This window comes from Bombus bifarius, unplaced genomic scaffold (genome assembly GCF_011952205.1).
Source record: "Bombus bifarius isolate JDL3187 unplaced genomic scaffold, Bbif_JDL3187 scf7180000008381, whole genome shotgun sequence".
NCBI lineage: Eukaryota > Metazoa > Arthropoda > Insecta > Hymenoptera > Apidae > Bombus > Bombus bifarius.
In genome coordinates, this window is record NW_022884630.1 from 125,402 (window position 1) to 269,580 (window position 144,179).

The 144,179-nt window shown below is 35.8% G+C and overlaps 4 protein-coding genes across 5 annotated transcripts; 1 reads left to right on the top strand and 3 right to left on the bottom strand.

The window, feature by feature from the left end:
• Positions 1-11,351: 11,351 nt before the first annotated feature.
• Positions 11,352-11,879, top strand: LOC117212828. Its single transcript, XM_033457887.1, has one exon. It carries the CDS (start codon positions 11,352-11,354, stop codon positions 11,877-11,879), a length of 528 nt encoding a protein of 175 aa, XP_033313778.1.
• Positions 11,880-26,178: 14,299 nt separating this feature from the next.
• LOC117212822 (putative aminopeptidase-2) lies at positions 26,179-101,167 on the bottom strand. Of its 2 annotated transcripts, none has more exons than XM_033457881.1 (32): positions 100,847-101,167; positions 97,285-97,403; positions 96,450-96,855; positions 96,017-96,172; positions 94,403-94,871; positions 91,814-92,049; positions 89,877-90,250; positions 86,600-86,880; positions 73,784-73,968; positions 72,964-73,131; positions 72,434-72,586; positions 71,078-71,701; positions 68,140-68,298; positions 65,785-66,259; positions 64,327-64,568; positions 63,420-63,772; positions 62,381-62,658; positions 57,195-57,388; positions 55,996-56,163; positions 53,850-53,993; positions 53,687-53,765; positions 49,337-49,866; positions 47,943-48,101; positions 46,284-46,577; positions 45,902-46,085; positions 44,958-45,114; positions 37,373-37,632; positions 31,959-32,602; positions 30,094-30,261; positions 28,432-28,584; positions 28,269-28,347; positions 26,179-26,471 (listed from the first exon to the last, which is right to left on the bottom strand). In XM_033457881.1, the coding sequence occupies exons 2-32, from the start codon at positions 97,367-97,369 to the stop codon at positions 26,226-26,228; spliced, it is 8,103 nt and encodes a 2,700-aa protein (XP_033313772.1). In that variant the 5' UTR covers positions 97,370-97,403; positions 100,847-101,167; the 3' UTR covers positions 26,179-26,225. The 2 variants fall into 2 exon arrangements, with proteins under 2 accessions (XP_033313772.1, XP_033313771.1); XM_033457880.1 differs by having other exon boundaries at positions 96,450-96,858.
• Positions 101,168-115,348: 14,181 nt separating this feature from the next.
• LOC117212823 (aminopeptidase N-like) lies at positions 115,349-134,638 on the bottom strand. The gene is made up of 11 exons (XM_033457882.1): positions 133,717-134,638; positions 132,863-133,309; positions 132,163-132,346; positions 131,733-131,892; positions 126,175-126,256; positions 120,843-121,192; positions 118,939-119,216; positions 118,065-118,258; positions 117,162-117,467; positions 116,984-117,062; positions 115,349-116,114 (listed from the first exon to the last, which is right to left on the bottom strand). Exons 1-11 carry the CDS (start codon positions 134,193-134,195, stop codon positions 115,902-115,904), a joined length of 2,772 nt encoding a protein of 923 aa, XP_033313773.1. The 5' UTR covers positions 134,196-134,638; the 3' UTR covers positions 115,349-115,901.
• Positions 134,639-136,284: 1,646 nt separating this feature from the next.
• On the bottom strand, positions 136,285-137,079 carry LOC117212830. The gene is made up of 2 exons (XM_033457888.1): positions 136,817-137,079; positions 136,285-136,615 (listed from the first exon to the last, which is right to left on the bottom strand). Exons 1-2 carry the CDS (start codon positions 136,906-136,908, stop codon positions 136,285-136,287), a joined length of 423 nt encoding a protein of 140 aa, XP_033313779.1. The 5' UTR covers positions 136,909-137,079.
• Between the last annotated feature and the right edge of the window lie 7,100 nt (positions 137,080-144,179).

Genomic DNA, 144,179 nt, shown 5'->3' on the forward strand with positions numbered 1-144,179 from the left:
ACTCTGTATCCTACTTCACTATATCCTAATAGAATTCCCATATCTGCCTTCTTGTCCCATTTGGAAACTCTTTTTTGTTCTGGCCTTCTTACAAAAACTTTACTACCATATAGATGTAGATTTTTAACATTTGGTTTTTTCCCGAAGAATATTTCAAAAGGTGTCTTTCTTTCTATAGTATTCGCTAATATTCGATTTTTCAAGTATGCCGCTGTACAAACTATTTCCGGCCAGTACCTTTTATGTACTTTCGCTTCCGCTAACAAGCAACGCGCCATGTCCATCACTGTTCTATTATACCTTTCCGCTGTCCCGTTTAATTCATGTACGTATGTTGGGCAATTATTTATTCTTATACCTTTATCCCTAGCAAATTTATAAATTCGATTATTTAAATATTCTTTACCATTATCGCATCTTAATATTTTTAACCTCTTGCCCGTTAAATTTTCGGCTTCATTTACGAACTGTACGAAAGAATCAAAGACCTCATCTTTTGATTTTATACAATAGATCCTAGCTGTTTTACTATAATCATCGATAAATGAAATGAAATATTTTTCTCCATTGAATCCGGTGGTCTTAAAGGGACCACATACGTCCGTATGAATAATTTCCATTATTTCCCTAGCCTTAGTTCGATTATTTTTGAAAGGTAAGTTATGCATTTTGCTTTCTATACACACCCTACATTTCAAAAGTTCCTTTTCAAATTCATTCGGTATGCCAGTCACTAGCTGCTCTTTACCCAAAATCTCTAAATATTTAAAATTTACGTGTCCTAGCATCCTATGCCATCTTTCCTTTTAACTCATACCACTACGTTCGGCGCTGTTTACTAAGTGCTTCTTCCCTTTCAATATACTTTTTATTCTATATGTCCCATTTTCTTTGAACGCTACAGCTGTAAGTTTATTATCCTCATCTATTATTTTCGCAATATTTCCTTTGGAAATAACCGTATTCTTATTGTCTGTTAGTTTACCTAAACTAATCAAATTTGCGGACATTTCTTTCGCGTAAAATACTTTCCTCATATTTATTTTATTTTGTTTTCCGAATGCTTCAAAATAACTTATAACATTCCCAACTTTTGTCGCTTTTATCGGTCTATTATCGCCTAAATATATATTTACCGGTTCTTTTAGGTCGATAGATTTATCGAAATAATTTATATCATTAATTATGTGATCAGTACAACCGCTATCTAATAGCCACACTATTTCGTTCTTACTTATCTCATTCGTCTCACTGCTGTTTGCTGCGTGCGCCGTTGCTATCCATATGCCTGCTCTTGAGTTTCCATGCTCGCCCGTGCCGGTTGTTGATTGACGATGAAAGTTTCCACGTCCTCTGCTCGTATTGCCTTTGTTCCCTCTTCCTCTGCTTCGACCACGTGTTGGCCCATGCCAATAGCCGTTACTGCTTCCCGCTTGGACGCCATTTTGACACTCTCTCGCAAAGTGTCCTAATCTTCCACATCTGAAGCATCCTTCCTTTTTTGCAGAAAAGGCGTTGGTTTGCCTTTCTCCTCGATTGGATTTATTTTTCTTCTCTGCTACCTCTATTTTATTTTTTACATACGCTACCGTTTGATCCTCTTCTTTCAATGCGTCTATTATGTCCGCTATGTAGCTGTATTCTTCGGGTAACGTATTCAGCACGTAATTCAGCTTTTCCCTCTCACTTACTTGTGCGCCCGCACTTTTTAATTCATTGATTAATTTTTCGAAATCGTTAAAGAATGATGCTGAATCACTGTAGTTCTCCAGTCTTATGTTTTCCAATCTCCTTCTGCATACGATCTGCAGTGCCGTCGACTCTTTCAAGTACATTTCATCGAACCTTTTTATTATATCATACGCCGTTTTTCCTTCCCTAACATACTCCAATTGTCTGTTCGATATTGCACTATAAATTATATTAATCGCCTTCAAATCCTTTTTGTCCCAGTCTTCATCGTCTCTTTCGTTCTTCACTCTAGTTGTAACAACCTCGCATTCCTTATATTTGAGAAACATCGTGATTCTTTGCTTCCACATTCCATAATCCTCACCATCGAATATAGGTACCATGATTTCCGATCTCTCCATTTTAATTGATTCCTTTTTTTTTCTTTTCTTACTCAAGCGTTCCTACGTGCTCGAAGTATATTTTTTTCTGAAAGTTTTTTTTCTTTACTGAAAACTCACTCGCAAGATCGTAACCACACACTAAGTATCTTGCAAAACTAGTAACCACGCTCTGCTACCATGTTAAGGAAATTCGAGGATTTGGAATACAAATTATTTGCTATATTTCCATATAATAGTTATACACCTATATTCCTCTCTAAGGACGTCTTGCACGCACGCTGGTTGCCAACCGACTAGCCTAGATTCTTCTAACATCTGGCAACAGTCTTTTGTCTCCACTGAGTCCTTGACGCCCTCTAACCCTTACACACACACTCTCATGTACAGTGTAAATGTATCACTTCCCTAACAATTATTTTGGTCTTGGAGGTAGTTTTTTTCGTCTAGGTATAGGAAAGCTTCTGGAGGGATGAAGCCTGTTGTCAGAGTGTTTTTGTAATATGCGTCATTTGGAAATAAGCAACTGAAAATTAAACTACTTTCTTTTATCTTTGCCGCGTGCGCAAAGTGGTTTCTTATTAGCTTTAGGATGTGACAGTCTATGCGGTGAATGTTGGCTAGGTCGTATATTATTTTGTTTTTTACATATTTTTTGAATCCGCTGTGTTCGGATCTTTAAGTACTCAAGCAAGCCCTGATGCATTTTCTTTGGAATATGCGAATTTTTTCCATTTGGGAGGCTGATATGTTGTACCAGATTGGGCAGCCGTAGGTTATGATCGGTCTGATTAGTGCTTGATGCCATAAAATTTTTACTTTGCTGTCGAGATGTTTGGAGTGGAATAGTTTTTTTATTTTCCAGAATGCTTTATTGGCCTTAGTAAGTTGAATTTCGGTGTGCTGCCTGTAGTTTAATTTATAGTCTATGTTTACTCCTAGGTATTTTACACAATTTTTGTTGTGGTATGAGAGCCCCTTTGTCTGTTTTTTCTCTTAGTTGAAATTTTTTGCAGTATTCTCTTTCTATTGGGCCGATTTCACTTGACTTGGGTCTAAACAGTATGGTTTCGCATTTGCTTATGTTGATTTTTAGTTTCCATGCGTGGTAATAGTCGTTTATTTTCTCAAAAAGTTCTTGGAGTTCCGTTTTTATTGTTTTGGTTTTGCGGCCTGTTACGTAGATGACTAGGTCATCTGCGAAGGCTATGGAGCGTTTATGGGCGGATGTATTGAGATTAAAGAGATTTAGTAAGTCACTATTGTAAATACTGAAAAGTAACGGGGAATTTACTGTACCTTGCTGCAGACCGTTTTTTTATGGAGAATTCTTTGCTTGATGTGTGTGAACCTTCGATCATTACGAATGTTCTGCTTGTGATCATGTCTCAGATTATATTAATTAGGTATTTAGGAAAGTTTTCCTTGATCAATTTGTATATAAGGCATGGGATCCAGACTGTGTCGAAAGCTTTTTCGAGGTCTATTAAGCAGGCGGTTACTCGTTGTTTTGCGTTTAGTGCCCAGCAGATGTCCGACGTCACTTTATTTATTGCGTGAATTGTAGAGTGTTTGTGCCGGAAGCCAAATTGATTTTCTGGGATTATGTCATTTTTTGTATAGAAGGATGTTAGGGGTTGTTTATGATTATTTCAAATACTTTGCTTATGTTGGGGAGGAGACTTTTAGGTCGTAGGTTTGCGGGTGATGAGCCGTCTTTATTTTTTTTGTAATAGCTGTCAATTTGGCTTTTTCCCATTTTCTGGGGAAATATAAGTTGTTTAGTGCATTGTTGAAGAGTTGTGTAGTACCATTTTATTTTGTTCGGTAGGCGCTTGAGTAAAATGTTTGGGATGCCGTCGAAGCCGGAGGATTTTTTGTTGTTTAGTTTGGAGAAGATTTTGTTTAGTTGATTGTAATTTGTGAAGTAGTTTATTTCTGGTTCTGGTTGTTTGGGGTTATCTGCGGTGTTTTCGTTTGAGAATATGCAGACTGTTTTGTTTAGTGTTATGTCTTGTTCCATTTTATTTTTGAGTTTGTTTGTTTCGGCGATGATAATTCTGTTTAGTTGTTCTCGGCCCATGTGTTCGTTTTGTGTGTGTGTTTTGGAAAATTGGGTGTCGATAATGTCTAGTTTTTCTGTTGTTTTAGTTATTATGAAGTAATCCTCGGTGTCTTTGTTGGTGTTGTGTATCGTTATACCTGCTTCTTGGATGAGGGAGGCTTTTTCTGGAGACAATTTGAGAGGTGGGATGGGGTTTTGCCCTTTTGGTCTGAAGATTTGATTTATTTGTGGGAACATGTTGGCTGACAGCTGGAAAGGCTGCGTAGTCAGAAAACAACTACAAAGCAAACTTTTCCCGCCGATTCGAAACAGGACACACAACAATTTCCACACGCAACAGCACAGCACAGAATCTGTGTCAACACCAAATACACAGCATGTCATTACATGCTCATTGTTCATTAACAATAACTACAGTAACACCAACACCGTTAGAAGCCGAAGCTACGCGCAAGTAGTCAACCGGTCGTCACCCTTAGACAATCAAGAACAGAACAACCACAGCAACGACACTACAGAAATCAAAGAATTAATAAAATATTCCATAAAAAGCACCGAAATACTTACAAAAATGATAAGCGAGCAAAACGAACTCCTCAGACAGAAAACACAACAAATAACAGTCATGCTACAATTACTTACTAACATGATGAGCAAAAAATAAAAATAGACACGCTTAAAATAGCAGCCTGGAACTCTAACGGCCTACAACAAAGGGCCCTAGAAACTAAAACATTCCTGTATAGCAATAACATCGATATACTACTCGTTTCAGAAACACACCTCACAATAAAAAGCTATATAAAAATACCGCACTACACCATATACGACATCAAGCATCCCTCAGGGAAAGCATACGGAGGGACGGCAGTAGTAATAAAAAACGACATTAAACATCACCTACACAGCCAGGTCAGTAAGGAACATATACAAGCAACCACCGTTACCGTACAGACTAACAGCACCACCTGCAGTTGTCAGCAGTATACGTACCGCCGCGACAAAAAATCACAACGCAAATGTGGGAAGACTACTTCCGACACTTAGGTGACAAGCATATTGCAGCGGGAGACTATAACTCAAAGCAGACACTATGGGGATCAAGAATCACCATACCTCGAGGCAGAAGCTTGGAAAAATACATCAGAAATTATAACCTCAATATATTATCCACAGGAAGACCGACATACTGGCCGACAGACCTGAGCAAAATACCTGACCTGCTAGACTTTGCAGTTACAAAGGGACTAAACGCAAATAAACTAAACATAGCACCCAGCCTCGAGCTTACCTCCGACCATACGCCCATAATAATTACATATAGAAACAAACCAATACTTTACAGCAGCACCGAGACGCTATGCAATAAAACCACCAAATGGCAAATATTCAAAGAAATAATAGAGAGCAAAATCAGCTGCAACATCCCACTGAAAACACCTGAACATCGATCAAGCAGTAACAACATTCACAGAAACTATCCAAGAAGCAGCAAGGGCAACCACTATACCTGAAACAACCAACAGACAAACAAAAACAGTTCCACTAGACATCCTGGAAAAAATTAGAGAAAAAGGAAAAGCGAAAGCAAAATGGCAAAAACACAGAACAAAAGAAAACAAAAAACACCTAAACAAATTCGCAAAAGAAATAAAAAACAAAATAAAAGAGCACAACAACAACGAATTCACAAAGTTCATCGAGGCATTATCTGCACACGAGAACTACAACTACTCCCTATGGAAAGCCACAAAAAAATAAAGAAGACAATAAGAATGGTACCAGCAATCATAAGAGCAGATAACACATGGGCAAGAAGCAACGAAGAGCAAGCTGAAGAATTTTCCAACCACCTATGGAACACATTTACCCCACATAACATCAACAACAGCAACCACAATAGTCATAAGGACGAGGATGCGCTAACCACTACACCAACTGACAATCACTACACCATACCCAAAGCAGCAGCACATGAAATCAGAAACATAATTGAGAAAACAAAAAATAATAAAGCACCAGGAATCGACCTAATTAACGGCAAAATCTTGAAAAACCCCCCGCCAAAAGCGATAAGACAAATCACAGTAATATTTAACGCAATACTAAGAATTCAATACTTTCCTAAACCTTGGAAACTGGCACAGATCATAATGATACCCAAACCAGGCAAGGACCCACACGAAACCAAATCCTACCGACCAATCTCATTACTTCCGGTGTTCTCTAAGATACTAGAGAAAGTAATTTACAGCCGAATAAAACCCATAATAGAGAAGAATCAACTAATACCGGATCACCAATTCAGATTCAGAAACAAACACTCCACAATAGAACAAACGCATAGACTCGTAAATGAAATCCTACAGGCGCTGGAAACAAAACAATACTGCACGGCACTCTTTATGGACATCGAAACAGCATTCGATAAAATAAACCACACTAGCCTACTTCAATCAATCAGGAAACAGTTCCCGAGGCAGATATACCAATTAATCAAATCATACCTAAGCAGCAGAAGCTTCATAGTAAAAATCAAAAACACACAATCGGAAGCTAAAGAAATCATGGCAGTAGTTCCGCAAGGAAGCGTCCTAGGATCAATTTTATACACATTATACACGGCCAACATACCAACAACTAACAATAGCAAAATACTGACAGTTACATTACTACAAGAACATATCGCAAAAATAGAAAAGTGGCTTCAAGCAAAACAAATTAAAGCAAACCTCGATAAATGCAAACACATTAGGTGCTTTCCTGCGCATTTGACACGCGCCGGGTTTCTGTTGCAGTAGTTTTTTGTGTGTTATTATTGTTGACACCGCATGCTTTGTGGTATGTCTTTTTTATGTCTGGGTGGCTCGACTGTGATTATTGTGTTTAAGATTTTTTTAATTTCAAATATTTCATTGTTGTTACTTTTAGGTTCAAGCTCTATTAAAAATAGCGGTAGTAGTTGTTTAGTATCAAATCTGGTTATATTGTTGATCGTTCTTACCTGGTGTCCGATCTTGACCAATTCCTCGCATATTTTGTTTGTATTTGTTTTAGGGTGTAGACCTCTGATTACTGCTTTGTAGTTTTTGTCGGATTTGTGTTGGTAAGTGTGATACCCAGCGTTTTTTCCCTTTAGCGCTTTTGTTACTTTCCTGTAGGTTTCTAGGGTATTAGTTTGTACTTTTACCTGATCCAGTTTGAGCTGTTTGATAGTGTAGTTTTCTTTTCCTGCCGTGCTGTTTAGCAGATCAATGAGGGGGTCTATTATTTTAGCGTCTATGTAGATTGGTGGAGGCTTGGGAGTGTGTGTTCTTGGTTTTTTTGTTGGGTCTGTGTCCATCTCTTCTGTCAGTGAGCTGAAGGAGTTTTGCGTAGGAATTTCTTGTAGCCATTGTTGTCTTTCTGTTTCTGTGGTCCTCCTATCATTTGTGTTTGTGTTTATTTTTCTTTTTTTGCTGGGTGTTGCAGTCTTCCAGCTTTCGTTATGTTGTGGTAGATCCTTGTTGGTATTGCTCTTTACGTCGTCTTTTGGTATTATTTCCATCTCTATTTCTTTTGTATTTGAGCAGTCCTGTACTTCACTTGTTGTTTTATTTGGGCTCTGTTGGTCTACTGCCCTGTTTATAGCGTATGTTTCTCCTTTGTTTAGTATTCTTATTGTTGGTATCTTTTGAGTGTTCCCCTTCCTCGATTGGTTCTGTTGCTCGTCCCTTCCTTCACTCTTGTCGCACTCGCGGAGGCACTAGTGTTTCACAGTGTAATTTAAGTATTGGAAATATATAATTTATAATTCTGTGAATCACAGTGTTATACTAACTGAATCACCCTTATTATCTTAACCGAAATCAGGGGATCGATCAATTCGTGGTGTCGATTGCTATAATCGTAACGGGAGTTTACGACTCTCGTTGACGTCTCTCCTCGCGATTGCGTCTCCCCGCGAGTGATCGGAAGTACATTAATAATGATTCTGTAGTATTGAGGAAGCGAATAGACAACCAACCAGATGTATTTAAAGGAGCGTAAACCTATTTTGTATAATCTTTAAATTCTCCATAACTAAAGATTTCTTCATATTTCATATTTATCAGATGGAAAAGTGGACTTTCTCTTTACCAAATGCGTTTCGGAAATATATCGTTTCTTCAAGCCTTAAATAATAATCAATAAAACAATAAAAATATTGGGTTATTGAGAAATTGTCTTCAGTTTTGATGATCGGACATAAGAACGTCAGACGCAACGCTTGAGACTGATTTGTCGGAAAATGGAATTATCGCTGTCCATGATATTGTCACGTAATTTTTAGGGTTGGTTGATGAAAATAAAAATAGCTGAGTCGTAACACAACTATTAACTTTATTTTCATTAAACTTTATTATGAATTCAGCAATCACAATGTAACACACACTAAATTAACATAAATCACAATTCATTCCAACCACGTTATGTAAGACTTAGTTACAACAATACGTTAAGTACGCGATTTATAAGGGTAGAGCCCGATACAGATATGTTGACTATTCTAAGGATGTAGAATAAGTGAAGTTTTACTGACGATACTGTGTCTGAGGAAAGCTAGGGATGGGTGTCTCTAAGGACACGGGACTATCGGATTTGTTGATGACAATTTTGGTTAAGGAAGTGAGGGCAGTAGACACCGTCTCCGATTGGATAATAAGACGGTTGGTGGACCAGGAAGGGTTTTAGCCGCCCTCGCGAGAAAGTTGCTAACGGAACATACCAGATGTGAAAAAAACCAACTTTCTAAGCTAACACGTGGTAGACAATAAACGTAAAGGGAAATCTAAGACAGGAAATACTCACTTGGTCCGAAGGACTTTAACTATGAAAATGCTAAGACCCCTGGTGGGTACTTAAGACTATTGAGGGTGCGCACCAAGGATATGCAGACATCTGGGTGCCATCCTGTCCGTGGTGTGTGGCCTGGTCTCTGATGTGAATTGGCGTTACAATATCAGCACAGTCGTTTATAGTATCGGTCATCAGCATAGATCGTCTTAATCATTAGTATCAGTAGTGTGATGTCGGCCTACTGGCATTTTGCTGTTTTACCGATATGATTATTAAAATCCATTGTATTTAGCGCTTCTTCGTATTTGACACCCCTGATCCGGATGCGAACGCAAGTGTAGAAGACACAAGAAATCACGAAATTGACAAATCACCGGTGATCTCTTCGCGTCGCAGTTTCACAAATAAGGTAAAGAAATGAACTTCAGATATAGTAGCAAAATTTATTGTAAGAATCCAACAGAGTGACGGTTCAGAGTGTTAGAACAGAGAATGTCGAGAGCTGATTTTAGGAAGTTTTATATACTATGGGTCGGCTCCTATGGAGGGGTCATCGCCGGGGGTGTCGTCGGGGCCCAGGTCACAGATGGCAATACTGTTACTGCTTTCTGACACTGGACACTCTCTACGTTGTTGATGGTTGTTTCGATGGTCTGCGGGATGTTCGCTAGACCCCCTTGGTTTTTCTATCGCTAATTTATATCAATAGCCATTATCATCAGCCAGTATCACCAGCTTTTATTCTTTCATTGTGCAACCTTTTGTGCGTTGCTATTTCCATTGCGTTGCCATTCTCGTAATATATAGGATTTGTAATAATCAATAGTCATATGAATCTTGGATTATTTATTATTGAATGCAAGGATTATAATATAAGTTCTTGTTAAGAGTTAAAGATTCTATGCAGTTCGTAACTCCATTTCCTTTTAGCGACGAGCAAGTAGAGACAAGTAGAAGTTATAGATTTAGTGTTCGCGAATTTGAGTTGCTGAGAGAACCACCACTCGCAATTTTTGGATAATATAACAGTGAGGACATCCGCACGCTATTAAAGACATTCGTTAAGTTAGTTTTAATTATGTTTAGTAACTCAATGTTGAAAATAAGTCGCGCCCGTCGAAATAATTACCCAGACGACTGTTGTATCAGAAATCTATGTGGTACCGTCTTCTGTCTCGTGAGAACTACAGCCCATCAACGTACGTTCCAATCTCCCCATCCTCAAGGATTTCTACATGGACGATACCGTATGCGATATACATTTTATCCGTAAGGAAGTCGCCGTGAGATAATTCTGTGCCAGTACGAACTCGAGGCGTGATAGTATCAGCACAAGTTGCACGTGCTGATTAGCACAAGTGTCGCTATGTGATTATCGCAGACGGGTGATCCATGTGGCTCATAAGAGTTGGATCGTAGTCCAGTCGATGCTAGCCGTCTTCGAGAGAAAGTAGCGGGAAGCATCGTACGTGAGAAAGATAGATTTCCCATATCTCTCCGTAATGGATGATAGGTTTAAGGACTGTTAAGACAAAGACTATTTGTTCGTTTGAAGGACCTTAGCTACAGAAATCCTAAGATTTATAGCGAGTCCTTAGGTTAGTTAAAAATATGCTATGCGGATGTTTTGACATATGGCGATCATTTTACCCGAAGGATAGGGTCTTTGTGTAGCACGCCACGGGGCAGAAACCGTTGGAAAGTTTGCTATCGAGTGCCGCTACATTAGTAAAAAGTGCGAAGTTCGTTTTCCTAAATCGTTTATATTTTTCAAATTAGTAATAAGTTAAAAATGTCGCAGGATATCAAGACTCTCCGGGCCCGGTTTGACCGTGGACGCAGTGAATCGCGTGAGGGCCATGGCTGGCCATTCTCGGACTGGTGTGGCGTTGGCTGTGTCCTTGGACATCACCAACGCGTTCAACGCCATACCATGGAAGGAGATAGTGGAGGCCCTAGAACACTTCAAAGTGCCTCCCTATCCTGTCTGGATTATCTGGGCCTATCTGAATGGCAGATGGGTCGAGTACACCGGCAGTTACGGCGAAGAGCGATGGTCCGTCGAGCAAGGTGTTCCACAGGATTCCGTTTTGGGCCCTATCCTTTGGATCATTTCTTATGACGCGGTCCTTCGCTGTCCCCTGCCCCCGGGCACAGGCATGGTGTGTTATGCTGACGACGCATTGGTCCTGGCTGGGGGGCGTTGGTGGTACGAGACGCTGCGCCTTGCCGAGGTCACCCTGGTGTGCGTCATTCAGTCTATTCGGAGGCTGGGCTTGAGCGTGTCCCCCGCCAAGTCTGAAGCCATTTAGTTTTATGACCCTCGGCGGAGAGGAGCGCCTCCGCCCGACCTTTGCATGGACATTGGCGGAGAAGATGTCCGGGTGGGGCTCCAAATGAGACATTTGGGCCCCACCATCGACAGTCTGTGGACGTTCCGGCCGCATTTCGAGCTCCTGGTCCCTAAAGTAACGGCTGCAGCCAACGCCTTATGCGGCCTACTGCCCAATATCGGCGGGGCCGGAGTCGAAGTTCATCGGCTGTACGAGGGGGTGGTTCGATCCCGTGTTCTTTACGGGGCCCCGGTGTGGGCGGAAGATCTGTTGGCGAACCGTCGCAGTCTACTCCTATTGAGGAGGCTGCACAGGACGACCGTCATCAGGATTGTTAGAGAATATCGAACTATGTCCTATGTGTCGGCATCTGTCCTGGCGGCTTCCCCTCCATTCGAGCTTCAGGCCTTGGCGCTCCAACACATAAAAGTCCTGGGCTCGAGTGGGCTTACTCCCCCTGTTGCCGGGCAGGTGGCCTCGGACGCTCGTGAAAAGGCGAGGATGGAGACCTGGGAGCGGTGGCGCTCCGATCTCCTCGCCGAGGATGCGGTGCGGGCTCACCGTGGTGTGAGAGCTTTTTTCCCTAATTGAGAGGCTTGGAGGGACCGTGGCAGGCTCCCGCTAACCTTCAGGATGACGCAGGTGCTCACCGGACATCTAGCGTTCGGGGATTACCTGCTAAGGATTCGGCGAGAGATGACTGACACTTGTCACCAGTGTCAGGAAGAGCAGGACACGGCGCAACAAACGTTGGAATTCTGTCCAGCATGGGCAGATCAGTGCCGTGTACTGCAGCTCGCCATGTGTGAGAGTTTGGCCCCCTCGGCGATCGTGCACGCTATACTGAGGGGGCAGCGGGAGTACCTCGCCTTCCGCTCCTTCTGCGAGCAAGTCATGCTTGCGACGGAGTTGGCGGAGAGAGTCAGGGTGCGACGGCGTCATCCGTCCAGAGTTCCGCACCGCGGGGCTTCGGTCGGTAGCCGCTGAAGAGCTGCGGCACCGCAGCCGCCCTAGGACACCATAGGGGTTGTCACGCCGAAGGAGTTTCTGGACCTCCTCGGATTTGCACGACGGCCCGTTGTCCGTGGCGTTAGGAAGCGTAGTCTCTCCTGGCGGCCAAATCGACAGGAAGGGCTCCCCAGGATATCCGGGGAGTAGACGAAGGGGTGCCCCGGGACACTCCTGCCAAACGTCAGGATAGCCACCGTGGGGTTTTAGTCGGTTTGAGTCCGACACTACACCGTTGCCTTCCAGAGGGCGGCAAGGTGTTCGAAAGAATTTTCCACGATAAAAAAAAAAGGAAAAAAGGATAGTCAAATCATCCTAATAATTTAGATTAACATAAAATTATTTTATTGATGTATAAAACAGTGAGAACATTTAAAACATGTAAATTTACACACCATGATTATTTATTTAGATACTTATCTATGTTGAGAATTGTGGATCTTTGAGGCCGAAATAATGTTATAGGAACACTAAATTTATACTGAGGATTAATATTAAAACAATGATATATTTATTTCATGGACGATTCCTTATATATTCATCGATACACACTTGCACGCGTCTCAGCACTTTCTTCTATACCCGACTGTAAACCGACTCCTTGACGACCCTTAACCGACCCTTCGACGGACCTTAACCGACTGAAACATTTACATTCATCTGTTTTCGAGACGCTTCGGACACACATATTTCCACACACTGATATTCACATACAAGTATCTCTACTACGCATTTAACCTAGTCCAGCACAGAAAATTATACATATCTCAACAATCTAACTGGATTGGCCCTTTCTTCTTTTGTACGTACATACATGGTACTGGTGACGCCAAGTACATATAAGTATATACAATTTGTAGCATCAAACAAGTATAAACATAAAAAGTGAGCTGCAGATTCTTTGGATAACTAATCGTCTCGAAAAACTTCAAGTAAGCCAGGTTTGAAAACTAATATAGGACCGTCAAAGAAATCAATTTTGTTGGCAAGGTGAGGCAATCTGAATGTTCAGACATCAGTGTGCCTACCTCAGTATACTCAGCTCACTGATAGAAGATGTAGCTACGGACTCAAAAGAAAACACCACAACTCATATCGTTAAAACCACCACCGATCTATATTGATGCCCAAATAATAGATCCCCTTACTGAGCTATTAAGGCTTATTGCCTTATTAAACAACATTGGCGGAAAAGAAAACCACGGTATAAGGGGGCATTCTAGTCTACAAAATTGAAAGAATCGAAAAAATTTTTTTCATATTTCCAAAGTTTAGACATTCAAGAATATGCCCTTAAAAGGTTTTTTCAAAATTTCAATTATTTTATGAGTTACAGTCATTTTTGTGACGCGGCATCTGCTCCGGTCCGACCTTGACAAATGAGCAATAGACGGTAGACGCTGCCCGAGTACCTACGTATGAAAACCCTCATAAAACCTTTACTGTATTTTATCCCTTTTTAATGTATTTTTAATTCAAGGCCATAGAAACGTATTTTGTCGGAATCTTTTTGTCTTAGTATTTATTTCAAGTTAGTTTTGAGCCAGCTTTCAAGCAACGTGTACGTACTAACTCTGACAAGGTTTTATAAATATTTAAAATAAAATTGTTTTATATATTGAGATTTTAAAGTAAAATGGATAAAAAACATTTTAAATTCAGCTATAAACGAGCATGCAGACCGAAGAAGACGGCACTATTGCCGTCCTCCTCTAAATGACGACGTTTTAAAAGTAATAAAACCAATTTATGAAAGCTAATTAAGTGATACTTTATTGCAACAATGATTGGGTTCTGAAACCCAAAATAATAATGAATCGTTAAATTCGTTAATATGGATTTTTGCTCCGAAGCATATCCATGCAGGAACGCAGACAATTCTAATTTCCACTTTCCTCGCAGTATGTATGTTTAATGAAGGTCCTATACCCATATTAAAAATCTTACGTGTCATGGGAATCATGATTGATCCAGAAGCTCATACGTTCGCAGTCAGGCGAGGCGAAATTCGCATCGAGCGCTCTGAACTCCGAGCTTCAGAGGCATCAAAGGAAGCCAGGACTGCTCGTCTCCATGAAAGAACTTCGGAGAATAAGCATTTTGAAGTAGAGGAAGGTTTCTTGTATGGACCAGGAATCTTCGATTAAAAATATGTGAGTATGATGAACCATTCTATGAGTAAAATTGCCGAAAACTTGTCTCAAAACTTTAAACGCTTTTTTCGCGAAACTACATTTTCGAGATGGCGTGCACGATATCTCACGTTCTAATGAACTGATTTATTTGAAATTTGGTACGAATATTCTTTATACATTCCTCTATCATCTCAACCACGCTCGGATCAAAATTTTTAATTTTCCTATTTTGTAAACATTCGGAATTGTTAAAAAAACATGCGAAACAAGAAACTTTCCTTCAAACGGCCGCCATTTTGTGAAAAAATGTTGTTTTGACTTTTCCAAAGTTCATGCTATAGCGGCATCTATGCTAATTAAGAATCTGTTCGGATTTTTTGTTTTAGATGACCAGAAGGTCATCATTGAAATCATGTACGCCAGGACACCATTTTCTTGGCATCACCCATTTTGCCAGCTTATAACTTTGTGAATTTTGAGTTTTTTCGGTGAATTTTTTACGTAATCTTAAAATATCAATAAACAAATGCTAAAAAAGGATAGCAAAATATTTTTTGTTTCGTTTCTACAGAGCTTCAAAAATCGCCCGAAATTCATGCCTCTAGACTAGAATACCCCCATAAAGCAATTAAAAGTGACACAAGCATTAAAGGAAAAGAAAACGCTGGGTATCATACATACAAGCTCAAAACAGAAAAGAGCTACAAAGTAGTAATTAGAGGACTACACCCAAGAACAAACACAAAAAATATATGTCGGAGATGAAAGGACATCGGAGCCTTCCTTTTGGAACTTCGGGAAAATCCCTTAACACCGTAATCTAGATTCTATCTCAGGCGTAATTAAACAATTGTCGTCCTTCGATCCGATTGTATTTGTTCGAGATTTGTGATAATGAGCTGGGCTCGAGGCGACAGCCAGTCGCCGAACGTAACCGCGGTCACGAGATGAGCGCTTTGTCTAACAAAGGCCTGGAGTAATTCTATAGCTCTCCTTAAAAAGTTGTAACACTCGACAGTAAACATTCCATCGGTCTCTGTTCCGTAGCTCGCCACACGCAGACTCTATTCTTCGAGTAAGATGATTGCCAGAGTTCGCTGTGGAGTGCCGAAGCGCGCAGACGTGTCTCTAGTGCACAGTGTAGTCCGAAAACAACACGTGTCGCCCAACCGTCGAAAGTGAACACAGCCAAGTGTTTCCTACCCTTTGGGGAGAAGAAAATTCCACGCACCTAACCCCAACCCGAATACTAGCCTCATAGCCTCACGACTAGTTATTCATTTCGAATTAACTAGTTCGATGATGGCCCAGCAATCGCGACCAGGCTCTCCGGAGCAGACTCGCAACTACCCCGCGCTACCTCCCCCGTGGCAGAAGTGTAGCAGAACTCTCCGCACCAACGACGCTAATATTACAAAGAAACGGAAAATAGAAACAGCAAAACCATACACAATCGACACCCGGAACGAACAATCAACGATACAAATAAACACCCACAACAGGTTCGCCGTACTGCAATCCACTAACGATGCCATGGAAATCGCAGACCCGCCGCCAAACCAACAATCACAGAGAATCCCCCCTCCCCCACCAATATTTGTGGACGACGTCATCGACATACAGACAATGATCAAGTCCTTAGAGAGAGATATCTCCAAGGAGGACTACAACCTAAAGATAAATAACAATAAAGTAAAAATACTGCCGAGGAACCCAGAAGCTTACAGAAAACTCACCAAGATACTTAGGACCCTGAACGCCAACTTCCACACATACCAACTCAAACAGGAAAGGCCTTTCCGGGTGGTCCTACGAAACATCCACCACTCAGCAGACATAGACGAACTCAAATACGAACTCTCAAAACTCGGCCACGAAGTCATCAACGTAAGTAATATAAGGCATAGAGTCTCGAAAGACCCGTTATCCTTATTTTTCATAGACATAAAACAAAAGCCGAACAATAAGGAAATCTACAATATCAGTCGCCTAATGAACGCGATAGTAAAATTCGAACCACCGTTTGTGAAAAAAGAAATAGTGCAATGCAAAAGGTGCCAAAGGTACGGTCATACGCAGAAATACCGTAACCATACTTTCAGCTGCGTTAAATGTGCAGGAACTCACTCCACTGACCAGTGCGCCAAATCACCGGAAACCCCAGCGAAATGCATCCACTGTCAAGGTAACCATCCTGCCAACTATAAAGGCTGCTCAGCCTATAAAACTCTATACACAAACAGGTACCCTAAACTCAGAGCAAAAGAGGTATCCAACCAAACAACGAGCCCGCCGAAATTCACGATTACCCCAATCCCCTCAACCAACCAAACACCCAGTCCTACTAAATTCACCACTACCTCAACCTCCTATGCCCAAGCAGTAAAAGGCATCCAAAATAACCTGAATAGCCAAAGGGATCTTTCTCAAAATAATGTCACCAATTCACCTAACACAGACAACCTCTCTAGGCTTGAAAAGCTAATAGAGAAACAATCAGAGCAATTAAATAATTTGCTATCGCTACTAACACTCATCATGGATAAATTAATACGCTCCGACGCAAAATAAAACCAAGGCGCATAGCTCTTTGGAACGCCAACGGTCTAGCGCAACACAAACTTAAACTAGAACTCTTCCTAAAACACCAGCCAATCGACATAATGCTCGTATCGGAAACCCACTTCACCGACAAAAACTACCTGAAAATAAATGGTTACAAATTCTACCACACCCAACACTCCAGCGGAAAGACCCACGGTGGCATCGGAATAATAATCAAAGCAAGTATTAAGCACTACGAACTTCCATCATTCCAGAAAGACTACCTCCAAGCAACAAACGTAGCAATAGAAGACTGTCATGGCACAATCACCACTTCAGCAGTATACTGCCCTCCCAGACACTCCATCGCCAAAGAAGACTTTGATAACTTCCTGGACATCCTGGGCAATAGATTCATAGCTGGAGGAGACTATAACGCCAAGCACTTCCAATGGGGCAGCAGACTGGTTACAGCAAGAGGCAAAAACCTCTTAAACAGCATAATAAACAACAACCTCAACTACCTCACCACATATGAACCCACATACTGGCCCACTGACACCAACAAAATATCCGACCTTCTCGACTTCTTCGTAACTAAAAATATCTCATCAAGACACGTCCAAATCAACTCCTCGGCTGATCTCTCTTCTGATCATTCCCCCGTAATAGCAACAGTCAGTTCAACAATCATCGAGAATACACCTAACGGCTGCATTCACAACCAACACACCAACTGGCAGCTCTTTAGAGAAGTCTTTACACACTCAACTTCAGCCTTAACTCCACTAAAAACTAAGCAAGAAATCGAAGCAGCCACGGAATACTTAAACACGAGCATAATAAACGCCATCCGCCTCTCCACACCGACAAAGACGTCTATCAGCAAACAAGAATATCCCCAATACATACTACAAAAAATAGCAGAAAAACGTAGACTAAGAAGAGTATGGCAGACCCATAGAACACCGGATGACAAACGCAAACTAAAACCATAAAAAATTATAAAAACGACTGTTTCTAAAAATACCTCGCCAGCTTATCCCCCACAGCCGACTCCAACTACTCACTATGAAAGGCCTCCAGGAAACTCACACGCCCCCCACAAATAATCCCACCTATCCGCCGTCCGCAAGGTGGATGGGCGCGAAGCCCTATAGAAAAAGCCGACCTGTTTGCTAAATACTTGTCTAAAGTATTCAAACCCCATTCCCCCAAAGCTGCCGCGGACGTTACTGAATACTTGCACACCTCCTTCCAAATGTTCCCTCCTATCGAACCCTTCACTTCTGCAGAGACTATAGAAACAATCAGTCGCCTAAACCCCAAGAAAGCAGCAGGGCACGACCTAATAGGCAATAAAGCAATGAAGGAACTTCCCATAAAAGGGATAGCACTCATCACATCGATTTTTAACGCTATCCTTCGCATTGAACACTATCCTAAGGCCTGGAAAATCTCATTGATTACCCTCATCCCTAAACCCGGTAAACCGATATACGAAACCTGCTCCTATCGCCCAATCAGTCTTTTACCTACCCTGTCCAAACTATTCGAGAAGATGCTCACGAACCGACTCCTTCCAATCCTAGAGAACTTGAAAACACTCCCAGATAACCAATTCGGCTTCCGAAAACATCATTCTACTGTAGAGCAAATCCACCGCTTAACTCATACGATCAGCCAAACACTCGAAAAGGAAAAATATTGCTCAGCGGTTTTCCTAGACATCCGACAGGCATTCGACAAAGTATGGCATGAAGGGCTACTATACAAGCTTAAAAAGATCCTACCTCGTCCCTACTACTCCATCCTAAAATCTTACCTAACCAATAGACAATTCATGGTTAAATGCCTAGACGCCACTTCTGCAACATTCCCAATAGAAGCCGGCATATCCCAAGGTAGTGTCCTCGGACCCCTACTGTACTCCATCTACACTGCCGACTTACCTATACCAAACGAGATAACAATAGCAACATTGGCTGACGACACAGCGCTATTAGCTACCCACGCAGACCCGGTAATTGCATTATCCATTCTCCAGCGATGTCTCGACTCCATGGAAAAGAGGTTTCATAAATGGGGCTTCAAAATTTGTTTTTTTTTTTAATTTACTAAATTACAATCAATTCTCGCGTTGAGAATTTTCAGTAATTCCAGCAGAGTCATTCCTGCTTAATGTTTTTGAAAAAAATACAGGTTTCCAAATTTTATTCCACAAATATGAGACATCTAAATTTCTTATATAGCTTATAGTATATAGCAGAGCAATAAATTCATCTACTTTTGTTGCAATTTTGTTGTTTTTTTTTTTGTACGTGGAGAAATCCTCATGGACACTCCGTCGTTCTAATAATCGCGTAACATCAGAGTAGTGTCGGACTCCTACCGACTAAAACTCCACGATGACCACCCTACGCGTATGACAGGAGTGCTCCAGGAACCTCTTATGAACTAACTTCAGAACTAACTTTCCTGCGAGAAGCCGAACGAGGTAAGTAAGTATTGTCAGTCTTTGGTTACGGGTGCTTTCCTCGGCGTCTATTTATTGCCACACAGTACCCCTAGGGCCATAGGGGTTGGGATTACGCCCAGCCATCGCGCAAGGCACCCAGTGCCTTGTTACCTCGATTAGCTAAGCCTGCAAGGGCTGTCGCTCGTCTCAGGTCGAACGGAGCACATTCTAAGCCCTTCCGTCTCTCCAGGGAGGTTCCGGAGCAGGTGGGACGCTGCTCACCCGCCGAAGGCCATTCGGCGCAAGCCATTATCCCTTAAATCGGCCCTCTTGCCGGCATCTTGGCCATCAATCACTATCACCACGAGTCCAAACCCATAATTGGCCGAGCAGAGGGGTCGCTATTCCCTCCGGGCTTACACTCGACCCCCGTGGTACCATCCTAAATCATTGGTGGGACTATTGTGTGGATGTACGGCCACGTCACTGCCGGCCGGCTACCTGCTAACCGTGCTCGTCAGTTCCAGATGGGACTCACGTAAGCGGGGTCCTCAAGGTACAATGTACCCGGGAACTTATCCCGACGGTCCCATCCTTGGCATCAGGATCGTGGGTGCGCTGCTACCCAAGGCCACATAGAGAGAGTGTAACCGTACTTAAACTCCTTACACTCCCGGCGACCTTCCCTGCGGTGTACATAGAGGATTCATGTAAGCGGGTCGCTTGTCCCGACGGTCCTCCCTGGCTGCGGGAACGTGGGTTTGCCAGCCCCCATAGATTTACATAAGCAAGTCTTCCGCGTGGGAAGCCGAACGAGATACTTGGTAACCTCGAAGTGCTCCAGGGCCGCCACTATCCTGTCCCATGGCATGAAATTGAACGCGTTGACGATGTCCAAAGAGACAGCCAGCGCCACGCCGTTGCGGGAAACCATGTCCTCTGAGAGTGCCCGCACGCGTCTGACCGCGTCAATCGTCGAGCGTTCCTTCTGGAAGCCGTACTGGCACCTGTCCCGCCATGTGTCGCATCAAGCGGGTGGCGACCACTCTCTCGAACAGTTTGCCGGCCTCGTCTAGCAGGCATATCGGCCAGCGAACGCCGACGGCGAAGTCGTCGGTCGGCCCTCTTTACGGAGCCAGACCAGCCTCGCCGTCCGCCATGCCCGGGGGTAAACTCCCTCTCTCAGGCATCTTGTGTAGACGTGCCGAAGTCTGGGGGCCATGACCCCCATCACTTCCCTCCAGATCCGGTCCGAGATTCCGTCCGGGCCTGGCGCCACATCGCGGGAGGTCATTCTTCTAGTCGCCTCCCACATCTCTTCCTCCGTGACTTCCCAGTCATCTCACCATTCTATCGGCCGTGCCGTTTCTCGCGACTGTTCTACCGCACTGCCTTCTTGCGGGCGGAAAAGCGTTCCGATGATCTGCAGCAGCAGCGCAAGTTCCATCTCCATCGTTGCCAGGGGGCCCTTCCCTCGAAGTTCTCGCGTCATCCTGTATGGCCTTCTCCATGGGTCAGACTCGACTGCTGCAACTAGTTCGGACCAGGCACGGTCCTTCGCGTTCTTCATCTCCTTTTGTAGCGAGCCCCGTAGCACGCGGTGCGCCCTGTAGCGCAAGGGGACTTCTTCCTCGTCGCGTCGTCGCCAGCGGCGGCCCCTTAGGTACCGTCTTCGGGCCCGGACGCATCTCGCCCTCAGCTCCGCAATGTCGGGATTCCACCAATAGACTGCTCTGCTTCGCAGCGTGCCCGGTGGGACTCGTGGCATGGATGCGTCGCAAATTGCTGTCATGGCTCGGCGAAGATACTCGATCAGTTTCGGTCGTCGTCGTCGAGGCCTCCCAGCTTCAAGCTGTTGCTATAGCGGCCGACCGGAGTAGATCTTCGTTCCTCTCCTTTACCTTCTATCTTGGCGGTGGGCGCGCACGTCCTCTTCTCGGCGGACCGCGACCATCGCCCGCAGTCGCCGTTCCAGGTCCAGATGTGTCCACCTCCATGAATATGTAGAGGTGGTCCGAAAGTGTCTCGACCCCCTCGGCCACTCTCCAGCCTGAAATCCGCCTGAATGCCATGTAATGTCGACTATGGAACTCCCTCTCCGCGCCACGCAGGTACTGGTCGAGTCTCTGTTGTCCTGGGGTTCCCCCATTACGTGGAATGCGCGTTGAAGTCTCCCAGGACGAGCACTTGCCGGGGAAGTCGTCGCCTAACGCAGTCGCCAACCCCGCCCAGGAACTCCTCGAACGCTGCTCATCCGCTGTTGGGTGACATGTACACACCCGTCACCACCATCCCTGCCCACTCGACCGCGACGTATCCGTTGCCGCGCTCCAGCAGGGCTTTGTGGGCGAACGCCCCCGGCGTTGATGTCCAGGTGACAGCAACCATTTCGTCCGTATCTCCGGCCCATACCGGAGCATCCAGAACTCTGTATGGTTCGGCCACCACCGGTAGGGCGACCGTGCTCTCCAGAATGATTTGGTAGAGCAGGTCTTGCGCTCGTCTTGACCTTCCGAGGTTAGTCTGTAGGATGTGCATTTTCAATCACCTAGTATCGTCACTTCCATGGCTTCCTCCGTGCCAGTTTCCTTGTTCACAGGCTTAGGGTTGCCTTGCTACGGCGAGCCTTTTTCGTTGCCACTTGTGGCTGTAGATCCGCGGGTGGTTCCTCTTGTTCCTTTCTTCGGGGGGGGGGGCAGGTCGGTTCCCCCATCCTGTGTACAGATGGTGCTCCGAGAGCCTCACAGAGCAGGCATTTCGGACTCGCGGCAGTGCATGCTTTCGCTTAGTGTCCTAGTTTGCCGCATCTATAGCAAAGGTGCCCCTTGTCCTCCTTGGAGGTGCAGGTTTTGCTTACGTGCCCAATCTCCAGGCACCTGTAACGCTGTAAAGGTCTTGGCTCGATGACTTCGACCTTCGCTGTCGATCAACCTATGGCGACCTTGCCTGCCTGGGCTAGTTTCCTCACTGCACCGGCCGGGCCTCGTATCCACACAGATCCAAGGCCGATCCAAGGACAAGGCGGATTTCTCCCAGTCGGACGTCCTCCGCCTTGCAACCGCCCCCCCTTCGCCAGGATGTTCTTGATTTCCTCCTTAGTAGCCGATATGTCTATCTTAGTCACCCTTGCTTCCGCAGCTCGGAAGGGTGTCGCCACGCGGATCTTGTTCGGATCCAAGACCCGGGTCAGCCGTGCTGCGAGCGCAGCGGCCTTCTCCCTCTTCTGGTCTTTGGGGACCTCCAGAACGTAATGGTTTTGCGCATCTTCACCGCGTTGATGCCGACCTCGTCCGTGGAGACGCTGTCACTGTCCGCGGCCAACACCTCCCCGTAGGATTGGCTCGATTTATCCCTCAGTGTGATCGTTACCGCCGATGTTCGTGGTGTATGTGGGGGGGGGGGCAGCTTGTCTCCCCATTTTCGCGCGTTCTCCGATCTTCCCTCTGGGGCTTTTCTCAGGATCTTCGCTCCTGTCCCGGGAGTTAGCTTCGCCGGTTGTTTCTTCTCTGCCTCCTTTTTCCTTCTATTTTTTCTTTCTACGGTCTGCCATTCCATGGCAGCCACTTGACCTCCCTTGATCGCTGGAGTGTTTGGAACTTCAGACTCTATCCTTCTCGTGTTCTCGTCGGGAACGACCTCCTTTTCTTTCCTTCTTTCTATGTCTTGAAGGCGTTCTTCCATCAACCGGAGTAGCGAAGGTCCTAGCTCCTTCATCTTGCGTTCGATTGCGGCAATCTCACCCTTTGTTGTCAACAATAATTTCTTTCCTTTTTGCCCTGGACTTATTTATAATATTCAATTCTGATTCGGCTGTAAATATCTTTTCATGTGTTTCCATGCCGTTTTCAGTTGCTGAAGTTTCCTCTTCATCGCATACCGAACAGTCTTCTTCCATGTCCGTAATTTTTTTTATAATTTTTTTTTAAAGTCTTGACATTTCTAGGGTAAATATTTATCATAGAATAATACCATGTACGGAATACAAAATTATTGTGCAATTTGATATGCTTTACGTAAAACGCTCTGCGATGCTTTCTGTCTGAGTTTTAGAGATAACAAGTTTAGATGTCGACTAATTGACTAACAAACTGAGATGTATTCTAGTCGAAAGAACAATAGCAAATAAGAATATGGCCTGTGACGGCGATATATATACAAAAATATTGGTGAGTATTGGCCGTTCTCCATTAACGGTTACTCCAGGAGAAAAAGCTTTTCCCGTATTTTATCGCAATGAGCAATAACCCTAAGAAACTCCTCGACTTTTAAAATGTTTGTTACAATAGACTGTAGAAAATGCTAAATTTTATAGCGGTTCCTTAGGATTATTATGGGCCTCAGTTGATATGTCTTGATGGCTATCTTGATCGAGGGATGGATCTTGTTTTATGACAAGATTACGGACGTAACAGCTGTTATTATTTGTTATTACTGATTTTGTTTGTCATTTGACCATGAGATGGCCTTTTCTTTGTACTGATTGTATTTATTTTAAGAATAACGAAAATATTTTGTCGGATGGTCAAAATGACCGCTCACGGTACGCAAGGCAGAGTACAAATTTTTCTCAGAAAATAAGAGAACAAACTAAAAGTAAACACCGAAAAATATATTGTATGTATGTTTTAGGAAAAGTCAGAAATTATGAAGCGATATGATAAAGTTTAAATATGATTAACTTTGTGTAGAAGTTCGAGAGCGGTCAATTTGACAACCGCTGGTAGGTTTAGCGTTAACGACGTATTTCCGTATTCTGGCGAACCAGTATTGTAAAGAATTGTCTTCTTTTTTTTAGTAGCCCTAAATTAAAACAAAATTATGTTTCTAGATACTATAGTTGTCGGGACAGCGTGTTTTTTTCCATCCTATCGCGTTGCGCTAGAGCCCTCTGATCGTCTATTGCAAAAATGGAACAACTTTGTATGTTTTCCAACTTTTATGGACATGAATATGAAACATCAATACAAAAAGAATCCGCGTATAATACAAGTAATAAACTGTAAAACGATGTCTGTTACATCTTTTAGCGTTTAATAGTTTGGCGTTGACGATTTTTAAAAGAAAACCTATCTTGGATACAATTGGTCCTAGAGAAACGTCTTTTTTTATTGAAACGTATTTCACTGTAGAAGGATGAAAAGTGCGAACGTTGTCGCATTTTACAGTGATGTAGAAATGATTATCGCTGTGGTTTAACTAAGCGATTTTTGGCCGTCGATGGCCCTGCCGTGTGAAAAGGGAATGGGCGTTTCGTCGCGGGACTATCGGTGGACTTGTCAGTAAGGCTATACCCGGTAGTCCCTGCCTTAGACGTAGAGGGAGTCTCGCTAGTTGCGACATTTGTATCATGCGCCCTCGACCGCTAGCGAGATAGACAGACTCGTTGTCGTCGTAGTGGCCCTCTGATGTTGGCGGTTGGTACCCGGATCGCCCGGGAGGTGTTACGACCGCGTTGATGCCTCGAACTGTCGGCGTCCTGTTGGTACCGATCCGCCACAGATTGAATGAAAAATTTTTGTTTCATTTGAATATCAAAATATAGGTCTTTCAGAAAGCGTAGGAAGGATAAACCGGGATCGTATATTTTCATTGCAAAGTAAAAATTTCCCGTTTCGTAAGTTGACAAGTCGATTGTTTTAAAACTAACAAACGGATCGATTCAAAATATGTTACACTATTTTGGTATGACTATTTATACAGGGTGGTTGGTAACTGGTGGTACAAGTGGAAAGGGGGTGATTCTACGCGAAAAAAGAAGTCGAAAATATAGAATAAAAATTTTTCGTTTGAGGCTTTGTTTTCGAGAAAATCGACTTTGAATTTTCGCTCGGTACGTGTGTACTTTATCACGTCTCGTTATAACGGATCTCACTGTAGATCGTTGTTTCGATGGAAAAATTAAAAAAAAAATTTAAAAAAAAATTTCTATTCTATATTTTTCGACTTCTTTTTTCGCGTAAAATCACCCCCTTTCCGCTTGTACCACCAGTTACCAACCACCCTGTATATCACAGAGTCTCGATATTCTACGACTATTTTAATTAAAGTTATAAGCGATTTAAGAAAACGATCTTCTTCGCACTTTTTATGAATTTGCGGCCTAAAAATAGGCTTATCGTAATATAATAGGACTTATTTTAAAGATAATTTTATTAGATACAACTGTCTCTGAAACTCTTTTATTCACGACAAACAATTTCTAACGTATACAGCGAAGTGCAAAAAAAGTCATGTTTTTTACGTTTAACCGATATTTGTTTAAGAAGTACCGGTGGAAAATTTTTCCAAAGTTGCTTATTTTGTTCTAAATATCGCTCGGAATCAGATTCTGCAAAAACATTTCTACTATCAATTTGTTCCTGAAAAAATGTTAATTCGATTCAACTATCGGTAATTAATGCTATCTAAGACGCAGCTACGTGCTACGTACGGTCGAGAAAATTTCACCACGTATTTGTTTAAAAGTTATATCTTATGTTCCTGTTCGAGTTATACGTTAATATAGTTCATAATCGTCTTTGTTTGTTTAAACTGTGGTTATTTACTTTATCCTGCGTTCTGCAATATGAAGAGTAAAAATTAGAATTCAGGTGAAAATAAAAAATCATTGTTATATTTATAAAATAATGTACATAACTTTATTTTAAAATAGTACCGTTAATACTAATTGTTTAAATTTCACAATATATTTAAAACATAGTTTACAAATTGTTTAATATACATATATATTAATGTGCATTCGAAGAACGTATGATATATACCTTTATTAATATACACGTATGTATGTAATATCTATTGACTCATTATGTAAGCGATTAACGAAAATACTGTCATAGAAATTATACTTAAGTTATTCGCAACAACTGTAGGAGCTGGATTTGCATCTCGCATAACAGGAATTATTTCGCTCAACCAATCATTAATCACACTGGAATGATTTCGATACCATTGTAGGTTGCTCGAAGCAGATGTATTCGCAGCTTTGATGCTTACTACTATGTTTGTGATGTTGCCCACTTTGATACTTAACTCGTTCAGCTGCAATATTTGTTAAAACAATAATTATATTCATATATTGTTGAAATTTTGTTAATAAATCAAATAAAAATGAATAAATAAAGACATTAATATATACTGTTTCTTCTTTGATCCAATTTTATTACTATGTCGTGAGTTGAAAATTATAATGTTGTAAGCCAAGATTTGGAAAATTTGCATTTAGTCGCGTATTTCAATCCTTACAAGCATTATTCCTTTAGTTTTATAGCTATATGTACAAATTTTGCATAAATATATGTCGGAGATGAAAGGACACCGGAGCCTTCCCTTTGGAACTTCAGGTAAATCCCTTAACAGCGTAATCTAGATTCTATCATAGGCGTAATTAAACAATTGTCGTCTTTTGATCCGATTGTATTTGTTCGAGATATGTGATAATGAGCTTGGGCTCGAGGCGACAGCCAGTTGCCGAACGTAGCCGCGGTCACGGGATGAACGCTTTGTCCAACAAAGGTATGGAGTAATTCTATAGCTCTCCTTAAAAGAAATATTTGTGGTGGCACGCGACAATAAACATTCCAACGGTTTCTGTCCCGTGGCTCGCCACACGCAGACCCTATTCTTCGAGTAAGATGATTGCCAGATGTCGATGCATCTCCGCCGTACATGTTCAGCTAGCCTGAGGGCCCGTTATAAATCTTAAGATTTAGCTAAGTCCTTCAAAAAACAGTCTTTGTCCCGACTACGAGAAGATAGAGGAGACCTATTTTTCAACGAACGACGTCTCCCACTAGCAACTTTCCCTCGAGGGCGGCTAGCATCTTTTTCTAACCACCGATATGGAGATTGACCAATTAGCAGCAACGCCAATTTCCCTTACTTTCTGAATGAAGGCTTTTGTCGACGAATCCGATGATCTCGTGTCCTTAGACACACTCCATTATAGTTTTCCTCTGTGGCATCATCTGGACGGGAAAGTCATTCTCTCTCGCGATCTCATCGAAGAAAGGAGTAACCCCTTACGACCAGTGGATATTACGCGTTCGACTTAGAGTTTGTGAGCACGTTCATCTATCATCCCGTCGACCGCGGATTCGTTATTGAAGCTAGGATCATTGTCATTAGTTTCTCGAGTATTTAATTACCACGGTTACTTGTCCGGTTCTATGATAATCGTATTTGCACTAGTCAGTGTCTTCTCTATTGCATAACGACAACGTGTAATCCCAACGAAGATTCGTTTCACGCCCCTAACCCTAATCATAATGTGAACCCGACATATATAGTATTTATGTATATTTTTCTGAAAGTATGTTTTATCTTCCTTATAATTTTTTAATTTCTGCTTTAAAAAGAAGTTAACATTTTCATGCTAAATATCAGTTATCACTTTAAGATTCGCTATTCTATAGCATCTTGTAGTGATCGAAATAAACGAAAATTTATCGGTACTACCAATAAATTAGAAGAATAGAGTGAATAACAATAATTTCCAATTATACTACATGTCTTACATTTTTATCTAATGTTTTCGATGTACACAATTCATTATGATAAATCAAGTCATGATAAAAAATTCTTTAGGATTCATTAATATTCATCATTTCAATGTTAATATTATTTGCAATCTTCCTAACTGTTAAAGTTTCAATAGTCACCATTGCAGTATATCGTAGAAATTCAAAGTGTAAAAATAAAAATGACATTATTTATGGAATCAAAGAATAGCTTCATGTGCATTCTAGGAATTTTTGCACTTTTACATGCATAAACGTCTGCTGTATGTTCATAATAATCAATATACCTGTTATGTTATATATATGTTAATCAATATACCTTTGTAATTTGATCTTTCACTGAAATATGAGATGCCAGTTTAGAAATTAATTCTTCTACACCATCCCAGTCCTCGTAACTGAAAATAAAACAAGTATATAATATTCTCTTTTTCTACATTAATTAAATGCGTATTGTTTCGTGTAATTATTTATCAACTTACAAATTATATATTTTTTCATAATTATTAACTAGGTAGTCTAACATCACATCCACTCCAAATTTTCCAGAATTGTAGACAGAAGCAAGTACGGTGCTAACATCTTGCTTTCGAATATTAGAGGTATAGTTATATGTCAATGCATGTTCAATATACCTGGAGCAAAATAAAAAGATTGTTAATTGTAATAAAAATTTCTAATGTTTTAAAAATTTTTACTTATTGATAGCCGATGTGAGTTCGAAACAGTTCGGAAGATTGCAGAACAATCTAAATATCATTATCATTAATAGGTATAATATTCTTAATGTTAAGATAATAATAAATTATTCTATATAATATATAATAATATAATGTTCTTAATGTCAACAGTGACTCATTAATTCGAACAATGAACAAATTATATTAACTTTAATTATTAATTTTGTAAAATATGTATATAACATGAATTTTTAATCACACAAAAGCGTTTATTAAATGATTTACTAAATAGCACAAATCTAGTTGTTTTACAATTCGTATATTCATAAATTATATACATATTTATATTTTGAGTACAAATTGTAAATCATAAATTATTTGATGAATAATAAAAATTAGATCAAGTACTTTGTTACTATACTACCAAAAATTATAAACCTTTTATACTCAAATCATATAATCGTATAATCATATACACTCAGATCATATACTGAAATCTGGCTTGTTGTACCAGTTCAGAATTGTGTCTAAACTTTTCATTTGAGCCCTGGTACAGCCTTGTGTTCGATGACGTAGATGAACAACCTTGACTTAATCATTTTATAAATACAGCATAAATAAAAAAAGCTAATAGTTCCTTACCTCATGTATCACTATTAACATTCACGTGTATGATGACGTAAAGAAATAGCCTCAAAACTCAACTGGAATTTAGCTATTTATTTCATATTTGTATGTTATATAAGACATTTTGAAATTGTATGTTATATCTAACATTTTACACCATCTTAACCCTTTGATAGTGTGATAAAGTGTGGAAATTTGAAAATGTGCGATTTAGAATATAATTTCGTTAAGATATCCTACAATTCTGGTGTCAGCTACAAAAAATACTTTCAGCTTTTTGTAGGTAATAAATATTAATAATCACGTTACATATAATGATATCTATCATAACAAATTTAACATATTATATACAATTGCAAATTCGTTCCAAATTCCATCAATACGATCATGACAGCAATCATGTTCACAGTAGTAATGAAATCTCAGAATGCTTCGAATAATATGGATAATATATTCATAAAAATTTTCCATAATATTTAAACTTTTATGAGTTGCTGTATGAGCAATATTTGTGCATACTAGTTGTTATATGTTTGTATACTGCCACTAACATAGACAATATGTTTACAATACTCTTCCAAATGCAAATAATATCGAAAGGCAAATAGACTTGTCACATTTTCTAATATATTCAGATAGCATAAGTTATATCATTCCTTTCGTTAACTTACGATTTGTTTAAGAATCGTCAGATAAATTATTTTATAATTTTGATATGAGAGGCTTGTAGCTACTCTCCTATTGAATTATATGTATATGTATTATGATCTTTGCTGAATTAAGCGTTATGTAGTTTTCTTGTGTAATAATTGTTTATATAATATTCTTTAAACTTACGAGTTCAATACTTCTTTGTCCATGGAGCAGCCTAGTGCCTCTAATATGACTTTCTTCTCCGAAGCAAAGTCTGTCTTCAAATATTGATCCCATAGGAATTCCCACTCTGCTAGAGATCCACTTCTTATGGCAGTACAATAAACAGCTGTCCTGGCATTTGGTGAAATTCTGAAAGTTATATCCCGAATGAAATAGGTTTCCCTATTTTTCTACCGATGTAATTAAATAGTTTCTATATATTAATTTATTTTATAATATATGCATATTATAATGTATACTTTATAATCTATAACCTAGCTTATTTCACAATCTAGATTTATCGTGATGATATTTTATATCATTTTAGCACGTCCAGAGGTTGATAAACGAATTTCATCAACACGAAGTATTGTATAATCGCATATATAAAACAATACTTATCAAACAATGTACTCTGTGAAATGTCTAGAAATTTTCTAGAAAGGGATTCAAATAAACATTAAAAAATAGCAGAAATAACTGCAGAATTTTACGACTTTTAAAATATTTCTTATAAAAGTAATAAATAATTGTAGAGTCTATATTTAATAAAGCTTCTCTTCAGTATTATACATTGTTAATACATTGCTTTAATTTCCTATAATATATATATATATATATATATATATATATATTTTTAATGTAATTTTATAATGTTATTGAAATATTAAAATCTATTTGTTGCAATTTTTTATCAAACTTTATTAAATCTATTAGAATGTCCAATTGAATTATTTATTCTAGAATTTAATTATTTGTATAAAAATTTAAAAGTAAATTGTCTTTTTAATTAGAAGTATAGGCTTTTGATTTGAACGCGTGTGATCAATACATGATCCTATTTTGCATTTCTATTATAATTTTCCAATAAAGCATTACATGGCCTACGCTTAGATAAATACTTTTATTTGATTATATTCATTTATACATGTACAAAGCTTGGCTGCTGAATCGTGGGACACAGTGTCTAATTATTTATCGACTAAGGCGGTCTTTAATATAATGATATCATTCAGATGTCATCATTCAGTCGTCATTCAGATATCGTATTAGCCTATTAATTGAATACATTGAAAGACAAAAACATTATTAATTCATATATTTAAGATGTAGAAATAAAAAGAACAAAATTTTGAAAACAGAATGAGAAAATATAAGATTTCGTTAAGAACTTGGTATTATCTATGTGTACTAGATTGCAGGTAGTTGTGTATTCGCCGAAAACAAGAAAAATAAAGGAGAGAAACAAAATAACTATAATGCAAACATTATGTTTTACAAATTAATAATTAGTTTCGTCGCATAATAATAAATATCATATATTATCCACATTGTTACTCTTAGCACTGAATACGTTTAACATTCCTACCTCTAACACTATTTCAAGCTACCATCTTTTCTTTCTGAACATGGCTTTTTTCCGGAAGCTTTAAACAGTGTTAGAGAAAGCAGTGTCAAATGTATCACTGCTAACTGTAATGGTATGAATAGTAACAATCCAAGCCGTGGAAACCTCAGGATTCTCAAACGTTAGATAATAGATAACTTTTTCATCTAATGATAAAAAAAGAATTTATCACCTCGCGATCAGATTTTTAAAAATATGAGCATAAATAAATAAATATATATATATTTATATAATGTTTGTATAATAAATATATATATATTTTTATTTATATTTATTACATTTATTATAAAAAATATACTTATTTATTTATTTATTTATTATATATATAGTAATAAAATAATATTTCTTCTTTTATTTCTACATTTCGGTTGTACGAATATTGTTGTCTCTCCCTATATGATAAAAATAAAAATAATCTGTCAATAAGAATAAATCTTACGTATATGTATCATTTCCGCGCCACTTGGCGAACAGGTGGATAGACTTATCCACACACTCTGTATGATTCAGTTTGCACATCCAGGATAGGATCAAATCTTTGTTCAATTGATCCATGCGGAATTCTTCTTCATTATTGTCTTCGAAGTCGAGCTTTTCAAATCTGTCAGCTGCCAATAGCCTAATGTACTCTTTCAGCATACTTTCTCCATGATTTCCTTGATATCGTTGCAGAAGGAAATTCATTCCACTGAAAAATGCCTTCCAAGGTATGTAATCTTGTTCTTTTAGCAGGTAGGTTGTCCCATTCAACGCGAGGCCATAGGTGATCCAATCAGCTCGTGCCAGATTCAAGAGATCATCGATAATTTGAGCTCGATTGGTCACATGTATCAGTGTATGATTAGCGCTCTTTAAGGCATTGATCAGACGATTCCATGATTTAGTATCATAATTCACTCGATAGTAACCACTCTGCTGAATATTCAAAATAAACCATTCTTCCTGAGAATTGTATGGAATGGTTATTGGAAATCCTTGTAACCAAATATCGGCCGTAGTAACCGAAAAATTCAGTTTAGAAGCGGTTGTCATCGTAATGGGTATCCAGAATTCCTCGAAAATTTCTGGCGTAAAGAAATTTTTCTGCAAAAATTATTTCCAAAAGGTGTTTGATCTTTGGTATCTACTAGTTACCCAGAATTCATATGTAGAATATGAAAAAGATCATAACAAAAACGACCTTTGTCCACGTTTGTCTTTCTCCAGGAAAGCAAATAAGATACTCCAGTGTCTTTTATTTTTGTGCGATGTACGCCAATTATTTTTAACAAAAAATATTTATCACATCGTGAATTACTATAAGTGGCATTATCGCTCAAAAGTATGCGAATATTTTCATAATTCTAACAGAATATAATTTAATTGGAATATCATAAGTATAATTATTTTATTGATTTCAAATAGCTAATAGGTATGGAATGAAATAATTTCACGTGCAAAAGTGAAGCAGATTATGGCATAATTTTTCAACAAAATCTGTAAGAAAATATTCCAGCGAAACTATTTAACCTCAAACTGTCTATATATCATATACTTTATGCTCAGCAAGAAAATATCAAAAATGAAAAAATGATTCAAATAACTTTATGATAGGATCATTTGAGTCAGCGAAGAGATATTAACAACAAAATAATTTCCAAAAATTAGGTAATTTTCACGTGTTACTGAATTATGTTAATTACAATTAAGAATATTAACAGTATTTGAACAAACTTCTTACTTTTTGATGAGTACCTAGAAGTTATAACCTCGTAGAAAACTTGGCTACTTATCACGGCCCTAATAATAATAATATGTATAACAATATACAATACAATACTATACTAATAACGATATGTAGTATCGTGGAAAGATTGTCTAAGAAATACCCGACAAAATATAAACAGTGTTGCGAGAAAGCGTAAGTGCCGACAGGCCGAAAGGGTCGGGAAACTTCAATATATTAAGCGGCCCATCAATATGTCCTCAGTCCTTCAGTCAAATAGTTACGCGGAAGAAGGCGTACGTGACCATGATCGCGGATGGTTATGGAATACGTACTTGGTGGGGATATGAGAAGACGGGGGGATGATAAAGGAATGCTTAAGAGAGAAAGACGATTAATCGTCAGTCGTTAATGGAGAGTCTAGTTGCGAGGAGTTAGTTTTGAGTCGAGAGAAAGGTATGAGTTGTGAATTATCAATTTAGATGTCTTGGTTATATCACATTACTGCATTAAGTTCGCGTCAAATAACCATTGTTGCCTGTTTAATCCACTGTAAATAAATCCATCTATTAATAAATTTATCATATAGAGTAGAAATCACTGGAAATTCTAATTTCTAATATTTCTGATAATGATCCTATAAATGTAGCAGTACTAATAATAATATATAGTTTGTTTTCAAATATAAATCGCTCAAAAATTATTCATGACTGAATTTGTTCAATTACAAGGCAAGTTACTTAGTGTTAGTATGTCTTAAATAACTTTACTTTATACTGATCGGAATGTGCGACAAACGTAGATAAGACAAGGATTAATTGTATTATACAAACAATTAATGAAATTATAGTGTTATATTCTATTATCACCTCAAAGTGGGAAGTGAGCGTCAATTCAAGTGCGAACATATGAAGTGTATTTAAGGTATTATTAAATAAATTAAAAGTAAAGGACGTGAAAGTGAGAATAGAGTTAAAGAGATAGAAATAAGAGATAGAAATGGCAGAAAAGGAAAAAGTTTAGGAGGAAGGTTAGGTGTGAAAAAAGGTGAAAATATAGAGAAATGGCAGGAAGACAAGGGACACAAGGTTGGTAAAAAGGGATCAGATGGCCGTAGGAAGAGAACAGGAGGTTGATAAGGAGGGAACGGTAAAGAGAAAAATCTGGTCAGAATAGAACAGAAAATAACGGTAGAAAAGAGGGGAATTGAGGAATATTTAACGAAGATAGACGGGGTGAAGGCAGAGAGGAAAGGATATATTAGGAGATCAAGGAGAAAAAAGTGTGGGAGCAAAAGGAAAGGAATGTGAGAGGGGTGAAGGAACAAAAGAAAAAGAGGTCACGTTAGTATTAGTGGAAATGAGAAAAGAGATGAGAAAGATGAGAGAAATGGAGAGAAAGTAGAGAGAGGAAATAGAAAGGTAACTGAAATAAAGAGAAGATACCTGGGAAAAGGACAATTACATGGAAGAATTGGTTCCTTGGAAAAGGCAGTAGAAATAATGCTAAGAATATTAGAAGAAGAAAAGGAAGATGTAGATTCTAAGATAATAAAAAATATAGGAAAAAGAATACAGGGAGAAGCAAGAAATAGAGCAGAATAAGTAAAAATAAAAGATATGGGGAGAGTGATAGAAATACAAAACAGTAGGGAAAGAGAGAGCAACATAATAAAAAAAATAAATATAGATGAAAGAGATAACAAAGAAATAAAAGAAGAAATAGGGAAATTTGTAGATAAGGATCTAAAGGTAGCTTGTAAATTAGAGCGGGCGAAAGCGATAGAAAAAGAGAAGGAGATGATAATTGCGAGAGTAGAAAAAGAAGAGGAGCAGAAAAAGATGTTAACGAATAAGAAGTACCAGTAGCGGAAATTTACTTAAGATTTGAAATGCCTTGATATTTATGAAAAGTTTTCTGATAAAGTACAACTCCGTTTGTATAACTTGCTGAGGGACAAATTGATTCATATAATCAGGTTGTTCATATAACAAAAGCCCGCCTATGTTTCTCTGCCATTATTAGAATAGGAGTTCATGTTTATATAAGAAGATTCCAAGAAACACTTACATAAATGTCTTAAATACATAATAATGTTGCAAACTTCAATAATTATTTACAGGTGAATACTCCCCGCCGATTTTGATGTCCTTGAGATACGGGGATAATTCTAAACAACTTTCCTTATAATATACAGGATGTTCGGCTACAGGTGTAAAAATTTTAAGGGCTGATTCTTGAAGCTAAAATAAAAATCAAGAATACAAAAATTGCGTATCCGGCTTTTAGTTACTGGCAATTAAAAATCAATCGAAATATCCCTGTGCGCTAGCAAATTTTCTTACGCGAATGAAAGTAGGTCAACCTGATCAATGGGGTGCGCAGATACCCTTAAATCGAACGATAAATGGGCAGTAGCATATCTCGTACAAATCGTAGGAAAGTAAATTGTTTTTGAATTCATACATCATCCGGTCCTCGAGTGTCATTGAAAAATGGCATTTAAGTGTCAGTTTAGAGTAGCATTTTAAGTGTCGAGACTGTTCACAGAAAAGTCGTAACGAAAATGGCATTCTAGGCATTTTATATTACAGTAAATGTTCAATGTAGTTAAAATCCGATGGACTGATGATGGAGATAAAGATGTGGCGGCACTCGGCGACAATGTATATCGCCGAAGTGCCTAATGAGCCATGGGTATTCCAACAGTCCTTCCGCCGAATGTTATAGAAGAAGGCATGCGTGGCAACGGTCGTAGACGCCTAACAAACGCGTGGATAGTGGGGATATTGAGGAGTGACAAAGAGAAAAGAAACAGATCCGATCGAAAGTCAAATTGTAAGAGCTTCAGTCTTGGAAAGTCACGGCTGGAGTTCAGAAGCAAATCGTAATTAGTATAAACCAAGTGTTCAAAAATAAATTCTCTTCTTATTTTTCTATATTTTATTTTTCTTTTCATCGGAGATTTCCTTTTTTTTATTTTACGTGACACACTACACGCTCAAATCACTTGCGTTGAAATTAAATAAAAAAGATTAAAACGATAATAAAGAATACAAAAATAAATGAAATAAAAGAGTTCAAGGACCTAAAAATGGAAAGGACTAAAAAAATGTACAGCAGAATAACTTAAACTTATACTAAATCTAGAATTAACTCTAACTTTATGTTTATACAATTGTCATAACGTTTCTCTTTGGCTCTCGGAAAGATTCTATCCTTCTACGACTATTTTACTCTCTTATCAAATTTCTAAAATCGCTAAAACATGTTACGTAACAAGGTAGTAGTGAAGAGTTCTTACAGAAAAAAAATTTACGATATTCTACGTTGATGTCACACGCTCAGGAACAGTAACAGGGTAGGCAAAACATCCTGCATGCCACAGCCATCGAAACAATAACCAGATAGTAACAGAATAGCCGCATCTGATAGACACCCGACGATAACCCCCCCCCCCCCCTAGAGAGACCAAACCTTAGTATAAGAACCTTCGCAAATCAGCACCCAACACCTTTTTGTTATAACACTCTGAATCGTTACTCTGTTGGATTCGTACAATAAAATTTTACTATCATATCTAAAGTCCAAATTTTTTACCTTACTTGTGAAACGTTCGAACTATAACGCAAGATCACCGGTGATATGTCAATTTCGTGATTTCTTGTGTCTCCTACGTGACTGATGCTGTCATTTCCTTGTATAATTTTTTTGATATTAGTTAGGGACAGCCACAATATCTGAAGTGTAACTTTTAAAAACATTATCAGTAACTAAAAAACAAAGCTAAAAGCACAATCTTTTTATTCTTGATTTTCGTCTTAATTCGGCTGCCTTAAATTTCCTCACCCTGTTTAGAATCATGTTCCTAACAACATATTTCAAGGTCATCGAAATCGGCAGGCAGTACTCTTCTGTAAATAATTACCCAACTTGTATCGACTGCGAAGTATAGAAGTGTGTAACATAATGCGTGCTCCTACCGTTTACATTTTCGTTCATAGAAGCGGATTGACGCTCAGCAATAGTTCAGATAGTATACTTATAGGAGCTTCACTAAAGTTCAGTTAATCAGGCATTACTAAAATTTCGTTATGCAAATGGAGTTTGTATTATGAAGTTCCATTGTACTGGACCTTAATGTATACCTGAGACAATATTATAGCATGTTCTTCTGACTTCGCAGAGACAACCGGATATCCTCTTGTATTAGTCCAACCAGACATGAAATTTGACATATTCAACCAGGGGTTTAAATCGTTTGTTTTCATCATCGCATCATCGAAAGCTTTCCAAAGATCGTTTGGAGTTGCAGTACGGTATTTATGTCGGTCCAAATACAGGTACATAGCTTCTTTGAAGGTTTCTGGTTTCAGTGACTTTTGTATCATTCGTATGACACTAGCCGCTATAAAAATATTTACTTTTAATAGTAAAATGTTAATTCTTAGGAACACGGTTGAAGTAAATATAATTGAATTTTATTGTAATAAAAGATAATTAGTAATGGTTGCAGATAATGTTCGGCAGATATTATATTAAGCAATGAATACATTTTTATTTACAGAAGGAGATTCAACGATAAAATATTTATTTTCAGGACAAAGCAAAATTAATGAATTGTTATCAATGTATCGTATTTGCTGTGCGCAAGGTGGATGGGCGCGTAGCCCTATACAAAAAGCCAACTTGTTTGCAAGTCACCTAACTAATGTCTTCAAACCGTTTTCCTCCACTACTACCGCCGAAATAATGGAATACTTGCACTCTCCCTACCAGATGTCTCCTCCTAATGAACCTTTCTCAACTCTGGAAGTTATAGAATTAATCCGTCATCTAAATCTCAGGAAAGCATCGGGACATGATGAGATAAGTAACGAAGCTATTAAGGAGCTTCCCATAAAAGGGATTGCTCTCATTACCTCCATTTTTAATGCAATTCTTCGCCTTGAATACTAAGTCTTGGAAAATATCATTAATTACTCTTATTCCTAAACCTGGGAAACCAATACACGAAACTAGCTCTTATCGTCCAATTAGTCTTCTATCCACTTTGTCGAAACTATTCGAGAAAATGCTAACGAAACGACTCCTTCCACTCTTAGAGGATTTGAAAACAATGCCAGATCATCAATTCGGTTTTCGGAAGCAATATTCGACGATTGAGCAAATTCATCGTCTAACTCATAAAATCAGCGAAGATTTAGAAAAGAAAAAATATAGCTCTTCAATCAAATATTGCTCTGAAGGACTCTTGTTCAAACTAAAGAAAATACTACCACACACCTACTACTCTATCTTAAAATCATATCTAACCAATAAGCTGTTCATGATTAAATACTTAGACGCTATAACCGCAACATCCCCAATAGAAGCTGGCATACCCCAAGCCAGTGTCCTCGGACCTTCGCTGTTCACCATCTACACTGCCGATTTACCAAAATTTAACAGAGATAACCACAGCGACATTTGTTGATGATACAGCTTTATTAGCATCCTACTCAGACCCGAAAGTTGCCTCCTCAACTCTCCAGCGAGGTTTTGACTCTATGGAAAAGTGGTCCCACAAATGGCGTTTCAAAATAAATGAAAATAAATCCAGTCATATAACTTTCATGCTGCGAAAACAATCCTGCCCACAGGTGACCATAAATAATATTCCACTTCCAAACAGTCCAGTTCCAGATACAGTCAGATATCTGGGCATGATTGTAGATAGAAGAATGACATGGAAACGGCACATCGTAGATAAATCTAAAGAACTGAACACAAAACTAAAAAAATTCTACTGGCTCATTGACAGACGCTCCAACTTAAACATGCAGAGTAAAATAATGCTATATAAAGCCATATTAAAACTTATTTGGACCTATGGGATCCAACTATGGGGAACAGCGAGTATTTTCAACATAGAAATTCTCCAACGATTCCAAACAAAAACTCTAAGATCCTTAATAGATGCACCTTGGTATGTTACCAAAGAAACAACACATCGCGACCTTAAGATGCTAACCGTGCTCGGCAGTTCCAGATGGGACTCACGTAAGCGGGGTCCTCAAGGTACAAAGTACCCGGAATCTTATCTCGACAGTATCGGGATCTTGACTGCGCTACTACTCAAGGCCACGTAGAGAGAGTGTAACCGTACTTAAACACCTTACATTCCGACGACCTTCCCTGTTGTGTACATAGAGGACTCACGTAAGCGGGACGCTTGTCCCGACGGTCCTCCCTGGTTGCGGGAACGTGGGTTTGCCAACCCCCGTTGACTTACATAAACAAGTCCTCCCTGCGGGGCCGGACCCAGGACATGTAGTCTGGTTCTTGGTGTCGGGTACTTTCCTGAGATTTAATATCATATACAGCACCCGGGCAACCCTAGAAGCCATCGGAGTTGGGATACGCCCAACCAGCGCACTCGGTACACAGTACCGGTTACCTCAAATAATCGCCCGCAGGAGGCTCTCTCGTCTCAGGTCGAACGGGGTCCTTTCCAAGCCCTTCCGTCTTCCGGGACGGTATCCGGAGCAGGTGGGACGCTGCTCACCCGCCGAAGGCCATTCGGAGGACTTTGTCCCCCTTAACTCGGTCCTCTTGCCAGCACTTGGCCACAACCACTGCCACCACGAGTCCATACCCATTATTGGTCGAGCCGAGGGTTCGCTACGCCCTCTGGGCTAACACTCGACCGCCCGTGGTACCGTTCATTGTCAACGGTGGGACCGCGCGTGTGGATGTACCGCCACGTCTCTGCTGCACGGTTTACCTGCACACCGTGCAGTCAGACCCAGATGAGACTCACGTAAGCGGGAGTTGAGGAAATGTACCTCGGCGGCTCTCCCGACGGTCTCACCCTTGGCTTCAGGATCGTGGGTGCGCTACTACCCAAGGCTCCGTGGGGAAGACTTAGTCTTACACCACAGCAACCTTCCTTGCGGTGTACATAGAGGACTCATGTAAGCGGGACGCTTGTCCCGATGGTCCTCCCTGGCTGCGGGACCGTGGGTTTGCCAGCCCCCATAGACTCGCAAAAGCGAATCCTCCCTGCGGAACCCGTATCGAGACAGTCGAAAACTCGGTAGGTCACCGAACGTTAGCAGCAACGTAAGAAAGCGACAATGAACTATGCCAAATCCTCAACTCCGACTCTCGCGCGCTGCGGCTTGAGAAAATTCGATTTTCCGACGTGGAAATATTTTACGACATTTCGATCGGAACCATGCGGCCGTTCGTACCGAGACCGTTACGACGCAACGTATTTCAGTCGTTATACGGACTTTTCCATCCGGGGATACGAGCCACGCAAAAACTGGTGACGACACGCTTTGTCTGGCCGTCTGTAAACAAAGATTGCCCCGTAAAAATAACAACCAACCAGGAACGCCGATTCGAATCTCGTCTGTTCAAAGAGTTATGCCGGTTGCTTGGCGTCACCCATCTACGCACGTCGGTCTATCATCCCGCGTCTAATGGGATGGTAGAGCGCTTACATAGACAGCTTAAAGCAGCAATCAAGTGCCACGACACGAGCAACTGGGTCGAAATTCTACCAATCGTACTATTAGGCATTAGAAGCGCGATAAAGGAGGCCCTAAACGCAACGGCAGCCGAAATGATCTACGGCACCGGCATACGATTGCCGGCGGAGTTCTTTTTACCAATCAATCAGCGGGCCAACTCTGAATTTGTGAACCTGCTAAAAGAACGGATGGAGAAAGTCAGGCCATAGCCTGTTACACGACACGGCGAAAAGAAAATATTCATTTTCCGCGAGTTGGAATCTTTGCCGTACGTATTCTTACGATATGGCGCGATTAGAGACCCTCTACAGCCGCCTTACGACGGGCCGTTTAAAGTAACGCGAAGAGGCGCAAAAACATATACAATTACAGTGAACAATCGCGGCGTAACGGTTTACGTAGACCGGTTAAGGGGGTATTCTAGTCTAGAAATTTGAAAAAATCGAAAAATTTTTTTTTCATATTTCTAAAGTTTAGACATTCAAGAATATGTCCTTAGAAGGATTTTTCAAAATTTCAATCATTTATGAGTTACAGCCATTTTTGTGACGCAGCATCTGCTCCGGTCCGACCAGAACAAATGAACAGTAGACGGTAGACGTTGTCCGAGTAAACTTGTCTCAAAACTTTAAACGCGTTTTTCTCGAAACTACTTTTTCGAGTTGGCGTGCACGATATCTTACGTTCTAATGAACTGATTTATTTGAAATTTGGTATGAATATTCTTTATACATTCCTCTATCGCCGGAACCACGCTCAAATCAAAATTTTTAATTTTGCTATTTTGTAAACATTCGGAATTGTTAAGAAAACATGCGAAACAAGAAACTTTCCTTCAAACGGCCGCCATTTTGTGAAAAAATATTGTTTTGACTTTTCTAAGATTCATGCTATAGCCGCATCTATACTAATTAAGAATCCGTTCGGCGTTATTGTTTCAGATGACCAAAAGGGTTGAAATTATACACGCCAGGATACCATTATTTTTTAGCACCACTTACTTTGCCAGCTTATAACTTTATGAATTTTGAGTTTTGAATTCTTTACGTAATCTTAAAATATCAATAAACAAATGCTAAAAAGAAGGATAGAAAAAATATTTTTTGTTTCGTTTGTACAGAGCTTCAAAAACCGCCCGAAATTCGTGCCTCTAAACTAGAATACCCCCTTAAAGCCAGCCTTTGTAGTACCAGAGGACCTCGAAGCGAAAACCGTCGAAACCCGTGACGTGCTTATTCCGGTAGAACAGACGAACGCCCGCAACGAAAGCGACACAATTATCAATAATCAAAACAATGAAGGAAACACCAGCAATAGGAACGTTACGCGGTCAGGGCGAAGAGTCCATTTTCCTGATTGGCTGCAGGCAGGCTTCGGTTAGGCATTGTAATTATCGGACACGGGATATATCATGAAAATTAAAAAAAAAAAAACAGCGACGCTCAAGTAAATATAATAAAAACGTTATCACTGGTAGAGGGGTAATGTAGCGGCACAGGAGTCAAAGGACGACGCGAGTCAAGAGCGACTCGTGTTGTTGTTTCGCCTCAGGACATTGACTTAGCCTTGACGCATGAAACATAACGACAAATAAACTCCGGGCAAAACAATGTCGCCGCTACATGCAACCGCCGAATGAAGACGAATTTAAATTTTCTGACTCTCCCCCGACCAGTATAAATAAATGGACACGATCGCGAGCAAGTACATATCGAGTATCTAACAGCGTCAAGAGTATCACTGAGTATCTTACGGGCGTCTATCAAGTTACGCGACGAGCATTTACGAGTATTTTTTCCGCGATTTTATTTTGCGATTTATACTTCGTACTCACGACGTACGTTTACGGCTGTATATTAATTTATTGTTATAAATATATTCGACGGTTACAAAAACGAGTAAACTCGTCATTAATCCTCACGTACCTATGTCCTCTTCACATAAACATCTACAAATACATCGAGACGTTAAGATACCCACAGTTAAAGAAGAAATATACAGGTTCAGAAACAGATATAATATAAGAGTTAACAACCACCAAAACCCATTAGTTACCCAACTACTTGATACGACGGATCAGATCCAGAGACTAAAAAGACAATACCCTCTAGATTGAAGCATTAGATTCAACTAGAATCAAACATACTATAAACTATTATAATCCAAGTTACAGTACCACGCCAAAAGAATTTACTTATAATGCTCAATGAGAATTGATTGCAAATAGTCTAGTCAAATAAAAAAAAAAAAGAAAAAAATGTAGTATCGTGGATGAAAGGCCTAAGAGATATCGGGTGAACTATAAACAATGTCGCGAGAAAGCCTAAGTGCCGGCAGGCCCATCAATGTATTGTCGGTCCTTCAATTGAATAGTTACGCGGAAAAAAGGCCTACGTGACTGTAACATCAACCAAATCTCAATCCACATCAGAGACCAGACCACACACCGAGGGGCAAGATAGCAGCCAGATGTCTACACATCCTTACTGGAGATCCTCAATAGTCTTAGGGACCCACCATAAATCTTGGCATTTTCATAGCTAAGGTCCTTTAGATCAAACAACCATCTTTTATTTCAAATGTCCTTTACATTTATTGTTTACCACGGGAGGATACGGGAAACATGGTTTTTCTCACGTTCGGTATCTTCCGTTAGCAACTTTCTCTCGAGGACGACCCTTCCTAGTCCACCAACCTTTTTATGATCCAATCGAAAGCAATGTCTATCGCCCTCACTTTCCTAGCCAAAATTGTTCTTAACGAATCAGCTCATCTCGTGTCTTTAAACACGCCCATAACTAACTTTCCTCCGGTACAACATCGTTACTAAACCTTACTTATTCTCTATCTCTAGAATAGTCAACATCTTTTACCGAGTTTTTACCCTTAGACCAGTCGCGTACTTAGTTTATACATACGCGTCAGTGTAACTAGATTCTATATAAAGTTGTTGGACTGTGCTTTATACATGTCATATATTCAATTGTGATTATTGAATTCATAATAAACATTGATAAAAAAGAAAGTTAATAGTTGTGTTACGGCTCAACCTTCTTGTTTTTATCAACTAAGCCTCAAGTTTACGTGACATGATCCTGGCCACGAACGGTTGCGGAATATGTGTGTGGTGGGATTATGAGAAAAGACAAAGGGATGCTAAAGGAGAAGGACAAATTAACAGTCAGTGCGAGTTGAGAAGTCGAAGAGTGTGAATTGCGCTGTCGAGAGAGTGTGGTCCGCGTGAGAGAGAGCGTTGGAACCACGGTGACGAGGATTGTAAATTAACTATTTAGTTGTCTTAATTATAGAGCACATTATTGTATTTAATTTACGTTAAATAACCATCATTTCTTGTTTAACCAACACCTGTTTAATCCATTTTAAATAAACTAATAAATAAAGATCCTACCTCAATAAATATTTAACAAATTATTTTTCATCCTAATGTACATAAATATAGAAACAATTATATTTTATTTTAGTATGAGAATTTTTATGTTGTATCTTTAGTTGATAATGTATTAATTATTTGCATATTTAATTATTAATTATTAGAAGTAATTAAATTCAATTTATATACGATGGTGGAGCTAACAGAAGTTAATATAATTGCAAGTATATAACAATGAAAAAAGTAAACAGTATAATTTGAAAGTATCAGTGACGACAATGAGTAATTAAATTTTAGGTGTTGCAATTTAGAATACTTTAATCCTACTGAGATAAAACTATTTTCACAGACATTTTACTATAATTAATATAACACGGATTTGGATTATTTGTTCAAATGTTTGAGATTTAAACAAGTGAACTGCAAAAATCTACTTAAAGAATCATAATTCATCTTTATATGTCCTTTCCTCACTCGCGTGCAAAAAAGCTAATGACATCGAATTGTGCTCTTTTCGGAGCTATTCAATTCTTCTTGTTTAAAAGCTTATTTTAAAAGTACAGTTTACATGACTTTTGCGTAGTACTGTTAGAGGGATCTATACAAAACTGCGTACCAAAGTAAAACTCTATGTCATGCTTATCTTCATTAGTAAGTAATTCAACTTACCTATTTTTATCATATTCAGGCGTTAGTTAATTAAAACAAAATAATAAAGACAGATGAGCTTGGTCAATATGTATCGATTAAGAATTCCTTGGGGTTATTTGAAAAATATCAATTCATCGTGTTCTAAACTATAAAAATCTCACAATTACTTACATTTTCCATAAGTAATGGCGTCAAAAATTTTTTCAATTTCGTCAGGTGTAGTAACTGCATTATTCATGGGATGCGTTGACAGCAAGGCATCTTCTTCCATCGCTGGCTGTAGTTCATCAACCACAAATAAGTCGTTGTAACCAAAGTCTGATTCGAACTGTAATGAATTTTGTAACTGTTATATTTTTTAGTAGAGCATGCCATATCTTTGGTTTACAAAATATATCTTAATTAAATTATTTATTTTATCTGCGGGTTTATTGTACCAAAAAAAATGTAGAACAGATCGCCTCCGAAATTAGTATAGAAATATTGGTTGCTTGTTCCATTATAAAGGCTATTGAAAAAAGAGTGCAATTAAATCGCTAATAGCAGCTAAAGTTATATTGTCGTTTGTTTCGATTTGATAATCTCAAACTGAGACATGAAGTGTGAGTGATGTAGAGACAAAGATTTCCAAAAACGCACAGATACTTTCGTGTACAATAAAATGAATAAAGAATATAATATAATAGTTAAAAAAAATAGTTGCTTCATATTATAAACTGAAAGACTACATTTTTAACAAAAAATTTTACCGTCGTGGTCCTACAGATGCAAGTATAACCTAAAACAAGACAGTTTAACACGTTGATATGTTGAATATTGGCATAACTATCAAAGAAAAATGGCAGTTTAGCTATATACAGGATGCGGTATAAATGTATGTCCCTACGTCAGGGAGTGAATTGTCATCTATAACTCGAAAACTACATATGTCGTTTTTTATTTATTTTAATGTATAGATTCATCCCCTGAAACATTTATAACTCACTTTGTATAAAAAAATAACACACCCCCAAACCACATAATATTCAACAGATCAGAAACATTCATAGCAACGTGTATGAATGTCCAATGTTTATTACCGTCAAAGGGATCTAACATGTTCAGTAAAGGCTTACCATTTCGGCAAGACGCCATTGCATATATTCGGCGAAACCCTCGTTCAACCATAAGTGTTCCCACCAATCGCAGGTGACCAGATTTCCATACATCATGTGCGCGATCTCGTGAGCAATTATAGTAATTATATAGACCCTCTGTTTAGCTGATGTTACTTTCTTGTCATAAAAGAGTCCGTACTCTCTGTGAAAGTAATTTACACATTTCTATAAATGTATCTAGTCTAATGATAATAAGATCAAGTTGATACCCACTAAACCAAAGAATTGAATGAATTCCTTTATATTCATTTATGAATCAGTTAGAAATTAAACAAAATGAACCCTTCATAAATGATTAATTTAGATATAGATTCTCTTAAAATAACTCAATACAATTTACCTGAACGTAGCAAGGCCCCAATTTTCCATAGCACCCATTGAGAAATCTGGAATTCCGACTAAATCCAATTTTGGCAATGTATATTCATGGTTTGTTTCCATCTGAAGGTAATCAAGGATTCTCCTTGCTGCGATTTGCGCTAAATAGTCTTTCTGAACAATATTGGGTCTACCCCATATGTTTACGCTTAAATATGCATTTACCATAGGATCAAAGTCGCTGACTACAAATGCCACCAGGTATGTTGACATACTGACTGTTTCTTTAAAAGTTTCTACAACACGATCTGATGTACTGAAAGTACAAGTTAGAATGTATATATTACATTTTCGTGAAATGTTCCTGTTATAACAAATATAAATCTATTAACCCATTAACCCAAAGACCAAATACAAGAATAATGTGTTGCTTAAACGAATATTATTTAGAAACGTGAAGTAATATACAGGTTGTTTCATCTAAATATAAAAAATGTATTGGAATAGCAGATACTTTACAGGAGCTAATTTACAAATCAGAGATATACAGTGGGTCACGCAAGTAAAGGACACGTGTAAACACCTTTTATGCATTTTATATGGGTCATTCTTATTAATATTGTGATGTAACCCGACTATCATAATTATATTGGGAAAGTTTAAAACGAATCTGTTATTATAAATTACAAAATATTTGGTATAAGTATATATGTATTTCGCAAAAACCACAAAAATATCTAAACTATCACTTATTCATTATTATAATACTTATCATATATTAAGGCTATTCATGATGGATTGTAATTTTTTATTAAATATATATTTACAGCAAATATCTCATAACGTCTATATACATTTTTAGATTGGTTTAAATTTCATCCATATATTTAGGATAGCCGTATAAATGCTAATAAAATTTTATGTACTTCTATGAGCTGTTGTATATAAACAACATTTGTATGACTTAGAAAAATCATAACGTGCAATTATAAATGCACCGATTTCTACAAAACTTCATATGATTGTAAGCGGTAAGTGAAAAAAGAAAACGATGAAAAAGATATGGAAAAATCCTTGGAACTCCTTGTTATAATTACATTGTTAAAGAAATACTCGGTAATGTAAATTGACTGAAAAAGATTGGAAATTAAATGTTGTGTTAAGACAACGTTAGTTTTTAATGTAGATCTTAATAATATTAACGTATAATGTTTAATCAAAACGTACAAAAGAGAACGTGATATTTTATTACATCATATCTCCTGTTATTTTACAGGAAAATAGCTTTAAGATTCACTACACTTTCATTCAATCTCACACTACCAAAACTGTTTTTATGTTAGTATTACAAAAAAAAACATAATGCGTATTAAGAGATTGCACTGTTTGGTGCTATGTAATTCATAGTTAGCGACGTAGCATATGCATATTTACATAAAAAATATAGGAGAGTATAGATTTACAGAAATGTACAACAATGTAGATGCATGAAAATGAAACTAATTTATAACTTTTCATTGTCGAAAATATTAGAATTTTATAACTTTTTGTATTAATAAATTATAATGGTATTATTCTATATAAATGACTTTGACTTAATATTTGCTTTTCTTAAAGTACATTATTGCTTCTATTTTTTTTTTAACAATCATGATGTTTATATTTTTCTGTGCATACTTACGTCAGTGGAATTAGCGAATTTCTAGGCATATTACTCAGCACCTTATAATCCTTAGGTCTTTCCATGTTTATTACAAACTTTGCTTTGAAAGCTGGTTCATCGAAGCAAGGGAAAGCCTGTCTCGCATAAGTTGCTTCAAACTGAGTCGCAGCCAACCAACTAAAATCAAGAAAGGATATTAGGAAACTAGAGAAATTAATTACAAGTAACAACTGATTCTTCATGAAAATATAAACAGAAGTAATTGAATAAATTCTTCATGTGCATTACATCGTTTCGATTTTAGGGAAAATAAATAAATATAATTCATTGGATATAAAATACGTAAATTATCAATTGTTAATCTTATTGAAATAATTGATCATTTTGTTTTTTTAAACAAATAATTACTAAAAATAAACGTTGCGTTGACTATAACGTTTTATTTCTTTTAGTAACTCCACAACAGTTTAAATTCCGTTATATGAGTTGTTTGTTTACACATCAGAATCTTTTAAATTAGAGATTAAAATAAAAATAGGAAACTACAATATAAAACCAAGAAGTAAATAATTATATGAAATAAATAAAAAGTTAATTTCATGTGTAAAGTGGCTATAAGATGTATTGGCACATACCCTTATTTTCCAGTGAAGTGTTTCTTTACATGACTCTACACATTTCATTTTTATAATAATATATAAAATTTTTGTGATTTTTGTAATCTGAAAGTACTACTAAATAATACATAATTTAATATACTTGGATTTAATTAATTAATATGTATATAAATATTTTAATATACAGGGTGGTTGGTAACTGGCGGTACAAGCGGAAAGGGGATGATTCTCGCGAAAAAAGAAGTCGAAAATATAGAATAGAAATTTTTCGTTTGAGGCTTTGTTTTCGAGAAAATCGACTTTGAATTTTCGCTCGATACGCGTGCACTTTATCGCGTCTCGTTATAACGGATCTCACTGTAGATCGTTGTCTCGATGGAAAAATTAAAAAAAAAATTAAAAAAAAATCTTTATTCTATATTTTCGACTTCTTTTTCGCGTAGAATCATCCCCTTTCCGCTTGTACCGCCAGTTACCAACCACCCTGTATATACATATATTATATTGTAATGGACTGTGGACTTATTTGTGAAACAGAAACTCTTATTCCATTTTTGTTCATTTTCTGACGTCTGAGTGACTAAAAAGAAATAATTTAACATGAAATAATTGAAGTATTGTTTACAGTATAAAATTATTGTATAAAATTTCAATAGTTACAAATATATCCAGCAGAGATAATATTAAAAATTATTCGATTTAGAATATTTAGATTTTATTTCTTTATTTGTATTTGTATAAATATCCAGAATCTAATTGTTTGTCTTAAAATCTTACTTTAAAGTCCTTACTCACCGAATGTTTCCTTCATCGGTGATATAGTAACTTCGATAAAATCCTTCCATATTATCGTTCAATTTACCAGTAAATGTGATATCAAGAACAAGTTCGTTAGGTTGAATGAATCTCTTCATGAATATTGTGAGCGTCTCAGTATCATAATTTTGTCGTAGACTGCATACGCTGTTTTCATTATTTGAAGTCGAGTTTTTCGGTTGCAATGAGAGCCCTGTGATTTCAAGTTTGCTGGAATGAAGGACTATATGGGATATATAATCTACGTTACGTTCCATTTCTATTTGTACTCTGCCAGTAAATATAAAATTGTTTTCGGCAAAATATGGAGACAATGTAATATTGTATCTTAATGGAGAAAATGATATTGGCAAACGATAATTCATCGATGGATATTGTTCCTCGATCCACTGGAATATCCCTGGGATATTTTCTTGGCCCCATTTTAATTCGTGTTTTGCGTAATCCGAGAAAGCCTTGAAGTTTTCCATTGGTTGTTTCTTGTCTAGGAAATTGAGTAACTCGACATACTACGAAAAGATTGATTAGTTAAAATTTAGGGACTTTCGGTTTGGTTCGGGGCGAGGGTAACACGCGAACGGAGAGCTCTGTGGAAAAAGTGAAGTGTGAAGGGAAAAAGGAGAAGGAAACACAAAGTAACACGAAGAAGGGAAAGTAAAGGATGAGCATAGGATGGGAAAGTAAAAGAGAAGCGAAAAAGAAGACAGGAACGAGAGAGAGAGAGAGAGAGAGAGAGAGAGAGAGAGAGATACAAATAAGAAAAACTAAAAAATAAGAAGTTAGAAAGCCAGAAGTGCGGCAAAAAAGTAAGGTAGGGAAACGACAGATGGCGACAAATAGAGGAAGACCAAGGAACACGAATAAAGCTGGAGATAAGACACATTTCAAAAATACACTGGATAAATACAGCTTGTCAAAAAAAGAGACGCCAACCAGGCAGAAAGGAATAGAGGTAATGATGGAAAAAAATGGAGAAAATGGAAAGAGGATACGAGGCAATAAAGGGTAAGGCAATAAAGGCAATAAGGAAATAAAAGGTATATTCGAAAAGCAAGTGGAGGAGATGAAGAGGGAAATGAAAGAGGAATAGGAAAGAAGGGAAAGAGAGAGAGCCAGAGAGAAAGAAGAATGGGAAAGGAAAAAGGGAATAGAAAAAGAACAGAGTCGAACCACATGCCGTTAGAAATAGAAATGGAGGGGCCGGAATTAGAAAAAATGAGGAAAAGAAAGAAGAGAAGGAAAAAAGGGAATGGATAAACGAAAGTGTGGAAAAATACTTGGAGGAATGTAAAGACTGGACCTGCAAGGGAAGAACAGTAGAGGAAATGTGGACAGAAATAAAAAAGAAGATAAACGAAGCAATGCCAAAGAAGAAAGTGAAGATAAGGAAATAGGGCATGGGAGAGAAAGCGTGTTACGACAAGGAGTAGAAAGAAAGAAAAAGAGAGATGAGAAGGAAGATGACAAAGTTTATGAAAGGAAAACGCAACAGGGAGGCACTCATAGAGGGAAAAAAGGCATTCAAACAGTGGTGCAAACAAAGAAAGGAAAGACACGAAGAAGAAGAAATGGATAAAATAAAGAAGACCAAAACAGAACAAGAAGCGTGGAAATACATAAATAAATACAGAAGAAGAAGAGAGGGCATAGATGAAGATATAAGCGAAGAAGAGTGGAAAAGTCACTTTATGGAAATTTTAGAAGGAACAGAACACAAAGAGGGCAGAAAAACGGAGGAGCATAGAGCGGAAGTGAAAATAATGGAGGAGAGAGAAGATAATATAAAGAAGGAAGAGGTAATCTACCAGCTAAGAAACTTGAAGGAAAAGGAAGCAATGGGGAAAGACGGGTTAGAAAATGAGGTATGGAAGTATGCACCGAAGGAAGTGGGGGAGGCGTTATGGGAGTTGTTAAGGAAAATATGGAATGGGGAGGGGATACTAGAAAATCGGAAGAAAGGTATATAAAGATATATGTCCGATATACAAGAAGGGGGACAAGAGAGTAGCGAAGAGTTACAAAGGAGTAACATTAATGGACACAGCATACAAGATCTATTGGGGGCTTCTGGACGAACGGCTGCAGGCAGAGATTGAAACCAAACTGGAAGAGAGCCAATTCGGATTTACAAAAAGGAAGAGGAGTGACCAACGCGGTATTTGTGATAAACCATATCATAGATAAACAGTTGAGTAGAGAAAAAGGGAAACTATATGCCTGCTTTGCGGACTTAAGAGCGGCGTTCGACAGACTAGACAGAAAGATTGGAGGAGAAAATGTGAAAAATGGGGATTAGCAAAAAACTAACCCGAAGGATTAAAGAGATATACACAGAAACAAAGAATGTGGTGAGAATCAAGAACCATAACATAAAAGAGTTTTGGACAGTGAATGAAATCAGACAAGGGTGCCCCTTGAGCCCGACGTTATTCAACATCTACGTGGCAGGACTGGAAGAAAAACTAAGGAAAGGACAAGCCGGGGGCATAGTGGTAGGAGAAAGAAAAGTATGGCCAGTGACATATGCAGACGATATTGTGCTGATGACGGATAGAGAAGAGGAGCTAAAGGAAATGCTAAAGAGATTCAAAAAATTTTTAAAGGAAGCCGAATTGGAACTGAGCACGGGAAAGACCAAGATAGTAGTTTTCAAAAAAAGAAGGAACAAAAGGAGGCAAAGAAAGTGGAAATGGAGAGAGCAAGAATTAGAAGAAGTGGACGAGATAAGATACCTAGGGCACATACTACAGAAAAACGGCAGTGATGAGAAACACATACAAGACAGGAAAAAGGGAGCAACAATAGCAATGAAGAAAACATGCAGCGTGGGAGAAAGAATATTCAAACAGGACTACAAGACGAGAGTGAAGATGTTTGGAGCACTGGTAGGGAGCGTGGCGCTGTTTGGGTCAGAGGTATGGGCCTGGAACATGGAAGAAAGACTGGATAGAATAGAAAGAAGATATGTGAAATGGATCTTAGGTTTAGATATGACAACACCAAATTATATATTGATAGAAGAATGCAAGCTAAAAGGAATCAAAGAAAAAGTATTAAAAAGAGCAGCAAGGTATGAAGGAAAGAGAGAGAAACAGGGGAAATGGCCAAGAAGGGAAAAGAGCAAGAAGGAGAAAGAAGGGACTAGAGGAGAAATGGAGGGATACAGATGGAAGCAAGAAAAGAGCAAAAAAGGACGACAGCAGACCAAATTGTAGAAGAAAGAAGAAAGAGAGAAGCAGAAGAGAGGGGGAAAAGGATAAGGGAATCCAAATATAACATACATTACAGAAAAATCGCCAAAGAAGAGTCACTAAAGCACTTAGAAGGGAGGATGAAGTGGAAGGACAGAAAAATATTAGATGTGGAAATGAGACCAAAACAAGGGAATAATGGAAAGAAGAGGGAGAAAAAGATGCAGACTATGTAAAAGGAAAGAAGAAGACCAGAGACATGTAATAGAAGAATGTGAAATAACGGGAGGACCAAAGGACATAGAAGAAACACTAAAGGAGACTGGAGAAGGACTAACAGAATTAAAAGCAATAATAGAGAAGAGAAGGACAATACAAGACGGGGAAGAACGACAAGAAGGAAGCACAACAAGGAGGCAAAAGCCCAAAGTTGTAATAGTTTTTTAGTCATTAGTTTATAGTTTTTTTAGTTTTTAGTTTTTTGAGATAGAATAATTAAGGGAGTGCAATATAATAGAGTGGATAAGAGGGGAGGTAGATATATAAGAAACGAAATAGGTATAAGAGATGTAAAACCGAAAGTTCATCCAAAGTCGAAAGGCACGGACTAAGTAATAATAAATAAAAATAGTTAAAATTTAATCGATAACATTCGGAGAATGTGAAATAATGATGTTAAATTTGTTGAGAAATTACAATATATATAGAATTAGGCATACTTATAGAAAGCGACATTAATCTCAGAAATAATTATAAAAAATTACTATCTGAGCATTCTTGCATAACCAATTTAACTAATTATTAATATTATGTAATTAATAATACGTAATTAATAATATTAATAAATTAACAAATTACAATTCTTGACAAGTTACAAATCTTTACAAGTTTATAATTTTTTCTTAGATAAAATAATCAGGTAATTTGTAATTTGTAGAATGGCACTAATAATATTACCTCAATTATGCAAGACAGCTCTAGTTTAAACTTTATGCTACAGATTGCAGAATCTTAAGATAAATAAAAGATTCGCATATCCAATATTATAATAAAAATCTTGTATTTATGTATAATAATCTTTTGAAAAGAATGCTTCGTTTGGAACGAATATAATGATTATACAAAAAGAATAAATTACCTTTGCATAAATTTTGTTCGTGAATACTCTTTTTCCAATCGCGTTTACGATACTGTTGACGCTGGAAATTTGCTGGAAGCTGCAGGGAAAATATTGCAAAATGATTTTAATTATTACTGCGAAAGCCCAATAATTTTTGTATAGTTTACAATACTTTACTTACTAGCTGATCATTTTTTCGTAATTTTTTACAATGAAATTTATTACGAATTCGACTCCCTTCGGGCCCGAATTGATAACGGAAGTGAAAACGCTCGAACTATCTTCAAATCGTACCTGCTTATCTGAGAGTACTGTGTGAAGTAACCTTAGAAAGAAAAAGATAAACAAGTAAACGTAATACACTCTACATATAAGCGTTAACAATGAGATATGTATATGGTGTTCAAAAATTATTTCACACTTGAAAAGAGTTACTACAAAATTGACCTGCTTCTTGAAGTGTAAGGACAAATCATTTTATTGCATTGAGTAGAAGTCGTTACGAGGAATAAAAGTCTGACAGCCATGGCAAATAATTTTTTAACATCCTGTACAAGCTTTTACAACAAAATATCTAAAATGTTATATGTACTACGTATTTATCTTCGATTGACTACGATCTATTTGTATTTTTAACTGAAATGTTTAGCATTTGCTCATTTTTTAAAATATATAGAAATATTGCCCCGTGGTTTTACATATCAAATATATTATACATGTTTTTACAAAATAATGACGTAAGTATTGCAAACTGAAAGAAGAAAAATGAAAAGAAAGAAGAAAAAAATTTTTTATTTCTAAAGAAATAAAAAATATCCAATGAACGTATCCTAAATTTCAATCCTTTCGGTGTTATACTAGAAAGAAGAAAACAGAAAGTGAAAGAAACATCGTTCAATGTATAATAAAATCGCGTAGGCACATTACTATGTATTGAAAATCAAATCATTTACAATACATTTTGTATTGTAAATGAAAATATACTACAAAACTCATTTCTTAAAAAATTCATATACTTAAACAATTATTGAAATACAAAAGATGTGAAATAAAGAACACAGCTTTATAATCATCTGATATAAATTTTTATCGAGGTTTCATTACTCTACTCGCATTCTCCGAAATTATGCATTTGCATGAATATTCATGGTTCAGCAACAGATAATAACTGTGAACATACGATAATGAAACAAAAAACATACTACTACAATATTCTCATATATGTCGTGTAATGTAAAACATGAAAAATATGTTTTCTTTTGAAAAAGTACATAGAGTAGAGTACAAATTTATAACACTGTTATATTGAAATGGGATTAAAATGGGATATTATATGTTGAGATATCGAGAATATCTTTTACAAACGTGAAAATAAATTTTTGTGTTTTTCATTGATTATAGAACTTACGAACTCATTATTGATTATAAGACTTACTAATAATGACTTCCGAAAATATTTGTATACGTATGAGAACTTTGTTTATTAGATGACATATTTGTGGTTCTCTAGATTTCGAACGTGTTTTTGATAGTATGCTGGCCTTTGTTCCGATGTTTCGTGAACATTGAAAATTCTTGAAACTTTTTTAGGAAATTCAGGTCTGGCCTGAAAAAGTGAACCGGAATCTTCTTGATATGTCGCGTTAGAACATAACGCAATGTACTATTGAAAATACACTCGAATGCCGAAGAACCACACGTATGTTAACTTATGGAAACTCTTCTTATACATATATTGTGTATTGTATAAAAGATTTTGTATAACATGGTACAATTATCGTGGTCACATTTGTATAGTTTGACACAAATCTGAAAATGTATGCAGGAGTTGCAAAATATTCATTGGAAACATACACTTCACAAAAATCACAAAATTATTTAAACAGCCAATTACCTATTACATTATTTAGTATTAATTATATCTTTAAACCAACTATTCGTATTATATATTAATTTTTTTATTGAGTCAAATGAGAATATGATCATAATGTCTTAAACGTTACTTCTTGTAATACTCTACATATTACATGAGGACAAAAATGAAACTGAGTAATTGATTGATTAAAATAAACGCGAGATCAAAATATTGAGTAATATTAAATTGAATGATTCCGTTATATTATCGTTATATTATTACTATTATTTAATATGCTTATTATTTAATATACTATTATTTGATTTGTGAAACATAAATTACTCCATTTTTGCATGATTAATATAGCTTAGTAAAGTCAATTGATACTATAAACTCAAATTCGAAAAAACTGGGCTCAATCCATATTTGTTCTCAATGCTTTATATATAGAAATTAATAAATAAAAACTTACTGGTCAAGAAATTCGTCTTTAGTAGCACAGGCTAAAGATTGGAGAATTATTAACTTTTGTGCAGAAAATGTCGTATCTGAATAAAGTGCCCACAAACGATTCCAGGATTCAGGATCGTTCTGTTCAGCAACCGTGCAATATGATACACTACGAATATTGGGTGGAAAGCTGAAAAATAATATCCATGAAACATCTATTTTAGCATAGTTTGTAAATACAGTAGTACCTCCCGCAAACCTCCTTATATGTATTTGTAAAAAAGAAACTTAATAAGATATGAGATAGGAAAATTTATTATAGTACTGTATTGATTTTATTATAGAACTATGTATTGTACTGTACCGAACACATCTAAGAAATTATATTTAGCTCTGCGATAAATTAACACTTTGCTTAATAGTAGTGAGAATGTTGCAGATATAACTTTTATACAAATTGAAATAATAAATGCAAATAATCAAAATGAGACTCCTTATGTCAAAGTATTTGAGATATTTGAAAAAGAGCTTCAATTGGTTAAGGCGTGAAACAATGTAACTCTGCATAGTTATTTATGATAAAAAAATTTATGTAATTCAGAAATCCAAAGAATATAACATCCTTAATACATATAACCTTGTTTATCAACGTTTCATAACTTCTAGATAATTTAATTTAAGATATATTTTATATATTTAAGATAATTTCATTATATTTTACAATTTTTGTGATACTGTCCACTCTATTCCTTTTTAATTATCAAATGATACATGTAACACAGAATTTTAATTGATTTAGTTTAAATCTCAAATAAAAATTATAGCTTTAATTTGCAAAATTCTAGAAAGCAATTGTGGCACATTTAGGTTGAATATTGAAATATTAATATTTTGTTAATCTATACTTAAGTAAGTGCCATAAAAAATCCTATTGTGCGAGCATTTTATGAAAACTATATACAATAAAATTGAACTATATAAAAATAAAAATAATCTTACATTAAATATATGATTCTATTAATGACTTATATGATATAAAACTTAACAAGTATAAAATAAAGTAAACTTTTATTCGTTAATGTAACATTTTCATTAATATATGGTAATATATAGTAATATATATTGTATAGATATGTAGGATTTCTAAATACTAAGGAATCCTATTGTAAACTTGAAAACTTTCTTCGAAAATTACGTTATTTAATTAGAAATAATATTGACCTTGCCATTGTTATTTCATTGTTGGTCCAAGAGTTAAAATAAGATAAAGCTCGAGATTTGCAGTTTGCTATGTTTACTTGGCATGCCCACTTGCGAATGTGTGATCTGAACAACAAGGTGATGTGGTCATCATTTTCCTTATCCTCAAATCCAAGTTTATTGTATACCGGTGTTAAGAGCGAGCTTAGATATCGCTGGAATGTAATAGCAATAAAAGTAATATATACAATATGATACTTATAATAATATATTAATTATAATTTATATACTTTGAACGTGGCATAACTTTATTTTATATAAATTTATATTAAATAAAGTATTTACATTTTTACATTTTTACTGATTTTAAGGTGTATAGAGTATTTTACAACTGATAGTTGAGATTACAGAAATGTCGAATCGTAAAGATTAATAAAGCATAAGTATTAGTATTCCATAAGAAACATTCTTATACGTAATGTTTATATACATATGTATGTAATTTCAAAATGAAAAAATTTTATCATATTTGTTCATATCTTTTGTATATATTATCTTTTTTTCCAGAACTATGTTGGTTAGTGTCAATGATTTTTGTATTGATGCTATGTGTAATACTCCTTTGGTATACTCATACGTAGATCTCGGCCATTTGATTTCAACTTATAAATTTAAAATAAAAAGTAAGAGACGATGTTACGCCGGGCGACTCTCTGCCTGGCCCAGGTCACACACCGCGGGCCAGACGGACACCAGATGTCCGCTCTTCCGTACGGCGTACCCTCAATAGCCTTAAGCACCCGTCATAAACCCGAGTAACTTGCCTGCTAAGATCCTTCAGACCCAACAAATGTCTTTTTCTAAATCAGTTTCTAAAGACTATTGTTCACTACGGCTTGACACGGGAAAGTTAGTTTTTCTCACGTACGATGCTTCCTACTAGCAACTTTCTATCGAGGGCGGTTAAGACCCTTCCTAGTCCACCAACCTTCGTTTGTCCAATCCGAGGCAATGTATACTGTCCTCACTTCCTGCCCTAATATGGCATGAACAAATCCGATGGTGCCGTGCGCTAGACACACCCTTCACTAGCTTTCCTCCAACACAGCATCGTCACTCAACTTCACTTCTTCTACATCGTTGGAAAAGTCAACTACTAAGTCTAATGCTAACGCCTATCGTGGCAGTCTAAGCATAACGCGAGAGTCGGTTCTCGGTATTGTCGCGCATACATCTCCTCTATTAAATATGTTATAGTGCTACGTCCACTAATACACTAAATCCAATTATAAGAGCCCTGCTCTAGAGTACATATCTATCTTATCTTCGTGCGATAAGTGATTATCTATTTATCTATACTCATCAGTGTAATCTAAGTGTTGGAAATATATAATTTATAATTCTGTGAATCACAGTGTTATACAAACTCAATCACCCCTATTATCTCAACGGAAATCAGGGGATCGATCAATTCGTGGTGTCGATTGTTATAATCGTAACGGGAATTTACGACTCCCGTTGACGTCTTTCCTCGCGATTACGTCTCCCCGCGATTGGTCGAAATAACAGACGATATATATTATTTATGGTATGATCTGATGTCTACATTAGATAACCGGATAAAGACAGAAAATATTCTCAATTTTCCTACTTGTACGTTAGAAAAACGATAAGGTCCATAATAAATAAGCAAAAAGAAGTCTCGAGGAGAGCGTGTTGAATCGAAATGTATTAACAAACCGTTCCGCGAGTTCTATACATTCAGTCAATTGTCGAAGTGATTTTATAATAATAGATGGTTCTTCAACTAAAATGTTAGTGATTAATGATCAGCGAATGGTTAAAAGTAATACACTGTACAAGATAAATTGCACCTCAGTATTGGAAAATTATGAAATGGTTTCTGACTACGGAAGTCATTTACCTATAGTCACTGTTCCCATTCAATGTCCAACAGTCAATTTCTCCAGTTGCAAAAGTCATGTTCTAAGTGACTGCTTTCCAAGAAAAGATCAAGCTATTGTTATCGAGGCCAAACATGGAATTCAAATCAAAGACTATGCATTTGTAATTGACAAAATTACAAATCCAAGAAATATACGTTTTATTTGAAGAATTTCTAGCGGTGGAATTTGCGTTTTTCTTGCTACTGAAGATCTAGCCAAATAAATTACCAACAACTACAATGCGATATAAATAAATGGTTCCAATCTTCAAGCTTGATTTCGGTACACAGATACAAGAGGATCATATTGTTCAATGTCTATTCAACGATTTCACATGCATTGCTAGAAAACATCAGTGACATTCTTAAGAGCAGGTGTGATTGAGGAAGATTTTCCACACATAAGCAGTAATTAGATTTTACATATAACTAGAAGTAATCAAAATAGCATACGAAAATATGACCTACTGGATTTATCCAATCTCCAAAGCACTTATATTTTTTATGCAAACAAATGTGGCATTTAGCCAAAGCCACAATCAAACCAAATTAAATTACCAATCAAACCAAAATACAGAAAACACAGTTAATGAAGTCCTCGAAACTGATATTAGTTGAAATAAATCAAAATCCATCAAACGAACAAAATTTGATAAGGCTGAAGGCTCCAATAGCTTCTCTGGCATCGACATCAACAGTACAAACATGAATCAGGATACATTGAGCAAATCAAAAACATAAAAACAATCAAACAAACTAAGAAGAAAGCAACTAGAAAAAATCCAGAAAGGAGTATGTTACTATAGTAAGTATTGTGTGCAGTGTAGCAGTACTATTCGTCGTTTATTATTTATAGCGCCATTTTTATTACAAAATGTCATACACATTTGGAAAACTTTTGGATATGCACTTTTGTTACGGTGCAGCAGACGGCAATAGTTCAAAAGCGCAACGGGGATTATACGGGGAAGATAGGACTATACCGTGTAAAGATATTTTGAAAAATAACCCAACGATTGCGGCATACAAGTACATTGAAACCTGCAAAATCTGGCGGTCGAATTCAACACGACGATCCGGATCTGGGAGATAGAATACTGCATCGTATTCAAGAAAATCTCAGGTTAAGTATAAGCAGTCAACGCCGTTAGCCGCGCTGGAAACACTCGTTCTCGGCCGATCACGAAAGTTAAGCAGCAGCGATCACGGAGCGGTCTAGAATGGGTGCCGCTCCGTGAGGCGTTGACGAAGAGGAGACGCGCCGAAGCCATTTTTCGCCCTTGGAGTTTTGGGCCCCTCTGGGGCGCTGGATGGTCGAAGCACACAAGGCAAGCCTCCGGTGAATATCAATAAGGAGAGACAGCGCTAGGGGTAATGCCCCCCCCCCTAACGCCAATTCAATAGTCAGGAAATATTAGGACTGGCTTAGAACAAGAGAACGCGCGTGAAGGGGGTGCAACTGAAGTTAATTCTCCACGTACAAAAAGAAAAAAAAAGGTTAAGTATAAGCATTAGTGCTGTTGAAGAAGATATCAGCAACAACACCGCATGGTCTGTATTGAAGGGGGAAAATCCACACCTGCATAGCTTTCAGAAAGTTCAGGAGTTAAAAATAGAAAATTTTCTTTGAAGAAAAGAATTTCGCAAATGAATGAGTCGGAAAATCCAACACAACTTCAATTTCTCCGCCAGGATATTATTTACCGATGTGGAAACATTTTATAAATATGGAATAACAAATATACGTAACGAACGTTTCTGGGAACGTGAAAATCCACACCCATTAAGAGATAATTCATGTAGAATGGTGCACCACCATATTTTACCAACGCAGTGCACGAGCACTTGACTAGCTGTTTTAGAAATAGATGGATCAGTCGAAGAGAAGCTCTATACTTTGGCCTGTTCGGTTCCCTGATTTAAATCCTCTTGACCTTTATTTCTGAAGATATGTGAAGAAAAACGATTTTTAGAGAAATGCATCTCCATTCAATACAGGTAGAAATATATTTGATAAAAGTCCAGCACTTTTTTTTTAGTAGGAAAACTTAAAATTGGATACACTAAACTAATACACTCTTATAACTAAAAATAAGCCAGATAAGTGCAAACACTGTAACTGTGTTCTGTACGTAGATCTTAATTATAATAACGTTTCCCAATACAAAATTAAATTAGCTCTTTCAAATGAGATTTAGACATATCTAAATCATAAAAAAACATTATGAAAATCTTCTTTATTTTCTCAAAGATATTAATTTATATCGTAAATTATAATATCGTAAGCTACAACTTAAGCCGCGTTCAGCTTAAAATTAAAATAATATAAATACATAATTATTTTTCTTGTAGATTTATCTTTGATACTCAATTAGAGTAATATATAGCAAAACTCCATTTATTTAAACCTTACTTATTGGAATGGAAATTTAGTTAGTGAACAATTTATTAAATGTTCAAGATTTCTTTGCATCGAATCTACTTTTCTTAACGTGAATTCATATTATATGAATTCCAGCTATAGAAACTATTTGTTCTTCCATGAATCCAAATAACTGGAACTTTAGCGTAAACTTTGATATAAACGATCCAATTTTAAATTCAATGGACCTTGTTTTCTCTACTACAAGACTAACGTTTACAAATTTGATTTTCTCAACGAAAACTAAAGATCATGCAAGACAGTGATAATTTTTTAGCTCTATTGCTAAATTTTTAACTTTCATTTCACAGATGGCGGATAAGAATTTAGATTATTACTTTTCAGAATTTCAGAATTTGCTTCGTTTTAATTTGTATTCTGTACTGTACGTGCAAAAATTACAGATGTTATTTATTACGTAAAACATAAAATCTACAAATTAAAATTAAACATCCTATAATTAAGTAATATGGCACAAATTTTATTTAAACTGTTACGATCTCCTATATATAGATGCCTGCATAAAATTGAAAAGTGAATAACCTTTTAAGCCTTGAAAAATCAAATTATAGATCTACAAAGTTTTGTAAAAAGAATCAAATGCATATTATGCAACATTATGTGCAATATTATAAGACTAGGATAAGTATATAAACATTTCATCATAAAATCATACAAAAGAACAATTTTAATAATATGCAATTAATTAATAGCGTATTAAATAGCACTCTACCATAAAAAAAAATGAATATGTGGCTTATCATGTTTATCTCTTGTACCTTCAATTATTTTATGACATCTCTTGCTTTTTTCCTTTACTTTTTACTTTGTAATACATACCACAAACGCTTTGTAACCTTCCTTTCCTTCAAATTGTTTATGCAAATAAGTCAAGCCGTTGAAAAATGCACGCCATGGAATGTAGTTGGTTTCCTTGCTTAAATATTGTGTTGCACTTAAAACAGTAGGGTAGTCAACATATCCTGCTCTGCCAAGATTTAACAAATCATCGATGAGAGCTGCACGATTAATTTCGTGTATTATATTAAATCGATCACTTTTCAAAAACTTAATTATGTCTTTCCAATTATCAGGTGCATAGTTTACCCGATAATACCCTGAAAACGATTTACTTTATATTTTTATTAAGTAAAAATGAAATATGTGTTAGTAGATAAGAAATACGTGTCTTTGTAAATAGATATAAATAAAGAAATTAAATTTAAAATGGGGATTTGTTTTATCTATTATAATATTTTTTAATATTTTTTATTTTATATTATAATATGTTGTATACTGAGTAACAAGTACCTTAGTCTACCTTAGATATTTTTTATATTTTTGCAATTCACATACATTCTAGCGATCTTTTTTTTATAAATGTATAAAGATCCACAATTCACAGTCTACATAATCTACATAGCGTAATAGTTAAGTAATGTATAACGGTGTACATAGTGGTAAAACTAAAATAGTATAATACTTATACTATTTTATTACAATATTATATTATATTAGGTTTTATAAGCAAGATAAGTATTCAATTTTATTACTTGTAATGGTGTAGATTTTTAGTATGATTTTCAGCATTTTTTACATTATTAAATTCTTTACACTCTAAGGTTTTAAACGAGATAATAATTATTTCACAATTCATTTTAATAATTGTCCAAAAATTTTTCAGAGTTGTTTTATTCTTCTGTAAGTGGTGTGATACTTATAACTGAAGATTCTGAGTCATACTTTATGAAATAAAACTTTTTCTATGTAACAGGGTTTTAAAATTGCTTATTATTAAGCATAAATTTTGTTCAGAGTAAGTTCCAAAACAATCCTTTAAAAATTGTTCTGAAAATAGGATATTTGTACAACTATTTACCTGATTGTTGAATGTTTAGCAAGTAGAAATCACTACTTGGTAATATAATGCTTTCTTGAACACTCTTGAACCAGTATTTTGGTTTTGTGTCTTGAAAGTCTGAATCGTTAAGATTCGTCCAACTGATAGGAATATACCAAATATGATCAGTTGACGATTCTTCTGGATTCAAGAAGAATCTCTGTTGTCTCAGCGTTAAACGATTATTATCTATGTTAGCATGAACTACAGGATAACCAGGCTGAGTAGTCCAGCTGTTTATAATGTCGGGAATTGAATCTTTTATTTTCTGATCTTTGACTTCTTCTCTGATTGCATCAATAAGGTCATCTGGCGTAGCTACATCATATTGTCTAAAAGAATAATTATATTATCAAAATTCTGCTTTATAGAAACTTTCGATAATGTTAATGTACTTGCTTATTTTTATTATATTATTTTAATTATATTTTCATTTAATTCATGATTAGCAATCGGCGAAGGTAGATTCCCAGCCCCAAAATTATGAAGCTTTGGCTATATGTATATATGTGATTGATTGTATTTATTGATATTCCTTTCTTGAGAACAATTATCAGTCCATTCATATATACATATGTAATTGAATTACGGGTAATTTAGGATTTAATTGAGGCACTTCGCGCCAAAGGAACGCAAGTGATATTTTCGACATATTTCAGCAAAGGGAAAAATTTATTAGCTCGATCATTAACAAGTATCGTTTAGTACAAATATTAGTGTTAAGGTTTCTTGCACCTCTGGTGTTAAATACAAAAAATCGATTTGCTCGAATCTCCCTCAAGCTAGACTAATAACGAGTTAAGAGATTCAGTTGTATGTGAGAAAGAAATGTCTTTGAAACTACTATATTACTTTATCTTTTATTTATTGTTAGTCCAAATCTTACCGTTTCTTTAAGTAATTCGCAAGAGCTGCGTAAAATGGACGACGACCCAATACTTTTTCTATCATTCTTATCACGCTAGCAGCTTTTGCGTAAGATATCGAATCGAATATTCCTCTAATTTGTGTTGGACTCCAGACATCATGGGTCATAGCATGAGTGGATATTGAACTATCTGTTTCAAAAGCTGAATGAAGCTGTTCCACGACAAACTGAGCCTCCAAAGACCATTTATTAAGTTTCACCTAATAAATTTTATTTTTAATCAATAATGTTGTATCACTTTTATGACTAAAATAAAAGTATGGAATGCAGTAATAAGTTAATCAGTTAGATAACAAAAAAGAATTTGTTAAAGAAACATTTATATGTTTAGCTTTTGGGAAATGTACAACATACACATATTGAAGACAGGATATTTGTGCAGTTTAAATATTGACAATTAAGAAAATACGATTAATGTTATCTAATAAAAGAGATATATTTTATATTTAATTCTGAATCATTCCTTTCATTGTGTGATTTGTCAAAAGTACCATTGTGGAAGTATCAAATTTGATAAATTAAGAAGAAGTTTTAAGAAATGTCAGAATTCGATTTTAAAAGCTTACTATTATGACGAATATTTTAAGAAAACTTTTTGATATTGTACGAATTCATAGAAGTACATTTGGAATTATAATTGGGACATTGCTATAATTAGTAATTATACCAATATACTGCAATTCATATTTTTAAAGCAATGAAGTAATGATCTTTTGAAACTTAAATTGCCTAACTAATTAAATTATACAAAAAGATAAAAAGAACTGAGTAGAGTTAAATATTAACATAATACTTTCAAAACATTGTTTAAAATATATGTGAAAAATTTAAGTATAATATCATATATAATTTAGAATAAATTTTTATCGAATTTCAAGACTTTTTCCTCAGGAGAATGTTACATACATATGTATATATGTAACGGAAAAACTTTCCTTATAACATGAAACACATTTACAATATTTAGAACAATTTTCAAATAATGACTAAAATTTGTTTCAATGTTTTATGAGATACTTTGTTTGTCAGACGTAGAAATAGAAAGAAACTTTAAATTTAAAAGAATTATAATAGATTTAACTGTCTGATATCTATCTATAAAATGAAGTCTGTCCAAGATATTACATGTATAAACATTTTTTTAAATATTAGATTGTTGTATAATAAATGTCGCTTCAAGATAAATAACAGCAAAAAATATAGTTTACTTTAATATGAAAATTTCTGATCTTAGATTATCTGAATCGATATATTTTATATTAATTAAAAAAGTTGAAACAAACAAATAGTTGACCTCGTCAAAAACAGTGCATCAACTTAGTATATGATACATATATTCCAAGAACTAAAAGTGTAGCATAAACATCAATATTGTCGAAAGTTTACAACATAATTCCTACATATAAGTATACTTACATGTTCAGTTCCAAAATATTGGAAATACCTTGCAAAGCCTTCATTCAACCATATATATTTCCACCATTTTGGACTGACAAGGTTTCCAAACCACTGATGAGCGATTTCGTGTGATATCACGTTTACTATACTCTGTTTTGACGCTGTGGTCGATAAATCATGGTCATATAATATGTTTCTTTCTTTATATGTCAATAGACCCCAATTTTCCATTGCACCTGACACAAAATCGGGTAACGCAACCATGTCGAGTTTAGGCAACTGGTATGAGATATTCACTGCTATCTCGTAAAAATTAACGAGAGGAGTCATAACAGATAGAGCATATTTTCCATCTTCGATTGCGTTTCGTCTTGCCCATACTCCATGAATTTCCCCGGCGTCTTTCACCGAAACAAAGTCGGAAATTATCAGAGCCACTAAGTACGTCGACATTTTGGGAGTTTCTTTAAAAATAATTGTCTTCGTTGTGTTCCTGCAAAAGTTTGATCAAGTGACTCGTTTTATCGTTGACGATTATGAACTAGTCAACTATTAACTGATTGGTTTTGCACTTTGAATGACGAGAACAATTTCTTTCATATAATACTTGACGATATTGGTTATATTAATATTTTTATGTACCTATTTGATTTCGTGAAATTAATAATATTCCATCAGGTGGTTCACAAATCGGTCACCATTATCTGAGTTACTTTTTATTGTTAGTTTAATAAATATATATTTGTCGAGCAAAAATCCATTAGTATCAATCGAAGGATTTGCTGATGTAAAAAGTAACTTTCAAAAGCATCATCTTTTCATAAAAAGATAAATGACATTTTATATCTTTCAAACAGCACCATGTGCCTTTCTTAACATATTTTTATGTAATTTATATGATATGTGATATGGTAAATATCATTTTAGTTATCTGATAGTCGTAGACGGTAATACAAAAACAAATTATAAATTATTATAGCATCAGACGATTGAAATAATATTCAGGCTGTCTCATTTGAAGCTTTTTTCGCAATTATTTCCCAAACTATAGCTCGTTTAAAAAGATGTTTCAAATGAAACTTACTCTGTTTCGAAAAGGTGGTCACAAATCTTCTCTAGGTGGACATGCTTCCGAGATTTCAAAGTGACGATTTTGGGTGAGCGCAAAGAATTTGGGAGAATTAGTTCTATCGCTTCTGAGAGGATAGATTTATCATTTAGGGGTAGAGTAAATAATTATATTAATGTCCAGGGTCATTCTTTTGAATACAGAAGATAAAAGACAATTTCCGGACATCCGACGAAGGTAGGCGTTAAACAACAATAAATGACTTTGTATGATCTTGGAACATAAACATATATTATAGGTCGATAAATTCCTCACGAAACGGACGAAAACGGTCAACTTGAAATATCGGTGGCACGTCCACCTAAAGGAGATTTGTGACCACCATAAGATACTCCCCTCCCGAAAGAGGATAAGTTTCATTTGGAACTTTTTTCTAAATGAGCTATAACTTCAAATGGGACATTCTGTATGTTACCACATAACTGAATTCATTTTATAGTATAGTATAAAAATATAACAAGAGGCATGTACATGTATATACTGCTATTTACAAAATACCCTTTTTTTGGTTCCGTTTTTTCAAGAAGAAATGTCACTTTTAACTACTTTATTTACATCAGTAAATTCTTTGTTTGATACTAATCATCTTCTGATGTAAACATTTTTTATTAAATTGTCAGCACAAAGTTAAATATATCGTGGCAACCGTTTCGTGGATCACCCCAACATATTGCAATATCAAAATTATAATATCAAATATATATTTAATATCTTGGTCCTAAATTTAGGATACGACTCAAATCAAAGAGATTCGGTGATTGAGAGTAGAACCAAGGTCATATAAAAATCTTTGCACTGGAAGTTTCTTTTTGAAGAAACGCAAATTTGAAAATTTATCGATTACACATGCACCGAACTAATTTTCAATTAAACATGTTCAAACTTCATTTCCTTCAAAACGGGACCTATAAAAGAACGAATTTTATTTTACATTTTCAATTCAAATTGGTAAGAGGAATCCTCAAGCGATTAAGTGATAGCAGATGAATTATTTATGAAATTTACAGTGATTGCACTTTTATTAGGCATAATCTCTAATATAGTATATTTATCAAGATTTAGAAGATCAGTACCGTAATATTTATGTCACATATTATTTCTTGGAAAGTAAATAGATTAAAATTAAAGTATGGTATATTTATAGTTTATGTGAAACAATTGAAGAGCATAAACGAATATTATACGAGTTTATATAAAATAAAATATTTCTATCCTTTTAGTATTAAAGAAAAAGTGTTACATACTGATTTTGATACACATATTCCATTGGCATATTGCTAATGGCGGTGTAGTTCTGTGGTAACAGGACATTCATTGTGAAGTTTGCCTTCATTGCTGGTTCATCGAAACAAGGGAACATCTTTCGAGCTCCAACTGGTTCCATGTGTGTGGCAGCTAACCACCTGTTAAACAAACAAAATTGTTTTCATTACACAAAACTCTAACAAAATCGGGGATATTACTAAAGATCTTACATATATCGAGTGGCTTAAAGCCAACAACTTTACACAAAATATTGTAATATTTTTCAAACTCCGTAACGTCGCACATAAACAGAAAAATACGAGGTACATAAGTTCTCGTCCATAAGTGTTTCGGCACGTCCATATTATTGCAAATGTATGTAAAAGATCTTTTGAGAAAAAAATATTACCGATTTCGACGTGTGTTAAGAAGTATGAAATAATTTATATTTTATTTGTATTTGTAACAACGATTAGGATCACTTGTTTTCATCATCACTTACTAAACAGCATATTAAATATATTGCAAGCTTTTCGAAGGCGACGCAATACGCCTTAAAATGCTTCTAGTACAACAATACTTGAGCGCCATACTGGAAAAGTTCAACTCGTTTATATTTATATTATTCAAACTTTAATTCGTTTGTATTTGCATTATTCAAATTTCAACAAGTTCATGTTTAATTGCATTAAATTACACTGCATTATAACGCAATGTCACAAAGAACATGTTTTAATACTGGGCAAATTGAAAACCGCCGCTTGTAATATACGTACGGATACAAATTATGCTTGATGTATTAATAGTGCACAAGTTAGTGGAATTATATATACAGCAGCTTTGCCAATAGTTCAAAATACAATCGTTACAATGACTGAGTTGCATTTTTAATTTTGCGCCGTCTTCAACAAGGTTGTAATATGTTGAAAATGCCGTTGAGTAATTAAATGAGTAATCTTAATCGTTGCTGCGTATGTGCCTAAATAAAATACAAATAAAGTATAAATTATTTCATGATTTTTAGCGCATGTCCAACTTGGTAACATTCTTTTCGAAAAAATTGTTATTTCATATTTCTTAATGGAGCGATCAATACTAATACAGGACAACCGTAAAACGATTTCCATGTCATTAAGAAGAGAGTAATTTATTTCTATCTATTTATTATTTATTTCAATTCTTAATTCTTATTGATGAATAAAAAACTGTTCAGTCCCGCATGTGAATAAGGAATAGAGCAACTGTACTCCGTCAGCGATATACTTTGAACAATGATAGAAAAGGATATTTCTATAATTCTATAATTCGCCCAAAAACGAATCCGCAGAATAATAGTTCTTGCGACGGAAACACGAATCGAAGCCTATATTGAAAAACGCAATTTGAAATGCTTGCCCAGATTGCTTCTTTGGACTCATCTTGGTATTAGTCCAACAATTGTAGAGCCATCTCTGAATATACGAAGATGAAATTGGTGAACACCAAATTCTTTGCAATGACAATAGTTCACTATGAACAAATTGGAGAAATTTTGCAAACGGGCTGATTATCCCTAGGCGATGCGGAAGGTTTCATTTCGATAGCGCAATTCAATCCTGAGTAATCAATGAATATATACAAAAATTGGATTTTTGCAAAAAAAATAGTTTAACAAATGCAAAAAAGAATGTTGTCGCTGGATCAGTGGAAGAACATGCCCTACGAGATGTAAAAAGACACATCCCCATTGGTCATACAGTTTCGGAGAAATAAACATACATAAAAAGAAAATAAATGTCGAATCGAGATACCTTCCTTTTTTACAAAGTTGGTATAAAAATATATTTCAAGTAAAACTCTTTAATCTAAGATTGAGCACTGATTTTATGCTAAATGACTAGTAGAGGCTGAAAAAAATATACTAGTATAATAGTATATATCAACTAGTATAAATAAAACAACACTTAGGTTGGATGAAAATTGGTCCTACGTAGATAGCTGAGTTGAATGACTTCGAATATGCAAAAATTACGTCTATTCAACATTAGGAGTAGCTTCAATATATAATTTTAATGTATAATAATAATATATAATAATATTATAAAACATAAGTATTTGCAGTATTTGATAAAGACACTTAATTGTTTATTAAAATAGGACTATATTCCAATACTTTTTATAAATAGAATAGAGGTGTGTTCCTTGTTTTAGAATTATTTCATTATAACCTTCACAATATAACAAAAATATAAATTTTTCGATCAAATTGCACCAAGTGTCTAAATATTTATCGATAGCAGTATGCTACGCTACGAGGCTTACTATAGGCCGTATTCCTAACCGTCGCTCGTGGCACTACAATGTCGCAGACAGTCTTATCTGACTGACGAAAGATACACAATGTAGCTGCAAGCGCATAATTCATTAAGCAGCGAGTTCCAGAAATGTCGATTCGTTTAACGTGACCGTTATTTCATATACACAAAGAAGATGGCATACGTGACCATAGGCGCGAACGGTGGCGTGACCCGAGCGTAGTGGGGGTCGTCTCTGAGAAAAGACAGAAAGAGATCGAAGGGCAATCAGTGTCATTTGAGGATTCAAACATGGAGAAGTTCTGACGAATAAAATTAAAGTCGATTAGTCTAACAAATGCATCAAGAAATATTATAAAGTCGGGTCAAATTACTAACAAACTAATTGTATAATCGATAAATAATTTGTGGCGTGTTCATTATATTATTTTTAAATATTGTCAAATATACAAGTTTATGTTAACCATGTTAATTCAGTGTTAAACTCATTGAACCACCTCTGTTATCTTAATCGAAACAGGGGAACGACTAATTCGCGGCGTCGATTATTCGAATCGTAGCGAGAATTTACGCCTCTCGCTGACGCGTTTTCCTCGCGACCGCGTCTCTCCGCGATCGGACACAGTGTGAGTAAATTATTTACCTTGTTTGACCATCTTCATCAATGTACGAACTTCTATAAAATCCACGCATGTCTTTCTCATTTAAATATCCCCTATATTCTATCGTAGTAAGTAATTTTTGTCCAACTTGCAATTCTTTTCCTAGCTCGATGACTAGGAAATCATACTTTTCGTAAACATCAGTTTTTACAATAACAACATTCTGACTGTCTACGACTATGGATATATTTTCATGGATTAAGCCTGCTGAATGTAAAGTGATATTCTTCGTTTTGTTCGTAACGGTTGCTTTAATCTTCACTGATCCTTTGAATGTAAAATTGTCGAGTTCGCTTAAATCAGTGGTTATCCAGATGGAATAAGAGTTAGGAGTAATGCTCGTGGGTAGACGATAATAATCTGTATCTTGGCGGTGCTTGTCATTGAAATCAATTACCCATGACATAATTGGTCTAGTGTACTTCTTCAACCACGACAATTCGTATTTTGCTAGTTCTAACGAATTGTTCAACGAATTTAAGATATTCTTGAATTCAGCTTGGCGTTGCTTGATCAAATTTTCGAATTTATCCACTAATTTTTGAGTGGAGAAACGTTTGGAGGCTGATGACAGGATACTTGAAATTGTCTCTGTTCCATTATAACTGAAACAGGTGTTTTATTATATTAATATTAATATTTATTGGACTGCTAAAAAAGTCATGGTGAAATTTAAGAAAAATTATTTTAAAAAGTACTTGTTTGGAGAATTCGCAGTGCAATTTAAGATAAATTTAAAGATAAGATATTAATTTGAATAATTCATAGACAAATGAAGAAAGACTTAAATGTAGTAGAATTAGAATTTTTTGTTTTTAAAAAACTTTGTATTTAAAAAAAATTCATAAAATCGTAATACTGTTACTTAAATTTTATATTGCTAAAGAACTTTTCATTCGTTTTGGTAATTGATTAATTCAAATGGTTTTGCAGTACTCCTCATTATTTTATTTCTTGACATTAAAAAAAATGTGGAAAGAGTAAATGATAAATTTGATAAAGTTGAACAACTGTTGAAGTTGAACATTTTAGCTGGGGATGAGATCCAATATTTTTAGGATATTGTCCAATTATAGTTTAATGATGTCTTATTAAGAAACGCCTTTTCTACTAATTAGTTTTAAATTTGCCTCACTAATTGCTACATTTATTGTAGTATCCTAGAAATATTTCTCCCAAGTTAGCATATTTTAACAATTCTGGAAACGCTACGACTTTTCCAAACGTGTAAAATGTAGAATTAAATTATATTATATCAATATTTACTATAACAACAAGTAAGTAGCATTAATAGAAGATATGAAACGATACATTTTTTTGTTAAGTTTAGAACATACAATTTGATCATTTCAGTGGAATGTTTCGCGACGAAATTTAACACAAACTCTGCGCCAAAAGCACTGGAACTGTGAACTGCGGAGAACACGGCGGAATTGTCTTGCATTCGAATTCTGCCTTCTTCGAAATTCTTTAGCGCGTATAACAGGTATCTGTAAAAGTAATATAACAAAATCGTGAACCCTGAACGATACATCTCTATGTGTAATAAAAAAACTACGAATGTTTATGCATTTCTGATGTTTAAAGATGTCAAAATGCTATATATGCGGATTATGTATATATATACAATGATATTACACATGTATATATTTTTGTATGGGCATATATATACATGTAGAATATCATTATATGTAAATGCATGTACATATGTATAATATCCGAACTAAAACATACGTTGCAATATTTAGGGGACAAAACAAGTTTCTATTTAGGTTCTTATTTAATATCACTTATTTAATGATATCCATAATATCAATTTGCATAAACATCGGCTGTCTAATAATATAAGCAAGAATAGGATTCTAACTTCTCTAAGAGAACAACATCCTCGGTACAACCGAGTGCCTCTAGTATAACCACTTGTTCAGTTGCGGAGTTTGAATTATTATATTTATCCCATAAAAATTCCCAGTCTTCTTTCGTTCCATATTTCACGCCCATGCAATATGCGACAGGTCGCTGGTTGGGTTTAATCCTAAAAGGTATAGTAATAGGCGAAATTAATTATTAATTTACCACCACAATCATATACATTTTTGTTATTTCTACTGCCACAAGTAAAATATTGTAATCTCGAGTTAGTTAGTAATTCTATTTCCTAATTAGTAATTTAGTATAACTATTCTATTTAAGAATATATATGACTGTTAATATGTTTTAGAATTGAAATGGAGGTTTTACAATTTTCTATTAGATTGTAACCATAAGATAAGAATTCAGATTCAGATATGAACGATCTATAGTTAAAAATGAGTGTATTAAGCTGTATTTATCTTAGTATTATTATAGAAACAATTATATATAATATCATTATACATTGATTTATTTATACATTTAATTATCGATTATTAAAAATAAGTGACTGAGTGCAAGTTGATGTATTGATGATCCATTTAGTTACAAAAAAGACGAAGAAAATAATTTGAAAGTACAAAACCGATATATTTTTCTCATAATAATACAATTCTACATTTTATATCAGTAATTCCGTGTATATAACACAAATTCATATAGTATGACATTTTTTAAGAACTTAATGACTGTGTTATACGAAAATACCTGTTTTGAGATTGCTTATTAAATTTGTACCAGGCTTAAATAATATCGACAAACTTTAATTCCCTTACGTTATGTTATATTTTGCCCATTGCTGGAACATTCTAGTGAATGTCTGCACGCAGGTTTCGTGACCATAGTTGCAAGCCCACTTGTTCAATTCACCTCTCAATAATACTGTTAATCTATCGTCACTTGGACGGTCCACATACCCAATATCTTTGTATACATCTTTGATGAGGATGAGAACAAATTCCTATAAGATTTAATTGCGGGGATCATTGAAAAATCGGCATGAGTTACGCAGGATGTGTGAATATTTCCATTACGATTAAAAATTTTTTTCAATCTAATTGTAAATAGAACTTTATTTCACCTATTAAGTTGTTCGAAAAGTTCCTGTTGTTTCTGACGAACTTTATTTTATATTTTTCTAAAATGGGAGGGAATTATTTATTATGAATATCTATCATATAGCAAAACATAAAATTTGAACAAATAGGAACTATAAATAAGTACAGTAATCTAGGAAAGACATCTAGAAATTACAATGCAAATTGTTGAAATAAAAAGTAGTGGTTAAATGGGATGTTCTGCCACTTCTATCCCATTTATAATATCCACCGAATAAAACATGGTCCGCATGTTATTTATTTTGATTTTTACATACTACTACTTAGATTGATTCATCACTAATAAGGGAAGAAGAAGTTTTGAAAACTCGATTATGATATATAGTAAACTCATTGGCAAAAAGCAGGAAAATAATATTAATTCTATATATAAACGTACATTATTTTTTAACTTTTTTAAAATTTAACTACGAATTTTCCAAACAATCGAATATTATAACACATATCGGGTTGAAACATAAACTACCCTCCGATTTCAATGATTTTTGGACATGTTGTAGAAGTCGATATTTTGAATAACTTTTCTATATAAATTTTTTTCTTACGTATGCATGGTGTTCGGCTACAAGTGTAAAAAAGTTTAAAGGATAATTCTTGATGTTAAAACAAGATAGAAATCAGGAATAAAAAAATTGTGTTTCCGGCTTTGTTCTTTAATTATTGGCAATTAAATATTAGCCGAGATATCCCTGTGCGCGAGCAAACCTCCTTACATGAACTCAATTAGATAGGTCAGCCTATGCAGCGGGGTGCACAGGGATGCTCAAATCGAACGATGCATAAGCAGCAGCTTACCTCGCACAAGTCGCAGAAAAGAAGATTATGACATTTGAAAACGTTAAACCATTTTAAGTATGAAAAATCGTTGATTAAACGTTATTCCTGCCTACTCATTAAAATCCATAACAGCATATCGAAAACCGTCTCATGAGATTTTCGAATAGAGAGGATTAATGTTTATTCTAATCCTTTGCCTCCATAGTTAATTAACAAATAACAGCATATCTAAACAATTTTTATACAAATTTCACACACGCACTACAATTGTCCCACCCGCGGGTGTCCACAAAAAAATCACACAGGGCTAAATTTTAAATGTCAGCAACTAAGAAGCAAAGCCGAAAAGTAATTTTTTTATTTTTTATTTTTATTTCATTTTATCTTCAAGGATTAGCCATTAAGTTTTTTAAGTCTCTAGTCGAAGACCCTGTGTAACAGTAATAGTATAATAATATGGGATAGTGTGATGTCAGGGAATGTCGAGGCGTGAGGGGTAATTGTTTATTAACGTTGTCAAGATATGTTAATGTTGTCAAGGAGTGTTGTGAGCATTACCAAGGTATGTTAAGGGAAAAATGAGCATGGAAAATGCTGTCAGAGTTGAATTTATCGTGGTCGTGTTAAGTTCGTTGTGTTGTGTCGTAGAATTAGTGAGAAACGAATACGCGAAACGCTGTATTATATTTGATTTCGTGAGAGTGCAACGATATTGTATTTATCATACTGTTTTCTATAAACTTATAATATAGCATTCCTACAAATTGGGGGCTCGTCCGGGATTTATTTTTAAAACCGTGCCAATCTAAAATTTCGGGAAGCGGTGTGATAAGAGATCGTTAGCTGTTGCTAATAATATCGTGTGTATTCAAAGACATTATTGTAAAGTCTAAGATGGCAAATTGTGAAGAGGAAAAATTTTCTAGTGAGGAGAATCTAACGATGGAGGAATTAAGAAACAAGCTTGCTCAGATGAATCTACCGATATCTGGTGCAAGGTCAATGTTGGTAGCCAGGGCTAAATCGAGCGTGTGTGTAGTGCTGGTCAATCAAATCTCAAAGAGCAAGCGAACGGTGAAAGGTCTGCGGAGAAGCGTGGTTCGGGGACCATACCAACAACTAAGCGAGATCGAGATGTAGGCAAAAATCTCGAGAGGCTTAGGACAAAGGAATTAAGAGAACGTCTAGCTAGTATGGGACTAGAGACGAAAGGAAGAAAAGCTGAATTACGTGAGCGACTACAGGCGGCCTTGGTAGAAGATGCGTCGTCGGAGGAAGAAACTGACTACAAGAGTGAAACGGAAGACGATGAAGAAGGTGAAAGTGAACGCAGAAGGAGCGCGCGAGATATACATCAGAATTGTGACAAATGCTGTAGAAAGACACGTAGGCGTACAACATTAAGTTTTCAGGATGTCCAAGACGCCTTAGAAGTTTCTACGGGCGAAAACAATGAAAATATCAGTCAATGGTTCAAGACGTTTGAAGAAACGGCAAGCATGTGTATGTGGACAGAAGAACAGAAAGTAATTTATACAAAAAAGCTGATGAGAGGATCTGCAAAAATATTTGTGAATCGTGAGTGCCATGCTAGAACTTGGCGTGAATTAAAAAGAGGACTAATAAAGGAATTTTCAAAAAAATGTAATACTTGGCAAATACACCTTGGCAAATAATCTTTAATCTCTCTTTAATCTTGGCAAATAAAAGAGATGACGAAGGATGTACGGCCTACATGTACCGAATGCTTGGAATAGCTAGTCACGTGGATATGGAAGAAGCAGCGAAAATGCGGTACATCGTAGAAGGAATAAGAGACAAAGAAGTCAATAAAGACTTTATACTTTATACTTTATGGAGCTAAATCAATGAAAGAACTAAAGGAAAATCTAATCATCTATGAGGAACAAAAATCCCGCATAGCAGAGTCGTCTGTGAGATCGGTCACAGCAGAGGACAGCAGAAAAAACAGGCAATCTAGAAGAGTAGTGAAGTATAGAAGGTGTCATAATTGCGGCGATAGGGAACATGTGAGTGCCGATTGTCCGAACATATCGAGAGGTCCTAAATATTTTAAATGTAGAGAATTCGGATGCATTTCATCAAACTGTGCAAATATACTAAAGGATAAAACGCGTTATGATGGGTGGAGAAATGAAAATAAAAAAGGGGTCAAGCAAATAAAGATTATGAACATGAATGTAGTGGCAAAGATAGACGACACAGGAAGTGATCTTAATTTAATAAGAATGAGTATGTATTTGCGTTTAGGAGCACCACAACTTGAGAAAAGAATTATTAGATTCGATAGTATAGGCGCCGTTGACGTACACACCATGGGACGATTCAAAACGGATATAATGATTGACGGTTTAAAGGCAACGCTAGATTTTGATGTAGTTCCCGATAACTTCTTGGGACACGATGTACTATTAAGTATTGAATTAACTGAACAAATGCAAGTAAGAGAGAAAAAAAGTAAAGTTTAAACAAATTAAAAAAGAAATACGTGAGAACCAGTGTGCTGCCGAAGGTAGTGAATGGAATGAAGTGTTAAATATAGACGTATGTAGTAAACAAAACGACCGAGATCTGGTCGAGTTGGACCATATTGAAGATAAAAAAACCAGAGACGATATTAAAAATTTGATTAGTGAATATACAGTGACGAAGAAAAAGGACACAGGTGTACGCATGAAAATCATACTTGAAGATGATGCACCAGTATACCAAAACCCACGGAGATTGTCAGCAGAACAAAGGAAACAGGTTAATAAAATCATCGATCGGTGGTTAAGTGAAAAAATTATACGTCATAGTGTGTCAGAATATGCAAGTCCTATTGTGGTAGTGGAGAAAAAAATGGCGAACCGCGACTGTGTGTAGATTATAGATTATTAAACAGAAAAATTGTTAAAGATAGGAACCCGTAACCATTAACAGAAGACCAGTTAGGTAGACTACAGAAAGCGAAAATATTTTCCGCATTAGATCTAAAGGACGGGTTTTTCCATGCCCCAATCGACGAGAATAATGTTAAATACACAGCTTTCGTGGTTCCTGATGGACATTATGAATTTTTAAAAGCACCGTTCGATTTGTGCAATTCACCTGCTGTGTTTCAGCGACATGTTCGTGCAGTGTTTCGATCTTTAATCAACGATGGAATTGTGTTAGCGTATCTGGACGATCTTATAGTTGCAGAGACCGAGAGTGAGGCAATTGGAAAACTGAGACAAGTATTAAAAACTGGGAGTGAATATGGACTAAAACTGGCGAAAATGTAGTTTTTTAGTCAAACAAGTGAATTATCTCGGGTACATCATTGAAAATGGAAAAATTCGACCATCGCAGCAGGAGACGTTGACAGTGTCAAGATTTTCAGAACCTAAGACGACCAAGCAGGTACAGAGTTTTTTGGGTTTAGCAGGATATTTCCGTAAATTCATAGAATCGTATGCCGTGATTGCGCGACCATTATCGGAATTATTAAAAAACAACGTTGGATTTAAATTTGGACAGTTAGAGAAGGAGGCATTTGAAAGACTAAAAAAAGCCTTAATTGAAAACCCGGTACTTAGATTGTATCAAGTAGGAGCTGAGACCGAACTTCATACTGATGCTTGTAAAGAAGGATTAGGGGCAATAATGTTACAGAAAAGTGCTGATGACGGTAAATTTCATTCTGTATACTATGCCAGCTGGAAGACGTCCTCCACGGAAGAAAAATGCACGAGCTACGAGTTAGAAATATTAGCGGTAGTTAAAGCATTAAAGAAATTCCGTGTTTATTTACTAAATATACCATTTAAAATAGTGACAGACTGTAACGCGTTTGTTTGGACATTAAAAAAGAAAGATGTATGTTTGCGAGTGGCGCATTGAGCACTTTTAATTGAACAATTTGATTATATAATCGAGCATAGACCAGGTACGGCGATGCGTCATGTGGACGCGCTTAGTCGGAATACAGTAGAAGTGTTATTAGTACAGGAGGGTCGAAGCGGTTTGATGGATCGAATTCGCAAAGCACAAGAAGGAGATCAGGAAATAAAGAAAATAGTTGCGGCAGTACGTGATAAGAAGAAAAATAACTTTACGTTAACGAAAAATGGATTTTTATATCGCGAGACTGAGGGTGGTGAGACAATAGTTGTGCCGAAATCGATGCAGTGGGACATTATCAAATTAGCACATGAACAAGGACATTTTAACAGTGCCAAAACGATGATAATGCTCAAAAGAGATTATTGGTTTCCCAACATGGAAGAGAAAGTTAAAAGAATAATTAACAACCGTATACAGTGCGTGTTGGCAGAAAAGAAGAAAGGGAAAGGCGAGGGAGTGTTATATCCCATAGGAAAAAGAGCTGTACCATTAGATACATATCATATTAATTACCTAGGACCGATGCCGTCGACGAAAAAATCTTATAACCATATTTTTATGATTATCGATGCGTTCACCAAGTTTACACCCAACCAAAACTACTAGAACTACTAACGGAAGAGGCGTTAAGTAAACTAAAGTTGCAGGCATTAATTTTTGGAAATCCAAGACACTTAGTGTTAGACCGCGGTTCAGCGTTCACTTCGAAAGCATTTAAAGAGTATTGTCAAGAGGAAAACATCGAGCACATACTAATTACTACGGGTATACCGCGCGGAAATGGTCAGGTGGAAAGAATGAACGGAACAATCATACCTGTTCTAACGAAAGTTTCTATAAGCAATCCAGCGGAATGGTGGAAACACGTGGGCAGAGTGCAACAAATTATAAATGCAAGCCATAACCGGAGTATTAAGAAGACACCATTTGAACTACTAATCGGAGAATAAATAAGACTTAAGGGAGACCAAGAAATAAAGCAACTGATAGATGAAGAACTGGCGAATATTTTTGAAGAAGATGGCACGAAGATGAGATTAGAGGCCAAGGAAAATATTGCAAAAATCCAGGAAGAAAACAAAAGAACATACAGTAAACGTCGTAAAACTGCCACGAAATATAAAATTAGTGATTTAGTAGCAATGAAACGTACTCAGTTCGAAACAGGTACAAAGTTACTACCAAAGTTTTTTGGGTCCATACAAAGTAACATCGGTAAAGGGCAAGGACCGTTACGAAGTTATCAAAGTGGGTGTCAACGCCGTTAGCCGCGCTGGAAACACTCGTTCCCGGCCGATCACGAAAGTTAAGCAGCAGCGGTCACGGAGCGGTCTAGGATGGGTGACCGCTCCGTGAGGCGTTGACGAAAGAAGGAAGGAGGCGCACCGAAGCCATTTTTCCGGGACCATCCAAGGAGCACGAGGCAAGCAGAAGCCCCCGGGACACAGGACTACCCTGGGAAAACACCGATGGATCTGATATTTCTTATAGTCGGGTGGCGGCTGGCCGGTGCCCGCGACACTAGCCAGTTCGCCGATCCGGTGCGGAAATTTCGGAGAAGTTGGTGGCCCCCACGGAGTCCTGTGAGCATCCCGACGGATCTGATATTCTCTCATAGACGGATGGCAGCTGGCGGTGTCCGCGGCACCTGCCAGTGCGCCGATCCGGTGCGGAGAATTTTCGGAGAAGTTAGTGGGCCCCACGCCTGCCAGGACCACGTCGAACCAGGAAGAGGCGTCAGGGGACGGGGTCCCAGGATGACGCAGCAGGAGCGAGGCGCTGGGGGGCGTGGTTCCCCCCCAGCGGTCCAAGAAGAGCAGGACGCCTCCCTTCGACAAAGAAGGAGAGATAGACGCCCGGGGGCAACCGGAGTAATTCGGGAGAGATCCCGGGTGCATCTCGACTCAGGCGTCAGGACAGGCCACCGTGGAGGTTTTAGCCGGTAAGAATCCGGCACTACCCAGCGCCCTCTCCCCGGAGGGGCGCGGGGTGCCTATGAAGGTTTCCTCCACGAAAAAAAAAGTGGGTGAGCAAGTTTTCTGACCGCAGAAAACAAGCACCGCAGCTGATCATAAGAAGCCATGGGTTAAACCATTAAAATTTGACGAGGATACTGAAGATGATGACGATTTTGAAGACAACGAAGGATAATCGTCATCCATTGAGGTTGATAGTCGATGCAGAAAAACAAGAAATCAGGAGCGCAAGTGAAATTAGTAATATTGGGCATATCTGAGGGCAGATGGGTTTGTTAGAATGGCCGAAGTTGTGAGATAGTGTGATGTCAGCGAATGACGTGGCGTGAGGGGTAATTGTTTATTAGCGTTGTCAAGATATGTTAATGTTGTCAAGGAGTGTTGTGAGCGTTACAAAGGTATGTTAAGGGAAAAATGAGAAATGCTGGAAATGAAAATGAAAATGGAAAATGCTGTCAGAGTTGAATTTATCGTGGTCGTGTGAAGTTCGTTGTGTTGATGTGTCGTAGAATTAGTGAGAAACGAATACGCGAAACGCGATATTATATTCGATTTCGTGAGAGTGCAAATATTGTATTTATCATACTGTTTTCCATAAACTTATAATATAATATTCTTAACAATAATATTGTAGTATCATGGACGAGGGGGTGTTGTGTGGATTGTAAACAAGCGGTTCCTGAGGTGTGAATTATAAACAAGCGGTTGCTGAGCATGTACGTAGTGCGGCTAAGTCAAAAGACAACGGGTTGCTAGGGGACAATAAACTGTGTTGTTAGCGTTGTTAAGAGAGAGTTGAATTTGCGTTGACGAGAATTGTTAATTAATTATCTAGTTGTCTTAATTATAATACATTACTACGATTAGTTTATGTTAAATAACCATTGCTTTCTGTTTAATTAACATCTGTTTAATCCATTAATTATTAATAAACTAATTGTGATAGTTTACGATACTACAATATTGTAGTTCAATTATGGCCGAATAACAATAATACTATAATAATATATAACATTATAATTCATGATATCTTTAATATAAATAATTAATGTTATAATGATGAGACATTTTATTTCTGATTTGATTGCTTGGGAGATATCGGGTGTGTTGTCAGTGTTGTCAAGGATCATTGTCAGCGTTGTCAAGGAGCGTTATCAGCGCTGTCAAAGAGGGTGGTCAGTGTATTTAAAAGAGAACCATTGTAACGAGATTAATTAGTAACGAATAGTGACTGCGTAAAGATAGATTGACGAAGCATCAAACGATATTGTAACAATCATACCTGTTACGTCGCATGAGATGGTTCGTGCGACGTCCTTCATTGCCTGGCAGCTTACGGTCTACGTACCGTCATTTCAATCCTCAATAAACCTAAGGACCCACCATAAACCTTAACTTTTTAACTTAATTGTTAACACATGTTTTCAAGTTAATGTGCTTATCCGGAAGGATTTTCTAATCCTATAAGTGTTTTCGGTTTATGGCTGGTCCTTAGATAAGTCCTTGAGTTTATTAGGCCCTCTTAAAAATCACGGAGAAAGTGGGTAGCCACCTAATGGGAAAAACGAATATTTGTCTAACGAAAAAGCTGGTTTTTCCCACGAACATGGTCACCCACGAGCCACGTTGGTAGGAAGCTTCCTCCTCATACTTTCATTCATTAACGTGGGTCATAACCAATCGGCATCGTGGATTCCTTGTTCACACTTTCCTGACGCAAAGTGTGACCAAGGAATCCGCATTCTTCGTCCAAGGGCACACCTACACCGAACTTTCCTCCGTACCAACATAAGAGTGACCAGTGAGTCTACATCAACTCGAGTCAGAGGACAGTGCAAGGAACAGCAAGAATCTACAAGTTGAAAATAGTCAATCGACATGAGATATATCACCACTATCGTCAACATGAAAGGAGTCTCAGGTCGTACTCATTCGGAGTTGCCATTTCAAATACTTAAGCTTGTATCACACTGATGAAGTTGTTGGATCATTCAAAATATATAGTAACCTGTTAATAGCAGCGTTATATTCAATCAACTACCCTTATTATCTCATAAGAAATAAGGTATCGAACGATTCGTGGCGTCGATTAATCAAATCGTAACGGGAATTTACGACTTCCGTTGGCGCGCTTCTTCGAGATCGCGCCTCCCCGCGAACGTCCGAAAATACAATACTGTTATCAAACCTACTAGCACTATACCATTTCCTACAAATTGGGGGCTCAGCCGGGATCAACTCGTGCTAGTATTAAATTTTCCGGTGCGCGGTCTGATATCGGTGACGATATCGTAGACAGTTAAAATTAGTGTAGTTTATCATTTGAAGAATAGTGTTGAAAAAATAAAAAATGGCAAATGTTGAAGACGGACAATTGTCAAGTGAAGAAAGTTTGACGCTGGAAGAATTGAGGAGTAAGCTCTCAAAGATGAATTTACCAATATCTAGTGCGAGGTCAGTGTTGATTGCCAGACTGAGTCGAGCGTGTAGTGTTGAACAATCGAATCTTAAGGGATCAACAAGCGGTGAAGGGTCGACGGACCAGCGAGGCTCAGCAACCGTGCTAAGAGCTAAGTGCGATCGAGTCGAAGACGAAAATCTCGAGAAGCTGAAGGCGAAAGAGTTGAGAGTGCGTCTCGCTAGTTTGGGATTAGAAACGACGGGAAAACCCGCACTACGTGCACGGCTGCAGGCGGTCATGGAAGAAAACAATACAAACATGGATGAAAAAGTGAGGTTGAAGACGATGAAGAAGACATAAGAGAACGCAGGAGAAGCACACGAGATGTGCGCCAAGATTGTGACAAATACTGTCTTAAAGCACAGGTTGGATCAACATTGAGTTTTAAAGACGTCGAGGACGCATTAGAAACATTCAGTGACGACAAAAGTGAAAATGTCAATGGATGATTCGAATCGCTCGAAGAAATTGTAAACATGTGCATGTGGTCAGAAGCACAAAAGGCAATTTATGCGAGGATTGTTTAGTTGAGGAGTTTAGTTGTTTAGTTTAGGAGTGATTATGTTGAGAGGATCAACAAGGATACTTGCGAGTATCGAATGCAATGCTAGGACTTGGCATGAGTTGAAGCGAGGACCAATTAAAGAATTCTAAAAAAAATTAATAGTTTGCAAGTACACAAGAGAATTGAGAAAACGAAAAGAAGAAGCGATGAAGCATGCTTGGCTTATATGTACCGCATGTTCGAAATAGCTAGTCATGTGGATATGGAAGTGGAAGCAAAGGTAGAAAAGGGCTAAGATTAGTTATCTACTGTGGCGGATCGATATCAACAAGACGCCGACAGGCCGAGGCATCAACGCGGTCGTAACACCTCCCGGGCGATCCGCGGATACCAACCGTCAACACCAGAGGGCTACTACGACGACAACGAGTCTGCCTGTCTCGCTAGGGATCGAATATACGGGCGCACGATACAAATACCGCACCTAGCGATACTCCCTCTACGTCTAAGGCAGGGACTACCGGGCATAGCCTCACTGACGAGTCTACCGGTAGTCCCGGAACGAAACGCGAATTCTCTTTTCACCTAGCTCCAACTACACTTCCTACACTACGAAGAACAAAAGTGTCGCAAAACAAAGTCGACTGCGAAGCCGGTCAAAACCGAAAACAACAAGGAGCATAGTCAATCTGGAAATGTAGTGAAGGATAAAAGATGTTATAATTGCGGTGATAAAGAACATGTCAGTGCAGATTGACCGAGCAACTCGGAAGGTCCTAGGTGTTTTAAATGTTGTTGGCATGGACATATCGCAGAGAAGTGCAGCAACCTGAGTGAGTCCCTTAAAGAGGTTTGTAGTGCGTGGAGATTGTTACAGACGAAGCGTGGTAAAGACGTTAAGATCGGAGCTTTCGAATTGCCTGCGCTAATAGACACCGATAGCGAATTAGATCAGAAAATTGTTAAATTTCTTTCGGGTCCGAAAGAAATTGTACACCCGGAGAATTTTCGATGAATGTTCTGATAGTCGATGAGCCGTATGTTATGACGGTACATGTAGTTTCAGATACCCTAATGCAACATTCGTTTATTATTGGCGCAGACTTCCTGAATACTGTCGAAGTAAACATAAAGAAAGGAAACGTTTCTATTTGTAAAGTGGAGAAAAAAGATTGTAATAGACTGTCGGATGGAGACGACACAGACGGTTGAGATGAGGTTTTCGTAGGATTCACAGAGTGTTGTGCAAATTATACAGTCGAACAAACAAGACCTAGCACGAGCACGTCAGAAAAATGTGACGGTGGAATGTCAAAGATTCCTTAATATTTTTGAGCGTGATTTCGAAGATAGATGCAAATGAAGTAGCAGCCAAGTCGAAGCAATTTCGAATCGGTGACGAGATCATTCAAGTTTGTAGACATAAACTGCGTGATGAAGAGCTAGGTAACACGTGGGGTGATATTCTTGTGCGCAATTGAAGCGACTCAGAAATGTCGACGCTGAAACAAGGGAAAACGGTTGATGTCTGCGATTCCATAAATGTCATGCAACAGCAAACCCCTTTCAGGTGTAAGATAGTTGATACACTGATGAAGAATGGCGAGAACAAGAGTTTTAAGGAGCGAGATCAGTCGTGCATAGAAGGAAAGAGAAGAATCTGGGAGATTCGGGCTGAAAACAGATGGGTAACAGAAGGTAACAACATACAAGACGGGGGTTCTGGTGGCGATTAAGAGGACGCAGGACGGTCCTGGGCCAAAGCTCCACTCGAAGTTCCTTGGGCAGTACCGCGCGGTGAAAGTTTTAGGAAATAGGCGTTACATAGTGCAGCGGGAAGGCGAATATGAGGGGCCGCAAACGACCTCCACGGCGGATGATCATATGAAGTGTGACTATGATAGATGCGGAGGCAGTGACAGGTGGAACTTCTCAGTTACCATGCAACGTGCAACCGCCGGTCCCTGGGGACAACCTCCTTCTAGTTATTTGGTACAAGGAGGAGGCAGACACGCCGATATACAGGCCGCTATCAGGATCGCTAACATTCCAAGAAGTGTTGTTAGTGTAGGAAGGCCGAAGCGGTTTGATCGATCGAGTGCACAAGGCCCAAGAAGAGGATCAGGAGGATCCCGTGACGCGACTGTCACCCGAGGCAGCCATAGAAAGACTGGGGCGCGAGCGAAATCAGTGATGATGAGTACATCTGATGTTAGATGTATTTGTCAGAATGGTCTATTGTAGAAATATGGTATAGTGCAGTATCGTGGACGGATTGCCTGGGAGATATCGGGTGTGTTGTCAGCGTTATCAAGGAGTGCTGTCAGCGTTGTCAAAAAGTGTGGTCAATGTATTTAAAAGAGAACCATTGTAACGAGAGTAATTAGTAACGAATAGTGACTGCGTAAATATAGATTGATGGAGCATCGATCATACTGTTAGTAAACCTACTAGCGCTATACGTTTCCTACATGTATGGTTATATTAAAAAGAATCAAATTGAGTTTTGTTCGGCTCTGCTTGTGTACTGTGTCACAGGTACACATACATGAGTAGAATTCACTGTAGTGATCCTGACAGTTTTTTGCAAATATTTCGAAAATTAGAAGAATTTGGCGGTAATACGCAAAGGAAAAGTTGTTCTCTACAACATATTTAAAAATCATCGAAGTCGAAGATACCAGCAGCTTTCTAAATAATTACCATACTACATATTTACTATGGAGACTTAGATAGGAGATTTAGATTATTTTAAAGATTATTATCCACTTAAGAACGCATCAGGCATGAAACATTGCTATTTATATTTTAAGTATGCCGTGAATACGTTTAAAAATATAGAATAACTATACGGTACGTTGACAAACCTTAAAATGTTTATAATACTCATTATCTCCAGATAATCGTTGATCAAGATACGTGATCCCAGAGAATGCAGCCTTGAATGGCAAGTAATTCCTTTCTCGTGTAATATATTGCAAACCATCCAAAGTAGTTCGGTAATTAAGCAAACCAGCTCTTGCTAAATTCAACAAATCGTCAACTAGAGCGGCTCTGTTAAGGACATGTATGTTCTGATAGTTTTTACTATTTAAAACATCGATAATGCGATACCAGGAAGCGTTGTCATAATTTACTCGATAGAAACCTGAAAAAATAATTTTGATTTGTGAAATAATGGTTCAATAAGTTTTGTATGTACCATATCAATGATCTTATCGATCTTAACAATGTTCGTATACTCATACTTAATACATACTTTTTCATTTAATTATCTTACAAGCACTATGAAAGTATTTGAACACTTATAGATACTATTAATGAATTATGTACGTTATACGAACTTTTGAAATTTCATGAATATTGTTTTCAGACTCGAGTATCATGATTGTATTAGTAAAGTTTGAAACGAATTTAAAACTATGTATAAAAATTACAGGATATTAAATTGTATTAAATATAATAGAAGTATATATTACAGAAGTATCGCAAAGGTATTAAAATAGCCAATCATTTACTGTATTAGTAAACCCCAATATTTAGCGGTACCATCTACAATAAATATCTCGTAATTTTTATGTATTTCTATTTATTTTTATGTGTTTTATAAGTGTTCAAATACTTCCATGAAGTACAGTTTTTAAAGTATAGTTTACGATGTAGTTTCTGATACTGAATGTAAACGATAAATAAATATAAAATATGTTCATGATATATAAAATAAAATAAAATATATACTATAGAGTTATATGAGATACGCAATGCAAATGAAACTATAGAAAAACTATGTCCTCTCCGAATTCGATAATTTTTAAATATATTATCAGGGGCATAATTTTGAACAACTGTTTCTTGTACATATAACTGTTGGTCAGCCATAGTTCTCGAAAAATTTGCAAAAAACTATCGGTAGAATACAGCGAATACAGTGAAGTCTGTCTTACAGTTGCGCTTCCATGCCAGTGTACTTAAAGTATTGGTTGGCGGCAGCTTAGAGGCGGACGGATATAATGATCTAACCGAAATCTAGTTTTTATTTTTTGCATATGGGCGAGCTTGGGTAAAGCTCCGTTCACAACTATATGTGCGGGACTGTAAGAAATGTCTGCTCGTAATTCAATTAAAATGGATATTACCAATGTATTTGGTTTCGGTTGAGTTATTTTAACTCGACCGCCTCGAGGCGGCTGCAACGCTTGCATAAAATAGTAACGGTTATTCCTTTCATAAGATAATATCAATTATTCAATCTCCTACTATATTTCCAAGTTAATTTGTAATCCTAAGCCCAATACGTTGATGATATTCGTTCCTAATTGGATTATAATAGACATTTTTTATGCTTCGGATATGATTCGCATATGCAATTGTGCACGGAGCTTTATTCAAACCCACCCCTCCCTCGTTTGTCTATATAAATCGAAAATAAATGATAGGTTTCGACTAAGTCATTCTATCCGACTATTGACAATTAAACAGAGCCATACGTTGCCACCTATTCACAAATATCTGCAGAATTCACTGTAGTGATACCGATAGTTTTTTGTGAAGTAGCTAGAGAAAGGTGTATAAAATGTTAAGTTCTACGACATATTCAAAATATTATAGAAATCAGAGATAACGGAACGTCTCTACAATTTCACTATTCTTTTCTACAACAGTATTGAAATTGTTGATAAAAGAAACTAATTTTTACAAATAAATATTTCAATTCGTAATTCGATTATTCCATTTGATAAAAAATTGCAACATTGTGAAATGAAAGCATATAATATGATTAGCTAATAAATTATATTGTACAAGGGAACACAGATTGTCTAATTATCAATATCTTTAAGCACAGAAATATTTCTTTATATATATATTTTTATGTATTTATATCTGCGTTAATAATAATAAACAGCACAAAGAATAATATTTATAAATAATCTCCTCGAACCCTTATTTTTGCAAATTAATTGCAGAAATTTATAGTTTTCTATTTTATGATTTTCATAACATCACTATATAAATAAAACACGATATATTTTACCTAGCAAAAACAAATCTCTGAGGATTTCTATTTTTATAAAATTTGAGATATATTTCACTAATTTCGCTAAAACAAATTTCTTTATCACTATCTTTTGAACCATATCTTACGTATACATGTGTGAAAATAAGGTATCATGATAACAGTCTCACGTCAAATATTCCTATAAAATTAAGTTTAATTTTATCAACGCGTCGTAATAATCCTATAATACTTTCTATTTGAATGATGTTACTACAATACGCCAGATGGACGAAACAAAGAAGGAAACAATCACAGAAAGTGCAAAATAAATGAAGTGGAAAAGTAATCTTTACAAAATAGTTTGCTGAATGCTATCTCAAAATGTTAGTATTGTTCGTTCCTTTTGTATCGTTTAAGTCTTTGCAAACGAAATATTATTTCAATAAAGGAAGTAAATATAATTTGTACTATATATTATCGAACTAATTATATATTATCAGTTTTATACTTTGAATTTCTTCAGTCATATTATTTAAGTTACGTAGATTATCGAAGTAAGATTATCGAAGTATTATCGTAGTTTTATCGAAAGTAAGTGCATTTGTGACTTTTTAATGAATTATAATTTTAGATATGTTATTAGAAATATATGTATATAACATCCTGTTATATTTTATATTTATTTAATAATGAACAGGTTTATTATAAAGAGATAGATCTATACATGAGTGCGTATTGAAGACATTTTAAACGCAAATCCTGGAAAGTATCTATTTTGTTTTTTTTTTTTTTTGCTATAATATCCTTAACATGTAAACGTTAGAACTGTTTACATTAAAATATAACTAATTATGTAAAATAAAATATGATATATTACCCATTTTATAAGGAAGTAATAATTAAAAGTTGTGCACAAATTTTTTAGTTTCTATTCTATTCTATTCTAATTTTTTTGTATCTATACACAAATTTTTTAGTTTAGTTTATAGTCTACGTAAGCAGAGTTACATAATATTTTACCAAAAACTAATGAAAAAGTACAAGTTGTTAATATATTTTTTAATTAAAGAAGTATCTTGACTAGAACAAAGAACTCGGAAGCAGGATTAGTAAAACATAAAATATAAATTTAAATAAGCAATACTCACCAGCTGATTGAACATTGAATATCACCCATCCTGAAGATTTATTAAGTTTAATTGTTCTTTCGCCTTCATGTTTCAACCAATATGCCACATTTACTTGATTGAAATTCATATTTTCTTGAGTAGTCCACGTAATGGGTATCCACCATTTCACGTTGATAGGTGTGGATTTCATATTCCTCAACAAGAAACGTTCTTGCTGCAAAGTAGCCTGACCATTTTCAATGAAGACCTTTACCACCGGAAATCCGGCTTGTTCTGTCCACGTGGACATAATTTCTTCGACAGAAGTACCAAGTTGTATATTATTACGATTGATTTCAGCTTGAAGTTCCGACCAGAGATTTTGTGGTCGCGCCACTTTTTTTTCTGCATTACTGGAATGAATGCAAATCATTGTACTTAGATTACACGTTCGTATTTATAGAAAAACTAGTAATAATATTTTAATGTGAGATTTCTGAAACTATATTTTCGAATTTATCGTTTTGAACATATAGGATGTTCTATTTAAAATACGCTACATATTTACAGCAGTGTACAAAAGTTACTAACAAAGTAGATTTTTCACTTTAAATCGAAAAAAATTTTAACTAATAATAGACATGAGAGCATGACGAGTAAAAGAAATTTAATTAATTAACTATAAATTATTTAAATGACATTTCATATTTCTATTTAATTGCACTTGCAAGTGTTAAATTTTATTAGTTGATCTTATATATGTTATTACAACTGTAAATTGTTTGAAATATGTTGAAATATACGTTATGAATGTATCTTAATATCTACTATAACTGTAATTGCTTGACATTCGTTAAAAAAAAAAAAGACGAAGGAAGAATCGATGAACATTTCTGAAAAAATGTTATGTTATAAAAACGAATATATCTTAAAGTTTCTTCGCTGAAATTGTATAATTAATTTCGGAAATAATAAAAGATACAGCCTTGAACTTAATGACATAATGAAACATTATTACTTGTGATTATCTCTTATCGTTTTGTGGTGGCACTCAACAGAAAATGCCACCACTCGACACTAACTAGTGTCGGACGACGGCAGCGCAGTGGTTAGCGCCTTAGGTCACGAACGTTCGGGACCCTGGTTCGGATCCCGTCGACCGGAGTCCGATTTTTCTTTTACGCATCAAAAATGGAAGAAAAACAGCAGTAGCCCATCAAGCGACATCTACAGCTAGCAGCTACAATTATCACGGACAACGCCAAAACCCCTCAAATTGGTGACCCCGACGTGATCGGCAGCGAAAAGAGGTGTGACCACGATAGCGCTACCGGGACTTCGATCATCGCGAATCTAAGATTGTGGAAATCTGGAGCGAAACCATCTTCAGCAAAACCTCGACACCTCACTTCCGATCGGCGATGCAGGTGACTGGAGACGAGACGATGACCAAGCCAGGAGTGATGTGGCCATTGCAAAGTTCAATGGGCATCACCACCAGCACGTCATACTAAAAAAGAGGAACAGAGGCCTATGACCGCACGCCCCCCCCCCCCCCCTCATAGTTTTCCTATGCAGCATCATCGTAATGGAAAGTCAGTCGTTTGACGCAAGTAGATGGCAACTATCACTGATTCGAGTTGCTCGACATCTTAGGCAACCATCGTCCGAACTTGTATCGCATTGAAACGCATCGATCAGAGTTCGAACTTGCAATCGCGAACCGCGAACCGAAATTAGTAACCGCGAGCTTTACACCACGTGTACACACAGAATATATTGTTAATAAATATTTGTCGTTAAATATATTCGAGTGTTTCTTCAGTACCTATCACGCCCATCGCCTCAGTTTAAAAACTTCGTGTTTCATTGATAACAAAGTTATAATTATTTAATAGTTTTATGCAACTATTTATAATTTTAATATAGTCTCTTTTATAGTTTACCATACTTGTTATAATGAAATTGCTCATTACTTGTTCAAGTAATTTTGTAGCGTAGCATCAAATACATCGGATCCAAAAACGAGATTCATCATTCGTAGGATACTGGCTCCTTTGTTATAAGTAATAGTATCTCCCACTCCGCTAATTTGCGATGAATTTGTGACGTTCCGCGTCATTGGTTGAGAAGACTCGATAGCATCAGCTGCAAGAGCTGTTTGATGTTGCTCCACGAGGAACTGATCTTCCATGTTCCATGATTTCTCGATCTACAAAATGGATTATTTCTAATATCACGAATAGTATAGGATAGTCAACAGGTTATTGAATAATGAAAGGATTTAACAACTAGGAAATGAAAAAAAAAGTTTCATCTATATTTTTCATAATACAAGTTAAATATGAGATATAATGATATAATGGTTTAAAGATACCACGACCGTTAGACCCCTAAAACTTTTTGATTATACTGCTCACTATTATCTATTTATGAACATTCTCATTTGAGCAAATCTTAAACAAATTCTTATTTTTATTAGATATTGTAGCATGATCAAAATCGAAAATATGGAAGAGAATTGAGTGGCACAAAACATTTTTAAAACTTATTCTGACAAACACGCAAAACTGAAACCTTTATTTAATTTCAATACAAAATTTTAGAGAATTGAAGGTTTCACGAGAAGTGGATGATAATGTACGGCTTGTTGCTTCTCTAATATTGATATTAAAAAGAAGCATATACTTTAACATGACATAGTTAGAACAGGGAACAAGCTGTTAGCTTTATAGATTCAGTTTTTTGAAAAATAGTTTTGTGAAAAATCAAAGAGTTACTTAATGTTGTGACCTTTCTGGTCATTAATTGATATTTTTGAAATGTTTAATTCAAAGATCAAGTAGAAATGAGAGATGTCTGTTTAAATGGGATTCATTGATAGTGTTACGCCAGGCGACTCTCTACCTGGCCCAGGTCACACACCGCGGGCCAGACGGACACCAGATGTCCGCTCTTCCGTACGGCGTACCCTCAATATCCTTAAGCACCCGTCATAAACCCGAGTCACTTGCCTGCTAAGGTCCTTCAAAACAAACAAACATCTGTGTCCGAAGCATTTCTAAAGACTATTGTCTACCACGGCGGGACAAGGGAAAGTTAGTTTTCTCACGTGCGCTGCAACTTTCCTCCCACTAACCACTTTCTGTCGAGGGCAGTTAAGACCCTTCGTTTAACCAATTAAAAACGAAGCCTATTCCCTCACTCTCCTAAATAACATCGGCACCAACAAATCCGATGGTCCCGTGCGCTAGACACACCCATCCTTAGCTTTCCTCGGACACAGCATTGTCACTCAACTTCACTTCTTCTACATCGTTGGAAAAGTCAACTACTAAGTATACGCTAATGCCCAACGGGGCAGTCTAAGCATAACGCGAGAGTCGGTCTCGGTATTGTCGAGCATACATTTCCTCTCCTAAATCTCATAGTGCTACGTCCACTAATACACTAAATCTAACTATAAGAGCCCTGCTCTAACGCACATATCTATCTTAGCTTCGTGCGACAAGTTGTTAATTACTTATCTCTCTCTGTCAGTGTAATCTAAGTGCTGGAAACATATAATTTATAATTCTGTGAATCACAGGGTTATACAACCTCAATCACCCCTATTATCTCAACGGAAATCAGGGGATCGATCAATTCGTGGTGTCGATTGTTATAATCGTAACGGGGATTTACGACCCCCATTGACGTCTCTCCTTGCGATTACGTCTCCCCGCGATTGGTCGAAATTACAGATAGTCTATTTTAAATTTCAAAATTGCTTTCTTTTAGTTGGCTGAAAATATGATTTAGCATATATATACTCTATGTTGTTCAATTGAAATCAGTCAATACTCTGCTGATCATCATGTACGTATATTTACATTGTTTGTAAATAAAACTATTACATTTTACTATTGATACTTTACGACTAATAACATATCGATTAAAGATAGTGATAAGTCTAGTAAATAGATATATTTTCTATTCCAATTTAAATTAAATTTTGAAAAAATTTCTTCGATCTTTGGATTACACGTATGTTTAATTAAATCTCAGTATAATAAAATTTGTTCATTTGACTATTTGATATTTATCTTAAGGAAGTTGTATTACTAAAAGATGTAGAAAATTCTATTAAGAACATAGTTATTTTTCACACTAAAGCTTTACTCGAATTTCGGGTCAGGTTGGGATTCCGAAAGATTGTCGACTTATAAACTTATTGGGGTACCCGTTATTTCACGACCCGATTTGGGGTCTTGATTCAAAATGTAATTTTTTTGTCACCTTGTGCTTGAAGTTAGTTGAAGCACACTAAAGTAGTACACACTCGGTATGAGTGAGAAAATGAAGAAACCCTTGCTTATTTATGATTAGTGTCGTAGAAAACTAAGACTGCAATTTATAGAAGAAAGTACGAAAATTTCACAGAGACTAACCTCCTTTATTTGTTACAAGAACCTTATAGTAATTATTATAAGAACAGTCATATTGGGAACGTATTTAATCAATTTTGGAGTCATTGTATTTAATTAACTGCAAGACTAATTTAACTAATGGAAAATTGCAATTACCTGTGCTGTGCCAAAGTATTGAAAGTATCTTGCAAACGCTTCGCTCAACCACAAGTAGCTCCACCATTCTGGTGTAACCATATTTCCAAACCACATGTGCGTTAATTCGTGTATAATCACAGAGGCGATGCTTTGTTTCGCGACATCAGATGTCGAGTGTTCATCATATAACAATCTGGATTCACGATAGGTAATAAGACCCCAATTTTCCATTGCACCGGCTGAAAAATCGGGTACAGCCACCATGTCCATTTTTGAAATTTGATAATTTTGCTTGAATCGCTTCGAGAGATAATCAAGACCCTGCATGCCAATGTTCAAAGCATATTTAGCTTGATCAATGGCGTTTGGTTTAGCCCACACTTTAAAATTGTCTACTTTTACGGGGCTGAAGTCCGAGATAATGAAAGCTACCAAATAGGTCGACATAGGGATGCTTTGCTTGAATTCGTCCCAAAATGTTTCATTTCTGGAATCATCAATTGTATTATGTGAATAAATTGTACTAACTCCTCAGTATCCACCTTTATAAATACATTTACTGTCACATATTCTCTTGGAATTGAAGGAATTGCTGCAGTAAGGAGGAAACTTCACCTTAATCAAAATCAAATCACTTTTTAAAATGTGCTATTTTATAATTAACTAATATTTACAGTAAAGCACCTCTTCACGTTTGGATATAATAACTTTAAATATGAAACTTATTCATCTATTTCTTTTCGAATAAATACAATTTAATTATTGGAGCAGTTTCCTTATTGTTACCAATTCTTCAATTTTAGATTATTAATATCACGTTACATTTAATATACGTTTAATCCCTTAATAGTACTTAATAGTTTATCTTCACTGAGATTCTAGTAAAGTGAACGGTTTATCCCAAGCATAATTCGAGCGGAGCGATCAGGAAGGTACTTGTGAATTTCAACATGTTTTTTTAAACATTTTTTACCATGCATAGAAGTATTTTAGAACATGAAATGTTATACATTTTTGTGATCGGATTTCGTAATTTCATTACACTGTTTTATTAAATATTAGGTTATTTTCTTAAATTGTTAAGGGGTTAATCCTCTAAAACCAGAATTTACTTTCGCTTTTCAGTAGAAAAGATTATGATTTATTAGAATTGACAATTTTTAGGAAAACTATAACGGTATTCTAATAAAATATGATACCATGTTATATAACGTTAGGAAGTAAGAAAAATAGAAAATTTTATTCAAATGACTAATTGTAAGTTAATAATGTTACATTATTATGTATTAGATATATATGTAATGTGATCAGCATTAAATAAAGCCAAACAAACTTATTTTTAAACTCAAACTTCAAAACCTAACAAAATTATTACTCTTTTACACTTTTTTCTTAGAAAAATTCAGTCGAATCACAATCATTTACAGGTGACGAAATATTTAATACAGTGGATGAATTGATATTATAATTATCAATTATGAATTACAAGGAAAAGTGAATTAAGTGAATATTGAATATGTTCTTCCTAAAGATTATCTTTATCATGTATCTCATGACTTATAGATGGTAGTGTAAATGAACAACATCTTATGGCATTTAATACTTTTTTGTAACATTGCAAATGTTACTTACGCTTCTATGCTTCTGTTTAGCGGCATATTGCTCAAGCAAGAATATTCTGCAGGCCTCAAAATTCTGACTATATATGTTGCCTTGAAGCTTGGTTCGTCGAAACAGGGAAAAGCATGTCTTGCATGCGTTGTTTGGAATTGTGTGGAAGCGAGCCACCTAAAACCATTTAATGTCAACTTCGATGTATGTCTAGTTCTCTTTATTTTTCTTTTCGGAAAGCTAAATTTTTAAAACAGAAAGTAATATCGCACAGAAAATAGCTTTTGTAGAATCTAAACTAAATTCTGTATTATTATAACTTTAAGTTACTTTTTTCTAATTTGTAAATGGAGAGATATATTTGAAATCTACATAATAGATTACGTTCAACCTATTTATATAATAATTTTTTAATGTGATAATTAATATATTTTGAAGCGCAATAAAACTTTACCTAATTTTTCCATTAGCATCGACATAGGAGCTTTTGTAAAATCCAGTCATGTCGTCCCTAAGTGCACTGACATATTCAAAATTGATCGTAATGTTTGTTCCTGCACTAAGGACTTTGCTTAGTTTAATTTCGTATTTTTCCGTTTTATTATCATACGCGATCTGCGTAATTTCTTCCTTCTCAAAATCAATCGTAACGGTCACCAAATTTATCTGCATTCGTCCATGGTGAAGTGTTATAGTGTCCGTAGACTTTTGTAAATATGCACTAATATGTACAATTCCCTTGAATTCAAAATTATCTTTTAATTTCGGAATAAGTATAATTTCATAGTTCGTAGGTATGATAGTTTTTGGCAGTCGATAGTCAAGAATGGTAGGTTCCTTTGTATCATCTTGTGCATATTCTGCTACACAATAAAAAATATTTTTATTACTATTAGCATTAATAGTTAATTGAGAAGAAATATTACAGACAGAAAAAATAGTGAAAATGTTAAGTATTTAGTCAGGAAATCATGTAAATGATTTATTCATGTATTACAAAATAATTTTAAAATTAAATTAGTAATTACAGTGTAGTAATGGTAATACATAATATAATATATATAAATCTTGATGTTTAATTATAAGTTAGAATAGACTTGCAATAGTCGGAATGTAAAATATAAATGTAATATAATAACAATCAAATTATTACAATGAGAAAATGGATTTTTGTATAATTTAATATAAAAGCTTACTCATATCAGTAACACATACAATAATATTAGAAATCTATAACAAATTGTATAAAGTGCAAATTTTGCAAAATTATTTATTTAAATTTCAATTACCTTTATCAACGGTGTTTGTTGCTTGATATCTAGCATAAAGTAGAAAAAAGACAACGATCGAAAATTGGTCTCGGAATAAATTCATGATGACGTGACAATATCCTCTCTTGTTATTAAACCTATGTCAAATATCAGAACATGTCGATATACATGTGTATTTTATCATCGATTTAAAGCAATTTATCATAATAGATAAGAATAAACAAATGACACATTTCATAATTAGTTGAAAGTTATACATACATATTTAAATATCAACGTGACAAGTACAAAATAATAAAACATAGCACATAAATAATATATTGCAAAAATTAATTCTACTTTGTTTGGATATTATTATTGTAATAAATGAAGAAGTAACGTCAATTCATAAACTTGTGGAGGAAGATAAACTACGTAAATTCTACATATTTTGCATTCATTTTTAAAATTCATAGTTAACTCAGTTATCTTTTAAACATACAAATTGCAGTTTTTCATAATTATATCTGTGTGATTTGAAAAGAAAGATATAAACCTTTCTGTGAATTTATCTAAGAGTCGCTAATAAAGGAAACTTGAAAACTTTGGCTAAGAATAAGAAACTTTTTGTATTAGATAAGAAACACTTTGTCGAAATAAAATGTAATATAGGTACTTATCATTATTATCCAATTATTGCATATTTTCTTTGACGAATTACTTACAAAGACTCTAATTCATTTTACTCTGTTGTTTTAAGATATTTATTATGTAGGTATAAATATCTTAACATTTTAGTGATTAGACATTAGGAATTTCTATGGAATTTTTATTCACGAAATAAAAAAGGTATTTTGATAATAATTAATTTTATGTATATGATGAAACATATTACAACAAATAGATCGAAAAGATTTACTGCTTTATTGTGAACGTTTATATTGTCTGTTAAAGCCTGTTAAAATTTTAACTTTTAACGTAAATTTAAATATTCTATAAATATATTTAGTATGGAACTAGAAATATAATATCTAAGTTTCTGGAAATTTCAGGTTATTCATTAACATTAAAACTATCCTGAATTTGTGTTCTCAGTAAAAAAAAAATGATTAGTGTACGGTAGACAATGGTAGGCTTTATTAGTTAGATTAAGGAAATTAAAAATCAATCAAGCAAATTAAAAAAAAATCTTCTTTGATTAATTAAACTAGAGTTTACTCATGGTAAATATTCAAATTTTTCTAGGTTAAATATATTTCAATTAATTTAGGTAATAAATGAAGTTAAACGCAATTATTTTGACCAACACAACATGTTATGATTTAATATTATTAAAATTATGTATGTACAATTTGAAGCAACAACTATGATATATAACAAAATATTGATATTTTGTCATTTCAAAATATTATTTCTCATTTTCAGGACAAATTACATTTATTCGCGCTTATCTATATAAAAAAAAAAAAAAAATAAGTGTAGCATTATCATGTATAATAAAGATAAAGAGAATAGATATGCACAATGATGACAAATAATCTGGTAGATTTTATTACCTTAACACCTTTGTATTCATAATAGAGATATCTCGAACTCACGAGTTCATTTTTACATATTTACAGAACTTGGTATCATACGACTCTTTTAATATGACGCTTTGCACGAAATATTTCACATCTTTTTAAACCCTTTATATTGTTAAGCAATTATTTACCTTTCTTCAGTTTCAAGCAAATATAACTGTTCCAAGATTTTTGAGTAGGAGTACATGTTGCCATTCTATCATGGAATATTTTACGTAAAATAGGAATAAAATAATAAATTTATTTAAAACAGAAGTATTTTCTGCTTTTTATCGCATTGATAGTACATATTACCATGGCTAAGTATTCGGACACTTAGACAGTCCAATCAAACCATTGATATTTTTATTACATGTATTTTCAACATCAAGTTCCATATTTATGTATGTTATTGTAATAAATAGCTGACACTTCATAGAATCTATATGAACCCCTAGAATGTGGTTGGAAACACATATTCGACTCTAAGATTTCAATCTAATAATCTATCTAATGCTTTTTCTAAATAAATTCCACATCAACTGGGGCTAATTAAAAAAAGAGTATCAATATCGAACAAATACACTTAAAAGTCACTTAACTTAAGTGCTACCATAGAAGCGATTTTCATTCATCTTCAATTACTGCTTTTTTATTTATACTAATTTATATTAACCAATATTTTTATCGATACTCACTAACTGTAATGCAAAACTTAGATTAAGGCGATTTGTTTGAACAAAATTTTATATCCAAATACACTTATTCATAGTTGGGTACTTGCGAAATATTCTATCTTAATCGTCAATTATTGCAACGAGAAAACGATACATATTTCCTCTAAGTCAAATTAACAAGTTCAAGTTCCTAGATACATAGTACTTCGTCTAAAGTATCACGTAATTTTTTTATCAAAACTGTAACGCCGAGATTCCTAAATAAATAAAAACGACTTTACAGAATTCGTAGATTAAATTTTTATAGTGAATCTTTTTTTCATCATGGAATTTTTCTTACGAATACAAAAAACTTCTTGTACAGTATAAATTTATTAATCGAACTAATTAGTAATTGTGTATACGTTATATTGCAATTTTAAGTAGATGTTAAGTAGATGTAGATCAAGGACATTTTCTTTTTCCTTTTTGGGAATTATTTTCTTCATCTTGTTCGGCAGTTTTGACAATATTGATTGTACCACTCACAAATAATAACAAATAGGTGGCGTAGATGGAAGTAAATTCATAACTGACCACCTCAATAAAATATAGTTGATAAAATTCAGTATATTTTCTTCACAAATACACAAATAATTACAAAATATACTCAACTTGCAATGAAAATAAGAGAAATATTTTATGGAATGTATATCTATCTTATGGAAACAAGAGAACGTGATAATAGGTTTTAAGTTCAAATAAAATATTATTTTGGATAGGAAGCTAAATTTCGGCAAATAAAATATGTTTATTTTTTCAAAATAAAGTATAAAACAAAATATTTCAAATCTGTACTATAGATGTATTTATTTAAAATATTTTCTAATAATGAATATAGATTATGGAGTGATAATATTAAAATGAGAAGAATCCCCAATACCTTCAAATTGAATTTATTTATTTTTTTTTGAGCATGGCTAATCGCATGTAACAAAGTGCGTCATTCAATGTTTTCATCATTAGACTACTCCGTCGCGGACAAAGAATCAATCCAGCGAAATTAAATAATCTTTCAACTGGAGTAGACGACGGAATCGGCGTATTATATTTTAAAGAAAACTGTTTCATGTATTTGTATTTTGCGATAGATTTGAATTTGCAGATCTCTATCATTTATATATTGCAATAGTTATAATTCTACAATATTACTATTATTGACTTATTGCTTATCAACAATACCACCAATGGGTTTTTCCATGACCGAAAAAATCATATGTGTCCACATCTTCATATATTCATAAAATATTTCTGTAATTGTTCGTATACGTATTGTTCGTTGGTGAGCCACTGTGAATTAAGAAAAAGAAATTGTTAACTTACGTTTCCCGACGAATTTGGATGTTTTACTTTTGTCTAACGTTTACACCGGTAAATCTTCATAGTCACATTCGTCCCGTGGAGAGACTATCAACGACAATAGCAGAAGTGGCCGTTTCGAAAAGTGAAAATCACTTGGTGCTATAACGATGTTTATCGCAACTTCTCTACGGATACAGATTACACAGTTTACGACCAGACGCGATGCGCGACACGTTACTTCTATCAATATACGATATTCGAGAAGAAGTGTGATATTTCTACAAATCTTTCGGCTCTATGCTATTTTGCATTCTATTCTCTCTTGCGTTATCAACTTGTTTTGTTTGACCAATCGTGTACTCATTTGTTATGTAGCACCATCGCTTATCTTATCGACGACCTGACCAATGGTCGGTATTGGTATTTTATTTTACGATAATATCCTCGTTTTGATATCATCTTATAGACTTTACCTAACAGAGATATAAATATTTTGAGGATTTTTCAAACGTTCTATTCTTTTTTCTATTACACAATCTACCATTAGGATGTTTTAAATTAATAATTAAAGAAAATAAGTTAACTTGTCGATAATTGTACGTAGAACAGTATGTCTCAAAGTCAATAATTTTGCATCCCCTAAAGTGTGGTTTAACCAAATGACGTAGCTGTGACAAGAGTATTGTCGGTGAAAGAAAAATTCTACTACACTTTTGGTATGATGATATTCCTTACAAGACCATTAAAATCGGTGAGGTGTGCTCCATTCAATGTAACTTATATATACATGTAATTAACAACTCGTCAATTTTTCGGACATAATAATTCCATTATATTATCCTCAACACTACTACTCCTACAACAACTCTCGAATTTTTATATTTCAATCCCATTATCGCTTTAACAAACAAGAAGGATTTAAAGTGGTTTTAAGAAGGTGTTTAACATAAAAATTGAAACTAGAAATTATGTGTATCAATAAGAATTTCTTTATGTTTTATTCTAATTTGAAATATCTCTCAACATTACTGAAAAACTGAAATCATGCACCAAAATCAATTAGTATCATGGGTAAAAATTTATCCAAAGACTTTGCTGTATCTAACGTCTTTACAGTAATAAATGTGTGTTTTAGAGGAAAAGTAGTTTTCATTGTATATCTACTTTAATAACATAAAAAGAGCATTACAACTGTAGTGTGGATAAAAATTTATTTATAGTAGTATGTATTAGTATGACATTAAAAGAGCGTATTAGTTAAAAATTAAAGATTTCCCAATTTTTGTCGTCGTTTCATTTCTTAAAAATAAATTACCTATACTTGTACCATATTTATACGCATTTGTAAGGATTAGATTGACGTAACTAAAATTGGAGAACGTTGTGTAAGAAGGGACTATTGGTCTATAATCAATATATATATGTTTGAATAGATGCCGACTATATTTTCTAAAATATGAAGAGAACAAAGTCTTTCAAAAGTTATTGTAATTATTAGTTCAAAGATAGCTAATATTAAAAAACTACAACCAAAACTTCCAATGCAATCTCTATAATTTATTATTATAAACTCTTAGTCCAGAAAGTTCCTCTACTGATTTATAAAATAAAATACATAATCTTTATAAACTTTTAATTCCGTGATTATAAAACTTTCTGATCAAAGGAACACTCAGTTATCAGAATAAAAATGATTTGTAACTATAATGCGAGGAATGACTTATCAACGAATTATGAGGGAAAATATTAATAATCTGGAATTTTATGTCTGCCAATTGATTTTCTATATAGAAAGAAAAGCTTTATTATTAAATGATATCTCCTAAGCCTTAAAGCTATACAATCGACTATTGTATTTACTCAAACGATAAAGGTATAAAGCTTTCTCGCGTATGAAATCGTTTTCTAGTATTATATTAGTATGACGAATTTTTATCGAGTAACTGGTTACAATGACGTAATTCTACTTTATACTTAACTCTTATTGAATTATAACGTCTCGTTCAATTAATCAAGCTAATGTTTACACAAGTCAGGGTTCACGAGGGAACGATATTATATATTGCGTAATTGTAAATGAAGGCTTTAATAAGTGATATTCATCGATGTAGCCGTACAATACGTATCCTATAGAAATAATCCTAAACTTGAATTGTAATAATTATTTGCAAACTAATATTCTAATAAATCATGAACAATATTTCAACTGTTTGTTATACCGATTTTCATCACTCATCGGCCGTAACAATTAAGTAACAAGTTCATGCCGGTAACCTAGTTTCCAGTTGCTTAAACTCATATAAATTAAGTAATTTGAAAGAATACCTGCAAAATGGATGGATCCTTAATTAGAAATTTCTATAATCGCAGAATTAAAATGTAATAAAACTCAATTAATGTTAATTAAGTTGGATTTGATCTTTGCACATGTAAATGTAACATAATTTGTCTGTAATTAATATAAAAGAAAGGGCAGATAAAAACAGATAAAGAATGAAATATATGAATAGAAATTATTTTATTAAAGATAACGTGAATTTTAATAATGAATTAGTTCGTCAAGAAAGAGTACATTACACATGATACTCTGTTTTTAGTATTTGTGTAAGACATATTTGATATACAATACACAATGTACCTTTGTTACAAACAGTAGCTACCTATATTTGATTTATTTATTCAAGATTTATTTTAACCAAGCACGTTAGTTACGTATACAGTGTGGTTCACGAATCCGTCGCTATAATATTTTAGGCACTTGTGACAATTTGACAAAAAACATTTTATATAAGATTTAATCACCAAGGAAAAATTATTTTTCAATGAATATTCAAAACAATTTGTTGTTAAATTATAGTTTGATAAATTGTGCCTGCAATATCATGGCCACCAATTCGTGAGCCACCGTGTATATTCAGTTAGTTCATCATTAATTTGAGTAACATATAAATAATAAAGTAGAAAATATTTAATAATAATAAGACCATCATTTTGCATGATGTTCATACAAACAAGTCCACATAATAACACCATAATTTCGTATTTAGCCAAATCAATACCGTTCACCCCCCTATTCTAATACTATATTTGTTTGTTCTAGAAATTTCGTATATTCAAGATATGCTAAATATCTTCAGATATAAAAAATATTTGTTATGCAGATTTAACATTTAATTGAAATTATTTATAAGTATATAAATACTAAAAATTATTTATTTAATTTTATTTAGATTCTTTGTTTGTATGAACGAAACGATACGGATTTTAATGGATAATTAATTTTACCGTTACTTGCTGAATATGTAAGTACTTATAATCGTATGTAGTATCTCAAATTCGTTTGGAACTTTTTTCTTCCCGTTCAACTTGTCGATGCTGTCGCCCTCATGAATGTTGGCATAACTTTTGAACCATGTTATTCCTATATTCGAAACTGTTATACTCCCATTACATTCATGAAGTAGTACCAGAGAATACAAAAAAAGATTTAAAAGATTGATGATGAGAACAATGGAATTTTCATTCTAAAATGTATTACATAAAGTATGTTTGCAATAAGTATTTTCAATTTTGAAAGCATAATGATGAAAGAGATAGATTACTACTGCGTTATTCGTTTTATATCGATATCAATACTAATCTCCTGTTTAATACCAAATAAAATTGCTTGCATAATCATATTGAAAATGCGTAGTTAAATGATATAATTTGAAAGCACTTTAGATTGAAAATAATTGTTTCATAATCAAATGTACGCACATTATCAATTTTCTGACGATTATGGACAATAAAATTTCAGTTTTATCTGACAGAACCATTAATAAAATCAAGTTTCAAGTTGCGTCATTTATATAAACGTAATTGTACCAAGAAAAATGTGTATTCTTACGTCAATAATGAAATCAAATGTATTATCATGCCGTTTTATTAGCTCGAATGTTCTTTCACGTTTATCACTAGATTAAGATGTGTGTTCTTGACGTTGAATAAATAACGTGATAAATATCTATGGCAATTAATTAACGCTTACATTTAGATAAAAAGTCTCAATACAATATGAGCATTAGAGATAATATGTTTAAGCATACTTTTTAAAGTGTTGATTCAGTAGGAAAATTACAAAATAGTTCATATCAAACTACGGACGTTTCAATCAATTGTTGTCTTATGTTGATTTCTGTGGGGATATTTATTTAAACTGATGCGATGCGACGCGACGACGCGATGCAACTGTAACATCAATTCACATCAGAGACCAGGTCACAGGCGAGACCGGGGCGGCTAAAACCCTTTCTGGTCCACCAACCGTCTTATTATCCAATCGGAAACGGTGTCTACTGCCCTCACTTCCCTAACCAAAATTGTCATCAACAAATCCGATAGTCCCGTGTCCTTAGACACACACACGCTTAGCTTTCGTCAGTAAAACTTCACTTATTCTATATCCTTAGAATAGACAACATATCTTTACCGGTCTCTGCCCTTATAACAGTCGCGTACTTAACGTATCATTGTAACTAAGTTTTACATAACGTGGTTGGAATAAATTGTGATTTATGTTAATTCAGTGTGTATTCCGTTGTAATTGCTGAATTCATAATAAAGTTTAATTAAAATAAAATTAATAGTTGTGTTACGACTCAGCTATTTTTATTTTATCGTCCAACCCTCAAGTTTACGTGACGCAACGTACGTATTGATGGTAAAAATTTGAAAAATATGAATTTATACGTATATGTATACGTGGTACGGCCGAAAAATATGTACAAACAAGCACAAAGCAATTATGAAAAATGAAAAGAAAATAGAGAATAATATTTCTTCATATGACGCTTCGTTTTCAAGAAAATCGAGCTTGAATATTTCTCGTCAGTTTGCTGTTGAGTGCCGAAGCGTGCAGATGTGTGTCTAGTGGTCTGTGAAGTTCACAATACAACACATGACACCCATCCGTCGAAAGTGAATCGAAATAGATATAAACCAAGTGTTTCTAAACTTACAAGTGGAAAATCCAACACTCCTAATCTCTGACCCGAATCATAGCCTCTCGACTAGTTATTTCAAATTGAATTAACTTAATTGAATTATCTCGATCAGGCTCTCTTGAGTAAAACCATAACTGCACCGCTCTACCTTCTCCGTGGCAAAAGGACAATATATCCCTCCTTTCAACCGACACTAAAAACATAAAAAAACGTAATCTTGAAACAGTTAAAACAAACGCAAACACTAGCCAGAACGAACAGTCAACAAGCCGTGTAACCACTTACAATAGATTCGCAATATTAGAATCCACAAACGACTCCATGGACGTGCTGAAACACTAACTAACCAATGTACACAAAAAATATCCCTCCCCCACCTATCTTCATTGATGATGTCATCGATATTCAAATAATGATAAAGTCCATTGAGGAAGATATCAACAAAAAGGATTACAAACTAAAAATAATGTCCTCCTAAACACTCCATTTCTAAAGAAGACTGATCCTCCTTGACTTGGAGCTTCCTTGATGCTCTGGGCAATAGATGCATAGCTGGAGGAGACTATAACGCCAAACATACTCAATGGGGCAGCAGACTTATCACAGTAAAAGGCAAAAATCTCTTGAATAGCATAAACACCAACAGACTCAACTACCTCACCACATATGAACCCACTTACTGGCCCACTGACGCTAACAAAATACCTGATTTACTTTTTATAACTAAAAATATCTCGCTAAGATATGTCCAAATAAACTCCTCGGTGGAACTCTCTTCAGACCATTCCCTCGTTATTGCAACAATTAGCTCAACAATTATCGAAAATTCACCTAATGGCTTTATTCATAAACAACTCACCAACTGGCAGCTCCTTAGAGAAGTTTTTAAATATTCAATATCAGCCTTAATTTCCCTAAAAACAAATGAAGATATTGAAACAACCACGGAAAACTTAAACGCAAACATAATAGACGCTACCCGCTCCTTCACACCTACTATCATTTTGACTTTTATCAACAAACATGAATTTCCCCATTACATATTAAAAAAAATCGCAGATAAACGTAGATTTTCATAGAACACCTGACGATAAACGCAAACTAAATAACGCAACTAGGAATTTAATCAAAATCATTAAAAACTATAAAAATGACTGTTTCGAAAAATATCTCGCCAATCTATCTCCCACAACTGACTCCAACTACTTACTATAGAAGGCTTCCAGGAAACTCACGCGTCCCCCGCAAATAATACCTCAAATCCACTGTTCGTAAAGTGGATGGGCGCGTAGCCCTATAGAAAAAGCCAACCTGTTTGATAATCACCTATGTAACGTATTTAAACCTCATTCCTCCAATGTTGCCGCGAAAATAACGGAATACCTGCACTCTCCCTTCCAAATGTCTCCTCCTATTGAACCTTTCACTTCTGTAGAAATTACAGAATTAATCCGTCGCCTAAATCCCAGGAAAGCATCGGGGCATGTCCAAATATGTAATAAAGCAATCAAGGAACTTCCCATAAAAGGGATTGCACTCACCACATCAATTTTTAATGCAATTCTTCGCCTTGAATACTATTCTAAGTCTTGGAAAATATTACTCTCATCCCTAAACCTAGGAAACCAATACACGAAACTAGCTCCTATCGCCCAATTAGTCTTCTACCCACTTTGTCGAAACTATTCGAGAAGATGCTGACGAATCGACTCCTTCCACTCTTAGAGGATTTGAAAACACTGCCAGATCATCAATTCGGTTTTCGGAAGCAACATTCGATAATAGAGCAAATCCATCGCATAACATATAATATCAGCCAAAACTTAGAAAGGAAAAAATATTGCTCAGCGGTATTCCTAGATATTCAACAGGCATTCGATAAAGTATGACATGAAGGGCTTCTATACAAACTAAAGAAAATCCTACCACACACCTACTATTCCATCCTAAAGTCGTACCTAACCAATAGACAATTCATGGTTAAATACTTAGACATACAGACCAATATCATTACTTTCTGTGTTCTCTAAAATACTAGAGAAAGTAATTTACGACCGCATAAAACCAATAATAGAGAAGGAAAAATTAATACCGGATCACCAATTCGGATTCAGAAACAAACACTCCACTATAGAGCAAATGCACAGACTGGTCAACGAAATAATACTAGCACTAGAAAACAAACAATACTGTACAAAATACTGTAAAAAATTTTACTGGCTCATTGGCCGACGTTCCAACTTAAGCACGCAGAACAAAATTACGCTCTATAAGACCATAATAAAACCTGTTTGGACCTACGGAATCCAACTATGGGGAACAGCAAGTAATTCCAACATTAAAATACTTCAACGCATCCAATCGAAAACTCTAAGATCCCTAATAGATGCACCCTGGTATGTTACCAACGAAGCAATACATCGCGACTCCCTGATTCCGAAGGTATCGGCAGCTGCCAATGCCATGTGCGGCCTGCTGCCGAACATCGGCGTGGTGGGAGTTACGGTGCGCCGACTATACGAGGGCGTCGTTAGGTCCCAAGTGATGTACGGGGCCCCGGTATGGGCGGACAATCTAATGGCGAGTCGTCACAGCATCCTGCTTCTCAGAAGGCTGCACAGGGTAACCGCTATCAGAATTATTAGGGGATACCGGACGGTGTCCCACGCGTCGGCAACCGCTCTAGGCGCGTCCCTCCGTAGGAGCTTCGGGTACTGGCGCTCGAAAGGAGATACGCCCGCTGGAGAGTATGAGACCCGGGAGAAGACTTGACTGAGCAGGCGGCCCCAAACGACCTAGGAACCGCCGAGGAGGACGCGTAGGACCAGTTACGATCCCAGCTGATCAACGAGGGAGGCGAACATCGAGGCGCGGTACAGGATGGCCCAGGTGCTCATTCGATACGGCGTGTTCAGCGAGTACCTAAGGAAAATCGGACGGGAGACGACGGACATTTGTCACCACTGCGGAGAGGGCAGGGACACCGGCGTGGAAGTTGCCCCGCTACACTCTGCGACACGCCACAGGAGAAAGATTGACCCCCTTAGCGATTATAGAAGCGATGTTGAGAGGGTCACAAGAATACGAGGCCGTCCGCCTCTTCTGCGATCGAGTTATGCTCGCGAAGGAGCGAGCAGAATGGGAGAGAAAGAAAAACTCTCACCCTTGTAGGATAAGACGATGGAGGAGGATGGCAGTCAGGCGACCTAGAGCCGCTCCATCGCCGTCCCAACGAACCACGTCTAGAAGGGGTGACAGCGCTAGGGGCAATGGCCCCCCTAACGCCAAATTGAATAGTCAGGAATTATTAGGACTGGCTCGAACAAGAGGACGCGGGAAGAGGTTAGGTTGTGCAACAGAAGTTAATTCATAAGAGGTTCCTGGAGCACTCCTGTCATACGCGTAGGATGGTCATCATGGAGTTTTAGTCGGTAGGAGTCCGACACTACTCTGCTGTTACGTGATTATTAGCAACAGCGGAGTGTCCAAGAGGATTTCTCCACGTACAAAAGAAAAGTATACGACTTGTCGAAGAATTATAAATTTTCCTGTAGCAATCTCTCCACCGTAGTATTTCATTATTCGCATCTACTCCCAAATATTTATAACTCTTTTGTACTTCAGGTCACATGAAGGTTACAGTGTTACAGATCATTGGAGTGATTTCGTTATGATTTTGCTATCACGCTATGATGATTCCTATCATCAAAACAACAGATATTCAAGGCGATCAGGTTATGTTGTTCATCCTATATATATGCAGAAGCTATCTTAATGCAAATTAATAACGTTCATTGATTACAAGTACTTTATAATTCGATGTGTATTTATGCTTCAACATTATAAAATGAGTGTAATGAAGATCAGACAGAATTTTATCGACTTGTAGTAAGAACATACAGGCGTAAAAAATTTAATTGGTGATTCTTGAAGTTAAAATAAGATGAAAGTCAATAATAAAAAATTTTTTCGGCTTTGTTTTCTATTTATTGACAATTAAAAATTAGCCAAAATATTGCTGGGAACGAGGAAAGTTCTTTACACAAACGCAACTATTGTGGATCAGTCTAAGCATCGGAGTAGACACATGCTCAATTCGAACATGTTTCATGATTTTCATAGAAACAGAGTACATAATAAGCACGACACATATAATATGCACTGGACACACTGCACACAGTACACATCCAAATCATTCGCGGTTGAAACTAAATAAAAAAGATTAAAAAGATAATAAAGAATACAAAAATAAAGGAAACAAAAAGATTCAAAGAACTAAAAATGGAAAGGTGAGAAAAATGTACAACAGAATAACTTAAACCTGTGCAAAATCTAGAATTAACTCCAATTTTCAATTTGGAGTAACGAAAGATTAACGCAAAAGCATTTAACAAATATAATATATATGTCGGAGATGAGAGGACACCGGAGACCTTCCCTCTGGAACTTCGGAAAATCCGTAAAATTGTAATTAAAGTTTACAGCTGTAATTAAGCGATTTGCTATCATTGTACTTGTTTGCGATTTGTGATAATAAACTTGGGCTCGGGGCGACAGTCAGTCGCCGAACGTAGCCGCGGTCACGGGATGAACGCTTTGTCTAACAAAGGCATGGAGTAATTCTATAACTCTCTTTAAAAAGGAAATAGTTGTAACACTCGACAGTAAACATTCCAACGGTTTCTGTCCCGTGGCTCGCCACACGCAGACGCTATTCTTCGAGTAAGATGATTGCCAGATGTCGATGCGTCTCCGCAGTACATGTTCAGCTAGCCTGAGGGCCCGTTATAAATCTTAAGATTTAGCTAACTAAAGTCCTTCAAACAGACAAACAGTCTTTGTCCCAACTACGAGAAGATAGAGGAGACCTATTTTTCAACGAACGACGTCTCCCACTAGCAACTTTCTCTCGAGGATATAGAAATTGACCAATTAGCAGCAACGCCAATTTCCCTTACTTTCTGAACGAAGGATGTCCTCGACGAATCCGATGATCTCGTGTCCTTAGACACATCCCATCATAGTTTTCCTCGGTAGCATCATCGGGACGGAGATTCATTCTTTTTTGCGATCTCATCGACGAAAAGTAACGCCTTACGGTTCGTGAGTGTTACACGCTTGAATTAGTGTAGTGAGCAAGTAGATCTATCATCCCGTTGGCCGCGGATTCGTTATTGAACCTAAGACCAATATCACTACTATCGCGAGTGTCCAACCGCCACGGTTGATTGTCAAGCCTGTATTATCCATACTTGTGTTAGCAAACCGTACCTTTGTTATACCACGACGATGGCCAGTTCCAATGAAGATTTATCCAACGCCCACAATCCTATTGCTGTCCCCTCTCCGACATATAAATTGGGCCACCATATAAAATAACACAATGTTCTTTACCATTTATTGAGATACAATAATACTTTGATAACATAAATAAAAATTTCGTACGAAACAATATTGATTAACTTTAATCCTTCTGTCATTTGATATCTTGGAATATATTTTATGACCAAGTGTACTAGGAATTAAAAAACAATACCGATAATAGCCAGGAATTTGGGACCCAAGTTCTGCAATTATGGAGAGGTAGAAACGATTTTATTCTTCGAAAGTGAGATCTTAGACATGCCAAACGTAGAAAAAGACAATGCGAGTGAAAGAGAAGAAATTACTGAGAGTCGAAGCGTTCGGTAAATTTCGAAGCGTTTCGGTTCGCGAGGTACTTTTTCACATATCTCGAAGTAAACTCGGCGCGAAGGGGGCTTATGAACGGTTCCAGGGCCCCTTTCGCCATGCACCAAGTACGGCGGTACGAATCCGGCACTACTCGACGCCCTTTCCTGGAGAGCGCGGGGCGCCTATGAAGGTTTCCTCCACGGAGAAAGCAGTACTTTTTTGGTACTTTTACAAAGTACCATTATGTGCTATTTTGTAAGGTACTATTTAAGGTACTATAAGGTACTATTTTATATAAACAATTAGGATGACTTGTTATTATTGCATTGCAATTACTTACCCATTTTAAAGGTACTACAATATTAAAGATAATTTATGAAAATCAAATTGGAAAGTGCGTTTATTTTTACAATAAACTATATGTATCAACTCTAACTACAAATTGGTAGATTCAGTAAAAATTATGAGTAATATTACGAATAATAGTTTGTTACTAGTACTTTATGACAGGATAATTTGGAGATTTGACACTCAGAATTTTTTATTTTTGTTCACTGACCAACACACTATGCCTTGGTGAGATTTTTTGAATTAAAATGAGACCAAATATAATACTTTTATAAAATCGGATAATGTGACTATTTGAAATCATATTTAAAAATTTACTATTGGAAATAGTATTCATATATATACTTTTATATAAAATTTACTATAAAATTTTATAACAATTTGTGTTTGATCTCATTTTAATTAGGAAAATGTCGTTAATATGTTAATGAAATTTATATTAACTACAAATTTAAAATAAAACGGTCTCATTGTGATATTTGTGTTAGATTACTGATGTGAAAGCCAAAGTAACCATCTTTCGAGTGTCCAGAATCTAAACAATATTTAAGGTCTGTCATGTCTGCCCTGAGGGAAGATAGAGGGGGCCCTGGCGTTTCCTACTTCCAGGGCGTAGTTGGGATGTATCTCACGAACCGGAGTATTATCTACACTGACCGGGGTAGAGAAGTGGTTAGCAAGGCCCCGCAAGGGTCTGTACTAGGCCCACTCCTCTGGGACCTCGCATATGACGAGGTGATGCCTCTGGACTCGGCACTGACGTGCTACCCAGAAATGGCATGCGTGGCCTCCATCAGAGGATTGGGGCTGGAGCTGTCCCTTGAGAAAACCGATCACGGGGCCTCTCCAGCAGAGTACCGCCTGATTCTAGGCTGGGGTTTTTAATTGAAAAGAAACAAGGGATATTTATAATCTGGTTAATCCAGATGTAAGACAGCATATTGTACCGATAATTAAAGTATTATCTACTTAACAGATTTGCCTCGTCTAGTTAATCCTGCCTATTGATTTTCCAGATAAGGTTATCAAAAATAATTTCTCGTTTATATATGTCGCGCAGAACAATTCAAACATCCACTAAAAACTTTTCCACATTTTACTAATTTACGACTTAAGTATAACCTTACTAATTTCTAAGGCTTCTATTATTCCATTTAAATCGATACTTATAAATATCTCTGAGATTATTCATAATACTGAAAAATGTTTCAAACAAAAGCTAAATTGGGGACGCGTAATTTGATGTCAATAGTTTATTGTAGGTAGAAACATAGAGGACATATGAAGCTCACCTTTACTGTTTTTAATGAAATTATATATTCTTTAATACATGAATCGTTCCGTCTTGATATTCCCCGTGAAAAGTTATCAACCTATTTATGTTGGAAAATTAATAATTTAGCAGATATGTTAACTTGTATTTTATAAAATTTAGTCTACGAAGTATAAAGGAAGGCAAGTATAAAAATAGTGCTTTAGATTTTTCATTGTCTTTCTCTTTTGAGAACAAGAAGAATTAGTTCAATTTTTGTGATTTACTTCTATCTATAATAGTATTAACTTCATGAAAATAAACTAGATGATTTATTACTATTTTACGCAAAGTGGCGTTAATTTACTTTATGCTTTATCATATTCTTACATAGTATGAATACATATATTCTATTATCTCTATAGAGAATGTATCATAGTATGTGGGACCGACTTCAGGAGTGAAGAAGAGGCATAATGAAAAAGGTTCATATGAACATGTGTTCTATCTGACCTTGTTTTAACTTTATAGTCACTATGCACAAAAAATATATGAAACTTTTTGTACAAAAGTGAGTTTTTAGAGCAGATATTTTAAAAAATGTACCAAAAAAGTGGTAATTTTTGCTATATTGAATTTCCACGCACTTAGCATAAACTTTTCAGGTAGAGCAATACGAAATATTTATTTTCTACAATATTTGGCAGCGATTTATCTAAGAACGTTCCGTTAGATCAGGTCAAATTCATCCCAATAGCTCTAGTGAGCAGACTATATTATTTATCGCCACTGTATATTGTTGCACTATAAGGTCTTTCAATTTCTTTTGTAGGATATTGGACTTGTTGCATCATTTTTTCATAGGATGTAGTAGGATGAAATTTTGCTATCACCGATGCTATATTTCTAAAAACATATCTGCAAATGTCTCCGTAATCAGAGACAGTTGCAGTTCTCCTTTTTATTCTTTTTAAGGTAACGATGAAATTAAAAAGCTGTTGCTCTAATAAGATTAGTTATTGGGAGTTTAAACACCTTTGCTTGTACTTCCGTTATTACTTGTTGACACTTGCTTGTAAACACGTTTTATCTCTACGAAGGTTCGACAGAAACTCCTTCAATTCCCATATTCTATTAAAGATATATTATACACATATAACTTTTATTATAGTTATTTTTTAATTATAACAAATTTAATCAATTTCACTTGCAGAACGAAAAAAATGTATAAACTAAGAAACTACCTGTCAAAGGTAAGTACCACTTTCACCCCTCGCTTTATCCATTTCTCCCGCAAATTATTATTTTAAAAATATCAATTTTTTTATTGTCGTTTTTATAATTCTCTTTTTTTAATTTATTTTTAATTTAATTTTTCTCATTTAAATATCTTGCTGTAATTATTATCATACAGGTTAGGGCGGAAATCGTAACACTACGGGGCAAGGGGTGATTCTACATAAAATACTAAGAAAAAATTTTGACATAACGCTTTTTCATCCAAGACTCTGTTTTCAAGAAAATCGAGTTTGAAAATTTGACAAGTATATCTAAATTTGGCCTAATTCTCGGATTAAAGAAGAATAAATAGTCGATAGGAGTTTAAACTACATGTGAAAATAAGTAAAAAATGTAGAATAAAATTTTCTCGTCTGATGCTTTATTTCTTCAAGAAAGATAAATTTGAAAATATGTCATGCGTGTGTATCAGATCAGTTCGTAATTAAACATCTTTAAAATTTATTTTCTTGAAAATGAGATTTTAAACGGAAAGTATTCTTTAATATATTAAACTGATTTTTACATGTATGATAATCTCGTATTAATTAGTCCAGTTGAAGTATACTTGACAAATTTTCAAACTCGATTGTCTCTGAAACGAAGCGTCATATGCAAAATTTGTATTCTATATGTTTAACTTATTTTTTCATATAGATTCATCCCGTGCTCGGTTATTTTTATGATTTCCGATCCACTCTGTATAAGAGATCGTTACATTAGCAATTATACCATAATCATTGTTGCGAGATATCTCGGGAATCACATAGAAAAGACGTAGTACCCGGACAAGTTGAAGAGTTAAGAAGTTGGAATCAGCCAGAGTTAATAAGGCTGATGAAGGCAAAAGGTTAAAATTATACATGTACATTGTCTTATTCCGAGCGAAAATATGAAATTATAAAAGTCACTCAATACTTTATTTATTCTTAAGTCTCTTTATCATATACCTATATTCATACAGTTACAATATTATTTGTAATATTATAAAATATTAAGTTATTAAACACTAACTGGAGTTTTAAGTAAATGACATAATACCTATATACATACATGATTGTACCAATGCATAACGCATGTAAGAACATTTACTATACAAATTATGCATCTTAATTAATATGTAACATATTTCTAAACAGCTTCATACGATTAAAGTTACTATTTATATTTCATGTTATAATGATATTCCTTTTCTTTGTTAATATTATTGTAAATAGATTAACTTGTACGAATCAAATAAGAAAATCCGGAACGACATTCAGATTTCACTCTTTATTAAATATTTTTTAACGTAATATAAAAATATGTTTGGACCAAATAGGTTTCCTTACAATCACATTAAATTATAAAAATATTCCACATCTTCATGGATTGTATATTACATCTCTCTATCGAATTATTGATTCCATGATCGTATTAATGCATTCTATACAGATGATCATTCTCGATTTGTTCTAATACTTAATTGTATTTTTATGTGACTCGGTTGTTCGATGAACCAATTGAATACATTCTAACTACAGTTCAACTGAATAAGTTTTTAGTAAAATCTGGTAATAAATATTGAGAATATAATGAGAAGCGTTGCAAACGTGAGCGAACTGGAGGAGTTGAAATAGTTCCTGTGAGTGTACAACCAGTTCTCAATGGTTTCTTGATGGACGTTAAGCCATTCCAAATTTCTGGTTGCCTTCAATAAGATAGTCTGAAGAGTGTCTGGTTTCAATCTCTCCTTCGCCAAAAACATAATTAACTGTCAAGTAAAAAATGATTGCATACTATTAATTATCAATAACTGGAGAAACTTACTCAAAATGATACATACTGCTTAGGCAAATATACAAGTTACTCGTTCAAAAGTTAATAAACGAACGATTGTTAACTACTTAAGTACTAAGCAAATTTCATAATTTTTATAGATATATTTACTAGTATGAAGTTTAAGTTACGACTATATAATGGAAAACCACAAGGAAGGAATATAATCAGCAATTATAAATCTCAATAACCAATTATTGAATATTTAAAAAATGTTGAATGCTATAATTTTGAATATATCCTTGATTATAATTATTTATAATATTTCATAAATCTGTTACCTATTTTGAGGACCTTTATATCTTTTGATATATCAACTCATCATATTTTTTACATGTGCTTTTACGTTATAATTATGAAACTTTCTAATACTACGACAATTGTGAATAGCACGTTTAAACATTTGTTCGTATAAGTTTTCTTCGGATTCATTATGTATCTCTTTTCACTGTTGGCTATTGTAATAACGATTTTTTGTAAGAACATAATAACCAAAGTATACGTCAAATATATTGATTAGCCATCTTGTCCTTTTCAATTCTACTCTTATCATATAAAAATGATTGAAAACATTTATAAGTTAGATCAGACAAAGGAAACGTATGAGTGCATGAAGAAAGACAATTAGAGCATATTTCCATAAGGAAAAAGAAAAATTATATTAGAGGCTTTGTTAAAATTCATTTTGTGATAAAGACCGACCAATGCATTTAATTAAAGTAAAAAGAAATAAGATAGGAATAGAAATAAAGTTTTAAAGCTAATATATTTTAATTAAACGTTATCTTAATTAATTAAACGTACCTGTGTAAATTGATCCTTATTTGTAATTGCGCTTGCAATTATGTCAACACTCGATTTGATGACGTCTTCGGCTTTGTTCCTGAAATCAAAAAGTTCTATAGATTATACCGAATCAATCACACCTCGATATTATTTAATCGGATTCTCAACGATGAAAACAAATCCAATTGTCAATTACAATTTTTTTATCTTCTCAATTTCGTTAGTCAGCACTTCCAGAGCAATGCTGACACCCTTTGCATTCTGAGACACTACATTTAGAACTGCATTATTAAATGTCACAGTTGCATTTTCCTGAATGGACATGTGCAAGTATTCCTTCAGAAGATCTACTGACTCGGAACAAGCCAAGAGAGAAAGTAAACTCTTTTTTTCGTCTTCGTCCTTTGTTTTCAACAATTCGGTCAGAGTGTAGTTCCACACTTTTTTATTTGCAGATCTTATTCCATCGCAAAGAATATTGTTTTTCAAGTCAATGTCAAATCTGTAAATAAAGTAATTACTTTTTTTGCTAAATAATTCATCTTGCGCTATACATACTGACTATCTCAATATCGGCAATATCATTTAATCCTGCTTCGATCCATTTTTTGTGACTCAACGTCTTGCTTTCGTTTCAATCGAAAAAAAGGGTTTCTAATGTTTCAAAGAAACTTTTAGCATGCAATTGAAAACTGGAATAACGCATACTAATTAACGATTATTTCTCTCAATCATAAGAAACATTCTAGCGATCGGAAATGATATAGAAAACGGAATACAGTCAGGAATTTATATTATATACATATCATATATTATATATATATCATATACATATATTATATATTTATATGTTATGTATATACATATATATTCTTTAATTTTCTTTTACTATCGCGTGGTACATAAGTTTTCGTATAATTATAGCAATCGTCATGATTCAATAAAATGCATTTACGTTTAACAATTGGAAAACAATATAATCGCAAGATTTGAAAATGATATACACCATCGATAAATCTTCATTTATTGTGAATAAGTTAACGATAAAAGGTAAGGAAGATTAAAAAAGAAACAAATGAGAGCAAATATAGCAACTTACGATCTACTGGAATTACTTAACCATGCGTTGAACTCTCTGTTGGTATAATCTTTGCATTCGTCAACGCCAGCTCTGCAGGCCCATTCCATTGCGTTTATCCTAAGAAGTTTCACAATATCAAGTTCTTCGCCTTTCTGATATGGCTTATACCTCACTTGACTCGTCACGGATTTCATTATTTTTCGAATATAACTCTGCAACGAGTTTGAACTTTTATTTAAACAGAAATAGAAAAATTGGTTACATTAGAGTAAAAAGATCTTTCGGAAGGAATATAATATGTGCATCCTTTTTATTACGTACATTCGATTTTTTCTGCCTATTATCTTTTGTGTAAAATTGCCTACTGTCTGTTTTAAAATAGAAAACGTGCAAGACCGTAAATATTATGAATGAACATGATATGTAAAAATCTATAAAATATCCAAAGTACAGTACTCGGCTTAGTATTTAATAGGTAAATTAAATTTCTGTCTGGGTCTTAATCCTTTAGTTGTGTTCATAAAAATATGAATTTGCATAAATATTCGGAGTCTGCTTATCATAGAATGATTGGACAAAAATTACACTAGAAAAGATCGCTTGTAGGTATTTTTTATCGTGTGTATAATAATATATGACTACTATATTATTTAGTCAATTAAAAACTTAATTTTTAAAATAAACTAAATTAATAATTCTATAAATTAGAAATAATTAAAAATTTCTCTATCATCAATAGAATTGCCGTTATTAATATAACTATTATGGAAAAATAGTTCATACCTACTGGACTTATATAATAACTTATATAATTACCAATATGAGTAATACATATATCTGAAATTATGAATTGAAATATTTGGATTCTTTAAGTCGTATTATATATGCATACCATAAAATTATTATATTGTACAGAAGTACGTAACATGTTGTGCAAAAATTGCATATTCCTGAAGGTCGTTTGCCAAGGCACGTAATCTGTTTCTCTCTCAAGGTAAAGTGTGAGTGTCAATGCAACCCTATAGTTCAATCGGTTAGTGCGAGCCATGTTTAAGGCATCATCGATTAACTGAGCACGGTTTACGACGTGGATATTCTCATAGTTATCCGAATTCAACTGCATCGATAACAGTTTCCACATTTCTGGCTCATAGTTCACGCGATAATAACCTAAAAGAAACCGAGCAACTACTAATTAAAAAATAAAAGTATGTATGTGTTATTCATCTTGCAAAAGATTAGACCAATTCAGATATATTTATAATAACGGTTGGCTTAATTATCTTGCACGCTTTTTAAAAAATTTAATTAATTATTAATATAATACATACACATATTTTTATAACGATGAGATATACTTTTACGGTATAATAAATATTTGAAATTTTTTACAAAATAGTTAAACCATTAAAAATTGATGATTTTTCAGACAATACAATTATAAATTAAGAACATGTTGTAATTGTTTGATTTATATATTAAAATATTAAATTATTATGACATTTAAAGCTACGATAATTATTATTGTATTGAAATATTTATAAGAATACTTTTTCAAGATTTGTAAGCTTCCTAGCTCGAAATTTAAATTTGCAATTCTTACAAAGCTACATAATAATAAACATGTTGTTTCTAACTATTACATAAACATGTTGTTACTAACTATGTAAAGATTTCATAAATTTTCACAGCAACTATATTTTACGAAATTGAAAATTCATTCAATTTAAGTTGCAATTATTGGTGCGTAATTAAATCACTATAAGTTCCTGCATAAAAATAGTTTGTTTTTTCTACGCAGTAACTTAAGCATCAGTTTATCATTCAAAAAGTTAAAATTATTTTGTATTACATATGTTTTAGTTAATAGTTTCAAAACAGTTATGTATTAAATTTTCTTCAAATCTATTTATTAAAAAAACACTTATATTCTATTTATCGTTTTACAGGGCAAAAGATGATATTAAAAATGGACAATTTAATTTTTGTTAGAGGAAAAATAGACAATAAATAAATAAAGAATTAGAAGATTCACTGACTAAATATTACTTCCTAAATTCTTGTTTCAAGATCAGTAATTTGATCGTGTATATGAGTATATGAATTTTTAATTCAGTCTTTCTAGTACTACAATAGTTATACTACAGAAGCTTGATTATTCGAAATATATAACCATGAAACGCGCCATTTCTTTATTTCTCACATTAATCGTATCAGGATATTTATTATTTTTAAGCATATTTCATCCTAAAATGAAAATTATTGATGTTAAACCTATAGTAATAAATTTTAATATATGTATATTCAGTATATTTCATCCATATAAATAAAAAAATTCATTAGATCTTTGGAATACTTGAATTTTTATATAGTTTGTTTTATATGGTATATTTCCGCTTTGGAACTATTTACGTATTCAATTTGTTACGAGTTCGAAAATATGTTATGTTGGGTAGAAATTATGCGAAATCATAGATAATGTGACGAATATAGTGCCCAATAAACCTAAAATGAAATATGTTATTTCATGTATTACTACTGCTGTATTAATATTAGTTGTTGTAATTTATTAGTTGGAAGGAAATGGCCTCATACTTTTTAACAGGGTTATATTTTCAACTACGTATTCTATAAATATTAAAACTAAATAGGATCAAAACCCTACAATGAAAATGTATTGATTTCATTGTTATATTTTAATCTTACAAGGAATCACCCCAAAATCTCCCATTAATTGATGATGATAATCATAGTCTACTGTACTAGACATTTTTAAATATAGCCAATATTACACACCTGCTTGTTGTGTATTCACAATAATCCATCCCTCTGCCTTATTAAACTTTATCGTTTCATTACGGCCTGGTTTTAACCATATAATTGGAGTTGTATTATTAAAGTTCATGCTAGACGAGTTGACGTAAGTTATAGGCACCCACCAGTTTGCGTCATTTTTAGTTTCATAAAATGAAAATCGTTCTTGACTTAACTGCAGTTCATCGTCATGGTTTCGCTTTACATTCACAACCGGATATCCTGCGTTGTTCACCCATCCGTCCATGATTTTCCCGAACGAAGCTCCATCCCATTTTTTATTTTTTCCAAGATGCTCGAAAAGATTTGTCGAATTAGCAACATGCAGTGCACTGGAAAAATTGTTATCTCCCGTTAATATGATTTGTAGGTAAAACAAAAGACTAAAACTTTAAAAACCAATAACAAACATATGTAAATATCTTCTAAATGAAAAATGTTTACAAATATTTAATTTTTATTTGGGAAGTGTATATGACTGTAGAGTCACAATGACAAAAATCTTATTTTTATAAGTTATTGAACGATACTCTAAAAATTTTTGTCGTATTCTTTCAGTTCATAGCGTAAATTACCTATTTTGTTTAAATACTATCAAATCATTTTTTTATTGATCTTATTGAGCACAGAAAATACATGTGCTTCTTTTGGATACATATATCCCATTAGGTTTGTCATTTTTATGCTTAAATCGAGGTTGTAAATGTATATTTTAATCGCCAAAAAGGTACTAAAAAAGGAGTAGTATCGGAAGACTTGCGAAAAATGCTAAATATACATACATATCTACAACATGTATGAAAGCAGAATATGGGAATATGTCAAAACAAAGGACAAATACAATCTGTCTGACTTGCGAGATTCCCCTTTGCAAAATATTCTGTACAAAATATTATGTATAATAAGAAATGATAGATTTATAAATATGTATATCTATACATATATGTCGGAGATGAAAAAACACCGGAGCCTTTGGAATTTTGGATAATCCTGCAACATTGTAATCTAGAGTCTACTATAGCTGTAATTAAACAATTGTAGTTATTCAATCCGATCGTAATTGTTCGCGAGTTGTAATAATGAGCTTGGGCTCGAGGCGACAGCCAGTCGCCGAACGTAGCCGCGGTCACGGGATGAACGCTTTGTCTTACAAAGGTATGGAGTAATTCTATAGCACTCCCTCTCTTTTTTTTTTATTTATTTATTTGGATTTTACAATTTGTCCAGTAGGATATTTGGTAAAATGTTGTAGCTGTATACTAATATAACATGTGGGTGGCTACCCCCAGCGGGGTACCATCATCGTGTTTGTTAGGTTATATCTTTTGTGAGATCTGTTGGGTGTTTCCCTTTTAATCTTCTTTTTATGCTTGATGTGTCGACCGTTTCCGCTGCCAGCCAGTTTGGGTGCGTTGCTATTTATTCTCCGTACCTTCTTGCACTTTTGTTAATCTCCTTCTTGTCCGTTGGTATTCCCAGGTCTTTCCGAATGTCTTCGTTCCTAACGTACCATGGCGCGTTTACTATTGTTCTGAGTATTTTAGATTGCGTTGCCTCTATTTTGGTTATATGGCTCATTGCTGCTGTTCCCCATAGTGCTATTCCGCAAGTCCAGATTGGTTTTATGACCATTTTATATATTTTTAGTTTGTTTTCTATGCTTAGTTTGGATTTTCGACTTGTTAGCCAGTACATTTGTCTCCTTACCATCTGTATTTTGTCTATTGTTGCTTTAATATGCTGTTTCCATGTGAGTCGTGTATCTAAGTGGAGTCCTAGGTATTCGACTTGCCTTGTTTGTATTATGTGTGTGCCGTTTAGTACAATGTTTGGTGGTTTCTGTTTTCGCAGTGTGAATGTAATGTGTTTGCATTTTTCGGGGTTTGCTTTGATTTGTTTTGCTTGAAGCCACTTTTTTAGTTTTGTGATATGTTCTTGTAGTAATGTAATTGCCGTTGCAGGGTTAGTATGCTTGACTAGTACCGCTGTGTCGTCCGCGAATGTCAGTATTTTGCTGTTGGTAGTTATTGGTATGTTGGCCGTGTATACTGTGTATAACATTGGTCCCACGACGCTTCCTTGCGGAACCTCTGCCTTGATGTCTTTGACTTCGGAGTATGTGTCCTTGATTTTTATTACGAAGTTTCTGCTGCTTATGTAGAATTTTATCAATTGGTATATTTGCTCCGGGAATTGTTTCCTGATTGTTTGTAGAAGACTTTCATGGTTTATTTTGTCGAATGCTTTCTCTATGTCCCTAAAGAGGGCTGTACAGTATTGCTTGTTTTCTAGTGCTAGTATTATTTCGTTGACCAGTCTGTGCATTGGCTCTATAGTGGAGTGTTTGTTTCTGAATCCGAATTGGTGATCCGGTATTAATTTTTCCTTCTCTATTATTGGTTTTATGCGGTCGTAAATTACTTTCTCTCGTATTTTAGAGAACACAGGAAATAATGATAATGGTCTGTATGATGTAGTTTGATGTGGGTCTTTGCCTGGTTTAGGTAACATTATGATCTGTGCCAGTTTCCAAGGTTTAGGAAAGTATTGAATTCTTAGTATTGCGTTAAATATTACTGTGATTTGTCTTATCGCTTTTGGCGGGGGGTTTTTCAAGATTTTGCCATTGATTAGGTCGATACCTGGTGCTTTATTATTTTTTGTTTTCTCGATTATGTTTCTAATTTCTTGTGCTGTTGTTTTAGGTATGGTGTAGTGTTTGTCAGTGGATATACTAGTGGTTAGCGCATCCTCGTCTGTATGATTATTATGGTTGCTGTTATTGATATTATGTGGTGTAAATGTGTTGCATAGGTGGTTGGAAAATTCTTCAGCTTGCTCTTCGTTGCTTCTTGCCCATGTGTTATCTGCTCTTCTGATTGCTGGGACCATTTTTATTGTCTCCTTTATTTTTTTTTTTTTTTTTTTTTTGTGGCTTTCCATAGTGAGTAGTTGTAGTTCTCGTGTGCAGATAGTGACTCAATGAACTTTATGAACTCGTTGTTGTTGTGCTCTTTTATTTTGTTTTTTATTTCCTTCGCAAGTTTGTTTAGGTGCTTTTTGTTTTCTTTTGTTTTATGTTTTTGCCATTTTGCTTTCGCTTTTCTTTTTTCTCTAATTTTTTCGAGGATGTCTAGTGGAACTGTTTTTGTTTGTCTGTTGGTTGTTTCAGGTATAGTGGTTGCCCTTGCTGCTTCTTGGATAGTTTCTGTGAGTGTTGTTACTGCTTGATCGATGTGTTCAGGTGTTTTCAGTGGGATGTTGCAGCTGATTTTGCTCTCTATTATTTCTTTGAATGTTTGCCATTTGGTGGTTTTATTGCATAGCTTCTCTGTATGGTCGGAGCTAAGCTCGAGGCTGGGTGCTATGTTTAGTTTATTTGCGTTTAGTCCCTTTGTAACTGCAAAGTCTAGCAGGTCAGGTATTTTGCTCAGGTCTGTCGGCCAGTATGTCGGTCTTCCTGTGGATAATATATTGAGGTTATAATTTCTGATGTATTTTTCCAAGCTTCTGCCTCGAGGTATGGTGATTCTTGATCCCCATAGTGTCTGCTTTGAGTTATAGTCTCCTGCTGCAATATGCTTGTCACCTAAGTGTCGGAAGTAGTCTTCCCACATTTGCGTTGTGATTTTTTGTCGCGGCGGTACGTATACTGCTGACAACTGCAGGTGGTGCTGTTAGTCTGTACGGTAACGGTGGTTGCTTGTATATGTTCCTTACTGACCTGGCTGTGTAGGTGATGTTTAATGTCGTTTTTTATTACTACTGCCGTCCCTCCGTGTGCTTTCCCTGAGGGATGCTTGATGTCGTATATGGTGTAGTGCGGTATTTTTATGTAGCTTTTTATTGTGAGGTGTGTTTTTGAGACGAGTAGTATATCGATGTTATTGCTGTACAGGAATGTTTTAGTTTCTAGGGCCCTTTGTTGTAGGCCGTTAAAGTTCCAGGCTGCTATTTTAAGCGTGTCTATTTTTATTTTTTGCTCATCATGTTAGTAAGTAATTATAACATGACTGTTATCTGCTGTATTTGCTGTCTGAGGAGTTCGTTTTGCTCGCTTATCATTTTTGTGAGTATTTCGGTGTTTTTTATGGAATGTTTTATTAGCTCTTTGATTTCTGTAGCGTCGTTGCTGTGGTTGTTCTGTTCTTGATTGTCTGGGGGTGACGACTTGCGCGTAGCTTCGGTTTCTAGCGGTGTTGGTGTTAGTGTGGTTATTGTTCCTTGCGTGCTATGTTTTTGGTGTTGGCGTAGATTCTGTGTTGTCCTGTTGCGTGTGGAGATTGTTGTGTGTTCTGTTACGAAGCGGCGGAAGAAGCTTGCTTTGGAGTTGCTTTCTTACTAGACAACCTTTGTAACTCGCTGGGTGATTTCCACCGCAATTGTAACATTTTACGTCGTTTATTTTTCCCGTGTGTGGGCAGTTCGCTGTTAGGTGCTTTTCTGCGCATTTGACACACGCCGGGTTCCTGTTGCAGTAATTTTTAATGTGTCCATATTGTTGACACCTCATGCATTGTGGTATGTCTTTTTTGTGCCTGGGTGGCTCGACTGTGATTAGTGTGTTTAAGATTTTTTTAATATCGAAAATTTCCTTGTTGTCATATATATACATATGTATATATATATATATATATACATATACATATATATACATATACATATACATATATATATATATATATATATATATATATATATATATGTCGGAGATGAAAAGACGTCGGGGCCTCTTTCTTTTGGAATTTTTGGGAAGATCCCCAATACTTTAGACTAGACTATTTATTATAGCTGTACTTAAATAATAAAACTTAGAAGTAGTTGTTTATGATTTAATCCGATTATGTTTGCCCGAGATTTGTGACGGTGGGCTTTGGCTCGAGGTGACACAATTGGTCGCTAAACATACCCACGGTTACGGGATGGACGTTTTTACCTAACAGAGGTATGGAATAGTTGTATAACTCTCCTTAAAAATATAGTTGACCCGAGGGGTACAGAAAGGTACAGAGAAGTCAGTAAGTTGAGTTCTATTTGTACTGTAGACAAGTAAGTTTAGTTACACTTGAATTGCGGACACGTAAGTTCAGTTTGACTTAGACTTTGGAATTCGTTATTGAACATTGTCATTAGCATCTTCAGTATCTAATCGCCACAGTTACTTGTCAAATTCTGTAATAATCATATTTGTACCAGTAAATATCATTTATATTGTATAACAACAATGGCTAATTCAAATGAAAATTCGTTACACGCCCCTAACCACAACGAGAACTCGACATATATATCATATAAATGACTTAAATATACGTACTTCTGCTTAAGGTATTCCTTTAAACCCTCGTGGAAAACGTTTTCTGTCAAGATGTGTGACATCATTCGAATAACTGACCCCGCTGCAAAGACATGGATATACATTAGAGATTGGTTTTTAATAATTCATGATTATTATTCAATAGTGATTATTTATGTTTATTATTCATTATTCAAAACATGCAGATGTAAACAATATCTAGATTCAAGGATCAAATGATATACATCTGTATATGCATCTAATTTGTCTTTTTTATTTTTAGTTTTGTTAATTACATTGTTATTAAGGATTGCAAAAGAGAAATAGTAAAAATTCTTTTCAATTTAAGCATTTCTCATGTTAAGAAATGCTTCACCAAATGAGTCGCGTATGTTTCATATGTTTTATTTAAAAATTTTGAATAAATTCACCAATAAAAGATATACAATTTGACCCTTCACTGTTCCATCATATGCAAATATGTATATTACGCAGACCATTGTTGACTTATACCATTATTTTTTAAATTACACGATAATCTTCTAACTACAAGGAGCAATGTAAGGTAGCAAATTATATTTATAATAATATTTTAGTCTTTGAATAAATATCCTTGTTCTCAAATACGATTACACTTCTTGGAAAGCAAAAATGATATTTTATAATATCTTTTATAATAATTAAAAAAATATAATTATAATAATAATTAAATAAAATAAAAAAAATCTTTTATAATAATTATATTTTTTAGATTTTATAATATCAATATATTGCAATAAAACAGTAGGTAGGATTCTTTTCCAGTTAACTCTGTATGCGATGTGTGCAACAAATTTTTAACTTATAAATACTATTAACAAATAACGCATTTTGACCATTAATGATTTTTCCAATATATTTATTTTTTCTAATGCTTTGAAACTGGAAGATCCAGCGATTGTGATGTTCATCATTACATTAACGTCTTGAGCTTGGAAAATTATTTCCATTAGATTAGAGAAAATGTTGTCATAAGGACAGAGAGATAGTCAATAAATTAATCTACAATCCTCAAGAAATTCTACATCTAAAGTCCATTTTTCCATTAAAAAGCTAGCTTGCTATTTACAATGTTACATTATTATATTACTGTTAGATTGTTGTTTTTAAATATTCTATTAGTATTACATTTTCATAAAACACTTTTCGACTTTATCATCAAAATAATTTATTTAATGCAATACAATAAACCTACTTTTTCCAATTTTGATGTAGACAAGTTAAGTACTTATTTTTTAAAAATATTTCTCATATTTTTATTGACAAAATATTAATTTGTTTCAATGATTTGCGCTATGTAGGTTGTTATTCTTCTCTTTGAATGTTTATTCTTCATAGAAATTGTTAATATTAATAATTAATCAATTAATTGTCATACTAGTAATATATTCAAGAAATATAATCAACGCCATTCTAATGTATCTTCACTAGCACTCAAAAATATCCTGCAATTTAATTAGAGTATCACAATTGATAATTATGTGTTAATAAATAATGACGACATTCTGGATTAGTATTATATTATTATGACAGGAAAGCTACTTATAAATAACTAATAGATATGCAATCAACTAATTTGATTTGTAGAGTGAAACCGGTTATGATACAATGTTTCAACAAAATTTTTACCAAGACATTATGGAGAGTTTATTTATCCTCAAACTATATACATATGTAAATGTAGTCTGTAGTCCGTAGCTGTAGTCGTAAATGAAATAGAAAAGATTTTTCGTACAATATAGTTGAATGAATTGAAGCTTATAATATAATTTATTCAAGCAATAGTTATTCGAATCTAATAGTTCTTATCTTATTTCAAATTTTATGATACTGTAGTATCGTGGACGAAAGGCCTAAGAGATATCTGGCGAACTATAATATATGTTACGACGCATGGAGCATCTGCATTCTAGTCGACGTTACCTGGCAGCCAGCGGCCGACCTACCTTCTTCCCGACCCTCAATAAACTCGAGGACCCACCATAAATCATCAACTTCTAGCTTAATTGTTTCCACATGTTGCCAAGCAATCTATTTGTCTAGAAGTATTTTCGGTTTATGTCCGGATTTAGGAAAAGTCCTTGATTTTATTAGGCTCTTAAAAATCATGGAAAAAGCAGGTAGGCTGGGAAAACCCAACACATGTCCACCGAAAACGACTGGTTTTTCCCAGGAATGAAATCACCCCCGACCCACGTTGGTGGGAGACTTCCTCATCTCCTTCTGCATTCGCATGGGTCATACCCAATCGGCATCGCGGACGTTTACCCTCACTTCATTGACGAAAGGTGTGAATAACGAATCCGCATTCTTCGTTCAAGGGACACACCCATCCTTAGCTTTCCTCCGACACAGCATCGTCACCGAACAGGACTGATTTCCCATCTTTCGTACAGTCAACATCCTTGGACCGGGTATACACCCGTAGATCAGCAACTACTTCTCCTGCGACATCAGTCAAGTCAACTACTTCTACTACGACATCAAGAGTGCAAGTCAGTCTTCACCAAGGATCAGTTCAAGTCAGTACAAGTCAGTCGTCACCAAAGATCCACTCAAGTCAGTCGAATACAGTCAGTCAACACAACATATCTTCATACGCGACAACACGAACAGAGTCTCAGATCGTACTCATTCGTCGTCAGTTTATATGAACCATTCAATTGTATTACACCGAAGTTGTTGGAGTGTGCAAATATATAATACCTGTTAACAGCAGCGTTATATTCAAGTTAACTACCCTTATTATCCCACAAGAAATAAGGGATCGAACGATTCGTGGTGTCGATTAGTCAATCGTAACGGGAATTTACGACTCCCGTTGGCGCGCTTCCTCGAGATCGCGTCTCCCCACGAACGTGCGAATTTACAATATAAACAATGTCGCGAGAAAGCCGAAGTGCCGATAGGCCCAACAATGTACCTATAACGTCAATTTTATCAGAGGCCACCGCGCAGCCTCAATTACCCCAGAGACCCAACATAAACCTAAACTTTTTAAGTTTATTATTTCTGGTATCTGTTTATGGATGGTCCTTGAAACAGCCTTTAGGTTGTTATCCTTACTAATTACGGGGAAAGCAGGTAGTTACCTAATGGGAAAAACCCAATACTTGACTAACGAAAAAGCTGGTTTTTTCCATAAACGATATTACCTACTAGCCGCGTTGGTAGGAGGCTTTCTCCTCCTATCTTCATTTATTAACATGACCTATAACCAATTGGCATCGTGGATCGTTACCCTCACTTTTTCTAACGGAAGATGCGAACAGCGAATCCGCGTTGTTAATTAAAAAGGGCACACCCACACCGAGCTTTCCTCCATAATGAGACGAGAACACCTAGGGGAAAAATAGACAAAACCATCGAACAGTGAACATCTCTCTGATCAGTGTAAACCTGTACTGTGAAATAATGACAATAGTTGTGTTACGACACAGCTATTTTATTTCATCAACCAACCCTTAAGTTTACGTGACATACCGTCGATCCTTCAATCGAGTAGTTTCGCGGAAAAGGCCTGCGTGGCCCTGGCCATGTAACATCATTCCACATCAGAGACCAGGTCGCACACCGAGGGCAAGATGGCAACCAGATGTCTACACATCCTTACTGCGTACCCTCAATAATCTTAAGGTCCCACCATAAATATTGGCATTTTCATGGTTAACGTCCTTCAGATCAAAAACAAGCATCTTTTATTCCGAGTGTTCTTTACATTTTTGTTTACTACGGGAAGATACGGGAAAGTGAGTTTTCTCGCGTTCGGTATCTTCCGTTAGCAACTTTTTCTCAAGGGCGGTTAGCACCCTTCCTCATCCACCAACCTAGAAAATCAGTTAATTGACAGCGAAGTCTATTTCCCTCACTTTCCTAATGAAAACTTGCCCTTAACAAATCAACTCTTTTCGTGTCCTTAGACCCACCCATCACTAGCTTTCCTCCGCCACATCGTCACTAAACTTGATTGATTTTTCATCTTTCGAACAGTTAACATCTCTTTACCGGGTTTCTACCCTTAGATCAGTCGCCTACTTAATTTATATAAAGTTGCTAGAGTAAAGTGTAATATATATGTGTTAATTCAGTGTATACTAAATTGTGACTATTAAGTGCATAATAAAGTGTAATAAAAAGAAAGTTAATAGTTGTGTTTCGGCTCAACCTTGTTATTTTTATATAATCTGTTGTGAGTTGTGATTTGTGATTTTACGCGATGCTAAGGGAGAAAGACGAATTAACAGTCAGAGTGTTAGTTGAGAAGTTAGAAAGTGTGAGTTGAGAAGTCAAAGAGTGTCAATCGAGAAGTCAGTGTGCAAATTGCGTTGTCGAGAGAGTGTGGTCCGCGTAAGAGAGAACGTTGTATCCGTGATGACGAGAGTTGCAAATTAACTATTTAGTTGTCTAAATTATGGTATATAGTATACATTATTGTATATAGTTCACGTTAAATAACCATCCTTTCCTTTTTAACCAACATCTGTTTAATCCATTTATTGTAAGTAAATTAGTTGTAGTAAAGATCCTACAATACTGTTGGTGAACTTTAAGGAGAATAATTACATTTTACTATTTATTGAGAGATATTTACGAGAAGATGATATATGCTGTTTTTGATCATAAGTTGCTCATTTACTTACTTAGTTTATTAACATTAATTTTCTTCTGTTGCAAATCGGCTAAGGCGTGCGAACACTTAAAATGCTTCATGAAAGTATGTGAACACTTGCCGTAGAAAATTTTTGAAAATTATGGATGGATATATTGTGTCCGTTACTCGAAACTTTTTAAAATTTCATTAATGAAACATAACTACCTGATTATGTTGGTAAAATTTGTAATTAACTCAAAAGTATAATTAGCAGTAATTTATTGCAAGAAATACACTTATTGCTAGTAAAAAATTAATGAACAGCGTAAACAGTGTAATGAATAATTGACTGTTGGAATACTTGGTTAATCTTTGCGAAGCCTATACTTGTAATAAATATTTTGTAACTTTCTATTTAAATATTTTATCAAAAGATCTTTTTATAAATCGTACCAATATAATAATGACAGTCGTATCTCATGACAATGTTTAAAGAAATTTCAAATGTATAATATATTATTTTGTATAATATATTCATACGAATTCATATACTTTCGCGAATTATAGTGTATGTATTGTACTTCATGAGCAATAGTGTGTGTATTTTATTTCGATGATTCTATATGAAAAATTTAAATTCTGTAAAAATTACAAACAGATCCGTTATAAGACGACTCCTAACTATTTATCGTCGAAAGTCTCACCTTTTATCTTTTGCCTGATAATGTTTAGGCCTAAGGTTTAATATATGAATTAATTGATAAGATACGTAGGTACCTATTATCTCTTACCCTTGACATTAGCCAATAAGTAGAAACTGTTGAAACTCACATCGTATTCGTTTATATCTTTTATCTGATGTTAAAAATGTTGCGTCGAACTTTGCTCTTAATATTCTCGAACATATGTATTGGGAATTACTTCTAATAACAATGAGAAAATCTCTTACCTTTCTGATACGCAATATTGTCGAACAAGCTACTAATTTCTTGAGACGTCTTCGCGTTCTTGTTCATGGGACGCGGATTTTCGCCTGCATCTGCAATGAAAGCGTTTCCTTGTATGTTGTCAACGACAAACACTTCGTCTAATCGCCATTCGGGTAGTACCTACAAATATATTACAAATGTACTAGATATGATACAAGAATACGTTTAAAGTACTCGGCGAGAATTTAATGATAAAAGATATACTAGTTGTTAATTGATGTAGAGGTCAGAAACATACATAGAATGTGTAGCTATATTAATAGTCATATAAAATATGAGCAACTGAGAATTAAAATTTTGAATGCAACAAAAATTTATTATCCAGTTTATAGCAATTCCCTTATAACAAATTAATAGAATATAAGTAGAAGATTTATTTATTACACTTACCTTATGAGTAATAATGTATTGGAAGTAGTCTGCAAATCCTTCATTCAACCAAATCCACGTCCACCATTCTGGACTAACTAGATTTCCAAACCACTGATGTGTAAATTCGTGGGCTATAATCGTAGTTATACTTTGCTTCGTACGAGTTGTGGTAACACCGTCTTGATAAAGGAGAGCGGACTCCCTGAAATGAAAAGTTTCGATTGAAGTCTGCCATCAAAAGTATAATATATTTTAAATAGATTTTAATATTGCATTAACTGCAGATCTATACATGAGATATGATTACTTTTAAAATTTATTTACTGTCATTGAGATTTTTACTTAGAATTTTCTTAATCTGGAATTTAGGGCGAGGCTCTTTATATTTGAGACAATTTAAAAGAATGTGTTTAACGGTAGCTTAGCAATTATAAACGTTATTCTAAACAGATTTCTAAACTAGATATGCATATGTATAAACCTCATGTAGACAAAAAGCCATGACATTTGGTTTTCTTAAAAATAAAATTTCTAATTTTAAGAAAGCATACTATTAAAACTCTACTGATATGTTATATGTTTGATTCATCATCCGATCCTAAAAACTCTTATACGCTTTGGTCGAACATTCGATGAGTTCGCCGTTGAAATTTGAACTTTGACCTGTTAAATCGAATTGTGATCTTGACCAACGTTGATTACGGGCTGCAACAATTACCTGTAAGTGACGAGACCCCAATTCTCCATAGCGCCTGCCGAAAAGTCCTTCAGCGATACTTGATCCATTTTTGGTACATAATGGGTGAAATTGATTGCGGTATATTCATTTAAAGCGTCTAGCAATTTTTTACCCTTTTCTAAGGCGTAATGTGTCTGATTCACTGCCTGTGGCTTAGTACACACTCTGAACATGCCATCTTCATTGCATTCATAATTGGAGACTATGAATGCCACTAAATAAGTGGACATCCGTGGAGTTTTTTTGAACTTAGTTGTCTTCATGTCGTTTTCCACTTTTAGTTCTTCAACTGGCATGTTCGAAATCGCATGGTAAGATTTCGGATGGGTTATAGAAATGTTGAAGTGTGCCTTGAAAGCAGGCTCATCCCAACAAGGGAACGCTAACCGTGCACCTGTTGGCTCGAAATGAGTCGCAGCCACATATCTGCAACATGAAAATAAAGTTCTCGAAATGCAACAGTCAGTCGTAATTTTTCTTTACGCTTTATTAACCCCTTAACCTACAACTACAGGTATAGCCCGTAGTACGATGATCGGGCCAAATGTAAATTCTCGAACGTAAATCGTAGGTTAAGGGGTTAAGCGAAATGATGATGTGCAAAATTTTTTTGGCCAATTAGATTCAAAATGAATAATTTAACTAATTTTAAATAATATTACATAACTACCTAACAGCGTTTATTTCTTGTATTGGTTTCTTTTATTTATCATGCGCTTATACTCAATATTATCAAAATTCTTTTGAATATCAATGAAAAATTGCAAAATGAATACAAAGTGAAAAATTTATCTAAGAGATGACTTGCGAACTATATAAGAAGGTATTCTTACATTAGATTGCCATTTTTGTCGGCAGATCTGCTCCTGTAAAATCCTCTTAATTGATCGTTCACGACTCCGGAATAGCTCACAGTAAGCAAGTAGTTGTTTCCCTTCTTAAGCTTGTCATCAAGCATGATAATTAAAAATTCATGTACGTCGTCATATACAGTACTATTCAGCTTAATAGCGGTTTTATTTGAATGGTACAGGCTAATATTCTTTACAGTGAGGTTCTTCATGTTCAGTGTTATTGACCGGACATCCTGTATTTCAGCTACAATGTCGATCTTCACTTCACCGGTAAATTTGAAGTCTGTTTCTGATAAATTTGAATTCAAATTCACTGTCAAATTTAGCTCATAAAAATTTGGCTTGATTTCTACTGGTAGTCTATAGCTTAAATCGTCGACTTGAGAGCTGATCACGTCTCCAAGTAGAAGATTCGGGAACATCAGATTGATAAGGAACAGTATCAATATTCTTGCCATCTTGGATCGATTCGGCAAATAAGCGCATCCACTGGATGACCCACAGTTCGTTTATTTTCTATTTTGTAAAGTATATTATTTATTTATATATTATTATTTCGGCTCGTGAATATTGATGAAATTTCTTTACTCGATTTTACTTGTAAATCACGCGAAACGTTAATTTGGGCGTATGTAATTAAATACTACGCCAGAATCGTTTGTAACTTGCCATAGATTTTCAATGTACACACGTATCTAACGTTTCAGCTCGCTTGCAAATATTTATGAGATACGAATGAGAAGATAATACCGTAAAAAATATAGATGGAATCGTATACGCGTAATCCATCGAATGATTTAGTGATAAGAAGAAAACGTAATAGCTTCCTTAATAGCTCTGATCATTATGACTTTCATATTTCGATCGATATAGAAATTGATATTTTTGTAGCAATGTCTCGAAATCGTCGGAAAAATACGTCAGTCATTAGCTCAACATACCTTACAAATCAATCGCTCAGTCGGCTACGTAAAATGTCAGCTAGGTAGTTACACGTCAACGATTGCCTTATGAAAGCCTACCTCTGCAAGTGTTCATGCTTTATAAGGTACGCATGGACGCGCTATTATCAAAAATATACCTAATTTTTCTAATCTTATCAATTGACGTGTTGTCCCGATCGAAGTTATTATATCGTCGGATAGTGACCAGAAAATGGTTTGTTATATTCACGGAATTTCTTCGAAACGTTCAATTGTAATCTAAAACGCGCGTTTTAATTTAAGGCTTTGCCGATACTGCAATGGATTACAATGCAATACTTTAATATGATTGTTTGTACAAGCATTGATATTAGCAAGATAAGAGCAAGTTCTTAGTAGTTCAGTTCGTTTGGCTCTGTCTTATCGTCAATATCGCTTGAATTATTACATTATGTTAGGTAACTCTCCATCTTGATTTAGTAAAGTAGATAATGTAAATAAATTCTATCGTGATTATTCTATGAAAGAAATATGTTTTACTTTTCGAGTTGTACGTACTAATGTTTAATTCTTATAATATTTCGGTCGGGTTTTGAGTCATTAATTTCTCATCTATCGAGTTAACCGATTGAGCAACAATCAGTAAAATGAGGTAACGCAATATTTTCAACAATCATTCTTTAAAAAACTCGAAAGCACAAAAAGAAATCCTATAATATGGGAAAAAGAATTTATTATAGTGCTATCAATATTTAAACTTTTTAAAATTTTTCAAAATTGTAGAATCTAATAGTACTTAGGTAGCAATTGAAATGGCAAAGAAAATGTTGAAGTAACTACTATAAGAAAAACTTTACATCTTCTCTTTTGTATACACGTGACCTTTTGTATACAGAGACCGCTGTTACGAAGAGAGTAGTGTTACAACCATTCGCGGAGAGACGCGGTTGTGAGGAAAACGCGTCAGCGAGAGGCGTAAATTCTCGCTACGATTCTGCTAATCGACGCCGCGAAATAGTCGTTCCTCTGTTTTGATTACAGGGGTAGTTCAATGAATTTAACACTGTATTAACAGGTTAACATAAAATGGTATATTTGACAATATTTAACAATAATATGATGAACACGCCACACATTGTTTAACAATGAATACTGTAAATATGTTACAGAAAGTCGACCCGACTTTACGATATCTCTCAATGAATTCGTTAGACTATGCGACCTTAATTTTAATCGTCAGACCTCTTGATGTATAACGTTTGACTCTTCAGAAGGGACTGATTGCCCTTCGATCATTTCTTTGTCTTCTCTGAGAGACGATCCCCACTATGCTCGGGTCACGCCATCGTTCGCGCCTATAATCACGTATACCGCCTTCTTGTGTGGAAAAAGTAACGGACCAAAATCGACGTTTCTAGAACTCGCTGCTTGGTGACAACTATGCGCTCGTCGATACATTGTATATGTTCCGTCGGGCAGATAAGACGATCTGTCTGCGACACTGTAGGACTGCGAGCGACGGTTAGAAATACAACCTGTGGTAAGCCTCGTGGCGTAACATACTCCCCCATTGAGAGGGTACCGATCAAGTGGTATGGTGTGATGTTGTGAGGTGGATCTCTTGTCAGATTTCTGTACTGTTGATTGTTTCGGAGTCATCTGGAGTCGATCTGCTCGGTAGTGGTACCATCCGCTTGATGCTCCGATCCAGAGTGCTCGTTGCCGTTCGAACGGTAGCCGTCCGTATGATGCCGTCTGCGCCGGGTTGAACCTTGATGATTCTGCCCAATGGCCATTGCATTGGAGGAACGTTGTCTTCTCTGAGAATGACGATGGTGCCTTCTCGTATGCCGTGACTGCCCTTGCTCCATTTGTTTCGGGTATTCAACTCGTTCAGATACTCCCGATGCCAGCGGCGCCAGAAATGTTGTTTGAGTTTTTGAATATGTTGCCAGCTGGAGAGACGATTGGATAGAGTGTCTCTGAAATCTCGTTCTCGAAAACTTGTTAGTGAATCTCCGATGAGGAAGTGACTGGGAGTAAGACTGGGAGATCGTTTGGATCTGATGATATTGGAGTCAGCGGACGGGAGTTGAGGATAGACTCAATTTTAATGATAAGTATGTTGAAGTTTTCGAATGTTAAAAGCTCGTTACCTACGACACGTCTGAGATGTCGTTTGAAGGATTTCACTGCAGCCTCCCACAACCCGCCGAAGTGAGGTGAGTTGGGAAGAATGAAGCGCCATTCGATCCGTCGATCAGCTAAAAAGGACTGAACCTTTACCTTATGATCGTCGGACTGCAGGAGGTTTTGGAGCTTTCGTAATTCGTTGTTGGCGCCAACGAAGTTGGTACCGTTATCAGAGTAGATTGTTACACAGATTCCTCGGCGAGCGATGAATCTTCGCAGAGCAGCAATGAAGGCCGTTGACCAGCTCGATGTGGACTGCTTTAACTGCAAGACATACAAAGATTGCTACATATACCTTGATTTTGCGTCGGTTACGATCCTTTCGTTCTTTGATGTAAAACGGTCCGCAATGATCGATTCCAACGTTGGTAAATGCCGAGATTCCGTTATCTGTGCAGCTGGAAGGTCGCCCAATACGTAAGCAGCAGCAACGGACGCAACCACTCCAAACTTGACTATCCACTTCAGCGTACTCCAAATTTGACTACGGCCGTCGATAAACCAATAAGATCTTCTTAGGGCATATAAGGTAGCTTGAGTTCCGGAGTGGAGATTCAGGAGGTGTTCATGCTCGATTATGAGCGCTGTAACTGAGGATTTGGGTAGAATGATTGGATGTTTCTGATTGAAAGACATTGGTGAGTGGCTGAGTCGGCCTCCGACTCGCAACATCCCGTCCTTGTCCAGAAATGGATTGAGTCGTTGCAGCTTCCCCTTCACTGCAGAATTTCGATCTGTTCGGGGGGTACGGATTTCATCTGAAAAATAACAGAGTTGTAATAATCTGACCAGTTTGTTATGCGCATTGGTTAAATCATGCGTGGTTAGAGGTCTCTCTCGATACTGTTTTTGTCTCCATCGAAGGCAACAAGCGGTAATTCTTATTAGCTTGGGCCAAGAAGAAAATCTCTCTAGTAGACTGTGGTCAGCCGGAGTCACGGACAGACAGGTGGCCTTCCTCTGCTCCGGTATTTCGATTAATGGTACTGGGTTCCACGTCGGCCAGTATCCTTCAGGTTGTTGTAGCCATTCCGGTCCATGTTGCCAAATGGTTGGTCGCAGGAAGTGTTATGGGACATCTCTTCCCAGAAAGTGTCGTTGAATGCCTCGATTCTAGAGGTGTCGTGAAGCACCTCGGCCCAGGAAGTGTCGTGGAACCCCTCTGCCCATGAAGTGTCATGGAACACATCGGCCCAGGAAGTGTCATGGAACACCTCTGCCCATGAAGTATCATGGAACACTACACGAAATGTAGTGGACCAGCTCTGTCCAAGAGGCATCGTTGAACGGAACTCCGGTGTTGCTTGGTGCTGATTCGTCCAACACGACGCGGAGTTTTGTAGTTGATTGGGAGGCTGGGCTCCCCCCGATGACCCGCCCGAATCGCGTTTTCTTAGTGATGATTCTTGGTGGAGAATGAGCGTTGGACGTCGTGACTGTAACTTGCCTTGGTATTGGAGAGTATGTCGGCGTTGTTAGAGCCAAGGGTGACTTCAGTGAGATGTTTGCGGTCCGAGACTTGACCGATGCAGCAGTCTGTGGACTCAGTGGACAAATGTTGAGAGCTGATGGGGTGTTCTGACAACTATCGATCTCATTTGAGGAATTCATCACGGTGGTGATAACGTGAAGATTATTCCGCTTCGGGTAACTAGCAGGTGTGGCCCCTTTCGGTAATGACGAAGGTGGCGTCTTCTCATTATGTCCAGGAAAATGTCTCTCCGATATAATATTCCTGCTCTCAGGTGATACAGGTGGCGTGGTATAAGACAGATTGAACGTTGAAATGCTGATTGAGGAGGAAATGCTCCTAGATAATCCGTCATCGTGGATTTCGAAACCTCTGCTGTAGGTTTTGATTCGAAATCGACTCTGTTGTTCTGGACGGGATCCAGTTTCTTCCGGTCCAGAAGATCGTGAGAGGTTGTCCTCAAGTCGCTTGTAGGCAATAAGCTGAGGATGTGAGAGGTTGTCTGATTTACGGCGTTTGGTGCTGTTGAACCAGATTGTTCAGATAATGATGACGCTATCGTGATTGTCGCCAGGTCGCGCCTTGGTGACGAGCTGCGGATGTGAAAAGTTGTCTGATTTACGGCGATTGGTGGCGCTGAATCAGATTGTTCAGGTACTGACGATGCGAATGTAACGTCAATTCACATCAGAAACCAGGCCACACACCGCGGACAGGATGGCACCCAGATGTCTGCATATCCTTGGCGCGTACCCTCAATAGTCTTAAGGACTCACCAGGGATCTTGGAATTTTCATAGTTAAGGTCCTTCAGACCAAGCGAGTATCTCTTGTCTTAGATTTCCTTTTACGTTTATTGTTTACCACGTGTTAACATGGAAAGTTGGTTTTCCCCACATCCGGTATGTTCCGTTAGCAACATTCTCGCAAGGGCAGCTAAAACCCTTCTTGGTCCACCAACCGTCTTATTATCCAATCGGAGACGGTGTCTACTGCCCTCACTTCCTTAATCAAAATTGTCATCAACAAATCCGATAGTCCCTTAGACACACCCACCCCTAGCCTTCCCCAGACACAGTATCGTCAGTAAGACGCACTTATTCTGTATCCTTAGAATAGTCAACATATCTTTATCGGCATCTACCCTTATAACAGTCACGAACTTAACGTATCAGTGTAACTAAGTTTTCAATAACGTGGTTGGAGTGAATTGCGAATATGTTAATTCAGCGTGTATTCTGTTGTGATTGCTGAATTCACAATAAAGTTTAATTAAAACAAAATTAATAGTTGAGTTACGACTCAGCTATTTTATTTCATCAACCAACCCTTAAGTTTACGTGACAATCTCGTGCACTTAGACGCACCCCATCATAGTTTTCCTCTGCAAAGTCATTCTCTCGTGAGGTCGCATTAACGAGTTACGTAATGTTTTTACGCCCAGTGGATATTCTATGTTTTAACAAAGAGTTTAACAAGGACGTTAGGAACAACTTCGACTTTGGAACAATGCGCATTTTGTTTTTTTTTTTTATTTAGTTGTTTACATTCACAATTTGTCCGATTTGGACATTTGGTAGAATTTATTGGCTGTTTGATTATCATGTGGGTGACTACCCCCAGCCGGGTACCATCTTCGTGTTTGTTAGGTTATATCCTTTGTAAGATCTGCTGGGTGTTTCCTTTTTAGTCTTCTTTCTATGCTTGTTGTGTTAATCGTTTCCGCTGCCAGCCGGTTCGGATACGTTGCTATTCTTTCTCTGTACCTTCTTGCACATCTGCTAATCTCCTCCTTGACCGTTGGTATTTCCAGGTCTTTCCGAATGTCCTCGTTTCTAACGTACCATTGGGCGTTTACTATTGTTCTAAGAATTTTAGCTTGCATTGTCTCTATTTTGCTTATATGGCTCATTGCTGCTGTTCCCCATAGTGGTATTCCGTACGTCCAGATTGGTTTTATGATCGTTTTGTATATTTTTAATTTATTTTCTATACTAGGTTTGAATTTTCGACTTGTTAGCCAATGCATTTGTCTCCTTGCTGTCTGTATTTTGTCTGTTATTGATTTGATATGCTGTTTCCATGTGAGTTGTGTATCTATGTGGAGTCCTAGGTATTTGACTTGCCTTGTTTGTATTATGTGCGTGCCGTTCAGAAAGATGTTTGGTGGTATCTGTTTTCGCAGTGTGAATGTAATATGGTTGCATTTATTGGGGTTTGCTTTAATTTGTTTAACTTGTAGCCACTTTTCTATTTTTGTGATATGTTCTTGTAGTAATGCTGTTACAGGGTTAGTGTGCCTGACTAGTACCGCTGGATATACTTGTCACCTAAGTGTTGAAAGTACTCTTCCCACATTTGTGATGTAATTTTGTGTCGGGGTGGTACATATACTGCTGACAACTATAAATGGTTGCTGCTAGTTTGTACAGTAACGGTGGTTGCTTGTATATATTCCTTACTAACTTGGCTGTGTAAGTGGTGTTCTGGTGCAGTAATTTTTTGTATATCCATAATGTTGACACCGCATACATTGAGGTATGTCTTTTTTGTGTCTGGGTGGTTCGACTGTGATTATTGTGTTCAGAACATTTTTAATTTCGAAAATTTCCTTGTTGTTATTTTTAAGTTCGAATTATATTAGAAATGGCGGTAATGGTTGTTTAATATCATATCTGTTATTTATCATATTATGTTATTTATCGCCCATACCTGATGTCCGATTTTGGCTAGTTCTTCGCATATGTTACTTGTATTTGTCTTTGGGTGTAGTCCTCTGATTACTGCTTTGTAACTTTTATCAGTTTTAAGCTGGTAAGTATGATACCTGGCGTTTTTCTCTTTTAACACTTTTACCACTTTTCTATAAGTTTCCGGGGTGTTAGTTTGGACTTTTACCTGGTCCAGTTTTAGTTGCTTAATGCTGTAATTTTCTTTACCTGCCGTGATGTTTAGCAGTTCAATTAGGGGGCCTATAATTTGGGCATCTAGATTGTGGTGGTGTAGATTGGTGGTGGTTTGGCGATGTGTGTTTTTGGTTTTTCCGCTGGGTCTGATTCAATCTCTTGTGGCAGTGCGCTGAAGGAATTTTGGAAAGGAATTTCTTGAAGTCATTGTTGCCTTTGTATTTGCATTTCCTAGCATTTGTATTTGATGTCATTTTTCGTTTTTTACTGGGAGTTACAACCTTCCAGCTTTCATTCTGGTGTGATAGATCGTTGTTGCTGTTGTTCTTCTCGTCATTCTTTTGTGTACTTCCCGTTTCTGTTTCCTTTATAACTGAGCAGTCATGATCTTCGTTGATTGTTTTGGGTTTGTTGTATCTACAGCTCTGTTTATAAAATATGTTTCGCCTTTGTGTAGTATTTTTATTGGTGGTACTTGTTGCTTATTTTCCATTATTTAGAGATTGGCTCGGTCTTGAGTCACTTTGTTTTCCCCACTTGTCGCACTTACGGAGGCACTGATTCATACGTCCGCATAGCTCGACTGTTCGGGCAGAACTGCATTTTGTTATCCCGTTGACCGCGGATTCGTTATTGAACCTAGGATCATTATCATTAGGTTCTCGAGTCAAATTCTGTAATAATCATATCTGCTCTATTACATAACAATAATGTCTAATTCAGATGAAGATTCGTTTCACGCTCCTAACCCTAATCATAATGTGAACCCGACATCCAAAATGGGATAAGTGCCGGTTATAACAGTGCAAGAGCTTACGATTATCGTGCGCGAGTTAATTCAGTCATCAGTGCAAAAATCGAGTGCGGAACCTAAAGATTTTTCGCTACCGCGTTTTAATCCTGAAACCGCGGGCTCCGACCCCACTGCATGGTGCGCAGCTGTCAATCTGATTACGGAGGAAAATCCTTTACAAAGCAGCGCCCGAAAGAAAACTATAATTTCTATAACGAGTGTCGAGTCGACTTCTACGTAGTCGAAGCGTTAACTGGTAGATCAAATCATCTGGGTGAGTCGTTTCCATTTTACTCCAATTCTGTTCCCAGTGTTCACTAATTGAAGAATCCGTAGCCTCGAGATTTTCTGGCAAAAGAACGACTGACATAGTAGTAATGTGAGGAGTAGGAAATACCTGCATTAAAAGTACATCTCAAATCTTGTCCATTGTATGTATTAAAGGTTTTACATTGGAAATAATTTTTCATGTCCTTGCTGATAGTTATTTAAAATATGATATCGTGATTGATCGTGAAATTTTAAGTCAAGGTTTTGACGTAATATTACACAAAATAGCCTCGCTATGTCTAAAACAAAAATAATTAATGTTTGCAATAAAACCGCTGAAAAACGAGATCGATATTAATGAAGTTGACACTGATGTACATGGTAATGATAAAAGTCGAATAATTTCTCTTCTCGAAAAATTCAAAGATTCATTCGCTACGGGTTTTCTACGTACTCGCGTAAATACAGGCCAGTTAGAAATACGATTAATTGATCTTAACATCACCGTACAAGGAAGTCCTTATAAACTTAGCGAGGAAGGGCGAAGAATAGTACGTGAGAAAATAAGCGATTTAAGTAAAGCAAAAATCATAAGGCCTAGTAATTCACCATTCGCGAGCCCTATGTTACTCGCGAAGAAGAAAGACGGCGCAGACAGATTACGTGTAGATTCTCGAGAGCTAAATAAGAATACGGTCGCGGATCGGTACCCTCTAACTGTTATTGCGGATAAAATGGCGAGATTGCAAAAGGCGAGATACTTTGTTAGCCTGGACATGGCCAGCGGGTTTCGCCAAACCCCATTCATCTTAATTGTAGGGAGTATACAGCATTCGTTACCCTCGACGGACAATACGAGTACACAGCGATGCCGTTTGGTTGAAAAATGCACCATCCGTTTTACAGAGGGCTATTCTCAACGCCTTAGGCAACCTCGCTTACTCGTACGTCGTTGTCTATTTCGATGATATTCTAATTATTGCCGACTCGATAGATCAAGCTCTAGAAAGATTGTACACTGTATTAAATACTCTCATAAACGCCGGATTTTCTTTCAATTTTTCTAAATGCTTTTTTCTAAAGATATCGGTACTTTATCTTGGATATGTAACTCAAAACGGAGAAGTTCGCTCCACCCGGGGCAAATACAGGTCTTGATTTCGTTACTTGCACCAACAACCGTCACACAGCTTAGACGGTTCATAGGTTTAGCTTCTTACTTCCGAAAATTCATTCCTAAATTTTCACAAGTAATGAAACCTCTGTATGCACTTACTTCCGGTAACAAAAACATAACTTGAACAGATAAACATGAAAAGATAAGGCAAAAGGTAATTTCCGTCCTGACTGATGCGCCAGCGTTAATTTTTTGACCCTAATTATCCGATAGAATTACATACTAATACTAGTTCGGTTGGATATGGGGCTATTTTAATGCATAAGGTTGACAGTAAAAACAGAGTGATAGAATACTATACCAAGAAAAGTAGTTCCGCGGAATCCAGGTATCATTCGTATACCAGGAAGCGCCGCCGAACCAGCAGCAGCGGCGGATGGCCGGGAGGAGGCCATGGAGGTGACGGCATAGTTCAAGCGCCTGCTGCAATGCAACCTCGGTAGGTCGAGAAGAGCGCAAGATCTGCTCGTCCAGACCATCCGGGAGAACGAGGTGGCCCTAGCGGCGGTGGCCGAACCGCATCGTATACCCGACTCGCCCAACTGGATCGGGGACCTGGACGGATCCGCGGGGATAACGTGGACGTCGGCCTCGTGCGTCTTGCTGGACCGTGGCAGCGGCTTCGTCGCGGTCGAGTGGCTAGGAGCGGCGGTGGTGGCGGTGTACGTCTCTCCGAACATCGACCTGGCCGCGTACGGGGACTTCCTGGA

Coding starts and splice junctions, on each gene's coding strand:
- LOC117212828 (XM_033457887.1), top strand. CDS start 11,352: ATGAGACATTTGGGCCCCACCATCGACAGTCTGTGGACGTTCCGGCCG.
- LOC117212822 (XM_033457880.1), bottom strand. CDS start 97,369: ATGAATTTATTCCGAGACCAATTTTCGATCGTTGTCTTTTTTCTACTT. Junction 86,881..89,876: donor ATTCAATGTTCAATCAGCTG/GTGAGTATTGCT, acceptor TTATTTTTTCAG/GTTTCTATCGAGTAAATTAT. Junction 63,773..64,326: donor GCGAATTACTTAAAGAAACG/GTAAGATTTGGA, acceptor TTATTCTTTTAG/ACAATATGATGTAGCTACGC.
- LOC117212823 (XM_033457882.1), bottom strand. CDS start 134,195: ATGGCAAGAATATTGATACTGTTCCTTATCAATCTGATGTTCCCGAAT. Junction 132,347..132,862: donor TGGGGTCTCGTCACTTACAG/GTAATTGTTGCA, acceptor TTTTCATTTCAG/GGAGTCCGCTCTCCTTTATC. Junction 117,468..118,064: donor TTAAGTAATTCCAGTAGATC/GTAAGTTGCTAT, acceptor CTTTATTTACAG/ATTTGACATTGACTTGAAAA.
- LOC117212830 (XM_033457888.1), bottom strand. CDS start 136,908: ATGGCGCTTCATTCTTCCCAACTCACCTCACTTCGGCGGGTTGTGGGA. Junction 136,616..136,816: donor ACATCTCAGACGTGTCGTAG/GTAACGAGCTTT, acceptor TCGTCTCTCCAG/CTGGCAACATATTCAAAAAC.